General features: G+C 49.8%; 6 protein-coding genes and 1 pseudogene across 6 annotated transcripts; 5 read left to right on the forward strand and 2 right to left on the reverse strand.

The window, feature by feature from the left end:
• Nucleotides 1-2,196: 2,196 nt before the first annotated feature.
• VAX2 (ventral anterior homeobox 2) lies at nucleotides 2,197-27,599 on the forward strand. Its single transcript, XM_008147488.3, is given in 4 exon segments — nucleotides 2,197-2,428; nucleotides 19,065-19,252; nucleotides 26,934-27,152; nucleotides 27,155-27,599. Coding segments are annotated over 4 exon segments (873 nt in total). The 3' UTR covers nucleotides 27,389-27,599.
• A 2,463-nt stretch (nucleotides 27,600-30,062) lies between these two features.
• ATP6V1B1 (ATPase H+ transporting V1 subunit B1) lies at nucleotides 30,063-50,352 on the forward strand. Its single transcript, XM_008147486.3, has 14 exons — nucleotides 30,063-30,180; nucleotides 34,627-34,682; nucleotides 42,669-42,767; nucleotides 42,970-43,063; nucleotides 43,663-43,740; nucleotides 44,606-44,745; nucleotides 45,708-45,809; nucleotides 46,386-46,483; nucleotides 47,723-47,846; nucleotides 48,014-48,164; nucleotides 48,406-48,488; nucleotides 49,311-49,415; nucleotides 49,646-49,775; nucleotides 49,947-50,352. The coding sequence occupies exons 1-14, from the start codon at nucleotides 30,063-30,065 to the stop codon at nucleotides 50,108-50,110; spliced, it is 1,542 nt and encodes a 513-aa protein (XP_008145708.2). The 3' UTR covers nucleotides 50,111-50,352.
• A 3,127-nt stretch (nucleotides 50,353-53,479) lies between these two features.
• Nucleotides 53,480-60,743, forward strand: ANKRD53 (ankyrin repeat domain 53). Its single transcript, XM_008147571.3, has 6 exons — nucleotides 53,480-53,937; nucleotides 54,247-54,367; nucleotides 54,674-54,873; nucleotides 56,075-56,239; nucleotides 56,682-56,802; nucleotides 60,009-60,743. The coding sequence occupies exons 1-6, from the start codon at nucleotides 53,480-53,482 to the stop codon at nucleotides 60,699-60,701; spliced, it is 1,758 nt and encodes a 585-aa protein (XP_008145793.2). The 3' UTR covers nucleotides 60,702-60,743.
• Nucleotides 60,744-61,316: 573 nt separating this feature from the next.
• TEX261 (testis expressed 261) lies at nucleotides 61,317-69,402 on the reverse strand. The gene is made up of 6 exons (XM_008147484.3): nucleotides 69,217-69,402; nucleotides 68,208-68,287; nucleotides 66,915-67,068; nucleotides 65,045-65,112; nucleotides 64,231-64,333; nucleotides 61,317-64,063 (listed from the first exon to the last, which is right to left on the reverse strand). The coding sequence occupies exons 1-6, from the start codon at nucleotides 69,284-69,286 to the stop codon at nucleotides 63,948-63,950; spliced, it is 591 nt and encodes a 196-aa protein (XP_008145706.1). The 5' UTR covers nucleotides 69,287-69,402; the 3' UTR covers nucleotides 61,317-63,947.
• Nucleotides 69,403-85,103: 15,701 nt separating this feature from the next.
• On the forward strand, nucleotides 85,104-93,749 carry NAGK (N-acetylglucosamine kinase). The gene is made up of 10 exons (XM_008147483.3): nucleotides 85,104-85,163; nucleotides 86,917-87,001; nucleotides 87,130-87,228; nucleotides 88,003-88,144; nucleotides 88,806-88,916; nucleotides 89,574-89,686; nucleotides 91,119-91,206; nucleotides 92,150-92,247; nucleotides 92,725-92,803; nucleotides 93,429-93,749. Exons 1-10 carry the CDS (start codon nucleotides 85,135-85,137, stop codon nucleotides 93,617-93,619), a joined length of 1,035 nt encoding a protein of 344 aa, XP_008145705.1. The 5' UTR covers nucleotides 85,104-85,134; the 3' UTR covers nucleotides 93,620-93,749.
• An 8,724-nt stretch (nucleotides 93,750-102,473) lies between these two features.
• On the reverse strand, nucleotides 102,474-125,023 carry PAIP2B (poly(A) binding protein interacting protein 2B). Its single transcript, XM_008147482.3, has 5 exons — nucleotides 124,844-125,023; nucleotides 124,112-124,196; nucleotides 106,470-106,618; nucleotides 104,292-104,468; nucleotides 102,474-102,606 (listed from the first exon to the last, which is right to left on the reverse strand). Exons 3-5 carry the CDS (start codon nucleotides 106,605-106,607, stop codon nucleotides 102,550-102,552), a joined length of 372 nt encoding a protein of 123 aa, XP_008145704.2. The 5' UTR covers nucleotides 106,608-106,618; nucleotides 124,112-124,196; nucleotides 124,844-125,023; the 3' UTR covers nucleotides 102,474-102,549.
• LOC114233710 (60S ribosomal protein L35a-like) lies at nucleotides 106,776-107,427 on the forward strand (annotated as a pseudogene).
• Nucleotides 125,024-140,873: the final 15,850 nt, after the last annotated feature.

Here is a 140,873-nt window from a genome sequence, read left to right on the forward strand (position 1 = left end):
CAGAAACCTGGGCAACAGAAACCTTGCTTGTGGCAAGAGGAACAGGCTTGGGAGCTGCGAAGGTTCAAGTGTCTGCTTTCTGCTTAGAATTTTTTAGAAATTTTTCTATTCTAGACAATGTTTGGATAATAAAAATAAACTTGAAAGAGCCAGAGAAGAGAATGACTGAAGTGCAAGTGAAGATGACAGGCTAGATCAGGTGCCCAGCGTCCTACTGGGCCAGAGGGAGGGGGCACTGGCTCAGGTGAGAGTCACTGAGGAATTTAGTTGCTCCTTAAGGGGCCAGGCTCCATGGGACCCTGTGCACGGCTCATCCTCCCCAGGAGGGATTAAGAGCCCTCCTATATCTGTGAACCTGTTTTCTCCCAGGCCCTTCAGTGCCTCCTCCCCACCCCACCACACCACACTATGCCCCGAACCCTGGGCAAAATACTGCAGCTCCCCTCCCACTCCCAAATTACCTTGTAGGCAAGTTTCCTTCCTTCCTTCCTTCCTTCCTTCCTTCCTTCCTTCCTTCCTTCCTTCCTTCCTTCCTTCCTTCCGCCTGTCTTCCTTCCTTTCTGTTAGTACAGAGCAGCTGGCCTCCTCCCCTGCCCCCTGACTGTCCCCTATCCCAGTGTCCCAAACCCCTCACTGAGGCACAGCTACTCAGTTAAATAATTGGTGCTCTCCCTCAGGCTGGAGACATTTGAGATTGGACACATACACTCAGCGGTTCACACGCACCCTGGGCAAACACTAAGGCACTAACTCTCGCACACTCGTATACCTGCTCACGGGCTCATCAGAGTCCTAGAAGCTGCACCAGCAGCACACGCAGCCCTGCCACCGCCATGTACACCCACACATCCACCGTCCCTGCCCCACTGTCCATCAGACTCTCCGGAAGCATCCTCGCTCACCCTAGCACCAGGGCCAAAAAAGGGAAGCCAAGTCTGCTGTTCCAGCGCTTTAGGGGGGAAAGTCGTAGATCCTCCTGCGTGCACACATCTTTGCTGGTCTCTCTCCATCTTTCTCCTAAGCCCCTTCGGAGTCAAAGGAAGGGAAATCCGACCTGGCCTCTCTTGGCTCTGGCCAAGAAGCTAAACTCGGGGAGCACGGGCTCCTCAGAAAGTGCTGGGGACCTGGAGGCCTCAGACGGCCAGCAATGCCCAGGGACACCCACTGCTCAGCTCCAGGCCTGGCCTCCAGCCGCGCGCACCTGGGCCCTGGCCTCTCCCCAGCCCAGCACAGACCAGACCAGACCTGGGACGGAGGACTGGGGTCGAGGAGGGAGTGTCAACGAATGGGGGCGTGACACGAGGAATACCCACTTTCTATCCCTCTCTGAGGGTACGGTCCCCGGTGAGAACGCCTCAGAGCCTCAGGAGAACTGGGCGTTTACTGCCCAGCGGCCGTGGCCTCATTCAACCCCCTCGGCTCGGCTCTTGGACCCGGTTTTGCGTCTGCACGTTCGTTCCCTTTCCCCTGGCGAGTGTGGATCGTGCCGTCGGTCCCCTGGCCTCGCACTCTCCGGCTCCTTCACTACCTTCCCGGCCTTCTCTCCCAGGAGCGCCGGGAGGGCCCTTCCCTCTGAGTTCAAGCGTGTAGCTGGAGGTTTGAATCTGGGGGCAGGGATGCAGCGAGAACCCTCAGCCTGAGCCCCCCCCCCCCCTTCACCCCCCACCCCTAGCCCGCCAAGCGCCCGATCCAGCCAACCTCCAATTTTCCGCCAAGTCTCCTCGGAGTCGCCTTCCCGGAGCATTTTGGTTATTGATCCGCCTGAAAAGCCGGACCTCTGAGGCTGTGCCTCCCTGGGGAGGAGGGGAGTGAGAAGGGACGTGGGCTGGCGGTTGGGGGAGGGAGTTGATGAACTCCAGAAGATGCAGGCCTTCCCTCAGTACCCTGGGGCCGCCCCAGCCTCCCTCCGCGGCAGGGAGTGGGACTAGACCGGGGTGGAGGAGTGGGGGCCCCCCGCGCCCGGGTCCCCCCGCGCCCGGGTCCCCCCGCCCGCGCGCGCTGCTCCTTTGCGCGCCCCGGGAGCCAGGGACCCGCGCCCCGGGCCCAATCAGCTGAAAGGGGGCGGGGAAGCAGGCGGGGCGGGGCCAGGGGAGGAGTCGGAGTCGGGGCGGGGCCCGCGAGGGGCCGGGAGCCCGGGCAGGGCCGGCCCAGCTCGGCTAAGCGGTGGCGGAGGCGGCGGCGGCGGCGGCGGCCGGCATGGGCGATGGGGGCACGGAGCGCGACCGCGGCCCCGCACGCCGGGAGTCACGCGGCGAGCGCAGCGCGGACCGCGGCAGAGCAGAGGCCCGGAGCGCTGCTGCCGGCGGCCGCAGCCCAGAGGACACTGCCAGGACCTCCAGCCCCGCGGGTTCCAGGGAGAGCGGCGCCGACAGCGACGGGCAGCCCGGGGTCGGGGAGACAGACCACTGCCGCCGCATCCTGGTGCGAGGTAAGGGGGCAGCTCGCGGCCCCGGGCCACGGGACCCCACCCTACCTCGCCTGGGGTCTCCGATCTTCCCGCCGGCCCCACCTCCCAATCCATACACTCAGTCAGTCAGTCAGTCAGTCAGTCAATATTATTCCGAGTGTCTGTGGTGCGCTGGACATGGACAGGGGTGCAGGGGACAAAGCGGCGCGCGGGGTGAAAGAGAGGGAGGTGGGAGCTGGGACTCCACCCTGCACTCCTCGCGGCAGGTGCGGAGAACGGCGTCCCGGCTCAGCGGGGTCAGGACTGGGGGGGATCAGAGCCCAGAACCGCGGGGCGGGGACAGGCCCGGGCTCTGCTCGGCGGCAGGGGAGCTGCCCGGCCTACCGCCCAGCCCTGTTTCCCATTCCCAGCGACGCAGACCGCTCTGCTCGCTCCCAGGAGCGGCACAAGGACTTGGGGAATGACTCTCGCAGCGCTTGCCCGCCTGTGCTCCGTTCTCTTGGTCCCCACTTCCTTAGGGCGCCTGGGCCCAGCCGCTGTCGGCGAGGCCTTCTTTCTCCCTCGCCCTTCTCCCTCCTCTCTTCTTTCCGGGGCCATTTCTCCCCGCTGAGCTCGCCTTCTCAGCACTCTTCCTGCAAGCGCCCCTGGACTGCACCCGGGTACCCAGCTCTCCCTAGCCTTCTCCCTAGCCTTCTGACCCTCCAAGCCCGCCTCAAGCGAAACTCTAGGCCCAGCTTCCGCCCGACCCGGGCCTGGCCCAGAGAGAGGAGAGGAGAAAGCGAATTCCGGCGTCTTGCTCTTAGCCCGGTTCTAGGCCTCCATCAGAGCCTGAGGTCTGTTTTCCCCAGCATCTCCGAACCCCCGGGACCGAAACCCAGAGCCCAGAAGAGGCCATTTGTGGGTAACGGTTCCCCTGGCTTCCTTCTCCAACTCCATGGCCTAGCGTCCCTCTGCTGCCTTTGTCCAGCCCCTTCTTTCCTACGCACACCATCCCGCCTGGGGAAGGAGAACTAGCCTGACTCTAGCTAGAGGTTGCTCCAGGGTCAGGATCCTGAGTTTTGTCTGATCCGAACTGTGCTATCCACACACTGACTGGGACACCTTGGCCTAGTCGACCTCCCCCCCCTCCCCGACACACACACACACACACACACACACACACACACACACACACAGCTGCTGGGTTCAGGTGGCTCTGGGAATGGGGGACAGGGCTAGAGTAGAGTATGGAGACAGCCCAGTGTGAAGGGGCCCTGGTCTTGGGAAATACCTTTCTTGGGGCAGGCTTGAGTTACAGGATAGGGCCTGGGTGTAGTCCCCATCCAGCAGGGATTCCAACAGGTGTCTGGACCTATTGGACACCTGGGATTAAATTAGATGGATGCCATTCCATAGACTGGGGGGTGTCCTGGGTGCAAGGCGTTAGAGTTCCAGCTTGGAGTTCCATTAAACAAATCTACAGGATTTACAGAATTGGGGAAATCAGTGTGCTAAACCCACACTCTCATACTAAGGCCCTCAAGTGCCTGTGACACTCACCACCTCACACCCCGTCTATGGGTGGGCATTTCCTCTGCCTGGACAATTGTGAGTTCTTTGGGGTGCAAGACACCCAAGCCAGGAATAATCCACATCCAGGCAGAGATGAACTTGTGTGCATTGGCAGGAGGTGTACTTTTATAAATGCATATATGCACACACAGCGATGCCATTACATTTGTACAATAGAATGGAAATATACCATTGAATGTATATTTATTTACACACCTAAAAGAAATAAAAGGTACACAGGGCCCTCATAAATCCCTCTGTCCTTTCCCGTTTAGTAACAAGGAGGTTATTATAGGCCTGAGATACTCGGTAGGTCATTTACCACTAATCCCTCCTAGCCAGGGTCACCTGCGTCACTCCAGGCCCTCCTGGAGCCCAGAGCAGAGGCTGTGACAAATAAAAGGCTCAGCATTAGTGCAGGGAAGTCAGCAGTGTCTTAGCCCCAAGATGAATGTCCCTCCATATGCTCTAAGCAGAGGGTACATTTTGCCCTTGACCTCTGAGGACACATCCTAAGTATCTTTGGAGGAAACCAAAAAGAAGGTAGAATGGAGGCATTTGCCATCATAGCCTTCAGGATGCTGGTGGGCTGCAGATTCTGGGAAAGAGCCCATTCTCTCTTGGCTTCCCCTTCTTTCTCCCTCTTCTCCACTCTGCACTTGCTCCCCTGAGGGTCCCCATCCCAAGGTAGCAAATCTTTTGGGGCAGTCCCATGACACAGGGGAGTAGGAGGGGTGTTGGAATTAAGAGAAGTTGGTTTGCAATACTAGCCTTACAGCCTTTTGAACTTGAACCAGTTTCTTTGCCCCTTCATACCTCAGTTTCCTCATCTGTACAAAGTAACCTTTCACTCTTACCTGGAAGGGCTGTGCTAAGGGTCAGAGTGATGCCCATAAAACTGCAAGCACGCAGAAGAATCTGCAGAAATGTTCTATTGAACGGAAAATGGGAAGATGACCCACAAACCGCTTCTGGTAATGGGTTTCCTTCCCTAGAGGCTTCCCCCAGCGCACCCTCTGTTGGGGGCAGCGTCTCCTTTGTGCCCAGGCCAAACGGTGTTTGGAGGTGAGCAGCCAAGGGGTCAAGAACTGGCTGATGTAAAGAGGATCCGGGACTCCTTGCAGACCACACTTGCAGCCCCCACCCCAACCCCTCCAGGGACCCTCGATCAGCCAATCACTCAAGCTTCTGGCTGCCTCAGGGGAAAGCGGGTCAGGGAACAGGGACAGGGACCTTCCTGCTTCCCCGCCTCAAAATGGAGGCCGCTTTGTGCCTCGCAAGGGACAGACAAGGCTGCTGGGATAACAGGCGTGTGCACACCCACTGCGGACACAGCTAGGCTTCCCCAGGGACCTTACAGCCCCCCACACCTCTGCGTGAACGGCCCCCCCTCTGGTGAGGGGTAGGGATGGGGATCCTTTTGTTTCATATTTGCTAAGGGCGTGTCAACCCGGGGCTGGAGACAGCGAGAAGGAACAAGGAACGGGCCGCCTCCTGGGCCGCCTCCTGCCGTGGCCTTAACCGCCAAGGGCAGCCGCGGTGCAAAGGCCTTTTCGGTGGACCCGGGATCCCCGCAGTCACAAGAAGTGGGGCAAACTCTCACCCAAAGCTCCCTGCAACCTCACAATCTAGGCTCGCACCAGACGCGCCCACGTGATTCCCAGATCAATCCCCGTCTGGATAGAGCCTGGAATGGCCGTGTGCCAGCGTCACCGAAACAATGCCTGGTGTCCGTCCCTACTCACCCGAAGCGACCCCTTCAGTCTCAAAAACCATTCCTGCCAGCGGCACCCGCCCCCCCAGCTCTGTGCTGCCACCTTGGCCCCATGGGGTAGGACTCAGAGGCTGCCCTAAGAGACCTGAGGGGCTCCCCGCCTGGCTCAGCACCCCGACTGGGAGGAGGAGGACAGGAAAACTGCTGGACCCCTCGACTGAGTGAGTGTCTGCCAGCCACCCCGCCCCCAACACCGCCACCCACTAGCCCAACTGCCCTCACTGGGGAGCCAGGTGGATCGCTCAGCTCTGTGGCTGGGGACCGGGGAGGCGCCGGGAGGCCAGGGCCACTGGCTGCGCCTGGGCAGTTCCCGCTGTGGATGTGAATGTGGGGGAAGGGGGCATTGAATTTAACGGGGCCGGCCCCACTGAGATTCCGGGGACAGTGCTGGATCCGAGCTCCAGAAGCACGCACACCGGAACATTGACAGACAGCAGAAAGGCGAGCCCGGCAGGACCATGGATGCCACAGACACCGCCGAAGACGCCTGGCAAGGAAGACGCCTGTGACCTGCGGGAACAGACTCCCTCCACCGCAGCCAAGTCTGTACTAAGCTTGCCCAGCGTCCCCTTGCTTTGTGCTTGGACTCACAACAGCCACTGCACCTAGGGGGCTCACCCCGACTCTCCAAACAAGCACTCGCCCAGGGTGGAAGCAGCCCCAACAAGGGCACACCCGGCGGGCGTTTTGACGACGGGAGGCAGGCGCCGTGTTATGAGTTGCCAGTGGAGGAGCTTCAGTCCTAGGCGGACGGACGGCAGGACCACAGCCTGGAGGTCTGAATTTGTTTATAGAGGAGATAAGCCAGGGCCCGCGCCCCAGGCAGCGGCTGAAATGTTTAAATGGTTCATGCAGGGCCTACACTTTGGGTTTTTACCTTTATTTTTAGTTTTGGGGTTTTGAGAGTTAGGTTTCTTTTTTATTTTCCTGGGATTGCTTTGTTTTGTTTGTTACGTTTGTCCTTTTGCTTTGTTTGCTTTTGGCAGAGGGCTCACATTCTCCTGGAGGGACTATGCCAGGCTCTATCGTTTGGGTCTTTATTTTCCCCCTTTATATACATGCTGTTGTAACCCCTCCCCTCCCAACACACACACACACACACACACACACACATACACACACACACACACATACACACACACACACGCATAAGCAGACCAGCAACCAAATGTATTGTCTGATGTGGTGTGTCTGTGTAGATAGAATGTTTTCATTATCAAACATTGATAATGTTGGGCATTGGGCTGCTTCTTGTGTTCTCATGCTAGTTCCGCAGCCCTGGGTGTTTAGGAGGCCGTAGACCCACTACCGCCTCTCTCTCTCTCTCTCTCTCTCTCTCTCTCTCTCTCTCTCTCACACACACACACACACACACACACACACACACACAGGATTGGAGCTTACCGGTGACCTGGCTGGCTGGAAGCCTGAGTCTTTCCACAGCTGAGACAGTGAGCACTTGGGACTGGAGGGGACCACAGGCGACCTGTGTCCCTGGGCCTCAGCTGACAAACAAATGTGAGTGTTCACCCTCTGCTCATCACCTGTAGGGAGAGAAGGCGTCTAAGGGACTTAGTGGCTCTGTGTCTTTTCTTCAATTACCCTTTACTGGAGCCTGGGGCCTTAGTAGCCCTGAGCTCCCCACTCTGTTTGCCAAATTTCCTTGACTTGTATTTTCAGTGGGTGGGGGCATAGGAAGGGTATGAATTTTGCCTTCAATGTCCTGTTTGCCTAATATAAAGTGAAGATTGGCTTGGGGAAGCCTGTAGGGCATGGCAGTGTGTCCGGGAGTTCCTACCGCAGTTTGAGAAGCTCAGAGAGGACACTGAGGCTGAGTGATCCCGCCCAGGAATCCCGGGGTCCCAGGGTGGTCTCTGCGCTTGGTTGCCTTCCCCTGCATTTAAGAAAGAGGTTGGGCCAAAACCGGTTTGGCTCCGTGGATAGAGTGACGGCCTGGCCTGCGGACTGAAAGGTCCCAGGTTCGATTCCGGTCAAGGGCATGTACCTTGGTACCAGTAGCGGGTGTGCAGGAGGCAGTTGATCGATGTTTCTCTCTCGATGTTTCTAACCCTCTATCCCTCTCCCTTCCTCACTGTGAAAAATCAATAAAATATTTTTTTTAAAAAAGAGGTTGGAAGGTCTCAAGTCGGGGAACCAGGGTACCCTTGGACACTGCTAAAAGACGTGGCAGTGTCAGGACCCATCTGGTCTACTAAGCCCAGGGGTGGTGGGACCCAGAACAGCCAGGGCTAAAAGCAAGGAAGGGAGGGTGAGGGTCAGGTGGGACCCTCCAATCACCTCTCCAACGTTCTCCCCTTTGCTTGCTAGCTTGCTCTTTGATTCATCCCACAAACATTAGCCAGTACATACTCTGTGCCGGACCAACCTGGCGTGGCTTACCAGTCCAGAGACTGATTTTCAAGCAGGGACGTGTGGAGTCCCCACGCAGTCGCTCAGATGTGTGCCTAGCACACAGTAGGCGCTCAGTAAATATTTGTCGAATGAATGAAAGGAGACATTGCCAGCAGCATCTGGTATTTCACTAAATAGAAGGCCGTAGCGCCCTCCCCCGGAGGAACATCTGTTCTAAGATGACCTCCTTATTTTTCGACATCAAAATGTCGTTCCTAGCCCTAACCGGTTTGGCTCAATGGATAGAGCGTCGGCCAGCAGACTGAAAGGTCCCAGGTTCGATTCTGGTCAAGGGCATGTACCTTGGTTGGGGGCACATCCCCAGTGGGAGGTGTGCAGGAGGCAGCTGATCGATGTTTCTCTCTCATCGATGTTTCTAGCTCTCTATCCTCCCTTCCTCTCTGTAAAAAAAATAAATAAAATATATTTTTAAAATGTCTTCCCTAATATGAAATGATGATGATGCCAGAACACAGAATAATTGTTAAACTATAAAGGTGATAACGCCATATTTTTGGAATTTCCTGCAATCCTCCATTTTGGGAACAACCGAAAATAAAACGTGAAAAGCCTCAAATGTGGTTCTTTTACTGGTACCAGGGCCGGAGAGGCCGGAGAGGCCCGCGGGGCTGGAGTCGAAGGTCGGGGAAGCGCAGGTCCCGGGGAGGGCAGCGCTGTCGGTAGCGGTAGCCAGCCTCCCGCTCTCTGCGGCTGCTCCGTGTGCGGTTCCCCCGCACAGCCAGCCAGGGCAGTGAGAGAAGTAACCAGGTAAACCTGCGGGAACCTCCCCACCCAATTCACACGAATCCTCGGCGGGAACTTGAAACTACCGGGTACATGAAAGCCAGGGTGTGTTCTGAATTTCACTACTGCCGCTGCCCACTGCGTCCTCCGTGAGCTTGGGGAGTCAGGGCGGCGCGGAGGGAGGACGCCCGGAGGACCAGGCGCGGCAGGGCCACACTCACAGGTGGAGAGAGGGCTTAAAAGGCGGGAAAAGGCTCCTTAGAGAGACCCCACCGTCCAGTTTCAGGTGTGTTCCCATTTTCATATACAAACATTAGCAAAGGTGGAATCATTTTACACAATGTTTCCGCAGTTTACCTTTTTAAAGAATTTAATCCGCAGGGGTTATCTTTTCAGGCTCAACCCTTTCCCACGCTTCCTTTGGTTGGGGAAAGCGAAATTCTCCTTACCTCTGATGGATGGCTGTCCGGCTGTTTTCCCCAACTGTGAATATTTTGCCCACTTCTTTGACTATTGCCAAGGAGTAGTTTCTAGCAGTGGAATTGCTGCTTGAAATTTTTTTTTTGAAATAAAAAGCGTGTTTCCTTTCATTTTAAAATAGTAATCCTGTGATCAAAAAATTGTTGGTTTAAGCACACAGTGAAAAACCTCCTTCCCAGCCCCATCCTCATCAGGTTCTCACCAGGCTGAAATGTGGTCTCCCCGCCCCCCTTTTTATTCTAATATGTCCTTTCAAATAATTGTGATGAATATGCACATCACTGCTATAGTCTTTTTCCTTGCTTTTATTTTTTACTCATATGGTAACATCTCTATATTTTTCTGCACCTGACTATTTTCACTTACCGGTATATCTTGGGATGTAAATAATTTATTACTCTTTTCTTTTTACATATGCATAGTATTCCACTTACATAGATTGGATGGACCATAATGTATGTTATAGAACCCATACCATATTGGTAGACGTGTATCTTTTTTCTTATCTGTTGCTATTATATACACTGCTGCAATAAATAAATTTCTTCCTTGGTCATTTCTACCTGTATAGGTATATCTGTCAGAGAAGTTCTGTTGGAAGATAATGCCAAATTTCCCTCTACAGATGGTACCCCCCACAAATAGTGCTTGTATCTCCAAATCTGACCACCACAGTTTACCCTTTATATCTTGATAGCTATTGTCAAATTGTTCTTCAAGAAAAAAATGCTTAGCAATTTATAACCCCACCTTTGCCCTCTCCCCACATTGGATATATATATATATATAAATATATATATATAACCTTTATCAATCTTATAGGTAATAAGTAGTACCTTGCTGGCATTTTAATTTTTATTTATTTGATTATTAATTGTTTCTTTATTTTCTTTTCATGTTTATTGACCAGTTGTATTTCTTCTGCCGTTATCTATTAATTCATTTCCTTTGACCACTTTTAATTTTCAAATATCCCTGTCTTTATTGATTTGCAGAAACTCTGAATTGTGGATAGTAGCTCACTGCTTTCAATATGTGTTTCAATTTTTTTGAGTTTATAATCTGTCTTTTAATTTTGTATCTGATGTCTTTTGTTTCCTGAAGTTTAAAGTAACTTTCTAATTACAAAACCAATCCATGCTGCTTTGCTCTATCATGTGAAAGTTGAAAGTTCTTTATTATCCCCATATAATACATTCCACTTCCAAAATGTAACCTCCCATTTTTCCCTAGTAACTGGAAAAAAAAATATGAAAGTTATGTTACAAAAGTGGGGATTTTTTTTTGCAAACTGTTTTTTTTTATTTAATAAACATTTGTGAAGATCTTTCCATATAGAATTGTCTCATTTTCTAACATACCTAGACAGTATTTTATTATGCAGATATAATTTATTTAAGCAGTCCCCTATTGATGGGTATTTAGGTTGGTCCTACTCTTTCACTATTCCAAACAATGCTTCAGTGAACATCGTATCCCTATTTGAACAGACGGTTGTTAAAAGTCTCATTTATGAAACAATCTGAAAAATGTGAAAATATGTGGGACATTTTCTATTAAGGAATTGTTAATTTTTGGGTTGTGGTAATAGTATTGTGTTTTTTTTTTTATTTTTAAAGGAACCTTATTTTTAAGAGATACATACAGAAATTATCTAGATGACATGGTATGATGTCTGGAATTTGCTTAAAATTATGGGCTATAAAAGAAATAGGATTATTTCTGAGTTTATAGTTGTTGAAGTCAGAGGATATGTATATCAGGGCTCATTATACTGTTCTCTCTAATTTTGTATATGTTTAAACTTTCTCATAATAAAATGTTTTCAATAAATATAATTTCAAATATATCTGGTATGAGTATAATTACAGGATAAATTCCTAGAAGTGAAAATTTGAAATCCAAGTATAGATGCTTAAAAATGTGATAGATATTTCCAAATGCCAAAAATGTGCTAATTTATACTCCCAGCAATTGTGTATAAATGAGCCATTTCTCCACATCCTCCCATCCCAGGATATACTCAGTTTTTTAGAGTAAAATCTTTTCAAGTGAAAAAAATCTTATTTTTATTAGCATGAAGTTAAATTAGTAATTTAAATTAGGTTAAGTAATTTTAATATACTTACTTTTCATTTTTATTTCCTATTCTGTGAATTTTTAAATTCATGAACTTAGCCATTTCTGTATTGGTTTGCTCATTGTTTTCTTATAGTTGTAATCTTTGCTATGAATTTTTTATCTTTTTTAAAACTTTGCCATGAATTCTTTTCTGAATTAAAATTTAAACTGTAATCACATCTAGTGGTCATTTCTTTTTGGGCTTCTACATTTTAACTCTCAGTTAGAAAGGTTTTCTCCAACCAAAGATAAACATATTAGATATTATGTATATATATCTTAGAATTTTTGTTTAAATTTTTTTTGTTAGTCTTTGCAACAAACCAAATAATAAAGAAGTACACAAAGTAAGAAGGAATAAATCTTACCCCTCTGACTAGTTTCCACTCTCCAGAACAAATGGAAGAGAGAGGTGTTTGTCCTGCCAGACTTAACCCTGTGTAGGTAAAAGCATGCTTGCATGTGCACGCGCGCACACACACACATACACACACGCAAACACACAGACACAATTATTAGTTTTACTTTTTGTTCTTTGTAAAAATTGGTTTATACATACTTCCTGTTTCTATGTAGCTGGGTCAACATACGGAGAGGTTAATGTCTTGCTAATATTTCTTATTAATGTCTACATAATAGCAAAGGCATGATTATACTGTGATTTCATCCACATGTTTCTACTGATAAACATCTAGCTTTTTCCTTTTCTCTCTCTCTCTCTCTCTCTCTCTTACAAACTATGCTACAAACAGTGGATCTATCTTTATCTAAGTATACTAATATTTCCCTGGGGGTAAAAACCTCTATAAAATTTCTAGGAAAAGGAATGTATGCATTTTTCAATTGAGTTAGGCATTGTGAAATTGCCCTCCAAAAAACCCCTCATATTGTGTTAAGTTGTATTCTTAATAACAGAGCTTGAAAGAAACTATATTTTCCCTCACCTTTGCCAGCACCATTTTCTCAGCCTGATATGGCATCTGAGAAAAAAAAAAATTGTATCTCATTGCTGTTTTAGCTTTCATTTTCTCCAGTTCCTTCTGAGCTTGAGTATGTTTTATATGTATTAGCTGCTTGCATTTCTCTTCTCTAAATAACCCACCATATAATTTGCTCAGTTTCTCACTGGGCTGTTTGGCTTTACTCGCTTGTCTGTAGAGACTGTGTGTATGTTAGAAATTAAGACTCTGTTATGCATGCATTATTAATATTTTATCCCAAGCTATCATTTGTTTTTTCACTGCCTCTCACCCTGCAGAAGCTTTTATTTCTAGCCACTCAAAACTGTCACTGGCTTTCCTTTTGAAACATTATTTTAAGGTGTTTTTCAATCTTTAGAGCTTTATATTTTCCATTTAAATGTTTAAGCCATCTTGTGTTTATTTTTGTATGTAGTGTGAGACCATTACTTTATTCCAGGTAATGAGCTAATTGTCCAAAAGCCACATCTTTAGTAGTTCTGTCTTTCCTCCAACTAATTTGAAATTGCATCTTTATAACAAACCTAATCCTCATTTATGCATTGATTTGGTTCATAACTCTTGTGCCAGCATCATACCATTTTAGTAGCTCTAGACTTGTTATCTATTTTGCTTTGTGACAAGCAAGTATTTTCTCCTCGTTCTTTAACACTTTTTCTTAACTATTCTTTCATTTCCAAATTTTCCAGTAAACTTGAGAATGAGTTTTTCATAAGGAATTTTTATAGTAATTACATTATATTTGCATATTAAATTTGGAAGGACCTTATCACGCTTTAAAAATCAGCACATTAACAGATTGTCATGCAAAGGACCTTTGTGGGTGCTAGGGGATGAAGTCAGGTAGGGCTTTGAGGTGATCGCTTAGGAGAGTTCTAGAAGTGGGTATTATTTGGTCCTGGAGGTCAGGAGCATTAGCTAACTATTATCAGGCAGGGGTCATCACCTCTCCCAGGGCAAAAGCTCCTTAGACATAATCGTCCTCCCTGGTACCCTAGGGCTCAACCCTCTTTAAGGAGCTGAAGGGCAGCAGAACTCAGGATTCATTCCATTTAGACTTGTGCATTTCACCCTAGCAAGCACCTCCCTGCAAAGAGGCCCTGGAATTAAAGCTTTTCCTACTTTCTGGTGCTTCCCTCAAACTACCCGGAGAAGGAATGATTCTGGGAAGGAGGCTGTGTCACTGAGGATGGGCGAGATTTTGCTGCAGAGACAACCCAAAGTCTCAGCAGTTTAACAAAATACAATTGTATTTCTCTCTCCTAAGATAAGGCCATCACAAGTGAACAAGGGCTCATCTTGGTGCCCAGAAACCCAGGCTGATGGAGCTCCAAGGACCATCACAGTAAGGGGAGGGGGTGTGGCAGGTTATCAACCAGCTTTTAAAGTGCTCACCTAAAGTGTCCGCGTCCTTTTCTCCTGGCTAAAACAAGTCATATGGTCATATGTAATTATGAAAATTAGTGCAGCCCTACCATGTGCCAGGAAGGAGTTGCAAACACTGGTGAGCAGCATTCATGATTTACCCACTAACTTGACTGTAATGAGTGGCTTTCTCTGACCATCCTAGCTAAAATAGCAAACACACACACACACGCATACACACGCATATGCACATGTATATGCACAAACATACATATACACTATGGTTATTGAGTTTTGGTTATTTGGAGATGGTCAGTAATATCACTTTATCTTGTTTTATTGTCTTCCCAGCATTTATCATTACCTTACATATTAGTTTTAAAAATTTATTATCTGTCTTTCTCCCCAGTACAAGGCCTATGGGAACATGGACCTTGTATATTTTGCTCATTTCTATATACCCAGACCCTATAATAGTATTTGACATATAGTAGGTGCTTATGAAATATATGTTGAATGGTTGAATATATATAGTTGTAAATAAATAGTATAGTACTACAAGTATTCAATCATTTTCTTTCACTTCATGTCAGTTAATATAGACATTGCCTTATTCTTTTTAATTGCATGGTATTTTATATTATGAATTACCATAATTTGTTTAGTCATTTGCCTTTTGGGGAAGATTGAGGATGCTTTCAAATGTTTAATATTTTGAACAATGCTGCAGCAGACATCTTTATATATCCCTTGGAGCACATGAATCTATGATTTTCTGAATAAAATAAAAGTGTTGGGGCAAAAGTTATGTGCATCTTTAATCTGGACGAATGCAACCTTAAAAGGTTGTGACAGTTTATGGTGCTACCCACAGTGAACGGGAGTGTGGACTTTCCTACGGTGCATCACTGCTTTGTTGATCACCTTTCAATGCCTTTCCCATCTTATGGGAGACAATTCCCAGAGTTGCTTGAATTTGGATTATCCCGATTTCGGTGGAGCTGTGCTTATCTTTCCATGTTTATTGGCCATTTGGTGTCATTTCCTGTGAATAGCCCAGATAAATTATTTGAGCATTTTGTCTACTACACTTTTTCTCTTTTCAAAAATAATTTATCTTAATTGCATTTTATACATTCTGGATATTATTTCTTTGCTTTTTAAAAAGTATTTTCTTCAATTCTGTGTGGGGTGATTTTTTTGTTTTTGATTTTGGTATTTTACCTTGGTTCTGGCACTTTTGTTATACAAAAGTTTTTAGCTTTAATATAGTCAAATGCATCCTTTGTTTTTCCTGTTCAGCTCCAGTTTTGTATTTTGCTTAGAAAGCTCTTTGCAAGCTTAGAGTTATAAAAATACTTTCCTATATATATTTTTAGTGCCTTTATCATTTCATAGGCTATGCTTTGTTAATTCATTTGAAACAATGTTATTTATGATGAGACAAGAATATAATAATACTTTATTTTATTCCAAACAGATAATTTATAGACATCAATCTACTTAACTCCACTTATTGACTCGATCAAACTTTCCCCAAATTCTCTCATTATATATGCATGGGTCTAATTGTGTACTCTTGATTCCATTGTTTTCCAATTTTCAGTCATTCGAATGCTATCTTCATCATTTCTGTTATATTCATGTTCCATCTATTTACTTAATATTGTAGCATAATACATTTTAAAATTAATACTTACTTTAGTTTCATGCTAAGCACATAAAATCATAGGTTTAACTTTCTCTAGCAAACATTAAATAAGTGCTTAATTATTGACATGACAAATGTTTATTTACATGCCACTTTAAATCATCTTACAAACCACGGGTGCAGAGGTACTTTGGGGAAACACTACTGCGTTCTTTCCTTTAACAGATTTGTCCATTTCAGTGACAGAACATCATTCTAGCTCCATGGTATGTTTTATTGCTGTTATTGTTAATGTCTTATTTTGAAATAACTTCAGACTCTCAAGGTAGTAAAAATAGTACCGATAACTGTTGTGTATCCATCGCCTAGTTTTTCCTAATGATGACGTCTTATGTATCTGTAATACATTATCAAACTCAGGAAATTGACATGGCACAATATGATTGACTAGACTACTGACCTTTCTCAGAGTTTACCCATTTTTGCCTGCACATATATTTTGTCTTTATGTATAGTCAAATGACATCTTATCACATTTATAGATTCATGTAACTACCACCACAATCAAGATACAGAACCATTAGTCAGCATCAAGGAGCTTCCTCACAGACCCCTTCATAGTCACACTCCCCCTCACCTAACCCCCTGGCAACCATGGATCTGTGCTCTACTCTATAACTTAGTCATTTTAATAATGTTATAGAAATGGAATCACATAGTACAGAATCTTGGGAACTGACTTGTGGTTGTGTGTTTTTTTCCTCGCTTAGCATAATGACCTAGAGATTTGTCCAAATTGTCATGTCTATCAAAAGTCATTCCTTTCACTTGCTGACTAGTGTCCCATGGTGTAGCTATACCACAGTTTGTTTGACCACTCACCTACTAAGGGACATCTGTTTTTTTTTCCATTTGGGGACTATTACAGCTAAAACTGCACATTCATGATCAGTTTTTTTAATCCTCACCTGAGGATATATTTTTTTATTGATGAGAGAGAAAGAAAGAAACATTGATATGAGAAACATTGATCAGTTGCCTCCCGTATGCCCCCTGACTGGGAATCGAACCTGCAACCTTTCGGTGTGCCTGAGGATGCTCCATCTAACTGAGCCACCCAGCCAGGGCATCATGTACAGGTTCTGATGTGAACCTAAGCATTTGTTTCTCCTGGATAAATGCTCAGGGGTGTGACCACTGGGATCTATGGTAAGTATATGTTTAACTATTTAAGAAACTGCCACATTGGTTTCCAGAGTGGCTGAACCATTCACGTTCCCCCCAGCAATGCCTGAGGGGTCAGGTTTCTCTGTCTCCTCACCAGCATTTGGCATTCTCCGTGCTTTTTCTGTTACCTTTTTTAATATATGTTCCTGTGGTTTTGATCCTTCTTTCCCTAATGGCTATTAATGTTGGGCATCTTTTCATGTACTTATTTGTATAGCCTGTTTTGATACCCGCCAGGCAAGTCTGAGGTTGCCTTTCTTATGTGGTTCCTGCCTCCCCTGACCCTGGGAGGGAGCGCTGACCTTGGCTGCTCCCTGAGGTGGGAACGCTCCTCTTAGCTCTTCCACAGGCTGAAGGGGGTGGTGGCGATGGTGGGCGACTTGACTTCAGTGGTTAGCAGCACAGGCTCAGAGCTTCGGGTAAGCTCTGGGGGGCTTCCTGGGGAGAGGGTGTGAAGCTCCCAGTACCACACCCCAAGACACTTTCAATAAAGACCGATGCCTTGGAGATGGAGTCACTTAGGCGTTGTGAGGAAGTTCTCAGACTGGCTCCCAACTGGAAATAGTGGGACCTGGTCACAGCAGGGTCACAGATATAACCTCACCTTTTTGGGATGTAGAAAGAATTGGAGGGGAAGCTTGAATTGTCCCAAAAGGCCTGTGGTTCCCACCAGTATTCCAAGAGTAGGACTCACATCCGTCATGCTCTGCAGTCTGGTGGCTCAGAAGGAGCCCCCTGCCAGTCACACATCCCACATACAAGTCCTTTCCTATGTCTTCCAGGGCAATCATGATCTCATCCAGAAGGTTCCATTTTTACCCGTGACCACAGTCCTCTTCATTATGACCTATGGATTGAATCATTAAGGCTTACTAAAAGAGGCTATTAATAAAGTAAAATAAGGGTGTTTCTAGAACTTACTGAACAATGTCAGCGTGACCTTGGGTCAGTTACTTAAAATTTGTTTATTTGCCCATCTGTAAAGTGGGGATAATACTAGTTCCAACTTCATTGAGATATTGGAAGGGATAAAGTGCTTAAAACAGTGCCTGGCTCAGAGCAAGCATCGTGTCAGCTGTTATTATGACCAAAACATAAGCAGGGACGCCACACCCCTACAGAGGGCTGGTGCTCCTGCAACTGTCCAGGGTGTCTTGACCCCGGCTAGGGCTGCCTGTGCTTGATCAGGCTGCCTGGATGGTAAGTTTTCCCATTGACATTAACCTTCCTAGGAAATGGTAAGTTTCTATTAGCTTAGCTTTATTGTTATCAACATACAATAAAGCTAAGCTAATAGGGAGTGGTTTGGTAAATCCTACAGAATACAATGCTGCATATTCCACACTCTAATGTTTAACATAAAACTTTCTAATAACTAGATTTCAAGCCATCCATGTGTATGGTTCAAACATGGATCATCTTTGTCCCTTTAGTTAAACATGATGTATATATTCATAACACACACACACACACACCCAAAAAAATTTGACTTTTGTGGAAGACATTATTGCTACTACTGAGCTCTTTAAGGGGGACCATCTGGTGAGTGTGGCTGCAGTGTTGTCAGCCTCTCCTAAGTAGGCTCCAGAATATTGGAGACCCCGCACATGGAGGGCCCGGGAGGGTGGCCCTGCTATTCAGAACTAGGTACATGGGGAGTGGCAGCAGCCCCTGTCTGCAAGGCACCACAGCTTGATGTAGAGGCAGGGGTCCTTGGCCTCCTCCTGGGGACCCCAGCTCCCCAGGCTGTCCTCTGCGTCACAGCAGCTGCCCCTGCATGGACCCCAGGAGCGTCTGTGCAGAGAGTGCTCACCCACGTGCACACACACAGGGCTCAGGACCTGGCCCTGGACACCCGCTCCAGCAGCCTTTCCTGATTGATCAGACCCAATGCTGACCCATCTTCTCCTCTGCACTTGAAAACTTGCTATCTCTTTCCATTTGTTCCTCACTCTGCTGAGGGAACAGAATCCTGCCTGAGTCCGAGTGAGTCCTTTCTGTCCACGCTATGAAAGTAGACCTGATTGCCAGTTTGATTCCCGGTCAGGGCACATGCCCAGCTTGTGGGCTTATTCTCCAGTGGGGGGCATGCAGGAGGCAGTTGGTCAATGTTTCTCTCTCATCGATGTTTCTCTCTCTCTCTCCCTTCTTCTCTCTCTAAAATAAATGAAAACATTAGATACAATATACTGCCTTGGGTGACTAAGGAAGCTGGGTCCAGAGAGGGTAAGCCCCTGTCAGAGGTCACGCAGTCAGGCCCAGCCCCAGGAGTTTCCCTGTAATTAAGATGCTTGTTGGTGGCCTGACTCCTTAACTAGGGAACTAACTTGCCTCCTTGCACCGCTCCTGCAGATGCCAAAGGGACCATCCGGGAAATCGTCCTGCCCAAGGGCCTGGACCTGGACCGGCCCAAGCGGACCCGCACATCCTTCACGGCTGAGCAGCTGTACCGCCTGGAGATGGAGTTCCAGCGCTGCCAGTACGTGGTGGGCCGTGAGCGCACTGAGCTGGCCTGCCAGCTGAACCTCTCAGAGACCCAGGTAAGAGGGTATCCGGGCCACTGCACCCCTGCCCTGGCAGCCTGGGAACTCCTCCAGTGTGAGAACCAGCTTTGGAGGAGTTCAGACATGCATTAAAGTTACAGGTAAATCAGAGAAAATTATTCCAGTGCTGACAAGAGAGAATTGGTATATGCCAGTGGGCACCTTCAGGATGCATCTGGCAATTTGGATGAAATGGGGAGAAACCTGGGGGGGGGGGGGCACTCTTAGTGCAGGAGTGGCTTAGGGGGGATGTTGGCAAGTGAGAGAAGCTTGTAGAAAGGGATGGTGAGGGGTTGGGTTTGGGGAGAGAGAAGATTTTGCACAATTGGGACCTCAGTTCCCCATTCTGGGCCTTTTCCTACCCTCTGTCACCTTCCCTTGATCCCAGTGTGGCTCAGATTCTTGTGTTAGAGAGAAGGGGTCTGAATACCCGCCTCACCCAAGAATGGCATTTTAACAATAGTGAGCTCAATCCAAAGGAAAGGCTTTTGTAAACTGAGTCCCTATCCTGTGAGGATGGAGGCATTTCAAGCTGGCGATAGAGCCATGTCATGACAGCAACAACAATAATAATCATACTTACTTAGTACTTACTTGTGTCAAGGCACTGTTCTAAGTGCTTTGGATATGGGTCTTTGGTTGATAGTGGTGAGGTAGGGTTGTGTTTTTTTTTGTTTATTTGTTTGTTTTTTTCAGCCAAGAAAGTAAGGGTCTGTTAAGGAGAGGGAGCCATGCCCAAAGTCACAGGTAGCTTGTGTTCCAAGGCCTGGCTCTCTGATGGCTTCCAGGGGGTGGGAATTATAGAAGTCATGGTGACAACAGAGTTAGGGTGGTGGTCTCCACTGATAGCTGGTGCTAGGTAGGGGTAATTGATCATTGTGTCTGGTCCTGATGGCAGCCTTGGAGTTGTTCCGTCCAATTTCACAAGGATTTGTTATGTGGATCGTTCCACTTTCCTGTGTCCAGAGCTAAAGCACAACTGAGGCCAAGATCGTTTGTTTAGTTTGATTGAAAACTCTGTCTCAGGAGTCAATAGACCCAGGACCTTGTTCCTGGATGCTGATCAGACCTCACTGTCCTGAGGGCTTAATGATTAAGCAAGGGAGAGGGAGGAGGGGGAGTCAGGGCGCCTAAGTGAGGCCAGTTTGAGGCAAAGGAAAAATATCAAAATAAAAGGCCAAATTAAAGAAAATAAGGTTTCCGTGTGGTTACAGTTCTGGATATGTTAGTTCATGAATCCCTTCCACAAACCTTTGATGTAGCTACCAGTATTATCCCTTTTTATTTTTTTAAAATATATTTTTTATTGATTTCAGAAAGGAATGGAGAGGGAGAAAGAGAAACATCAATGATGAGAGAGAATCATTGATTGGCTGCCTCCTGCACACCTCCCACTGGGGATGGAGCCCACACCAGCCAGGCAGTATTATCCCGTTTTACAGATAAGGAAAGATTATACCCGGAGTCATACAACCAGTAAGTTCCAGAGCTGGGGTTGGGAGAAGCTGCCTGGTGTCTTTATGCTGCCTGTAAACGGGGCCATCAACCTGGAGCGTGTCAGAGAGGGACTCGGAGATCCTCTGTTTAGCTACAGCTCTAGTAGTTAAATCTCATACACGAGGGAGATCAGTCAACAGATGTATTGCAAACAAGGCCAAAGCAGGATTTATAGAGAGAAGAGAGGAAGGAGAGGAGTAGGAAGCCGGTGGGCTGGAGGGGTGCGCTTGCTGGGGAAGGCTTCGGGAGGGTGGGTGAGGCCGCTCCCTGTGCGGCTGGCTGCTGTCCTGCCCCGGGGCACCCCAGGTGCTGCGGTTAGGTCTGGATTGCACCACCTCCCTCACACGAATTCCTCTAGCTCCTCCAGTCACGCTAACAGAATGCTGTCCAGTCCCCCCTCATATGGGACAGTAAGATGTTCCTGGACTGCCCTGTCCTCCTGGGGTAAACCCCGAGCGGGGCAGAGAGAGAGATGAGGAAAAGGCAGGGAGGATGGGGCCTGCTGGGCCACCTGGACCGGTTTTCCTTCAGAGGCCTCTGTAGAGTCTCCAACAACCCAGCAGATGGCCCACAGTGCTTCCAGCTGGGCCCTCCCTCTAGCTGGGCCCTCCCTCTAGCTGGGCCCTCCCTCTAACTGGAACTAGAAAGCCAGGCTGTGATCACAGAGGGAGCTTCAGTGAGTGGGCCCAGCCAATGTTCCTGGGGGACTTCGGGGGACACCCTTAAACCTTGACGTCTAGGCACAGAGTCACCCCCAATACCTGCCCCTCCTCTTTGTCCTAACTATCCTCTGCTTCACCTAATTTTGCCCCCAAACTCTCCCCTGAAACTTTGCTCTCCAAAGGCATCTCAGATGTCCAGGGCAGTAGCTCCTCTCAGCCCTCATCCTTCCCCTGCCCTGCCCCCATACACACTGCATTTCCTGCCTTTGAAGGTCAAAGCCATCACTAAGGCATCTTCACTTTCTCCCAAGAGACCTTTCCCACATGGCTTGACCTCTAAAGTGTGTGTGTGTGTGTGTGTCTGTGGTATTTGTGTGTGTGTGTGTGTGTGTGTGTGTGTGGTACGTGTGTGTGTGTGTGTGTGTCTGTGGTATTTGTGTGTGTGTGTGTGTGTGTGTGTGTGTGGTATTTGTGTGTGTGTGTGTTGTGTGTGTGTGTGTGTGCGGTCTGGTGAGCACCAACCATATGCATTTCCCAAGGAAAAGAATGTGCCAATGGGGATACCAAGGCACAGAGAGGTTAGGTAACTTGTCCATGTCATCCCACTAATTAAGGGAAGAACCAGAATTGAATCCAGGCTGCCTGACCTCAGGGTCTTCTTCACCATATCATTCGCTGCGCTACCAAAATACCATGTCATTGCCGCCCTGTCCATCTCTCCCACTGCTGGTGTCTGAGACCCAAGTGGGTAAAGATAGAGTTTTATTAATTCTGGTCTTCCAGGCATATATGAGATGCTTGCTGTTTATGTGTTAAATGAATGAATGACCAGAGTACCAGGGTCAGAGCAGGAAACAAGAAAAGAAGATGATACTATGGAGGAAAGGGAGGCGAGAGGCTGGCTCCAGGATTCCCCTCACTCGGCTGTCCCGGGGGACTCTTTCAGGACCAGGGACCGGGTACCAGGCTGACACACTGCCAAGTCCCAATACTGACATGATCACCACCCAGCTTGGATAAGAGTGGCCCTGGCCCTCCAGCAATTGTCCTCAGCCCTGTGCCCATCGCCTCTGCCCCAGATGGCTTCTCCAGAACAGCAGAATAGGTGGTATCTTCCTGGTCCAGGTTACAAAAACCAGGGCCACTCAGATGCACCATTCATCTCAGATGAAGTATGTGCCCACAGTCACAGGAAGAGTCTCTTAAATATTAATGTCACGTCCCACATGCCCTGGACCCAGGCGTCCCACACAACGAGTCTTGGAATTTAACACGGACCATGCATGAGCCTGAAGAAGGTGATGGATGACCTTCCGGAAAATGCGTCCCCAGTCCTGGCAGCCAAGTGGAAACCGCACCCCTCCCCTGAAGTGCAGCCATGGGTCACAGCGGAGTCCCCCACGGGGTCAGGGGTGAAGCTACCAAGCATTCCCTGAGCTGCAGATGAGCCAGGAGAGGGAGGAAGCCAGGTGGCGGCCCCAGGGAGACCACAGCAGGCACGGGAGACAAGGGGAGGGCAACGCCCCAGGAAGTGCATTGCGCTTCAGAAGGGGGCCTGGGCCCCTGGGAGAGTGCAGCTGGACTGAGCCTTAAAGAACTAGTAACTTAGGATTTAATCCTGGGAAGAGGGTGACCCCTCAGGTGAAATTGGAGGCTTCCTGGAGGAGGAGGGGCTAGTTCAGAGGCCCTGAGCCTGTCCCTCGCTCAGTTTGTCCCTTGTTCCCTGAGCCTCATAAATCCATCCCTCAGGGACCGTGGATTGATGGTGGGAAGTACACAGGCAGGTCTTCTCACTCCCACCTTCGCAGCTCCAGCACCCACCTCCACTGTCTGCAGCGTTAGAATCGCCCCACGGAGCTTAAATAATAAATGCCACTGCCCCAGCTGGTTTGGTTCAGTGGATAGAGCGTCAGCTGGGGCACTAAAGGATCTCGGGTTTGATTCCAGTCAAGGCCACGAAGTCAGTTGCAGGCTTCATCCCCGGCCTGGGTCCAGTGTGTGTGGGAGGCAACCAATCGGTGCGTCTCTCTCAAATCGATGTTTCTCTCCCTCTCTCTCTAAAAATCAGTGGGACATGATCTCACTCATTTATGGATAATAAAGAACATTATAAACTTGAACAAAAAGATAGATACAGAGGCAGTAAAGCATCAGTCTGTCAAATTACAGCAGGAAGGTTAGGGAGAGTTGGGGAAGATAAGAGATCAATCAAAGGACTTGTATGCATGCATATAAACATAACCAATGGACGCAAAACTCTGGGGGGTGAGGGCATGTATGGGAGTGGGGTGGGGGGGCAATGGTAAGATATGTACACATATAATACCTTAATAAAAAAAATTGGGAAAAAAATATAAATAAATAATGTAAAAAAATAAAAATAAAAATCAGTGGGAAATAATAATGAGGCAAAGCCCTCTGCTTGGAGTTCCTTATTTGATCCCTGCAACAGCCCAGGTGTTTTTGTCCGCATTTTAAAGATGAGAAACCGAGGCTCCCGGTTCTTGGCGTGGTGCCTGGCCTGAGTCCTAAGAGAGTAGGTACTAGCCAGACGGAGAAGCTAGGATGGGGGAGGGGCGGGAGTATGCTCCCAGGTGGGACTGCTTCATGGAACAACTGAATTTGGGAATGACAAAGGTAAAAGGGTTTTCTTCTTTCCACCCACTTCCTTCGCCAGCCTTGGTCATATCTCCCTTGGCCTTTCCTTACTGATATCTTCCTTCAGATGTCACCTCTTCAGAGAAGCTGTATTTGCCAATCCATTAATAAAAATCATCTCCCACCCCAGCCAGTTTGGCTCAGTGGACAGAGTATTGGCCTGTGGACTAAAGGGTCCTGGGTTCGATTCCGGTCAAGGGCACACACCTCGGTTGCAGGCTGGATCCCCAGCTCTGGTCAGGGCAGAGGCAACCAATCAATGTCTCTCTTTCTCTCTCACATTGATCTTTCTCTCTCTGTCTCTCCTATTCCCTTCCACTCTCTCTAAAAATCAGTGGGAAAATATCCTCAGGTGAAAGTTAACAAAACAAACAAAAAATGTCACCTCCCCTGTCTCTTCCCCCCTTATCCTGCCACCTTTCTCCAAAGTAGTGCCCCCCAAAGTGTGGTCCGGGGGCTGCTGCCGGCCTTGCACTGTCGTCTGTCCAGAAATGGAGAGAATTTGGACATTATATAGCAACTTTTCTAGTAATTCACTGTAAATGTATTTTACAAAAGAATTGGTCCAAGACAAATTAGAAAATTTAAAGAGTAATTCTTCACTCCCAGGAATTTGAGAGATGCTGCTCAAAGCACTATTGCCACCTGAAAGTCATGTTTTCATTTGTTTTTTTAGCTTCTGTCTCCCCTCTACACCGCCCAGTCCACACAGCAGGATTCGCTCTGCTTTGTTCACTGCCAATTCCCTAGCCTGGCACATAGAAGGCACTCAGTACTTGTCGGTTGAATGAATGTGTGACTGAATGAATAAAGCAAGGAGTCCCAAGTAGATCCTGTAACTCTCTGGTCACTTTTGGTTATCGAAACTCAATCCAATCCACTTGGTATCATGTTGAGAAGCCCAGCCTTTATAGGTTATAAGGTCAGAGGGGGCTGTGATGGGTTCAGACAGGAGATGGTCAGGTGGGGTTAGAGAGCTCACTTCAGAGGCCGTGTCAGAGCCCACACCAGGGAGGTGGGACCATCCGTAGACTGAGCAACTAGCCCCTGCCCTAGCCCCACACCTTAGAGGGCCCACTTTGGCTCTCCTCTGGCCATGCCCCTCCCTGGGGTGAGGATTCTGCAAGGCCAAGGGGTCCTGCCCACCACCAGGAGTCTGTGCCCACCTTCTAGACCACACCTCAGGTGTCCAAGATTCCAGAATTCCCTGCCAACCCCAGGGAATTCTGGCACCTGGCACCTGCCTGGGCCTCTGCCACATCAGTCTTCCCCAGGGCAGACCACACGGCCATTCTTCAGAAGCCTCGGCCCATGAAGTGGCCAATGGGAGCTGTTTGCAGAATGAGAACAGGCTGGGGGGCCCACACACGTGCAGGTCAGAGCCAGGGCAGGCCATGAGCCAGGGCCTTCCAGTTTCTTGCTCCCAGACCTGCAAATGCTGAGGCTTGGATGTGAGGCAAGAGATCCTTAAACAGCGGTTCTCCTACCTTGGGATCACCAGGTGTCAGGGTCCCAGCCACCCCCATTCAGGTGGATTGGTCTGAGGTTAGGAGTGCGTTAGGCTCCCCAGCTAGCTCTCATGGGTGGCCAGAGCTGAGAGGCACTGCTGGAGAGATGCTGCCACAGTCCAGGCGAGAGGGGCAAGGAGAGAGGGGAGGGCCTGCGCTGGGGAAGCTGGGGAGAGGTCCCTGTGTGGGGGAGTGGATCTGAGCTGGGTCTGTACATGTGCATTTTATTTTTATTTTTTAAAGATTTTTATTGCCTAGTTGGTGTAGCTCAGTGGTAGAGCATAGACCTAAGAACCAGGAGGTCACAGTTCTATTCACGGTCAGGACCTGGGTTGCAGGCTCAATCCCCAGTGGGAGGCATGCAGGAGGCAGCCAACCAATGATTTTCTCACATCATTGATGTTTCTTCCTCTTCCTTCCTCTCTGAAATCAATAATATATATATATATATATATATATATATATATATATGTATATATATATATTTTATTGATTATTTACAGAGAGGAAGGGAGAGGGATAGAGAGTTAGAAACATCGATGAGAGAGAAACATCGATCAGCTGCCTCCTGCACACTCCCCACTGGGGATGTGCCCGCAACCAAGGTACATGCCCTTGACCGGAATCGAACCTGGGACTCTTGAGTCTGCAGGCCGACGCTCTATTCACTGAGTCAAACCGGTTAGGGCTAAAAATATATTTTTTTAAAGATTTTTTAAAATTGATTTTTACAGAGAGGAAAGGAGAGGGAGAGAGAGAGAGAAACATCAATGTGAGAGTGAAAAACCGATCGGCTGCCTCCTGCACACTCCCTCTACCGGGGATGGAGCCTGCAACCTGGGCATATGCCCTGACTGGGAATCGAACCGGCAACCCTTCAGGTGCACAGGACGACACCCAACTAACTGAGCCACACCAGCCAGGGCTGTACGGGTGGAGTGTAACAGCAGTTGGATAATGGCCTGGATCTCGAGTTGGGAATTACTAGCACATCAATGGGTGAAACCATGACCTTGGCTAAGAGTGGAAGATATGTTGAACCAAGAAGGGAACTTCATTTGTGCCTCCAAACTCCACCCTCCATCTGCCAATCCATTCCTCCATCCTAGGCCACAGTCGGCTTAGCAGTGAAGGGGGGGCCGATGATTTCCGGGGGGCCAGGGGCCCTTATCAGTTCACCCAGAGCAGGCTGGTTGGGGGAAGACCTTAACGACACTCTGAATGCTCTTCTTTCCCCTCTCACTCCACCCCTGCTCCCCCATTCCCATACCTCTGCACCCCTCTCCTTTTCTCCCACCTGCCCCCCCTTTGCCTGGCCTGTCCCCTCTCCCTTCCTGGCACTGGTCCCCCAAGGTGAAGGTCTGGTTCCAGAACCGCCGCACCAAACAGAAGAAAGACCAGAGCAGAGACCTGGAGCAGCGGGCGTCCTCCTCGGCGGCGTCCGAAGCCTTCGCCACGTCCAACATCCTGCGGCTGCTGGAGCAGGGCCGGCTGCTGTCGGCGCCCAGGGCCCCCAGCCTCCTGGCGCTGACGCCCGGCCTGCTGGGCCTGCCTGCCGGCCACAGGGGGGCCCCGCCTTGGGCGGCCCCAGGAACTGCTCCCCGCGCCTCACCCCGCTGGGCTCGGCCTCCGGGTCCCCGCCGCTGCGGCCCCTCCCGCCGGCGCTCTGCTTCTCCACCGCCCCGCTCCTGGACCTGCCCGCCGGCTGCGACCGGGGCTCCTCGGCCTTCGAGCCCTACAGCCCGCCCTGCAGCCGGCGGGAACGGAGAGGCGGCAGCCCCCGGGGCGCCAAGAAAGCTAGCGCTTAAGCCCCCACCCCCTGAGACACTCTGTCCCCAGCACTGCACCACCCGGCCTCCCAGGCCCCGCGCGGGTGGGCAGCCGCACGTCCTGCCCCCTCCCTCCCTCCCTCCCCCGCCAGAGACTCTGGACCGGGACCAGACGGCCGTGGCCACGCAGCTTGTGTGTGTGAGTGCGGTGTGCGTGTGTGCTCTCACGGAAATAAAAGGAAAACAATGACGAAGGGAAACAGTCCCCACAGCACCTGCCCCGCGACCCCCTCCATCCCTCTCTTGGCTAAGGTGGAGGAGGGGGGTCTCTCACGGGAGGGGCAGAAACTGGGGCCATGTTCACGGTTATGGGGGATCCTGCTACCTGGCTCCCACTCCCCGGGAGGGCACTCCCAGGCCCGTGGCAGCAGCATCCACGCTTTTCCCCGGTTAGGCATTGCCCTTTGCAAACTCCTCTTTCAAACATAAAAATACCTGAGGGAGGAGGTGCTAACTCCTTTAAAAGGGTGGATCCAGAGAGCCTGAGAGAGGGTAAACCCAGGTGAGACCCCCCACCTGCTTTGGGAGGCCCACCCATCACAGACACAGCAATCTGAGTATTTTTAAGAAACTTTCATTTAACTTTTTATTTTGTAATAATTGCAGATGTAGAGGAAGTTGCAAAGATAGTCCAGAAAACTCCTTGTACCCTTCACTCAGTTCCTCCCAATGGTCGCATCTTCCTTCCGTAACTATGGTAACCACCAAACCAGAAAATGGACGTTGGTACCATGCGCGCACCGTTCCACGTGATTTCACCCCTCGTGTAAGATTCATGGGCCACCACTGAAATCAGCAATAGGAACTGTCTGTCACCACCAAGAGCGCCCCCTGCTAGCCCTTCCTGGTCACCCCCATCCCTGCCCCAGCCCCCAAGAGAGGTATTGGAAAGAATGGGGATTGGTGAGAGAGGGATCCTAAAATGGGTCCTTAGGCCAGGGGGATGCGGGGTAAGACGGTGACTCTTCAGGGAGAAACAGTCTGCCCCAGTCTGCTCTGGAAAACACGTACCCGTATTTGGTTTCAAATTGGCTACCCTGAGTCACCCAGAATGGGGTGCTGGGAGGGGAATCCTGAGTCTGGAATGAGACATATGGGTGGCTGGGGAGGAGCTGGGGTTGGGCAAGTCCAGCCACCACCCAGTGTCCACCCCGCCTTGCCCAGCAGACCTGTGCTGCACTGCGCTGGCCCCGGGGGAAGCACCGTTCGTTCAGCCACCCCGCCCGGAAGACGCTCCTCCATTTGTCCTTGCTGCCCTGGGCCAAACATGCCAGGAGAGGCCGGCCGCACGGGACGCCGCCGAAGTGGAACATCGGAAATGAGACAGGTTCTGTGACCAGGTGGAGAGAGGCCTGTTTTGGTTCTCAGGGAGCTGTCAATAGTATGAGACAGAAAGGCATAAGGAACCCAAGTCTGATGGAGGGGAGACAGGCTCAACTCTGGGGCTCACCGACCAGGGACAGCAGCCAAAGAGAACTCTCCAAAGGGGTGTGGGGGCTACAAACATAATAGGTTTCCTCCCACCTTTTGAGTTCTTCTAGCTGGGCTAGTAACCACATGGCCAGAGATTAACAGGAGAAAACGGGATTGTAATACGTGCACACCTAGCATTCATAAAAGCATGACTCTTCCAAAGACAGCAAGGCAAAACTGGATATATGTGTTATTTTGGGCAAAGGAGAAAAGGGGGCAGTGGGGTATTAGATTTTAAAAGCAAAAATGGGTGATTCGCAGGTAATTGGGGAAGAGCGGAACCCCTGGAGGTAGATTTGGGCTCGGCAACCCAGAAACCAACGGGCCTGGTGAGGGGGTGGGTGGCCTCATCAACAGGCGCCTGCGGGGGCCTAACTAAGTAATGCTCAGGTGGTCGTGCTAAGGGTCCCTTCCTGAAGCCGGTTTTCTGTCTGATCTCTTAGGCAGGAACGGGGAGCGGGTCAAAGGTTCTTTCTGAGTCTTTTGTTTCTTAATAACCAGTTTAAAATCAATCCCCCAAATCCCAAAAGGCAGCTTTGGGGGTGGCAGAACTTTGGTCCCCTTCAAGGGCACGACACAGGCAAGAGACCAGATGTGTGGTGACTCTGTTGTGCTGGAGGATCCAGGGGAGGCTTCCTGTAGGAGGTGGCACTGAAGCTGATCCAAGAATGATCCTCCCTAGGTGTTCAAAAAGAGATGATAATGGGGTTGTGCAGGGGAAGAAGTACCCCGTATGGTCAGGGAAAGGGGTGTAGGGTGACGGCAGGTTGCTGGTGGGGACGTTGAAGCGAAGATTGGAGGGGGGAGACCAGGAAGAGATATGGTGAGGGGTGTGGGGCTGTAAGAGCACCTGAAGTTCCAGGCCGGGGGGAGGAAATGAGTTCACACTGGCTGCAGGTTGGGGTGGAGGAACCGCAAGCGGTGAGAGAAGCCAGCCAGACCCGGGTGCCCCCCTCCCCCATCCTCCTGCTTCAGGTGGCCTAGGGCGCCTCTCAGACCTGGAATTGCTCCAGGAAACCAAGTTTCCCTGTTTACAGTTGACTAGGGGGAGGAGGGGAGGAGAGAGGGGAGGGGTAGCCACGGGGGCAGGCTGGTCGGCTCTCTCCGGCTCCGGCTGGGTCTGGAGTGCTGGACCTGCGTCAGCAGGCTCGGACACTCTGCTCCAGCTCCACACCTCGCCATGGCCATGGAGGTAGACAGTAGGCCTGGGGGGCTCCCCAGCAGTGGTTGCGACCTGGGCGCAGCTCGCCAGCACGTGCAGGCGGTCACCCGAAACTACATTACTCACCCCCGTGTCAGTGAGTATGACCCCCCCCTGTGGGTGAGCGTGGGGTGGGCTGTTGGTCCTCAGACGCTGCTGCTTTTTAGCCTCAGGGAAAGAGGGGGACCAGAGGGGGGGTGACCTAGGGGGCTCTCAGTCCAGTGGGGTGATCCCATAAGCTGCCTGCACAGGAGCCACCTCGGCAGGTGGAGAGATGGGGGTCGGAGCCCAGGTTACTCCAGAGGAGAGGGCAGGGGGTAGGTGCAGGAAGCTCCCTGTCATCACTCTGGACCTGCATGGAGACCCCAAGTCCAGGGAGAGCACCCAACTGCCTCTGAGAGTGTGTGTGTGTGTGAACGTGTGTGTTTGGGGTATGCATCAAGGCCCAGCATGAGGAAACGTGTCGTCGAGTGTTCATTGGGGGGATGTGTAGCAATGCAGAGCTGGTGTGCATCCTCTGGATGGGACCTACATGACACTGCGTGTGTCACATCAATGGGTGCGTGCCGTGTGTGCGTTCTGGGGTGGATGTCTGTGTGTGTAACCAGGGAAGGCACGTGCCTGCGTGTTCCCATCTTCACTCCTGTGAGGATATGTGTGAATGTGTGTGACAGCTTGAGTGTGTGTGTGATCAGAGTGAAGAAATGTGGGTATCTATGTCATTTTGGACAAAGTGGGAAAGGGAGACACTGTGTGTGCAACTTGTACACTCAGGGTGAGGGTGTGTACGTGCGGGTGTATATGCTCAAGCGTGCATGCTCACGGGGAGGACACGGGGAGGTGTGCTCAGGTGCTGTCCATGTCTGTGTGTGTGCAGCGGGGGAGGGGGAGCGCCTGGCATCCAGGTGTACAGGTGTGAGTGCCAGAGGGCATCTTTGCAGGCTGCAGAGGGCCTGCCCTGCAGTGGCTTGAGGGCCTGCCCTGCAGAGGTGGCCCAAGTTCAGGTGTCTGGGACAGAGAACCCGGTGAGGCCCTGAGGACCAAAGGGAGCCCTTTGCCCCCGCCATCTCTCCTAGTCCAAGGTCACTCTCCCTGCCCAGCTTAGTCTAGAATTCTCAGCAGCCCAGCCCACTGGAGGAAACCGGCCTGGCCAGCACCAGCTGAGCAGAGCCAGAGGCTGCTAGGAGGGTGTGTTTGGGGTGAAGCTGGTCTAGCACAGCCACCCCTCCCTCCTCTCCAGTTACACATCTGATGGGGGGGGGGGGGGAGTGGCCTGAGAGGCGGCTGAGAGCCCAGTCTGCGTTTGGGAGCGGAGCCCCAAGGCCCCGGGAGGAGTCCAGGGGGGGAGGCACCTCCTTCGGCCCCAGCAGGCCCTGAGGGTGGAGTAAATCCCGCTGAGGAGCATCTGAGAGGAGCGGTGTGAGGTTGATCCAGATGCCCTGCCAGCTCTGCCCTGTGTGGGTGCAGGGAGGATGGAGGCCCAGATCCTCCCCAAGGCAGAGGGGTCCTCAAGGCCCAGAAATACGCAGTGACTGGGCCCCATTTGGGTCCAGAGCCCAGGCCCGGAGACCCGAGAGGAGTCCGCTGACCCTCGTCCAGTCCCTTCTCCCGTCATCCCTCCTCCCTGTGGGAACGGGAGAGCTGCCGGGATCCCCGGGGCCTGAGTGGGCTGTGGGTTCTGGAGTCTGGACCGACATGCTTTGCTTTCCTTCTCCCTGGAATGTACCCTCCCAGGAACCTTGCAGGCTGCGCCCCCGCCCCCGCCCCCACCCCCGGTCAGATCCCTCCCAGCCGGTTCCTTGTTTATAGCCAACAAGCCCTGGGTCAAGTCTGACCCAGGTTGGAATCCAGGGGTGGCAGCAACGTCCCCCCCCCCGCCCCCCGAGCCCCAGGTTTGCAAGTGTGTTGCTCTGTGTGGACCCCACTCGGACAAGTGTGTTCACACACAGCAGCTGACCCAGAGGCCAGGGTCAGCGCAGGGGGAGCCCCTTCAGGCTCCGCAGCTGGGTCAGAGATGTCACTGCAATGACAAAGGCCACCCCCAGGGTCCTCACAGGGCACATCCTGGGGCCAGCCCCAGCCCCGCCTTGCCAGCCCCCACCCCCAGGGCAGGCAGGGTTCCCCCTGTGCCCAGCACCTGCAGCTTTCACCAATTCCCTCCTTTCCTCCTCAGGGCCTGAGGGGTTTCTCCCTGGGGGGAGGGGCATGAATAGGCACAAAACCCAGAGCTGCTGCCCTCCTAAGCTGGGCCGGACTCCTCCTCCGAGTCTGGCCTTCTCCCGGGGCCTATAAGCACTTCCAGGAGAACTTTGTGTAGAGACAGAAGGAGCACAGGAGGAGGGCAGCTGGCTCCCAGGCCCAGGGCTCACGGGCCCAATGGGTGGGGTGAATCCAGGAGGCTTCCTGGAGGAGGAGGTGGCCTGAGGCACTTCAGTGGCTGGGGAGGGAATGAGCCAGAAAGAAGCGGGGAGGTGGAGTTGGGGTGAGGAGTGAACCCCAGCAATGTCCACTCCAGGGAAGAAGGGGCCCCTTTGCCACCCCCAGAGCGAGAGTTGTTCCCCAGGGGAGGAGGCAGCATGGAGCTTTATCTGGTGGTGTGGGGCACAAGTTGCTAGGCTGGTAGGGTGAGGGGTGGGGGCACAGCATGAGCAGAAGTGATGATGGCCAGGCTGGTGGCCTGGCTGGAGGGGTGGAACCAGGTCAGATTGCCCAGGGGCTTGAGTGCCACACCCCCTGGCTGCCTCAGTTTCCTCAACTGAAAGGCCAGAGAGGTTAAACTGAGAGTTCCACCCGGCAGGGTCTTGGGCTGATTCTAAGAGCCCTCCCCTTCTAGCCCCTGCCCCCCTTCCCTAATCCCTCCAGCAGGATCAGGGAGGAGGTGAGGGACCTGCTGCCCCGGGCTTGCCCCCACCAAGCCCCCACCCTGGCCTCACGCCTGGGCGCCCTCCCCAGCCCGCTCCCAGGACTCTGCAGGTGTGTGGCTGGGCCGCCCTAATTAGTGGGCTGCCAGAGCCCCCTGCTGAGTCTTTGACAGGGAAGGCGGTGGGGAGACAGGGTCAGGGGGGCCCTCCACCAGCCCGCAGCCCAAAGTGCAACCCAGAGTGTCAGCTAGGACAATGGAGAGGGGGTGGGCCAGCAGCTGGAGGAGAGGCCACAAAGTCTCAGGGAGGCCCATGGAGGAAGTGCCCCTCCCGCTCCTCTGGCTCAGCACCCTGCCCCAGTACCCCCCCTGCTCCAGGCCCAAGCCCAAGAGGGACTTACCTGTGGCGCCCACCTCCTGTTCTTAAGTTTCCTAGTTGTCTAAACCCAGGACAGCCTCGCAGTTATCTGGGCCAAAACACCATCGCCCGGTGGGTTTTCCTAACACGAGTCTCAGTGAAAGTGACTCATATCCAACAAAAGTAAGGAGTCTGACCACCAGGGGGCGTGAGCGGGGGGGGCCCTTTGGTTTCCTCGGTGTGGGGTGGCTTGGTGCCTAAGGCAATGTGTCTGAGAAGAAGGGTCGCAGCCCCTCCTCTGCCACCTGTGAGCTGTGTGACAGGGGCCCCGTGTTCCTCGTCTGCTAAAAGGATGTGTGGACCACGCGCCCCTGGGCTGTCCCTCCAGCCTGTGAGTGACCCAGCGACCTCACAGACCCTGCCCATCCTGCCTGCCAACTTCCTGCATCCCAGTTGTCTCGTTGGGGCTTTATAAAAGACCCCAGCGAAGGCCTCCGGTACCCGAGGGGTATGGGCGAGGGAGGGCCCCAGGGCCCCTCAGCCAGCCCCTCGAGGAGCCAAAGTAGGCTTCCTGCCTGCCTGGCATGGCTGCTTCTCCTGGGGCCCCAACAGCAGCCAGGAAGTGTTTCTGATGTGTAACCCAATCGCTCCCTGCAAGCGCAGCTCATTTCCCCCTCTGTGGGTCTCTGCGGCCACTGCTGGGCTGCTTCCTCCTTCCTGGTCGCTTTCTCTCCTCCCCCACGGGCCCCTGGTGACCTGGGGAGTCCCGGAGCCGCCCTGGCAGGGCCTCCTGGCAGAGCAGGGGTGCTGGCTGGTTTTTCTCCCTGGTGCCTGCACCCCCTCCACACACAGTGTCCAAGCAGCGTGGGGTGACAGAGAGAAGCGTGGTCCCGGTGAGGGCAGGGGAGGGCCATCGGCCACGGCTGGGGGCCGGGAGCTTTGGGAAAACACTGGGGATCAGAGAGGAGGGAGTGGGTGAGGAGGGGCTGAGGCCGGAGGGGAAGCAGCCTCAGGGAGGAGAAAGGCCTCTGTGTGGCTGGGGAGGGGAGGACTCCGAGGGGCCTCTGCCCTGGCCCCGGCCCTCCCCCAGCCTCCTGCAGGTGTCCGAGGCGGCGGAGCCCTGCAGGCAGGGGCATGACCCTTACAGCAATGGTGGCTGGCTCTGTCACAGCTAATGACCCTGATGGCCCAGGCCAGGGAGGGGAGGGGCTGGTGCTTAGAGGGAGGGAAGGGAAGGCCAAAGATGCCCGCGCGTGCGTGTGTGTGTGTGTGTGTGTGTGTGTGTGTGTGTCTGGATGTGACACCCTCCCCCACTCCTCCCCCAGCCTACAGGACCGTGTGCAGCGTCAATGGGCCCCTGGTCGTGCTGGACCAGGTCAAGGTAAGACTTCCGCCTCTTCCCAGGCACCAAGGCCAAACCCCAGGAGTCCCTGACCCCTGGGCAGGATTTGCAGAATTTCTTCTACATTGCCCTGCCCCTAGGTGCCCCCTGTCACTCACGCCCACATCTTCCTCCCCAGCTCTCGCCCAGCCACCCGAAGTTTCCCCTTCCTGCCCTTCCAGTGGGGGTCCCACTCTAGGCTTTGGGGGACCTGCTTCTATCACCAATGAGCTGGGGAATCCAGACTATTGCGCCTCTTTCTTCATCGTTAGAATGGCCGCATGTAACCTCCTCAGCTTTGTGTACTGCCTCATTGTCAGTATCCCACCCATTGGGGCATTTGGTCACCACCCGGCAACATGTTACCTCCCTGTCCACTTCTCCCCTCTGTGCCCTCCTATCGGGCATGGGTGGTGTTTTATCCATCCTGAGCTCCCAGAGCCCCTCACTGCACTTCTGTGGAACACCCAGCCCATTGTAGGAACTCAGTGTGTTCAAGGGAAGGATGAATAAGTGAATGAGATGAAGGAATAAGTAAGTATTAGCATGACTAAATATGGACCTGTCAAAACCTGGGCCAGCCCTAGCTGGTTTAACTCAGTGGATAGAGCGTTGGCCTGCAGACGGAAGGGTCCCAGGTTCGATTCCAGTCAAGGGTACATGCCCAGGTTGTGGGCTTGATCCCCAGTAGGGGTTGTACAGGAAGCAGCCGATCAATGATTCTCTCTCATCACTGATGTTTCTATCTCTCTCTCCGTCTCTGAAATCAATAAAAATATTCCCCCCAAAAAAACCCTTAAAAAACCTGAGCCAACTATAGTAAAGAAATCAGACCCACTCACTTCTGGAAAACAGATTCCACATTCAGTGGACATTCCTGTTTGACCCACTAATGTTGGGGACGCCCTGGGAGGCAGTGTGGTGGAGCCGTTATGTGTGTGGCACTGGGGCCAGACAGTCTGACTCAGGCTTTTTGACTTTTAATCCCAGCTCCATCCCACCCTTCTGCTAGCCACCTGTCAATTCTAGATCAGTGACGTCAGCACCAACTGGAAACTTGTTAGAAATACAGAAAATTGGGCCCCACTCCCAACTGACAGAACTAGGATTGCAGGTCCCAGTTTCGTCATCTCTCAAGTGACCGTAGTGCTGCCGAGAGGATCCATCCGGTAAATGTATAACTATTGTTCTCCTTGAGAACAGCCAGCAATAGCTCTGGCTGGAAGGCAGATGCGCTCATAAGCCTGACTCAGCATTGGTGCCATCTCCTGCCCCCGCCCACCTCCGCCACACTCCCTACTCTACCTGTCCGTCTGTAGGACCCGCTGCCATATGAAGAGTCAGTACCTAGGCAGACACCCATTTTCTCAACTGTGAAATGGGCCGGACTAGGAAACTGGAATTAGCTCCCCAGACCTACGGTTCTATGATGATCGCATCCGTCTGGAACTCTTAAAGAACAGGATAACGGAGTGACGGACCCTGGGCTTGCGAGGGGAAGGAGAGGAATCGGTAGTTTTCGTTTTATGAGTTCAGAAGGCACCTTTAAGCACCCCTCGTCACTGTCTCACACACACCCCGTTCCCTGTTCTGGAGTTGCTTGGGCAAAATGCCACAATTCCTCCTCTACAGCGCCACCTCCCGGCCGCATCGAATCACACAGGCAATTAACTTCCTGCTTCCATCCTCAGGTAGAAAAATATGGGGGGAAGAATTTTGTGTAGATCAGAGGTTCTACGCCCAGGGAACAAGGGCCTTGAACTTGCATGCAAACGTTTGAAGGTATGTATTCATGTCCCTGTGCATTTTCTGGGTAGTTCCCACAGTTTCATCTGATTTTCCCAGGTGCAAGCTCCTGCCAGTCTTCCTATGAACTCCCTGACCCTCCGAGTGTGTACAGCAGCTGCCCCGTGCTTGAGAGAGGGCTGGTTGAGAACCCAGTTGACTCCCCAGCAGAGGAGATGGGTTGTCCTGTACTGTCCCCACTCCCTGCAATGCTCTTGGTAACGACAGTGAGAGTCGAGGGAATCAGGCTTGCTCAGTAGGTGGCTGGGAAACGCGCTCCTCCCGTTGAAAGCTCATTGTCGCTCCATGGAAATCTGCTCCGAACTCAGTGGCTGTGCCCACCACTCCCTACAAATGGATACCCACATCCACACAGGAACACCCAGAGCCTGGCCTTCTCCTCCTGAAGGATCCCAGGCTGCACGTCCCATGCCTGGGTGTGATGGTTCTGACAGTTCTTCCTACTGTGTCACTGTGCTATTTAAAGTTCCTTTTCTCCGATTTCATGTTTCAGGGACGCACACTGGGCCTCTCCGTCTTCACTCTCCTTTCCTCCCACCCTCGCTCGCCCACATAAACCCACATTAAAAGGATGCCTTTTTATCACCCTGCTGCCTGGTTTCTATGGGGCCCGTTGTCTGATTTCCTTCGGGCCCACTCTGGCCTCTGCTCCGTCCAGCAGTTTTCCTCCGGAGGTCAGCGGTCCACCATCAGCTCCGCGAAGAGGCCGGTGGCGGGTTCAGATAGCAGCAGAGGGAATAGAGCCGGGACTCATTTCTCTCGCGGCCCAGGCCACACAGCCCTTGCTCTCGGGCTCCCTCTTGTGGCGGAGAAGCCAAAGACGGCTGGGAGTTAGCCGCCCCGCGGACCCCTGAGCATTCATTCCTCTTGGGCCTAGCCCCCTCCCCCAAAACCCCCACTCCAAAGGGTCTCAGGGGTGGTTTTGAGGAGAATCTGGTCGCCTTCCAGGCATCTTCTTCACAGGTCGAGGAGGGACCCAAGCCAGAGCTTCCCTCGGTGACTGTCAGTGCTGCCTACCCTCCTGCCTCAGGTTCAACCCCAGCAGGGGTGCCCGGGGGAGTGGGGACCCCTCGCTGGTCACACCCGGTTGGCAAATTGAGCCATCCGCCCCGCCTCCCTGGCCATTAAGGTCACTAATTTGTGAAGAGCAGGGGATACGATGATAGTAATGATGGTGAATAACCATTTGAACATGTTCCAAATGTTTATTACATTTTAATTTTTTAAAAATGCTCCTTGGATCTAGTGAAACAAAGAAAAGACACACGAACTTTAACTATCTTCCCCTAACCTATTGAAATAACCCATGTAAACATCCTGCTATATATTGGCAAATATAGGCATGTCAGAGGTTTACATTGGTGTCAGTCTCTTAAAACATCAAATAGATGCACATTTTACTCATTCTTTTTTCTAGCAGCATAGCAGGGGATAGTATGGATGTCCTGTGATTTACTCATAGACAGTGTGTTTCTGGGTTTTGCTGTTCCAAATAGTACAACAATATATATCCTCTTTATACTGAGGTATTTATGGCTGCTATAGGATAGATGCCCTGAAATGAATTGCTGGCTCAAAGTGTATATTTATTTTTAAATAGACATTGACAGTTTGGGGTTTATCCCAGCAAGATTCAGGTAACTCACATTCCTACCAACCCTATAAGAGAGGACTCACTTCTCAACACCCTTGCCCACCCTGATTATGTTCTCTGCTTTCATTTTGTCTGTCACATAGATGAAAATGAGTCCTGGCTTGCTTTTCTGCGCCTTTTTCCCTGAGGACGAGGGGGAATGAGCATCTTTTTATCTGTTTAGATTTCACTCTGTGAGCTGTAGGGCTGGAGTCGAGGGAGCGCTTTGTTTATTGTTCACATCTGTGTATGGTATCTTTACCAAATGGAAAGGAAAAATGTTTATATCATCCAACATTTCCAGTTTTTCATTGATGGCTTCTGGATGTCTTGTCTTAAAGCCATCTCTCTCATCCTGCTTTTAACTGGGTTATTCAGAAAGAAGGAGAAGAAGGAAAGCTGTTCTAGGACTTTTGTTTGTTTGTTTGTCTTAGCTTTATATATATAATTTTTACATGCCTGGAATGTATTTGTGTTTCTAATGTGGGCGTTTTCTCAGTAGGTACCTGTTATGTTAGCACCATTTGTTCAATAAATTATTTCCCCCCTGTGAACTAACATGCCATACTTAGTCCCTAAAACCTGGCTTCTGTCTCCAGATTCTTTAGTTTGTCCCACTTACCCATTTGTCTGCTCACACCAACACGCACCGCTAAGGCAATCTACCCCTGATCTTTCCTATAACTGTTTCTGGATATTCTCAGACATTTTTATTTGAATATTAAGGTCATTTTAAATTCCAGGAGAAACAAGAATCTTTTGGGAATGCATTTAATTTATATACTTCTTGAAAGGATTTATATTTTTATGATGGTAAGTCATTCTGACTTGAAAAACAGTGTTGTTCACCATTTATTCAGGGCTTGTTTTATGTCCTATAAAATTTTATTATTTTTCTCATATCTTTCTTGTTAAATTTATTTCCAACGTTTTATGAGTTTTGGCCCTATTGTGAATGGAATGCTTTTTTTCATTTCCTCTTCTGCTTGTTGCTAGAAAAGGAAGAAAAAGCATTTAATTTTTATATGTTTATTTTGTATTCAGCCAAATTCTCTTATTAATCCGGGGGTTTGTCGTTTTGTTTTTGTTTTGACTAGAGCCTCTTGGGTTCTTCTAGCTCTATAATATCACGTGCACGTAAAGGAAATTATGTCTCTTGCTATTGGTCATTATGTCATTATGTTTGTTTAGTCTCCTATAATCTGGAACATTTCCAGAGAGACTTTGACATTTTTGAAGAATAGAGTCTCCTCCTCTGACCACTTAAAAAAATAAAAAAGAACATTATTTATGGTTTTGGCATACTTTTTTCTTTTTCTTTTTGTTTGGTTTGGTTTGGTTGTTTGGAGGTTTTTTTCCCCCCCAAAAAAACACAAAATTAAGTAACAACAGTGATACAGGCGGCTCTGTGTTACTGATTTTACTGGAAATGAAAATGTTTAGCATTTCACCGTTTACCAGGATGTTGATGTTGGTTTTGGTAAATAGTCTAGTGTTCAAAGAGTTGCCTTCCGCTCCTGTTTTACATAAAATCGTATTAGAAACAGCTGCCGAACTTTGTCAAACACCTTTTAAGTTTCTATTTACCTAAGCCTATGGAGTTTTTCTTCTCACTTACATTAACAAACTCCCTATTATTATTATTATTATGCTGTCAATTGTTGGCAAATTCCCTAATGTTGATTGACCTAGGTTTGCATTCTTGGAATAAACCCTACTTGTAATTTATTTAATACGCTGATTGATTTACTGAGTACCAATTTATCATTTCTGCATCTTGGTCTACAGTGTTTGGAGGGCTATGCTTTTTATTGGTTTAGGATTTGGGGATTTTCATTTTGCCGTTTTGTTTCCTTCTAATCTTCATTTTCTGTTCATCTTATTACTTTGTCTAGTTCCTCCAGTGCACACTGAACAGAATGATGACAGCAGGTGTTGTCTTGCTCCTAATTTTAAAAGGGATGTTTATACGTTATACCATTGAGGATAATATTTTCAGATTGGGGGATACTTTTGGGGGTTAAGGAATTTCCCTTTTATTCTCTGTTTTCATAGAGTAGTTTTGTTCTTACATTTTTAAAAATTACCTTTATTGGGGCAGCATTGGTTAACACATTATATAAATGTCAGGTGTACAATTCTGTGATGCATCATTAGTATGTTGCATTGTGTGTTCACCACCCAAAGTCTAGTTTCCTTTCATCACCTTATATCTGACCTCCCGATCCCTGTTCTTGTCTTTCGTTTTTAATCATGGATAGTTTTGAGGGTTTTTAACTTTTTAAAAAAATGTTTCAGATGACCATAAGTTTTTAAAACCTTTTTATCCACTAATAAAGAAATTGCATGAATAGACTTTCTAAAATTAGACTAGTTTTGAATTCCTAGAATAATCCCAACTTGGTTTTTATTATTTTTACTTGTTTGTGTTTGTTTTCATATTTGCTTTAAAAGATTTTTTATGATTTTGTTTAATTATAACTTGTGTATATATAGATATATAGACATATAGATATGTAATATATACATTGCTGAACTTGGTTTGCTAAAGTTTTGTTTAGGATTTTGGTCTCTATGTTTATGAGTAAGATTGCCTATAATTTTTCCACAATTCTTATTTCAGCAACAAGGTTATGCTTGCCTCAAAAAATGAATTAAAGATCATATCTTTCTTCCAGTCTTTTGAAAAGCTTGAATGAGTTTCAAACTATTTGTTCCTTAGTTGTTAGAACTCTCTGGTAAAAGGACCTTGGACGGTGTCTCCTTCGTGGAAAAATTTTAAACTATTTAATATCCTAATGGTTATAGGAATATTCTGACTTTTCATTTTGTTTTTAATTGGTTTTGATTTGAGTTGAATTTTGCTAAGACTTTAATAATTTCATCTAAGTTCTGAAATATATTGCATAAAGTTGTTCATAATTCCTTTTATTACCTTTTCAGTATTATTAGTATAGCTTCTTTTGACTTTTTTGTTCCAACAATTATTTATTCATGCCTGCTTTTTTTTTTTAAATCAGTGTTGCCAGAGATCTATTTCATTAGGCTTTCAAAGAACCTATTGGCTTTGTTGATCTTCTCTATTATATGTTTTTCTCTGTTAATGATTTCTGCCCTTTTATTATTTATTCTACATTCTTGGAGTTTTAATGCTGTTCTTTTTAGTTTCCTCAACCTTTTATCTTTTTTGATATAAGCATAAATCTTTACATGCATCACATATATGTTGATATGTAGGTTTTCATTATTATTTAGTACTAAATGTTTTCTAATTCTTCTATATTTAGAATGCCTTTAAATACATTCGTCTATATTTAGAATGCCTTTAAATTCCCCCAAAGTATGAATTGTGCCTGTCTTGTTACTGATTTCTGTCTTCCTCTGATTATGATCAGAAAACATGGCGCAGCTTGATGTGTTCTATCGGTCATGACACGAAGTGATGCCTTTTTAGTCTCTTCTATTTCACCTGTCATTTGTTTTCTTTCCTCTCATGTCCAAGGAGTATTTAGAAAAGTACTTTGATTTTCCAGAATATTAGAAACTTTGTAGGGAGGGGAGTTGTCTTTTTACCATTTATTTTTATTGGCTTAAGATTATAACTTACTCCCTGAAGCCAGTTGAGGGAGCCTAGACAATGCTATGCATTCTCTCCAGCATTTCCCTTGGAAAGAAAGTGTAGGTATGGGACTTAGCTCTCTGGGTGCTGATGGGAGCTGAGGACCAGTGTCAGTGTGGAGGGGCCCAGCCCAGCTTCCCTGACCCGGCTCGTAGCTTCCTCTAGACATGGGTAAGATGGGGAACCTGGCTCCTGGAGTGTGCACAGTGTGTTCTGTTAGTCTCCAGCGGCAACTGGACCATCCCACAGACCTAAACAGCCATCATAGCTACTGAATTGTATTGAGCTGTTATGAGGTGCTATTATGATAACATAATAGCTTTACATATGTTATCTCTTCCCACCCCCCATAGCAGCCCTGTGAAGTAGCTATTATTTTTTTAAAAAAATATGTTTTATTGCTTTTTTACAGAGAGGAAGGGATAGGGATAGAGAATTAGAAACATCGATGAGAGAGAAACATCGATCAGCTGCCTCCAGCACACTCCCCACTGGGGATGTGCCTGCAACCAAGGTACATGCCCTTGACCGGAATCGAACCCGGGACCCCCCAGTCCGCAGGCCGACGCTCTATCCACTGAGACAAACAGGTTTTGGCTGAAGTAGCTATTATTATTATTATCCCCGTTTTAAAGATGAGAAAACTAAGGCTCAGAGAGATTCTATAACTTCCCAAGGCGGCACAGCTTCTAAGCATCAGAGCTTCAATTCGAACTCTAGTCTTCCAACTCTAAAGTTGGTGCTTCTACCCATTCAGGTATACTGCCTGCGGAAAAGAATTCAAACTTGCCCTCAAGTTTGTTTCCCACAGTGTCTGAGCACAAGAGGGGGGACAGAAGCTTGGGACTTGACCAAGGAGGGCTGGGAGGGGACAGGAGCTTCACCTCTGGTCTTAGCGTTGTTCTGGGCTGCTCTGCCTTCCTGCCAGTTCGCCCAGTATGCTGAGATCGTCAACTTCACCCTCCCAGATGGGACTCAGAGGAGTGGGCAAGTGCTTGAGGTGTCTGGGAGCAAGGCAATTGTTCAGGTAAGTGGTGTCAATGAGATGCTGGCTGGTTGAATAAATGAATACACCCACAAAGTTCCCACATTATCTGCCAAGCTCCAACGGCAGGAAATGTCCCATTTTCCTGAGAGTGCCTTGCTCAGCGCTGGGCATAAATGGGAGAATGGGGGCCCCTTCTCTCGTGCAAGCCCCTTATTAGAGTTGCTAACCTCCTGTCCCATAGGTATTTGAAGGGACCTCTGGCATTGATGCTCAGAAGACCACCTGCGAATTCACAGGGGACATCCTCCGGTCTCCGGTGTCAGAGGACATGCTGGGTGAGGGGTGGGGGTGGGGGTGGGACAAGGGTGGGTATGCTTGTCTGTCCTGCCATCCAACGTCTCCACCAAGCATTTAGCACGCTGCATTGTCACTGCCTGTGTACATGTCTGCCTCACCTGTGAACTCTGTGAGGTCAGGGGTCACATCTTCTTCTCTCTTTGACTCTCGCCCCAGGTCAGGGCCTGACTACAGCAGGTGTTCCGTGAATGAGGAAGGCAGCCTCAGTAAACTAGAGGCACAGCAGGCAGCCATCTATATGGGGTCAGCCTGACATGGACTGCACATCCCCTAATTTTCTCCCAAGATCTGCTCTACCTGGCCCTCCCCTCTTCCCAGCCCCCCAAATCACCCCATGAGAGTGGTTGTTCTGGGCCAAGGCCTTGCCTATGAAGGTTTCCAGGAAAGAAAGGAAGGCTCTCAAGGAGACAGTCACTGTAGCCAGCTCTCTGGGGGTCACCGAGGGTTGAGGGGGAAAGAGACAGAGCATTTGGCATGTGGGGGGCAGGTGGGCGCTGGTGGTGGTGTGGGAGGTGGGCAGCAGGGAGGGACCCAGGGCTGGCCCTGCGCGTTCTCCAATGCCCCTGCCCACCCCCAGGTCGGGTTTTCAATGGCTCTGGCAAACCCATTGACAAGGGGCCCATGGTCATGGCCGAGGACTTCCTCGATATCAATGGTGAGTGACCGGGGAGCCCACTGGCTCTTGGGATCCAGCCCTCAACCACCTTCCCCACGCCCAGCCATCACCTCTGCCAGCTTGTCCTCGGACGTTCCGCACCGAACACAGGCCAGGGCTCACCTCCAGGGCCGATCAGACTCATGGCCAATGGCGTGTGACAGGAGAGCGGCAAAGGCCCTCTGAACCCCCAGGGCCCCTCACCCTGAAGTACTGCCATCAGCACTCCATATGAGTGCGCAGGATGCCATCATCGTTGGGCAGGGCTCCACAGGTGCCCCAAGACCACCACGCCCCTGCCTTCCGGTTCCCTGGCCCCGCCCAGGAGAGCTGGCTGGGTGGCTTGCACAGGCAGTCTCTGGCAAACCCATTGGCTGTCTTGAGTCCTCCGACCCCAACACATCTGTTTACTGAGGGTGTGATGGAGGACCTCTTGGCTGGCTCAAGGTCACACAGCGAGTCAGAGGCAGAGCACAGAACACATATCCCCTCAAACAGGAGGCCTCTGAGCCCACCCCCAGGTCGTCCTAACCCTGCACAGCCCTGTCAGTCTGGAGGAGGCCCCGGCTCTGACCATGGGGCCCTCGGCCTGAGCTCCCGCCCCCTTGTGGCTTCCAGTGTCCCAGGGCGGCACTGTCCAGGGGGGCACTGGACATGGGGCTACTTAACAAACTCCCTCAATAAAAAGAAACCAAAACCACATTTCACGGGCTCAGTAGCTCCCCTCGGAGGTGGTGCCGTGGAGCCCATTTCCATCACGGCAGAGAATGCTGTCCACAGTGCTGCTCTGGAGGTGGAGGAGGGTTGGGGAGCGCAAGGGGGGACTTGAACCCTTGAGCACAGGTCCCTGGTTGCCGTCTCCCAGGCCAGCCCATCAACCCCTACGACCGCATCTACCCGGAGGAGATGATCCAGACGGGCATCTCGCCCATCGACGTCATGAACAGCATTGCCCGGGGCCAGAAGATCCCCATCTTCTCAGCAGCCGGGCTCCCCCACAATGAGGTAAGGCCCGGGTAGCCCCCAGGCACCACCAAGGACATGGGACAGGGCAGAGGCGGGCGATCACAGGTGAGCGGGAGGGCCTCTGCTGCGTAGGCAGGGTCCGCTGCGCGGGGCTCCTCGGCATCCAGACTGGCACGGTCCTCTGGCAACCCAGGTCTGCAGGGTGCACAGGACTCCTCGTCGTCCCCAGGCAGGTCTTCACACCTCTGCCCAAGCGAGTGGGGCGCTCACTGGCTCACGAGAGAGCCCATGGGTAGCCCCGTGGCGACAGCTCTGCTCAGCTGTCAGCTCTACCCACTGGGCCTTGTCACGGGCTTTACTCCGTGCACCGAGTGAACCCCTCTCATGCCAGCCCCACGGCCACCCGACCCCCCCTGGGCAGGTCCCTGCCCGCCTCTGCCACCAAGAGTGGCAGCGGGGGTGACAGGGTGCCCGATGCTCCTCCCCTGCCCCCGCCCCCCCCCCCCCCCGACACTCCCGGCTGTGCCCCAGCTCACCCTCGAACTGTCTGAGTGGCCAGAGGGCATAGCACCCCTGTCCTCCACCTCACACACACGTCTGGTCTGTGTGGCTGCCAACTCCTCACCCCGCCGTCCGTCCAGGGCAAGTCTGGGCCCAGATAAAGCCCAGCAGGCTGGTGGGCGGGGTGGTGGGGGGGTGGTGGGGGAGGCGCAGGGGTTCTGAAGGCCAAGCTGCCCCACACCCAGGCTGAGGCCCTTGCTCTCTGGCACCGTGGTTCCGCCTGCTCCTCTTGACAGGCACCCTCAGCCGGTTAGTAGCCGCAGACCAGGGCAGTGTCTCCCGTGGGAGGAGCTGGGGTAGCCCTTTCATCTCTGTGGGTCCCTCCCACTGAAGTCCTGGCAGGGGACAGACTGGGGACTGCCCCGTCCACCCTCCCCAATGGCTCTCTGAGCGGAGGGCTCTGACGTCCTTCCTCCTAACCCTCCATCCCCTCCCCCCAGATCGCTGCCCAGATCTGCCGCCAGGCCGGGCTAGTGAAGAAATCCAAGGCCGTGATGGATTACCACGACGACAACTTTGCCATCGTCTTTGCAGCCATGGGGGTAAGAGGGCTGGCAGGTGGCAAGTTCTGGAAGCTGTGGGTGGGCAGCCTTGTCTCCCTGGGCCCCTGGCATGGCCTGATCTGCCGAGGGAGGCACACTCCTTCTCCGAGAGAAGCTGTCAGCGTCTGGGCCTGTAGGTGGAAGAGGCAAGAGCATGACAAGGGGTGCGGTGGGCTCAGTGACAAGGGCCATGTGTCCCTCAGGGCACCCCAAAGGCCATGGCAGCTATAAGGTGAGTCCACAAGGGAATTTGGGGAGACAAGACAGCTTGGGGGGGGGGGGGCAGATACAAAGGCCCGGGTGTGGGGGGTGGGCAGGAAGTTAATGGGAAGCAGCTGGCCCAGAAGGCGGGATGGCACTGAGCAGAGCTCACCCTGGAGAAGCCTGACACTCTGGGGTCTGATGAGACCCTACCCAGGACTGGGCAGCGAACCAGCTCTGCCCTCTCCACCCCAGGGTCACTCCTGTGACGGTTAGACAGTCTGTCCACAGGCTTTACTGAGAAGAGGTAGGAGGGGCCTGGCCCCGCCCTCCGGCCACAGGGCCCGCCCCCAGCCTTCCCTGCTGTGTGTCCAGGTGAACATGGAGACGGCCAGGTTCTTCAAGTCCGACTTTGAGCAGAATGGGAGCATGGGGAACGTCTGCCTCTTCCTGAACTTGGCCAACGACCCCACGTGAGTCCTCTCCTGGTGCCGACTGCCCTGAGGCAGCGGGCCTTGACCCCTTCCAGGACCCAGAGTCCAGGGACTCAGGGGTTTCCCAGAGCTACAGCCAGGGGCCAGGGCTGGGAGAACAAGCCCTTGTTGTGCAGCGGGGAAACCTGAGGCTGGTAAGGGGTAGGAATCGCTCAGGAAGAGACAGAGGGAGCTGGACCACCACCCTGCCTGCCTCCTGCAGTCCCTCTGCTCCCCCCACAGCCTGCGATCAACCACGGTCCCGAGTCAGGGCTCCTCATCCTTCCAAAAAGTCACCACTAACGAGATGTTTCCCTAAACCAGTGGTCAGCAAACTGCGGCTCTCGAGCCACATGCGGCTCTTTGGCCCCTTGAGTGTTTAGCAAAGGCCAGCTTAGGAGTGCCCTAATTAAGTTAATAACTCCCTATGTACCTACCTATATAGTTTAAGTTTAAAAAATGTGGCTCTCGAAAGAAATTTCAATCATTGTACTGTTGATATTTGGCTCTGTTGACTAATGAGTTTGCCAACTGACCACTGCCCTAAACCATTTGTTTCAAAAAAATACTGCTATTTTAAACTTTAGAAAATGTGCGTTTAAAGTGGGGGTCAAGTGGATGGAAAAAAAAAAATTCTAATGAACTGTCCTGGGTATTGAGAGTTCTCCCAAAACCACGGGACAGACTTCTGGAGGCCGGGATGACATCACCAAAGGAGGGACCCACAGCCACCAGCCCGCCCCCTACCCCCACCCCACCCCAGGACTCAGGAATGCTGAGCGGAAAGGGGTGGCCAGGGCCCAGCAGTCACACTAAGTGCTCGGAACCGTGGGGGACAGTGAGGAAAGGACAGCAGTGACAGGGCTCCAGCTGACCCCAGGGCGGATGCCCCAGGGCAAGAGGCCTCCCTCTGATGTGCCAGAGCCTCTCACCTTCAGGCCACAGAAACGGGGCGCTGTCATCCTCCTCAGATACTCCTAGGCCTGCCCGCCCCACTCTCACCCAACTCCCTGCCTGCCCCAGCCTCTGTTTCTTTCCCCCCTTGGACCACGGGCCGAGAGTGGGGGACCTGGTAGAGTGCCCACTCCCGGGAGCCACAGCCCTGACCTGGGGGCTGCGAGAGGGGCTGGTCGTGTCCACGCCTCTGCTGCTCTGCACAGTCCCAGCTCCCCAGTCCCTTCCCACTCGGTCCTGGGGCTGCACAGAGCACAGGCACTCTAACCCTGACCGCGTCTCCAGCATCGAGAGGATCATCACCCCTCGCCTGGCACTGACCGCTGCGGAATTCCTCGCCTACCAGTGTGAGAAGCACGTGCTGGTCATACTCACTGACATGAGCTCCTACGCCGAGGCCTTGCGGGAGGTGAGGTGGCTGGTGAAGGGCGTCAGGTCCATCCCAGCCCCTGCACCCCGGAGCTCACCCACCCAGGCCGGGCCCCGTCCATTTCCCATAGTCACCGAGCCTCCGTTCACCATTCCTTGTCTCAGCCTCTCACCCCCTTCTTACCCCAATGCCCATGGATGGTGCAGGTCTCAGCTGCCAGAGAGGAGGTGCCGGGGCGCCGAGGCTTCCCCGGATACATGTACACAGACCTGGCCACCATCTATGAGCGGGCCGGCCGTGTGTCCGGCCGGGGCGGATCCATCACTCAGATCCCCATCCTCACCATGCCCAATGACGGTGAGCCTCCTCACTGCCCACTGCTCTCCGCAGGCCCCTGCCCTCTCTCCCCACCCCCACTTAAAGAGCCGGAGCTTCCTTGCCCAGATGTGCAGGAGTTCTGTTCCTCCATAGGGTAGATACTGTCCTCTGCTTGCCCCCATCTACTCCTTCACTCCCACGATGGGAAAGGACCCAGATGGCCCTGAGTGGGTGGAGACCTGGTCCCCATCTACACTGAGGCCGGTGAATTTCCTCGTAGATATCACCCACCCGATCCCAGACCTGACCGGCTTCATCACAGAGGGGCAGATCTATGTGGACAGACAGCTTCATAACAGACAGGTACTGTCCCGTCCCCACCACCTTCTGCTCTCTCCACCCCCTCCTGTGCCTCAGGTCTCCGTGAATTAGGAGTAGCCAGGCAAGGCTAACCCCACACAGGAGGTGACCCCCAGGAAGCCTGTGGTTCAGGCACAGAGCGCAGGTCTGGGTAGAATCCAGACGACCTGGCTCTAGGAACCTGAGAAATCATTCCACCTCGCTGATCCTAGTTTCCTCTCCTCTAACATGGGAATAACAATACTTATCACACAGTTGCACTTTGGAAGATAAAATAGGTTGGCAAACAGAAAGCACGTAGCAGATAGTAGATACTAAAGAAACACCATCTCTCTTCCCTTTTCCGAACAGAAAACAATGGGTAGCTGGCATGAGTAGGTGGTAAATAATGTGCCAATGAGTTAGAACAGTGGTCGGCAAACTCATTAGTCAACAGACGAGCCGCATGTGGCTCGCGAGCCGCAGTTTGCCGGCCACTGGGTTAGACCACGTGTTCAAGGCAACCCCCATGACTTTTTCCTCTTTGCTGGGCAGGTTCTTTCTGTGTAGCTACTAACTTAGGCTTCAACCTGGTTTCATCCAACCATCAACCTTTTTGAAATAGTGAGGCTTCATTCACTGCTCTCATGTCATCTCCCCCTGGACGTGCAGACACCCACACACCCACCCCTGGGGTTTGTGAGAGATGAAGGAGGGCGGTGTGACCCACTTCTCTTCAGCATGAAGGGGGACCCCTGACCACCAGGGGGTGGGTGGGGGGATAGCAGGGTGGGAAGGAGGGGAAAGTCTGGACCTTGCCTTGGGCCACGCCTCCTGCTCCCCCAGATCTACCCCCCCATCAACGTGCTCCCTTCCCTGTCGCGACTGATGAAGTCCGCCATCGGCGAGGGCATGACAAGAAAGGACCATGGCGATGTCTCTAATCAGCTGGTAGGGAGGAGCGGGCCCAGGGGCTCCAGGAGGTGGAGGTTGGGGGAAGAGGGGGGACTGGCTTCAGATGCTGAAGGTCTGAGACCTATCTAGACCACAAGCTTTTCTCCTGGCAAAATCCCTCCCCGAAAGTGGCTCCCTAGCCCAGCCCTATCGGAGGCCCCAGGGCTTAGGTGAGGAGCCTGCGGTGCCCGCCTACCCACGCTGCCCCCCCCCCCCCCCCGCCCCAGTACGCCTGCTACGCCATCGGGAAGGACGTGCAGGCCATGAAGGCAGTGGTGGGGGAAGAGGCGCTCACTTCGGAGGACCTGCTCTACCTGGAATTCCTGCAGAAGTTCGAAAAGAATTTCATCAACCAGGGTGAGGCGCTTGGGGCGTTCAGGCAGTAACCCCCTTACCCCGAGACACACACACACACACACACATACACACACACACACACACACACACACATACACACATACACACACACACACACACACACACACACACACACACACACACACACTGACACTCGTGCTCGGTCCCTAGGCCCCTATGAGAACCGCTCGGTGTTCGAGTCGCTGGACCTGGGCTGGAAGCTGTTGCGCATCTTCCCCAAGGAGATGCTGAAGCGCATTCCGCAGAGCGTGATCGACGAGTTCTACTCCCGCGAGGGGGCGCCGCAGGACACCACGTCCGACACCGCCTTCTAGCCCCGCCCTCAGCACCATCCTGGGACCCCTGCCCTCCGCGTCTCATCCAAGCACCCCTCCTCTCGCTCCCCCCGCCCCCCAATCCTCCAGGTTCCATACACCTGAGCCAACCGCGCCACCCTCAGCCCCCGCCGGCTACGCTCCATCCCTCTCCCTGGCCTCCTAGCGCTGGGAAAGAACAGATGGTCAAGCCCGTATTCTACGTCTTGTTCTGATAAGAGCATTTGTATTTGCATTTTAAAAGCTCCTAAGTGAAAAGTAATTGAGATGAAGAGTTTATCTCATGTGAAAACAAGATTGGCAAAGCGTTGACAATGGTTCAAGCTGCAGGTGATGGGTACAGGAGGTTTGTTAAACTATTCTCTCCACTTTAAAAACAAACCAGAAACCCTAGCCACAATTAGTGTCTTTTACAGCCGACAACAGAATTTCTCTTTGGGAGATATTTATCTTTGTAAGAAATATCTTGATACATTTCTTGGGTGGGGGATGGGCTCCAGGCCACAAAAGATTTGTCTGATCCTAATCAGCTCTGTCTGAGAGATGCTAGGGAAGAGTTCGGTGACAGGAAGGGAGGGGGAGTTGCTGGAGAGAGAGCCTGAGTGACATGGGGAGGGGGGTGAAAGGCTGAGGAGAAGCCCCCAATTAGAAATGGGTGAAGAGCCCTAACCGGTTTGGCTCAGTGGATAGAGCGTCGGCCTGCGGACTGAAGGGTCCCAGGTTTGATTCTGGTCAAGGGCATGTACCTTGGTTGCAGGCACATCCCAGTGGGGAGTGTGCAGGAGGCAGCTGATCGATGTTTCTCTCTCATTGATGTTTCTAACTCTCTATCCCTCCCCCTTCCTCTCTGTAAAAAAAAAAAAAATCAATAAAATATATTTTAAAAAATGGGTGAAGCTCATCCAGAATACTGGATGTTGCTTTGAAAGCTGCCTGCCCTTCTATGACACCATCCCTCCTGTCTCCTCTGCCCCATCTACAATGTAGCCATGAACACTTCCTAAGAGGCAAGGAGGATTGGAGGAATGGAACCTCAGAAAAAGGGCTGAGTTCCATTTCTGGGTCGTTGTGTTGTGGAACCAGCCAGAATTTTTGGATCAAGAACTGACATCAAAGGAGACCCTGGGAATAAAAGTCCCATTCCCATGACAACTCACAGCCATTTAGGGAAAGCTTTTGGGTATCCACATAGGGTTGTTTTCATTTAATAACAGTTTTATTGAGATTGAATTTACATACTCTACAACAGGGGTCCTCAAACTTTTTAAACAGAGGGCCAGTTCACTGTCCCTCAGACCGATGGAGGGCCGGACTATAGTTTAAAAAAAAACTATCAACAAATTCCTATGCACACTGCACATATCTTATTTTGAAGTAAAAAACAAACAAACAAAAAAAAAAAAACAGCAAAAACACCCACATGTGGCCCACGGGCCGTAGTTTGAGGACGCCTGCTCTACAATTTACCAATTTGTAACTGTACAATTCAACAACTTCTAATATATTCACAGAGTTGTGCAACCATCCCCACAATCAATTTTAGAACATTTTCATTGCTTCAAAAAGAAACGCTGTACTGCTAACCAACCCCTCAAATCCCTGTTCTGCCCCTTCCCAAGCCCTAGGCTTTGCCTATTCTGAACATTTCATATAAATGGGATCATACAGCCGGGCCAGTGTTGCTCAGTGGTTGAGTGTCGACCTATGATCCAGAAGGTCACGGTAAGATTTCTAGTCAGGGCACATGCCCAGGTTGTGGGCTTGATCCCCAGTGTGGGGCATGCAGGAGGCAGCAGATCAATGATTCTCTCTCATCACTGATATTTCTCTCTCTCCTCTCTTCCTCTCTGAAATCAATACAAATATATTTAAATGGGATCACACAATATGTGGTCTTTTGTGACTGGCTTCTTTCACTTAGCATAATATTTTCAAGGTTCATCCATGTTGTTGCATGTATCATTACTTCATTTCTTTTTATTGCCAAATAATATTCCACAGCATGGATAGACCGCCTTTTGTTTATCCATATATCAGTTTATGGACATGTGATTGTTTCCACTTTTGGCTTATAATAAATAATGCTGCTATGAACACTCATGGACAAGTCTTTGTGTGGACATATGTCTTCATTTCTCTTGATGCCCCACTTGGAGGCATCAAGGAAGAGTGAAATGACTGGGTGTCAGATGGTGACTCTATGTGTAATGTTTTGAGGGACTGCCAGATTGCAAATGCACTTCCGGAGTAGCTATCCCATTCTACATTCCCACCAGTAGTGTACAAGGGTTCCAATTTTTCCACACCCTGCACAACACTTACCTGTGCTTTGCATTATAGCCATCCTGGTGGGTGTGACATAGCTCACTGTGATTTTTATTTTTATTTCCCTTATGATCATTGTCGAGCTTCTTTTCATGTGCTTATTGGCCACTTATATATCTTCTTTAGAGAAATGTCTATTCAGGTCCTTTTCCCATTTTTAATAGAGAAGGGGTGAGAATATAGATTGTTCAGTAACAACACTGATTCAAGCAACACTGATCGACTACTGTATATTGTAAAAAGTTAAAAGGCAAACTGAGGAAAATACTAACCACAAAAATATATAAAGGGTTACTATGTTCATAAGTTTTATAAGTCAATAAGAGATACATTAAGTCCCTCGAAGAAATAAAAGAGGTGCATTAAGTCCCAGAAGAGAAAAACACTGATAATCAATTGTTTAACCCTTGCTGGCAAAGAGTCAAATCAGAACACTGTTGCCACTAACAAATTAGTGAACATTTATTTAAAATCGTGATATCCAGTGCTGGTTGGAATAGTTCCTTTTAATAGCAAATTCCTCCGCCAGCCTCCTCTCATTGTTTGCATCCCTTCCCTCCTTGTGAATTGGGTTCCGTTATCCCCTTTTGCTGATGCAGAAACTGAGATACAGAAGTCACGTAACTTGCCCCGAGTAACCTGTCACACCGCTGATGTGTAAAGCCCTGCTGGAGGGCAGTTTGGAAACATGTCAACAGCTAATAAAATGTCCATTCCCTGTCACCCAGTAATTCGACTTCCAGGAATCCATGCGAAGGAAACAGCCAGAGAGGAGCCATTTTGCTCCCCGCAGCGCGTGTGAAAGGACAGCGCATCCGTTCTGAGGCTGGGCCAGGGTTACGTCACAATGCGCGTTTGTTAAGGGGGACGTCGGTCGAAGTTCGCTCATCGTATAACCCTGAGTGATGCCACGTGTCGTAATAGACCGCGATTTCTGTGAGCGGTGGGATTGTGGGTTTGCTCTCTTCATTGTCTTCTTCTGTTTGGTTTTTGTTTTTGTTTGACAACCCGCACTCATTAATGTCACAATCAGAGACAAAGGCGATGGCCTTTCGGTCTGCGGCGGGCGCGTTTGACGCCGAGTTTCCAGGACGAGGGAGCGCGGGCGGCGGGGGCGTCAGGTTCGGCAGAGGCCAGGGCCCTCGCCGCCGCCCCGGCTCGGCCCCGCCCCCGCCCCGCCCGCAGCACGAGTTCGCGGCTCCGCTGGCCCGCAGGACCCTGGACACGCTGCGGTGCTACTCCGTGGGCGGGGGCTGGGAGAGGAGGAGCGCGCAGCCCCCGCCCACAACACGCGCCTCCGTCAAGTCGGTGGAGACAACGCGCGCCTCCGTCAAGTCGGTGGAGACAACACGCGCCTCCGTCAAGTCGGTGGAGACAGCGCGCGCCTCCGTCAAGTCGGTGGGGACAGCACGCGCCTCCGTCAAGTCGGTGGAGACAGCGCGCGCCTCCGTCAAGTCGGTGGAGAGAGTCTCCAGGAGTAGCTCTACGTTCAAAAAGCCCAGGTGAGCAGGGGAATAGGTGGCCTGGCTGCAGCGTGGGAACCCGCCCGGCGCCTCCCGGGAGGGGCAGGGCCTGGAGCGGAGCGGACGGGTGGGGGCTGCTGAGAGGCCCGGAAAGCTGGGCTGGGGCCCGGGCCGGCTTCTCGAGGGGCGGGGGAGGTTCCGGAGAGCTGTAGCTTCCTCCTCGCTCGGCCGGCCAGCCAGCCCGGGCCCAGCCTCCGTGAACGCCTCGTGCGCTAGCGATGGCCTGATTGGGACCTGCGCTGCTCCCCATCACTCCCTCCTTCCTCCCCACCCCCGCGCTGACTCTAGCCTGGTCAGGGAGCGAGCGGACGGCAGCTATTGCGAGTGGTTCGCAGCCGCCTTGGGCAACCTGGAATGGTTGCGGTTCTGTCTGAATCCGGACCTTAAGGGAATCCTCACCGATAACAAGGTAAGGCTTTGGTGTGCAGGAGCAAGGATCCTCCCCTCCCACCCGGAGCTCCTCACGGAGTGCTCACCTGGCAGAGAGCACCCAGAGGTGTCCTTTTCTGGGTAGGTCGTCCTGCTTCACCTCCCCACTGGTGAGAGGGCCATTTGGGGGCATCAAGGAAGAGGGAGCACATACTAGTGTGGGAAAGGGGTGTGGGTGACTCCTGGGGGGAAGGGGAAACCCACGGAACTGACACCTAGGTTCGGTTTTGGCCCCTGGGGCCCCCCTCCTGCTCAGCCCCCTCCTGCCCTCCTCTGGCCGCCACAGGGTTTCACTGCCATCCACTTTGCAGCCCAAAAAGGCAAGCTAGAATGCCTGCAGGTCTTGGTAGAGGAGTACCAGTTTCCCGTGGACCTGCCCACCAAAAATGGCCAGACTCCACTACACCTCGTCATCCACAAGGAAAACAGGAACGTGGTCCTCCCGTGCATTCGCTATCTGCTTCAGCACGGGGCAGCCCTCAACACGTGAGTCCAGCCCGCGTCCGCGTGGAGGCTGGGCAGGTCCATGCGGGACAGGCGGAGGGGCTGTGGAGGGACAAGAACGGGGTCCCACATAAAGCCCACAGGGCGTACCAGTTAAGAAGTTGGGCTCTGGGAGAGGTCAGACCTAGTTCACGTCCCAGCTTTGCCATCTGCTAGCAAACATCGAGATCCCAAGCACATCACTCCACCCTAAACCTCACTGCTCTTCAGTACATTGGGACCACGTGGGGAGCTTCAAACAGCCCATTGCCTGTGCGCCCGGCTCCAAGTTGTAACAAGTAGTTTGGGGCGTGGCCCGGGCTTTGGAAGCTTTAAAAGCTCCACGTGTGTTTACGGCAAAGTCTGGGAGCTATTTACCGCCTCGGTGTCTTCAGCTAACATCTGGGAGGATGCCAGTGCCTGTCACTCTTGTGATTCTTGAGAAAATGCATGGGAAGTGCACGGGTGGCCGACAGGAGACTGCGTTCATTCACACGGCACGGACTACGTGCTAAGTACCATGCCAGAGGTGAGGGATACAGCAGGGAGCGCACAGAAATGTTCCCTGCCCTCATGAAGCTGACAGCCTCCGAGGGCAGGAGCAGACAGTAAATGAGCACAATACTGAGTGAAGAAAATGACCGAGTATGAAGAGAACAAACAGGGGCGTGGGGTGGGAAGTGAAAGGGGCAGGGAGAGGCTCTTTGGAAGGGACAGTCACCTCTAAGGTGGTGACATTTAAAGTCCCACCTGAAGATGGTGAGCCATCCACGCAAAGAGCCAGAGGAAAGTGTCCCAGGCAGAGTGAACATCATGTGCAAAGGCCACGTGTTAGGAAAGAGTGGGGCAAGGTCAGAGGATGAGGTGGAGGATGAGGCAGGGCCCAGGGCGCACAGGCTTGTGGGCCACGGCCGGGCATGGGGAAGAGGCAGGAGGGCTGGTTGATTTCCGAGGATGAGGTTAGGGGGTCTCTGAGGTCCAGCAGACCCAGCTCTCCTTCCAGCAGTTCTGCACTGTCCACACCCCCATAACTGAACTTAGTCCAAATCCCCCTCCTACAGCTGAGGACAGAGAAGGGACATGCCAGGGTCACCCAATGGGCTGGTGGCAGAGCAGGCCTGGAAGCCGGTTTGCCCGCCAACCTGACGGATAGATGCCCTTGGTCCTTCCTCACTGCCCTCTTCCCCTTGGCGGGCCTCCACAGTCAGACACGCAATGGCTCCACACCGCTGCACCTGGCAGCCCGGGAGGGCCTGCTGAGCTGTGTGAAGGTCCTGGTGAAGAATGGCGCCAATGTCCACGCCCGAGACGCCATAGGCTGCAAGCCCATCGACTATTGCAAAATATGGAACCACCGCGTCTGTGCTCGGTGAGTGTGAGAACCACCTCCAGCCTGCCACCCCTTCCCTCTCCCAGCCCTGGCCCTGGGGCCCTCACCCACAGCAGAGCCTTTAGGAGGGGGGTCTGGGAAGCCAGTGGCGGGGGAGGGGGGAGGGGCAGTTAAGTCTTGGGAGTTGACCCCTTCCAAGGATATTATTCCCAGGGGCTTTCACAGGCCTCACCCCTTTGGTTTGGCACTGCCTTCCTGCCCCTGGCTCCTCATCAGGAGGGTAGTGATCAGTCCCTCAGACACTTGCCTCTCACCTCACAGGAAGTAGTTAGCCAGAGGGGCCTTGGACAGTGGGGGTGCATCATGTTGCTCATCTCATCTCTGGCAGCCCCTCCCATGCCCACCCTGGCCCTCAGCAGCAGCCAGTCTTCCAGGTTGAAGCCCAGTCACTGAGGATGACACACCCTCACCTTGGCACCAGGTTCTTGAAGGATGCCATGTGGAAACGGGACAAGAAGGACTTTGCCTGTGAGATGGGGAAGCTGAAGAGGCTCAAAGGCCAGCTGGCCCTCATGGAGCAGGACTACCAGACTGAGTATCAAGTAAGGGGCAGGGCTGCCGAGGCACCGGGCATCAGCTGCTACCTAGGCATGTGAGCAGAGGCATGAACCGCATGTGCAGTTAGTGACGAGAAGCAGTCCCATCCAGATAGCCTCCTTCTCCCCGTCCTCTGACTTAAATTCTACCCTGAGAAGCCACTTCTTTAGGTCAAAAGTCTTGTCTTTTGTTAGAAAGCTAAAGCAGCTTAAATTAGCAAGTATTTATGAAGCCCCCTCCCCCTGGTGCAGTGCCCCCTTCTGGTGAGGAGGAGAATCTCTAATGAGAACCAGGTCCTTGCCTTATTGGGAAGTACACTGGTTAAAAAGACCCATCTTGCCCTGACCGGTTCCTCAGTGGTCAGAGCATTGGCCTGCAGACCGAAGGGTCTCGGTTCGCTTCCTGGTCAAGGGCATGTACCTCGGTTGCAGCTTCCCCCGACCCAGTAGGGGCCCATGTGGGAGGCAATCAATAGATGTCTCTCTCTCACATTGATGGGGTGTTTTTTTTTTTCTCTCTCTCCCCCTCCTCCCTCCCTTCTACTCTCTCTAAAAATCAATGGAAAAAATATCCTGGGGTGAAGATTAAAAAACAACAACCTTCCACCATACTTTCTGCTGGGCACCTGTTAGACCCTGAGGCTCCAAAGACCAATGAGAGGTGGTACTCTCACTCAAGGAGCTAGAGTTTAGTAGAGGAGGTGGGCTATATTCCCACAGAGGAGAAGGGGGCTCAGGGGGTGCCAGAAGGATAGTACTTAAGAGGAGTCTTTAATGATGGGTAGCAGTTGGCCATATGAAGAAGTAGGGAAGGGCTGACCAGGCTGAAGGAACAGACAGCCCTGTGTTGGAAGGGGGCGGAGGGGGGCGCACAGAGGCACATAGAAGTGTGTATGCCAAGAAGTACAAATTCAGTACAGTCAGGGGTTCTGATGTGACAAGCTAGAGATTTGGCAGGGGCCCAGGTCAATGACAGAACCTTGGCTGGGAAAGAAGAGAGTCACTAAGGGATTTTAAGCAGGTATCCTACCTAATAATAGAGTAATATGCAAATTGACCATACCTTCGCTACACCCACAAGCCATGCCCACCAACCACGCCCACCAGGAAACCATTGCAGGGACGTTGGGGTGTGGCAGAGCCCAAGGCCGGGAAAGCCTTGGGCACCAGCGGGGAGCCTGCACGGATCGCAGGCAACGACCTGGGGGCCGGCTCCTATGATCCCTAGCAGGGAGGCTGGGGTGCGGCTGAGCCCAAGGCCGGGAAAACCTGGGGTGGAGGCTTTCCCGGCCTTGGGCACCAGCGGGGAGCCTGCATGGATCGCAGGCAACCACAGGGGGTCGGCTCCTATGATCCGTAGCAGGGAGGCTGGGGTGCAGCAGAGCCAAGGCCGCCGCCCGGGGCTAAGCCCCGACCCTGAAAGAAGGCAGAAGGCGGTGGCCACAGCCAAGGCCTGGGTCCCGGGTGCCAGCAGAAAACTGGTGCAGGCAGCCAGGTGAATGAAGGTCTACTGCACGAATCTTCGTGCAAATGGGCTGCTAGTCCTATATAATAAAAGAGCAATATGCAAATTGACCATCACTCCAACGCACAAGATGGTTGCCCCCATGTGGACACAAGATGGCCACCACAAGTTGGCCAGCAGGGAGGGCAGTTGGGAGGGACCAGGCCTGCAAGCGAGGGCAGTTGTGGGCGATCAGGCCTGCAAGGGAGGGCAGTTGGGGGCAATCAAGCCTGCAGGGGAGGGCAGTTGGGGGGGATTAGGCCGACAGAGGAGGGAAGTTGGGGGCGACCAGGCCTGCAGAGAAGAGCAGTTGGGGGGACCAGGCCTGCAGGGGAGGGCAGTTAGGGGTGACCAGGCCTGCAGGGGAGGGCAGTTAGGGGCAAACAGGCTGGCAGGGGAGTGGTTAGGCGGTGATCAGGCTGGCAGGCAGAAGCGGTTAGGGGCAATCAGGAAAGCAGGCAGGCGAGCAGTTGGGAGCCAGCATCCCTGTGAGAGGGCCTAAACGGGCAGTCGGACATCCCTCGAGGGGTCCCAGATTAGAGAGGGTACAGGCTGCACTGAGGGACACCCCCCGCCCCCGCGTGCATGAATTTCGTGCACCAGGCCTCTAGTAATTACATAGGATGCAAGAGCCAGAAAACCCAGAAAGATGCTGGGAATCCTAAGTGGATTCAGAAGTGGGGAGGACCTGGGAGCTGGCAAATCTAGGGCTCCAGCTCTGTTCCGGCCGCACTTCTCTCATTTTCTCAGCCCTACCTCCTCTCAGTCCTCACAGTCACCTGTGTCCAGAATAGGCAAAGCCCATCTGTTCCTGTGGCTCTAAACTTTCCCATAAGGCCCTTGTAGATCTCCCCTCATCTCTTATTGGCCTCAGTTGGATCATATGTCCTCTCCCGTTCCAATCCCTCAAGCTAAAGGAAAGCCATGTGCTGACTGACCTAGGTCTGGGGCAAGGCTGATGGAATTATGAGAGGCTTAGCCTAATCAGAACCTACCTCCGGAGCTGGGTCAATCTCCAAACCACCTGATAGCTTAGCAACAGCCTGGGAAGTGAGCCGTGAGACAGTGGGTAGGGAGGGGACAGTTCTGTGATGAGCTGAAGGTTCAACTGTAGTGGAAGCACGAACAGACAGCTAGACCAAGTGATTCCCACCCAGCCTGGAGAGCCAGCTAACTGTGTCCCCCTACATGACTGCTCAAGGCCAACTAACTCCTTCCAAGAAGCCTGCCCAGATTAGCGCCACCCAGCTCCAGGCCTTCCCAACCATTCTGCTTTCTCCATCCAGGGTCAAGGATGCAGCTTGCACTTCTCATAGGCCTTTCTCTCCCATCAAACCAGAGACTCTTAGGGTAGGATGTGTCTTCACTACTAATATGGGATCCTCCCTCGAGATGCAGGGTTTTCTGTAGGGCAGAGACGGCATCTTCCCCTTCCAGCTGAAGACCTCACCGAGGGTGGAGGCTGGGTCTCCGTCAGGTTGGAGCCCCTCAGCTCAGGGGCTCCCTTGGGGCAATAGTTGTCTCCCCATCAGAACAAGGGCTCCCATTAGGCAGGGGATTCTCCCATCAGACTCGGGGCTCCCTAGGGTAGGACGTTGTCTGACCAGTCACACCCGAGGTTTCCAAGGGCTATCGCCACAGGCTCTCCTTCCACCGAAGCACAGAGGGAGCAGCCCTCCTCCACTGTCTCATGCCTCTGACATTGCAGAAAGAACTACAAGTTCTGAGACAAGCTGATTTCAAGAAGTGGCTCCATCGCAAGCTACTGCCTCGAGGCCAATCTCTGACCCCCAGCACTGAGCAAGAGCCCCAAGCCCCTCCCTGGGCCATCCCCGTCTCCAAGATCCCCAAGCTGCCCAAGAGCTTCCACCCCTCCCCAGAGGAGCACCTGCAACAGATACCACAGCCCCACCTGCAGCCCCCGCTGACAGCCACACCCCTCTACAGGCAGCCCACAGTGAGGCAGCCCAAGCCGTGGAATATCAGCAACAACCCCGCCAGATCCCCCACCGCCCAGATCGGCTCCCCACCGGGCATCCGTCTGGGTGTGCATCCAGACCCCAGCCTGGAGCACGACTTCCGCCGGTTCCTCAAGATCAGGTCTGATGGGCAAGGTGGTGCGCAGCTGCGCACGGTGGCTGGCAACCAGGTGGCCCCTGTGCCTCGGCTGCCCTTGGAGGTGATAGTCCGTGAGCTGTACCCTCAGGTGCGGCCGTGCAGGATGAAGGTGCCCCAGGGCTTCCACTCGGTCAGCATAAGGGACGTGGACCGGAAGCGGTACTTGGGTGACAACACCTTCTGGACTGACACTCTGGCCATGAACTTGCGTGAAACATTTGATGAAACCTTCCTGGCAGCAGTGCAAGCCCATCAAGGGCTCCCCGTTCTGCCCTGCCCCTAACCACCCCCCACCCCCCATAAACTTATTTTGGTAGCCTCTCGAGCTGAGGCAGCCTAGTGAAGGCTGAGGTGTGGTCATTTATGCTGCGGACAGGGAACAAGGGAAAGAGTGGCCACAGGCTTCCCACTCCCAAGATGAAGGATCAGAGCCCCTGCCCCCCAACAAAAGCCCAGATCCTTGGAGACCCACCCAAGAGATTCAATAGGGCAGCAGCCCAAAGCTCAGAGTGGGGGTCCGTCTGTACCCTAAGCTCTGGCATTGTGAAAGTAACCTTTTGGTGTCCCCTCTGCACCTCCCTCCCTCCAAACAGCCCACCAGGGACAGGCAGAGGAACCCCTGGGAAATCTGCCTCCTGTTCAGACCAAGTCCTCCTACTACACACTCCAGGCCTCATGCTTCACCTCCAGAGCCAGAATGGGGTGGAAGACGGCTAACGTGTCACCTGCCGTGGCTTCCCTGCCACGGTGGCTTCCGCAGGGCAGGGAGGCACAGGGGCACGTGTGGGGGAGGAAGGAAGGACCATGGCTTTAGTTTGAGATCATAAACACACTTGTCCTTCCTCCAGGAAGCTCGCCTGCATCCCTGCTACCCGCTGTACACATCACTACAAATCACTCATTAAACAAACATTTATTGAGTGCTTTCTATGTGCCAGGCACCAAGCGAGGCGTTGTTGATACAAAAACTGAAGGACAGTCCCTGCCCTCAAGGAGCTTACAGTCTAGTAAGGAGACAGACCAGCACACAGGCAAGTAAGCCCACAGTGATGTGTGTGGTGTGCTGGCGTGGGCAGGGGGAGGGGACTTTAAAAGCTCCTTGGACGAAGTAAAATCTTAAAGTTGAGAACTAACGAAGATGCCCTGGTGAATAGAAGGGGAATCAAAGTGGCATCTCTGGGTACAGGAGGCCAGGACCCAGAGAGCAAGATGGCAAGTGATGAGGCCAGAGAGGCGAGCAGGAAGAGGGATACCAAGTGTTTCACAGCCATGCTAAGGGTCTGGATTTTGTCCTGAAGGCAGAGGGGAGCCATGGGAGGTTGCAGGCCAGGAAGTGACTTGATCAACTATGCATTTTAGAAAGACAACTCTAGCTGTGGGACAGAGAAGCAGGAGGCGGCTGTCACAATAACCCAGGTGAAAGTTGATGACAGTGGGAGTGGCTCTACTCTAACCAAGAGACGTTAAGGAGGCAAACTTGACAGTTTTTAGAGATTGGATGTGGGGGGCAAAAGGAGAAAGCAGGGATAAAAAGCGGTTTCTGTTTTGGCTCCTGAGTGATCTTGGGGCCACAGCAGGTACCCAAAAGAGGCAGGTGCGCAGAGGACAGCAGGCGCCACCTGGGCTGTGAAGGAGCTTGTGCACCCAAAGGCAGCAGAACCGGTTCAGAAGCCCAGGAGGGGTGTTGGGGCTGGAAGTCAACTCTCACTTCCTTGGCAAAGAGTCAAAGCCATGAGCATGGGCGGGCTCCTCCTGGGAGCCCAGGACAGGACCCTGAGAAACCCCACTGCATGGGCGAGTGGAGAAGCCTGCATAGGACACCGGAAGAAGCCACAGAGGTAGGAGGAGAAACGGCCATAGAAGTGCGATTCAAGGAGCTGGGGTGGTCAGCCCTGTCGGGTGCTGCAGAGACCCAGTAAGGGGTGAGAAGGGCTCACTGGATTTGCACAGAAAGACCACTGGCAACCCTGCGAGCGCACTGACGGTGGAGCGAATGGAGGAGGTGGAGCCACGTCCTCAGGGTGAGGAACAAAGAGGACAGTGAGGGAGAGAGCAGGGCCAGCTGTGGCCCAGCAGTGAGGATGGTGTTGGCCCCGTGTCTACCTTGGCCCGCGCTAGTCTGCATAGGATGAAGGGGCCTGGCAATCTAATTCCCATTGAGAGAAGACCCAGATGTGCTTGCTGCTCCTTCCAGGGAAAGGGGGAGGCTGGTATTAAGAGAACAGGAAATGCTCGAGCCAAGGAAGTGAAGGGCTACAGTGGGACTTGAGGCAGGATGTGGAGGAAAGATGTGCAGCACAGGGACTTAAAGATACTACACGTGTGCAGCCCGTCGCTGCACCTGCTACCCTCGCTGTGAGGTATAAGACATGGCCAGTAACGGCTCTCATGGGGACTTCGTTCCGGTATGTACTGCTGAGTATCTGCAAGGCACTGTAGTTGGAGTGCAAGGTTAACAAATGCTGGTCTGTGCCTGGGACCTCGCCTGCCTTCTTAGAAGCCTGAGGTCAGCTCCTCAGGAGCCGAGCACACAGGAAAGAGGGCCAGGCTCTCAGTGACACACGGCTTCCTCCACTAGGCCTATTTCTTTAAAAACAGGCTGTAGCCCAGACTGCTGGCGGTCGAGTTTTGTTTCTCCTTGAGCCTGACATAGAATTCTGCCAGAAACCACTCCTTTTCTCCAGGGGAAGACTTATAAATAGGGCATTGTAGATGTTGCTCTGAAAATCTAACCCAGTCCCAAAATGCTCTCTCTCTCTGCCCCCCGCGTGACAGTCATGGAGCCTTGGGGAAAGAAGAGATAGAAGACGGGGTGGGTGGGGGTGGGGGGGCATAAGAAAGGCTGCCTCCACCTGCCACTCCCCACCCCCTAACCAGGCTCAGCTCTTCATTCTGCCCCCTTCCCACTAAGGGACGTAAGAACAGTCCCTTCAGAAAGGCAAGGCCCGATCCCAGAACAGGAACCCCTGCAGCAGAAAAGCCCATCCAGGCCAGGGCAGAAGGTCAGCAGGAAGAAAGGAAGATGAACTTTCAGGGGATTAAGGCAACAGTGCCACCTAGAATCTTTATTCAAACAGGAATCAGACTTGGACAGAAATCACAGTTGAACAGCAAAAACTATTTCCTGGGAATTGCCAAGCCATGGCCCTGCCCCATGGCCATCCGCCCAAAGACCCTATCACTGTCTGCTCTCCAGCTTCAAGGCCCCTGCCCTGCCCACCTCGACTGAGCCAGAACCTCCTGACCCAGCATGGAAGGGGTGGGGCGGGCCACAGGAGCTCAGCTTCTACACAGCCAGGTGGACCACGGCCTCCGGCCACGCAGGCTCCGCCACCCTCCCTGGTGCCTCTGAGGTCACGGCCTCTAGCAGCATCAGATCTGAGCCCAGCTGAGCATCCTGAGGAAGGTGGGGAGGGAGGCTCCAGGGAGACTTGCAGGAAGTCAGGCCAGGGCTGGGGGAAGGAACCTTCTAGGCTCACAGAGAGCCCGACTCTCCTGATCTCGCCCCAACATCCCCTCCCCTGGGGCGTCAGTACATCTTCTGACGACTGGGTAGAATGGCCTCTTTGATGAAGGAGAAGACAACCAGGATCCCTAAGCGTTTGCCCCGCTTGCCTTTGGTGAAGTAATTGGAGACCACGTCATCTGTGGAGACACAGGCAGGGAGATGAGTGTGTGTGTGTCTGAAAGTGAGCACCGCCCTACCCACCTGAAACCCGAGTGTCTCGGTCACCGGGCGGGGCTCCGGCTCCCCCAGCCGACTCAGGCCTTGCGGGCGTCCTCCCACCGAGACCCGCACCCAGCCCTCTCACCTCCGGGCTGCACGGTGGAGGGCAGGACGTTCTCCCCGGCCGACAGTGACACGAAGAACGCAAACGGGATTATCCACAGACAGAACGTGAAGTAGGCCAGGACCTAGCAACGAGAGACACTGAGAAGAGGGCTCCCCGGAGGTGCCAAGGGTGGGCTGGGCATGGCCACGCTGTATCTGGGAGAGGTGGTCAGGACTGCACAGAAGCCCCCTCACCTGGTCTCTGAAGGGGGCCAGGGCCTGGGAAGCAGAGACAGGACATCCTCGCACATGGAGATAGGACAGTGGGGAAAGGTGCAGGCTGAGGAGGACTCGTGTAGCCACAATCCCCAATTATTGGTCGCCAGGACAGGAATTCTGACCCACTTCTCTGACCCACACTCCCCAAAGAAGCGATCTTGTTCTTCCCCAGGGGTCCAGACTGCAGTGGCAGGGCGTGGAAATCCTGAGAGGAGAAGGCTTTGGCAGGGCTCTGGGGGGAACCAGGGTTTGGGGCTGCAGCCCAGCCAACCCTGTGAAATCTGCATCACACAAGGCCACTCCACCCACCCTTCCTGACCTCCGGGTGTTAGGCGGGGAGCCTGGGAGACCCAAAGGACTCACTAGGGGAGAGCGGTGTCTCCCCATCTCAGCCGAAGGGATCCCTGCTCCTCTTCCACACTGCTTTCTAAAATCATCTATACTAAGTTTTAAACAATGTGTTATCCCTCAATGGGCTCAGTTTCAAATCACAGCTAGGTTCACAAAGCAAATCATGCAAGTCCCCTTTATCCTTCTGTCCCTGTTAGTAGTTTGATGTACTAAACGCTTCTTACCTCCGAGAAAGGATAATATTCCTCCGCAAAAAACTGAAATGCTAGGTAATGATTCACCACCACTAGTCCTGTTGAGGGAATGGAGAGTCAGTTAGTCTGGGGGGAATAACATAAAAGCCGACATTTAACTTTCAAAAGGCTCCAGGGAGTTGGGAGCCCTGAGTTTCAGTCCTAACTTTACACCCGACTCAAAGACTCAGTTTTCCGTTTGTTAAAATGGGCGAGTTAGCCCCCACCCGCCCACTGCAGAGGGCATTTATGAGTAAAATTAGAAGGCAGGGAAAGCCCTGGGTATGTTATAAAAAAGAGACTTCAGTGCCACATCCTCCAAAGCACCATGACCATTAAGCTGGTTTTCAGTGAGTCCTAAAGGGCTCTCCTGTGGGCAGTGGGTGGAGGAAGTCATGGGTGTGAGGTCACATACTCCCATGAGATCCACTCTAAACTCGGCAGCAGGGAGAAGGACGCCTCAAATGAAGAGCACTCCTCAAGAATAAAAGGGCACAGTTTGCTAGACACTTTGGGGGTGCAGTCTGAGGGTTCCTCAAAATTCTGGGGGAGAGGGTCTTTCCTTAACCTGCCCCAAGGTAAGGCCCACTGGTCTAAACTCATATGTTCTGGACCCCACACACCTCCTTAGTGTGCAGCCGAATTTATGGGGGGGAGGGGGGGGAGAGAGAGCAGATCCTGGGGACAGGCTGCTCAAGACAGGCGCCCCGGCCTGATCCCAGCCTGGTCAAGGGCAGGCACCAGAACAAAGCATCCCCATGAGCACCCATCATATACACCTCTCAGCCAACTCTTGTCTCCTCCCTTGCCTCTCCCTTCCAAGGCAGAGACCGCGGCGTGACCCTGCCTAAGCACTCGAGCACTAGGAGATGCTGGAAGGCAGGATGGTGCCTTGTGCCCACAAAATCTTTCAGAAAAACTAAGGCACCTGAAGGGCAGCCTGCTGCTAGGGGCAGGAGTGGGGGGACTGGGGTGGAGGACCTTCTTCCCTAAAGACGCAAAAGGGCCTGGTCTCCAGGGAAGGGCTCCCCAACCAAACCCTGGTGAACAAGTCCTTTGGCAAAATCATACCAAGGCACGCAGAGAAGAGACCAGGTCTAGCTTTCACACTGTGCCCTCCTGTGGACAATATTATCCTCAGGTTCTCCCACAGAAACAGAAAACTAGTTCTATAAAACCCCCAATTCCATCTGATGTCCTGACCGAAGGCTAGGATGACCCGTAATGATTACTGGGAGAAAAGGCAATGCTGGTAACCGAAAACTTTCCAGAGCTTTTCTGTGAATACCTACAAATACCTCTAAGTATCTGCTTGTGCCAACTGAGTCTCCTACACGTCAGCCTTGAACAAATGGAGAGGCTGAGGCCCAGAGAGGGGAATTGACTCTCTAGGGTCATAGAGTGGGGGCAAGGCAAAGGCAGGAAGGCCAGGGTCCTCCCAACACATGCGTCAACCCCAAGGCAGCTGTGGGCAGGGGGCCCCCAGCCCCATGAAATGACAATCCTAAATGCTGGGCCGGAGGACTGGATGGGGAGCTGCCCGCCTGCCAGAGAAGGGCTTAGAACTCTCCCTGAACAAGTAGTTTCTTAGGGGCTCTAAGTACTCAGCAAGCCCACCTTTTCTCTCTTCCCAAACCTTCTTCATACTTACCTCCCTGAGAAAGCCCTCCCTGAGTAAACCCCCCCCCCCCCCGCCACTCCCACCAAATTCTAGTCACTTGAGTCAGGTGGGCTCTCGGCTTCTCACATGTGTGGAGGACCGGGGCGCTTTGCCTCTTTCTCTAGAACCCCTTCAGTGCCATGAGCTGGGCTGGGCACATCCAACTACCTCAGTTGCCTCCTCAACTCTGCCCCCTCTCACCGCACGACAGGATGAAGTTAGGCGAGGTCAGCATGATGAAGGGGAAGGTCTGGAGGAGGCCAAAGTAGACGAGGTTGGTGAAGAGGCCCACGCCAATCATGCAGGTGGGGAAGCGCTCAAAAACGTAGAGGCCAATCAGCACAGCTGTGGAGAACTGAAACAACCAGAGGCACACAGTGCAGGGAGCCTCTTCCAGGCAGTCTTCCTGGACTCATCAGCCCCCAGCCCACTTGGGGCAACACTAGGTTCATGCTTCAATCTCACCTCATTTCAGTCACAGGTCTATCTCCCCACCTAGCCTCTCGGGTGGCATCTTTAAAAGGTAGCATCTTTCAATGCCATTCTCAAAATGTTTGACGGCAACCCACAGTTAGAAAACATTTGTACTGACCCAAAACACACACACACACATACATATGATCCAAGTTCAAATTTCAATTCTAGTCTTTTCTAGTCCACCTTTTATGCTAATCATGACCAAATGAACTGGTAACACAACCCAATAATGAATCATACCTGCAGTGTGAAAACGCTGTTCTGAAGGACTTAGCTGTCAGTGCTTAACAAAGGACAGTTGGCTAAATGAAAGTCACATTCCTGTACCAACACCCATGAGCGGGACCTCTGAACCCAGAGCTGAGAGCCACCACTTGTCTCCACCTCTAACTCCCCACCTCAGGCCAAGCCCAGAGTGGAAGTGGCTGCTGACACCTGGTGACCTGAGAGGCACTGGGCTCCCGTCCACACATGCTCCCACCCCCGTCCCCACATTTCCTGCAGTCGGCAGGATTCTATCCACCAGCAGTCACTCCTGTGGCTTTGACCTGGGGAGGGCAGGGCCTGGGCCAGGGAAGGTATCTCCCTCTTAGGACTACTCCCTTGATCCAGCGAGAAAGAGGGCAATGAGCAAGTACTCAAAACTGTCCTTAAGGTTCCTCTCAGTTCTAAATGCTGTGAGCAGAGCGAGGGGCTAGGGGACAGTGGAAGACAGCCAAGCAAAGGCAAAGCCACGGTCCTGTCAACAGAGAATGAGCACTCAGCTGTCACCTTAAGGGACAGAGAATGGGGTCTGCAGTGAAGCAACGCAACTTGGCAAAGACCTGGGCCCAGGAGAGCAGACCCCGAGACCCCGAGAACAAGGAACAGGGCAAGGTACAGGGGCGGCACCCTCAGGAAACAGCTGGGATCAAGGACTCATCATCCATGCCACACTTTCCCCGCTTCTTCTTTTTGAGGCAGGGCAATAGGTGAGGGTGAAGCTATTGGGTGAGCCTGGGGGAAGAGGCCACTTACCCAGATCATGTATTTTATGATCCTGCTGGTGGCCACTGTGTACTCTTCTATCAGTTCCGCCAGGTAATAGAGTCCGGCCGCTGGGGAGGTGGGGGGGGGGGCGGGGGGGGACAGGAAGAGGAGCAAGCAGAGAGAACATTAGCCAGGGTCACTCCCTCCATCACCGCATCCCTTTCTCTGCAGCTGGGTCCCCATTACCCCGCATGGACTCCAGAAGTCAAGGGACAAACCAAACAGCCCATGTGTTGCCCTCCAAAGTCTGAAGGAGTACAACTTCATTAGGGCAACTAAGGAGAGATTTCACAAAAGTGGAAACCCGTATCAGATGCCTCAGCACTCTGCTAACCTCTGACCCCATAAAGAGGAATTTCATTCACTCAGTAAACATCTGTCCGGCACTTAATATGGGCCAGGTGCTGGGCTGAGTGCTGCGAAGGCAGTCAAGACAAAGTCCCTTTCTGACCCAGCTAGGGGTGGGGGTGGGGGTGGGGGGAAGGGGGAGGAGGGGAATCCGAGGATTCCAGTGTGACAAGTGCTATTTTAGGGAAAGTGGGGCCATCAAATCCCACGGTGGGCTTCCCGGAGGAGGTGAGATCTCTGCTGAGATCCACAGTGGGAACTAGCCAGAAGGGGGAAGCGTGTCAAAGTTAGAGTAAGAAGTTCGAAGGCCCGAGCCTGCAGGCGAAAGGGCGGCGGCAGTCGGGGGAAAGTTCGGCGCGGGCGGGCCGGGAGGGTGGGCGCGGCAGCGGTAGGCGGTGCGCCCGCGGGGCCCTGGAGAGCCACCCCCGGCGCTGCGGGGCGGCTGTGACACCTGGAAGGACCTGCGGTCAGGCTGGCTGCTGGGGTCAGCAGGAGGGGCAAGGCCAGGCGGGGCAGGAGGAGGGATGCGAGGGCCGGGAGCACCAGGCAGGGGTCTCCGGGTGCTCCGGCGCCCCAGCGGTGCGACCCCCGCGAGCACCGATGCCGGGGTGGGAGGGAGCCCGCGCGGGCTGGGGTCGCGCACTCTCACCGACGGCCAGCGTGATGAAGGACACCTGGATGAAGAGCGACAGCCAGCTCAGCACGTACATGAACCACATGGCGCCCCCGCCCCGCCCGGCCCCCGACCGCCGGGAGGGGCCTGCGCGCTCGGGCTTGGACTACAGGGAGCCGCCGCCACCGCTACCGCGTCCCCGCCCCGCGGACGGCAGGACTGCCGTGCGCCGCCGCCGAGAGGAGCCGGGCCCGAGCGCCGCCCTGGCCGGGTCTGGAGTAGCGCCGCCCGCCGGGGCGGAGGGCCAACTGCAGCTGCCCCGGGCGGTGCGCGCGGGCGGATCGCCAGGCTCCCGGGGCTGCGCCGAGGTCGGTGATGCAACCCCGGGCGGGCGGGACGGTCCAGAGCGGCGGAGATGCGGCGCCGGTGTACGGGCTCGAAAGGCCACTTTAGGCCCCTCCCTGTGCACTCCCGCGCCAGCCTGGAGAGGGGTGCAGGGCAGGGGAGGGCCCCCTGACCTCACCTCTCCCCGCACCCGCCACCCCAGCAACACCTGTCCAGAAGCCTCCAGGCAGGTTTTCTACAGGCTTTCTCTTGCCCCGCAGGTTAACGGGGACAGAACTGTTGAGTGCCTAACTTTTTCCAGGCACTGTGCTAGGCGAGGCGCTGTTCTTTTTTGTTTGTTTGTTTTTTATGTTGTTTTTATTTTATTTTTTTGAGGCGCCATGGTCTTTATGGATATTGATTCGATGATGTAGATCATTTCGTGGATGGGGTAGCTGGGGCCAAGGAAGGTTTACCTTGGCTCAGGTTATACATCTGGAAAGCCGTACAGGCAGGAGTTGGGGCGCCTTTGATCAGTCATCCTCAAGCCTAATTCTCCCTCTGGCTGAGTTCCTTTGGGGTACAGTCTGCACCTCTGTATCGCCTACTACTCGCCCAGTGCAGACCACCCAAGGCGCCTACTAAGCTCTGAATGCATTTACTGCACCTCTGCGAGTTACTGAAGCGGCCCACGGAGCCCGGCAGCCTTGGTCAAGAAGTCCCCCATCTAGTGGCCGAGACAGGCATGCAAAAATAGGGTACATATATGGTATGCTTCTCCTCTCAGAATAATATTTTTAATGCATAAAAATAAATACATAATCTTAAAAAAAATTAAACATAGAATTACAGCAACTCCCCTCCTAGGTATACCAACAAGTATTGAAAGCAGGGCCTCAACGAGATATTTGTACACCAATGTTCATAACAGCGTTATTCACAGTAGTCAAACGGTGGAAACAACGCAAATGTCCAACAGATGAATGGATAAGCAAAATGTGGTGAGTAAATACTATGAAATATTATTCAGCCTTAAAAAAACCCTGCGATTCTGACACCTGATACAACATGGATGAACCTTGAAGACATTATGCTAAGCGAAATAAGCCAGACACAAGAGGACAGATATTGTATGATTCCACTCATTTGAGGTATCTAGAGTGATCAAATTCACAGATACAGAAAGTAAAATGGTGGTTGGGGCAGGGGAGAGGGCTATGAGGAGTTAGTGTTTAATGGGAAGATGGAAAGTTCTGGAGACGGATGGTGCTACAACAGTGTGAATGTATTTAATGCCACCAAACTGTACACTTAAAATGTTAAAATGGTAAATTTCATTTATCGTTTACCATGATAAAAAATACATAAGATAAACCCTGGCTGGGTGGCTCAGTTGGTTAGAGCTGTGGTCGACAAACTGCGGCTCGCGAGCCACATGCGGCTCTTTGGCCCCTTGAGTGTGGCTCTTACACAAAATACCACGGCCTGAGTGAGTCTATTTTGAAGAAGTGGCATTAGAAGAAGTTTAAGTTTAAAAAATTTGGCTCTCAAAAGAAATTTCAATTGTTGTACTATTGAGATTTGGCTCTGTTGACTAATGAGTTTGCCGACCACTGCTCTAATGAGTTTGCCAACCAGAGCATCATCCTGATGCACCAGGGTTGTAGGTTCGATCCCCGGTCGGGGCACATGCAAGGATCAACCAAATGAGTGCATAGATAGGTGGAACAACGGGTTGATATTTCTCACTCCCTTTTTTCTCTCTCTAAAATAAATAAAAAAATTAAAACACATAAGAAACAACAAAAGTTAAACTGAAATATAGATACCTAAGTATTTTTTAGAAAACTAAATGTGTGATGTAATAATATATGCTTTATGAATGCATAATATAAACCAGATCTCATGAAAAATCTACCTGTGACATAATAAGAAATATATATATTTAGTCTCTGCCCCCTAGTTCCTGACACAGAACTCCTAAAACGCTTGTCATTTCCTCAGCGGTGGAGGTGTTAGCAGTGTCTCATGCAGCACTCCTAAAACCCTTGGGATTTCCTGGGTGATAGGAGCATCTTTTATTCTAACGAAGGGACTATTAGTGGGCTCCTGGATAGCTTCAGGATGGGATCTGGTCTCGGGAAAGACCAAGCCATGACTGGAAGCTTGGAACTTTCAACTCCAACCCCCACCCTCCAGGGAGGGACAAGGGGCTGGAGATTGAGTTAATAATCAATCATGCCTACGTGATGTAGCTTCCATATAAACCCCTAATGAGCCACGTGGTTTCCTCGGATCTCTTAAAGCCACCTGCCTTTGCTGTCTGGGTAATTCTGCCTCCAAGTCATCACGTGCCATTTGACCAGCGGGCTGGGTCCTGCTTTATCTCCCTACAGACTGTTTGGTTCCTGGCTCTCCCTCTTCTCCCTCTACCTTTATACTTATAAGAGCTAATGAGCATGCCTCAGTGTTCTGTCTTTGGCCACCTCCCGTCACCTTTGGTCCCCTCCAGCATCTTCACTAACTCACCTTCTCACACTCTCACAGACTTACACCTTCATTGCGCCCCAGGCCAGGGACAGACAGTGACTTGGTTCTGTGGTCCCAGTGGCCTTTGTGGCTGGGGCCAGTGCATCCCCAGGGGCTGGGAAGGTCAGAGACGTGGGGATGAAAAGGTTGGAGAGGCCCTAACCGGTTTGGCTCAGTGGATAAAGCATCGGCCTGTAGGCTCAAGGGTCCCAGGTTCAATTGTGGTCAAGGGCACATCCCCAGTAGGGGGTGTGCAGGAGGCAGCTGATTGATGTTTCTCTCTCATCGATGTTTCTAACTCTCTCTTCCTCTCTGTAAAAAATCAATAAAATATATATATATATTTTTTTTAAAAGGCTGGAGGGTGCGTGTGTGGACAGCTGACATTCTCTGGGCCTGGCTGTGTTGGCTGCTGCCCTCTAGTGGTGGTCAGACGAACTGGAAGGACCGAAGCCTGGGCCCGTTCAAAACCTACAGGAATTTTGAGACAACTGCCAGTCTTGGAGTAAGGGCCCTCCAGGGCCAGGAGGGCAAGCCCCACGAGCGCACAAACACACATGATACACAGTTGGAGCCAGGATCCACATCAGCATCTGGGCCTCTGCTGCCCCTGCCTGGCCTGGCTACAGACAACGGTTGTTGTGTGAGACATCATGAAGGCAGAGACAGGCCTGGAGACCCAGGTTCCTCTTCTCTCCTTACCCTCTCCGTCCCTGTGTAGCTCCTTCCCTGCCAGCTCCCCGAGCCCCAAAAGAAGCACAGGGTAGGGGTAGGAAGATTTAAGCACATGTTACCTCCCACTCCACTCCACCCTTAACACACACAGTGTCCCCTCTCTAAGGAGCCTAAAGAGGCATTTTTCCTGTGACAGTCCATGTAGTCAGCAGGTTATTTCATATCTTACCTCTCGGCTCTCGGCTCTGCAGCAAATTCGCACAGCCAAATTCTAGCAAGAGACATAACCACAAACAATGAAAACAATGGCCACTGCTGTGTCCATATCATCTATTTGTCCCTGCAATTTAGGCCTCCCGACCCTGTTTCTCTGCTATGCCTCTGCTCCCCACCCAAGCAGCTGCCCTCCCCCACCCCTGTCACATGCCTGGGGCCCCAACTCAGGTGGCTGAGTTAAAGAGCTTTCTAGTGACAAGTCCTCAAAGGGCTCTCTTAATTGCCTCAGCATTGTCTCCAGCTAAGCTGCTAGGCCTGAGAGGACTGTGAAGGGGGCAGGGGTGAGCAGAGGGTGTGAGGCTGGGGGATGGCAGCAAAGAATGAGGCGGGGAAGAGAAGCAGTCCGGGACTTTGCACACATCACATAAAACCCTTGCAGAACTCTCTCTCTCTCTCTCTCTCTCTCTCTCTCTCTCCTCTCTCCCTCTCCCCCACGTCCTCTCCTGTAGCCATTCCTCATATGGAACTCTGTCACATCCCATTGCCTGCCTCCTTCACGTTTGCAAACTTCGGGGCAGCATATCCATCACTCCTCCCTGAGCTCCAGTAAAGGGGGATGAGCACATGGAGGCTGAGGGGCTGCCAGAATCTCCTCCTTTCCCTTCCTAGCTACTTTGTCTGGAGCAGCACTGGGCCCTACTTTGCAAACAAAACAACTCTCTGTCACCGGCCTCAGTCCGGTCATTGGAGGGGTGGGTGGTGGCAGTAAGAGGAGTAAGTATGATGCGTATCAAATGCAAACAAACCACGTTAGCACTGTGCCCCGCTGGGACCCCTCGTGCCTTGGCATTCTCGCTCTCTGTCTGCACAGAGGCAGAGTTGGCCAGTTCCTTCTCTTTCTGTGGCGTTCTTGCCTCAGAGTCAGACTCCGCAGCCTCACTGATGGCACCCTGCCCCACCTTTTCACCGGACAAACTCCTACTCATTCTTCAAGACCCAGCTCAAATGTTATCAGAGAAGGCCATGGGAGTCTGCTCATTTCCGTGTCACCAGTGCCCGGCACAGGGCCTGGCACACAGGAACCATCCGTCTACAGGGGTGACCTCCGCAGCTATACTTCTGCTGGATCACCCCTTGAAGGGGTCGATCCTTGACCCCAATTGGTCAAACAGATTCTCTTTCCTAGAACTGGAAGCAGAGCCAGAGAGAGAGCTGGATAAGCTTGTATGCAGTATGTGGTACTTAGCCATTAAGATGTCAACCTGACGCCCTCGCGAGTGTTGCTCAGTGGTTAGAGCATCAGCCTGCGAACTGAAGGGTCTCAGGTTCAATTTCTAGCCAAGGGCATGTACCTGGATTGGGGGTTCACTCCCTGGCCCAGGTCGGGGTGCATGCAGGAGGCAACCAATTGATGTGTGTCTCTCACATCAATGTTTCTCTCTCCCCCACCCTCCCTTCCACTCTCTCAATGGAAAAAATATCCTGGGGTGAGGATTAACAACAACAAAAAAGCATGAGCCCAATATGTGGATGACAGCGGAGGCCAGGGGCTGAGGTGTGAATAGGGTACAGTCAGTGGGGTGTGGCCTAGGCCTTGCGGATCCCAGTTCAGGACCTTCCTATCCCAGCTTCCTCCCCACCAAGCGCCCTCGAGTTTCTGTGTCCTCACTGCCCCAGGGAAGGAGGTTCTAGGGCTCAACTGATGCTGACCTGAAGGTTGAGCCCCACCTGTCCCACTGCCGGCAGCACTGACTCCCTCCTCGTTGTCCAACCCTGACATGCGTGGTTCTGGGTCTTGGCTGTGCTATGTTAAGGGTCAGACTAATGGGCCAGACGCTCTGGGTTGGCACCCAGGCAGCAGCAGTTTTCAAGTGCCTTGTTTGCACAGGGCAGCCCCCTATTTGCTCAGGGTTTGCACAGGGCAGCCCCCTATTTGCTCGGGGTTTGCACAGGGCAGCCCCCTATTTGCTCACGGTTAGCACAGGACAGCCCCCTATTTGCACAGGGTTTGCACAGGGCAGCCCCCTATTTGTACAGGGTTTGCACAGGACAGCCCCCTATTTGCTCGGGGTTTGCACAGGGCAGCCCCCTATTTGCTCAGGGTTTGCACAGGGCAGCCCCCTATTTGCTCGGGGTTTGCACAGGGCAGCCCCCTATTTGCTCGGGGTTTGCACAGGGCAGCCCCCTATTTGCTCGGGGTTTGCACAGGGCAGCCCCCTATTTGCTCGGGGTTTGCACAGGGCAGCCCCCTATTTGCTCGGGGTTTGCACAGGGCAGCCCCCTATTTGCACAGGGCAGCCCCCTATTTGCTCAGGGTTTGCCCAGGGCAGCCCTCTATTTGCACAGGGTTTGCACAGGACAGCCCTCTATTTGCACAGGGTTTGCACAGGACAGCCCTCTATTTGCACAGGGCAGCCCCCTATTTGCACAGGGTTTGCAGAGGGGAGCAGAGGAGAGCCACTGCCCTGCGAGAAAGAGGAGCACACGAGAGCATGGAGCCACTGGAGTCTGAGTCCCCACACCCACTTCTCCCGGGAGGCAGGGCTGCAGAGAGGTTGGCAGTAGCGTGGTCAGCCTGCCCAGCCTGCCCTTCCTTCTCCCCTCCCTTCCAGCCCCTATCCAGCCCCGGGCAACTCCCTGCAGCTTTCCTGGCTCTACCCGCAGGTGAGACACTGAGGCATGGCTCTGGAACCCTAGGAACCCTCTCATCCTGGCCCCCTGATCTGCACAGACCCTCCTCCCTGAACCTTTACTTCACACACAGAGCTCCCCTGCCCCTTCTCTCTGCCGAGCCAGTTCCTGTGAAGGACCCACTTAGCATCCCTCCTCCCGGAAGCTGCCCGAGTGCTCCAGCCCATGCCAGCCCCTGTCTTCCCTGGTTTCCTGTTTGCTCCCAGAGTCCACAGTCCTCATTGTACGCATTTACTGCCCCCTCGTGACTCTGGGCTTCTTAGTGAGCTCTCCAGGATTAACACCTTACCTCCCAGCCAGTCTGTGAGGCCCATGTGTGCCCACCCCCGGGCTGGCCAAACCCCTGGGCGAGGCGTGTGGGGGTGCTCAGAAGCTGGTGCACTGGGTGCTGCTCCCAGGCCCTCCCTGTCACCCCCCCCCCCACTGCTGGGTTTCAGAGAGGGGCCCATCCTCAGGAGGGTCCTGAGAGAGCGAGGCTCAGTGGGAGCAGGTGCCCTCTCTCACACAAAGATGCAGCTGTGGCCGCTGGGATGGGTAAGTTGGGGAAGGAAACTAGATTATTTCTTCATTTCCTCCCAAAGCTGATATCTCTGAGCCCAACACACCAGGTGAGCTGCCTTCCCCAGTCACAGTGCCTGTCCCAGCCAACCTGCGTGCGTCCCCTCACCGCCACCTTTCATGCCCCTTCGGGATGGGCAGCGGCAGTGACGAGGGTCTGAAACCACAGCCAGAGGTCAGTGAGAGGCCAGAGGCAGCATGTGCTGGTTACGGGGCCAGTCTGGCCAGCTGCACACAGTGGGGGTGAGCGTGGGGGTGGATAGCCACAGGGAAGACAAGGCTAAGTGCAAACCTCTGCCGACCAACAGCAGCAGAATCACATCTTCTGAGAGCAGCTCCGGCTCCTCGCCAGTTCCATCGGCAGCCGTGATGAGAGTGGAACAGGCAGCTGCTCCCCCGAGAGCCTCCGGGTCAGGCTGGGGAACGGGGTGTCACAGACCTCAGAGGCTGACAGGTGACCAGCCTCAGGCTACCTCACCCACTCACACCGAGAGAGGCACGTAGTACAGTCCCCACACAGCCCGCCTGTGCGGGGCTACAGGGAGGCCCACGGGCAGACACAGGCACAGAGACACATGGGACTCACTCACAGACACGTAAACGATCGGGAAGCTGCCAGACTGACCGAGACACCAAATACACTCGTGCACAAGCAGACCCACAGACGCAGGTTCCCAGGGAGGCCCACAGACACAGGCGTCACCCATGACGTCATCCGGAGACACCCAAATCAATCTTCCCCAGTTGAAGGACATCTTTGGGTGGTTGGGCATGGCGACATCATTTTTTTCACTCATCTGTGTCCCTTCCCTTTTTTTTTTTTGGTTAATCCTCACTTGAAGATATTTTCCCATTGATTTTTAGGGAGAGTGGAAGAGAGAGGGAAAGACAGAGAGAAACATCCATGTGAGAGAAACACATCGATTGGTTGCCTCCTGCATGAGCCCTGACCAGAGCCCAGGCTGGGGAAGAGCCTGCAACCAAGGTACGTGCCCTTGACTAGAATCGAACCCAGGACCCTTTGGTCCACAGGCTGACACTCTACCCACTGAGCCAAACCGGCTAGGGTTCCCTTTCCTTTTATCCGCCCAGTTTCTCCTGGAGGCCTCCTGAGGTCGCCTGCTCAACTTCTCCTAAGCCTATGAGGCTCTGTCCCCGCCGTGTGGTTGGGGAAATGGAAGGCAAAGTCTGAAGCCAGCTTTCAGCACTTTCGCTGGGGGCTGCAACCTGCCCCTTCGATGGAGAGGAGGTGGGCAGGGCAGTGAGGGCAGTCAAGGTCTCCAGCTGTCCCCAGGCCCTGCCCTGCTTGCTGCGCTATGCCAGGCCTCCCAAAAGAAAGCCCAGAGGGAGCCTAGTCCCAGGTCTCCCGTGACCCCTCTAGCCTCTCAGCGGTCCCATCACACCATCTGCCAGCAGGGCGCACACGTCAGGGCAGCCACAGGCAGCCTTGCCCCTGGCCGCTATGGCGCAGCAGCAAGGTCACTCTCGGGCGCCAGTTTTATGGTCAGGCCTGGCCGCCAGAGCTCTGTCCTCTCTCCCAGTGGCCTCTCCTGTTGCTGGCTGCTAGGTGGACACAGTTGGATCAGCAGAGCTCAGGGTGCCCTCCCGGGGGAGGTCCCAGGCCCTGCACTCGCAGGGGAGGCCTCTGTGTGCTGGACTGTGGGATTGGGTTTGGGGAGGGGTCAGAACTGCCCCTCGGGGCTGAACTGGGCATGTAGGTTCTTGCTGAGGGCTGTCCTGCTGTCTGGTCCATCAGATGTCACTGCAGCGGTGGCATCTCCCTGTCCTCCTACCCACACCACATGCACCAGCAGCACAGAGGGATTCCAGCTCCTCTCACTCTGCCCACTCCTCGCCCTCAGTCTACAACCCTCTTCCTCCGGTTTTCAACAGGCTGTGTGCCCATTGTTTAGGTCAAAGTCACCTCCTCAGAGGGGCCCGCCCTGATCATATTCTAAAATAGAAGCCCTGACTGGTTTGGCTCAGTGGGTAGAGCGTCCGCCTGCGGACTCAAGGGTCCCAGGTTTGATTCCAGTCAAGGGCATGTACCTTGGTTGCGGGCATATCCCCAGTGGGGGGTGTGCAGGAGGCAGCTGATGGATGTTTCTAATTCTCTATCCCTCTCCCTTCCTCTCTGTAAAAAATCAATAACATATATTTTTTAAAAAATAAAATAAAATAGCAACCCCACCCCATGTCCTGTTTTATCTTTCCTTATAGCACTTTCCGCTATGGGCCAATACAATAGATTTGTTTCTTCTCTGTCTCTCCCACTAGAATATAAGCCCCATGAGGACAGGGATGTTGGCCTGTTTGGTCCCAGAATCCCTAGCACACACGAAGTAGATGCAAAGTATGCACAAAACATGCTAAATGAACATGAACAGGCATGCACATGTCTATGGCACGTGAGCCCTAAATGATGAACGTGTGCATGAACACATGTACCACACACACACACACACACACACACACACACAGGCACACAGCTTGCAGGCAGAGGAGTGCATGCTCACGTGGCTCACTGGGCCCGGCTCCCCAGAGCCCAGGGGGGAGCATTATCACCCATGTTCCCCCACCCAGGCAGCCTCCAGCTGGACTCCACTCAGCCCTCCTGGTGCTAAATTGTCCTGACACGCCGGTTGCACGTGGGGCTTCCTGTGGAAGCTGCAGCGAGCCCACCACCATTGTGGCGGCTGCTAATTGGCTCTGTGTTGGGCCTTGGGTCACCGCTCGGTCAGCCATGGCTGATACCTTCTTCCCATTTGTCTCAGGAAAGGCGCTGCTGTCCCCTCTGCTTAGGCCTCAGCTGGCCACTGAACCGCACATGCCTGGCCACGTGGGACTGACCCTGCCAGCGAGCCCCTCTGATGGTGGTCCCCACCCCACTCCCTCTCTGAAAGAGCAGAGATAGCTCAGCAAACAGGACTGGCCTTGGGGTGGGCCTTTGCCCACGAGGTGTGGGGTGATACAAGGGTATGAAGAAGGCCGCTAGCCCAATATCTACCTACGCATAACCTGCTACAGTGCCTGAGGCCACCGTGAGAAGGACAACCTCTAGGTCAACCCTTGCTGTCCCTCTTAAAGTGCACATCTCCTAGTTTGGGGGGTCTCGGAGCGGGGAAGAGAAATACCACGGACTGGAATATGACAATGGATCCTTGCTTATACTATCTGCCAGGGTTTTAAGCTTGATGTTGTTATGCCCATTTCCAGGCATTTTCAGTGGATTGCTTTCAGAATAGAGGCAGCTGCCCCGGCTTACTGCCATCACACACCCATATCTGAGATATTAGGGTTCTGGGGAAGGATAAGTGGCTGTCCCCAGCCAAGTGGGATCCTCAGTGGGTGCTGGTTTACCTGACTTCCTTTCCAGTGGGGCTGGAGGATGGAGAGTGGGGCAGTGCCTGAGCCACAAGAAAGCTCAAGACCTGGCTTCCTACAGGGGGGTAGCTTACCTTGTTCTCACTTTTCATGCCTCCAGCGCCTAACTTGTGCCCCTGCAGTGTTACCAGGGCTCAAGCTTCTTCCCAGTTTGGTACTAGAGTATTGCTCGCTCTCCAAGCCAACCTCAAAGCCTGCCTCCTCCAGGAAGGCTCCCCCGCTGCTGTTGCTCTGGCCTGGTCTTGCAACCTGTGGCCACATTCTTGTCTCAGCTGCCCCGTGCAGGGGACAGAGGTCAGGGCAGATTTGGGCATGATTTAGGCATGCCTCTCCTGCCTTTCCTCCCGCAGTGGCCCAGTTATGGGGGTGGTTCATGCCTGCAAAACATCCATCTGCTCAACAACACCGGTGGCCTCAGAGAGAGGCAGGATGCTGGGGAAGGCCCCGAGAGGCTCTGGCCAACACCCCCTGGTGGGTCTGCACCTGCTCTGGGTGTGGAGAACTGAAAACCACCTGCCCTTCCTCCTTAGAGCCGGGAAAGGCTGGGCAGGCCAAGAGCTTAATGACCCAGAATCTGGGGGAGGACTCTGGCTGCTACAGGAAAGGAGGTAAGAGGGAGGTGGAGTGGAAGATGCCAGCCCCCCCACTCCCCCCATGAGGTCACTGCTCTGTCAATCTTCCCCAGGCTTGGGCCTCCAGCCAACATGGTCTGGGTCCGTCCACAGCATGATCCGAGGCTGCTGGTGGTTCCATCCCCGAGGGAAACAGAACCCAGGCCTTCGGCCTTCGGATGAGGTATCTTGGAAAGTTGGAGAGCTCAGCATTTAAAAGCCAGTGGATCCCTGGCTGATTTGGCTCAGTGGATAGAACCTCAATCCCTGGCCCCTGTCGGGGCACATGAGGGAGGCAACTAATTGATGTGTCTCTTTCACATTGATGTTTCTCTCTCTCCGTTTCTCCCCTTCCCTTTCACTTTCTCTTTAAAAAAAAAAAAATCTAAGGAAAATATCCTCAGATGAAGGTTAACAACACCAACAATAAAAAAAAAAAACCACACAAACAAACAAACAAACAAAAAAGCCAGTGGACTGTTTAAAGAGAGAGAGAGAGAGAGAGAGAGAGAGAGAGAGAGAGAGAGAGAGAGAAATTGAACAAGAATAGAAATTACACTTCCAACTGGTTATCCTTAAAGTCTGCCTGTGGGGTTATTGAGTTGGTATAGGGCAGTGGTCCGCAAACTCACTAGTCAACAGAGCCAAATATCAACAGTACAACGATTGACATTTCTTTTGAGAGCCTAATTTTTTAAACTTAAACTTCTTCTAATGCCACTTCTTCAAAACAGACTCGCCCAGGCCGTGGTATTTTGTGTAAGAGCCACACTCAAGGGGCCAAAGAGCCGCATGTGGCTCGCGAGCCGCAGTTTGCCGACCATGGGTATAGGGCTTCTAGGACAAAAAAGTGGGTGTCCTGTAGATCTATATTCTCTTCCAGAGTCATCCAAACTGGAATTAAGAGAAAATTTGGGGTATGTGTGTTGGGGAGAAGGGGGTGCGGAGAGTGGGGGAGCATGTTGGTGGGGAGATCTATTGGGAACTTACTTAATACCTCTTGAGAAAGAGACTCCCTCTGTGCAAATAAGCGTGTTTATTGTGCCTGTCAGCAGGGTGAAACAGGTTTCTCTCCTTTGGAGCAGCAGGACTTTCCAGATTAGGGCAGGCCCAGGTGAGGTGGACTGGAGAGGATGCAGTGTTCCCAAGGATTCCAGGAACCCTCTGTTCTGGAAGTGCGATTAACATCTCCTGTGGGGAACAGGGTGGGAAACACGGCTGGTTGGCCTGTGGAGTGATGCTCTGTTCTGTCGTCCGCCGTCACATGTCAATCCTGCTCTCCTGAATTCCTGGAAGACCATCCCATAGCACTGAAAACAGAACACTTCTCCTAAAAACACACATCCTGTGAGCCATCGTGGATCATTTGGGTGACTCCCTCGGACGTGCTCCAGGATCCTTGTTCAGAAGTGAGTTTTTCATAGGGTGACACTTCCTCCCATTTTCACAGCTGGAAGTCCTACATCCCAGGAACGTCCTCAGTGCTAAGTGAACCAAACCACTGGTCTTGCTATTTCCTAGCAGGGACGGAAACAGCAGGGATGGGCTCCAAGGAGCCTAGGAGCCCTGAGACCCACGGGGCACCCTTCAGGACCGCTGTAACTCCTGAAGCTCCTGGCCAGCCCTTCCTCCCCATTCCGCCTCATCTCCTGCTCTTCAGGCCACACTGGCCAGGTCTCCTGAGCAGGTGAGAAGGGAAGGGAAGCTGCCTGGCCCTACCCTAACCCCGACGCAAGACACTCTGAGTCATGGCTCTGGAACCCTAAAGAGCCCCTCTCCGCCTGGCCCTCTTCCCGACACCGAGCCTCCTCCCCAGCCCTTGCTTCACTCACAGAGCTCTCCCTGCCCCTTCTCTCTGCCGATCCAGTCCCTGCCAGTCTTTCAGGACCCACTTTACATCCCTCCTCCCGGAAGCTGCCCGAGTGCTCCAGCCCATGCCAGCCCCTGTCTTCCCTGGTTTCCTGTTTGCTCCCAGAGTCCACAGTCCTCATTGTACGCATTTACTGCCTCCTTGTGACCTCTGGGCTTCTTACTGAACTCTCCAGGATTAACACCTTACCTCCCAGCCAGTCTGTGAGACCCATGTGTGCCCACCCCCAGGCTGGCCAAACCCCGGGCGAGGCGCGTGGGGATGCTCAGAAGCTGGTTCACTGGGTGCTGCTCCCAGGCCCTCCCTGTCACCCCCCCACTGCTGGGTTTCAGAGAGGGGCCCATCCTCAGGAGGGTCCTGAGAGAGTGAGGCTCAGTGGGAGCAGGTGCCCTCTCTCACACAAAGATGCAGCTGTGGCCGCTGGGATGGGTAAGCTGGGGATGGGGCTACAAACCCTGAGGATTCTGGGAGGAGGGAGAGCAGGAGGTACGGGAGTCTTTTTGGATACGTGGTAGCGCGTGGCAGAGCCAGTCAGGACAGCTGCCTGCCCTGGAGTAAGTTCCTAGCCTCTGCTTTCCTTACTCCCCTCCCGTCCCCAGGCTCCAGGGACTGTCCCTTCTCTCAGCATGGCCTCCCCCAGAGGCCCTGACCTGGTCCAAGGCTTGGCTGCTTACCATATGCCTAAAGGCAGACTCTTAGTGCTTGCTAAGGGGGCCCTAGGCAGGCTCAGCTCCGGGGGGCAAAGCCCCAGAGGTGTCTGTCCTGAATACCCCCTCCTTCAGGGAGCCCTCCTGGCTAAGGCCTCTCTGATTCTGGAACTGCCCTTGCACTGGTCCCTTCCTTGGGTAGTGGCTTTGCCGGAACAGGTGGGGACTTGCTCTGAGAGGGGTCCCTGCCCATCCCCTACTGGCAGCCATCTGCTTGGGTGTCTCCCCACCAGAGGTCTGAGCATAAAGGGAGGCCACACACCTTTCAGAACCACTTCAGCTCAAGGCAGAGGAGGCTTGAAGGGCACACTGTTTTATAGTCAGTGATCTGCACCTGCTTGTAGACTCTGGGGCCCCCGTGCAACCCCTGCCCTTTCTGGGATACTCCAGGCAGTCCTGCAGGTGTGGGAGAGCCCTTCCCTTGCCTTACAGTTAGCAGCCCCAGAATCCCACTCCACCTCAGTGAGGCAGCCCCTCACTCCTCTCTCTGTCACCGTGCGAAAGCCAACTCCAGCCCGTCCCTGCTCTGACCCCAGATCAGCAGAGGGAGCGGTCAACATGATGCCACTTGGCTCCATCCCCGTGACTTCTGCTCTTCCCTGTCCCTTATCACTTCCTTGTTTATTTCTTGCCTGGACCATTGCCCCAGCCTTCCAATGTCCTCCTGTGCCAGGTTCTTCCCTCCCTTTCATCTTGCTGTAACAAGCCTGCCTGGTAAATATCCTAAAGCCCAGCAGTAAGGCCATTCAGACACTGGCAGCTTCCCCATGCGGGACAGATTAGGGCTGGGTCCCTTTGAGGTCCCCTAACTTCTTGTTCAACTCCTGCTTGCCCAGTTTAATTTTCACTCCCATTTTCTTCAAAAGTCCAACGTCGGCAACTCGTCTCTGCCATAGAATTTGCTAGCTCTCCTCTTTGTTCACAGCGGGGCATTTACCACTCTTACGGCTGTGGTACAGCGCTTTATAGTTTGCAAACACTCGCAAAACTACTTGTGGATCTCCTATCCTGCGCTAGAAATACAGTGCTGAGTAAAAAGTGCTTTCATGAACCGAGTCAGCATAACCCATTGAAGTCCTCTGCCCCCAAATCATGAGTGGATTTGGAAGGGAAGTTTTTCCCCAGTCTCTCCTACCTGCTCCCCTACCCCCATGGACATATGGCCTCCCTGGAGGCAGGGGGGCATGCCAGATTCTTAGGGGACTTCCAGATGCTTAGAGGACTTTACTAACCTCGTGAGCATCACAGGAGCAGCTGCTGGGGTGTCACAAGCCCACTGCAGAGAGGGCATTACACGCTTACAAAACTATCTGGAGGCTGACACTTGTCTGCATTGCAACATCTTTATTTCCTTCCCATTACAGTAACTACCATACCCATAATAAGCAACAACTATTATTTGTGTGAGCCTCGGCTAGTTACTTTGATTTTTGAGCCTTAGTTTCCCCACTTGTAATATGTGGTTAGAAATCTTTCTCACTGTGTTGTTAGGAGGGGGTCAAATGAGTGCCTGTTTATGAACTAAATAATGGCATAGGACAGATTTAAAGAAGAAATGGCATTGAATAAAAGATTAATAATAACGGATGTCATGTGGCTATGTATGGGAGTCCTTCAGGGGGAGAGGATTACCCCAAGTCCAGATGTATATCCAGGCATTGATGCGTGATTGGAAAACTCAAAGAAGTTTAAGTTCCCAGGGTAGTTAGAATTAAGAGTGAACTCTTTTCTCAACCTTCATAATGTTAATAATTGGAGCAGCTTGGTTAAAATGTGTCTATTTAATATATTCCCTATCTTCACTCTTTTCCTCACATCCCCCTCCCCCGCCCCCACCTTCCAAGAACCAAACTGAATGGGCAGTAAAAGCTAAACGCCCCTTCTCTGGGCCAAGGCCAAGGCCAAGGCCAAGGCCAAGGCCAGTCTCCAGGCGTCCCTCCTTCCCCAGCCGCTTCTGGATGCTCCAGTTGATGCATATTCACACACAAGCAGCAACACAGCAGGGCGACAGTCTACGTGGCTCCCGGGCAGTGCGCACGCGCGAGGCGGGGCCGCCAGCACCTTCCGGGGCCTGAGGGGCGGGCAGCACGATGACGCGTCCGGCGGGTCCGCCCGGGACACCCCTCTCTGGCTCCTCCGCTGGGGAGCCGGTGCCCATCTCCGGAAGCAGGGGCCCGGCGTTGGGGCGGGGCCTGCGGGGCCCGGAGCCGCAGAGGAGCGCCCTCGTCCACCCCGGGAGTCCCGCCGGGGCAGGGCCGTCCTGCGCGCTGGTGTCACCCGGGCCGCGCGGGCGTTCACGTGACGCGGGGCGGTGCCGAGTGGGCGTGCGGGCGGGCGGGCGGGCGGGAGGGTAGCAGACGGCGCGATCTGCGGCGGCGGTAACCTCAGCATGGCCGCGCTCTACGGGGGTGTAGAGGGGTGAGTGCGGCCGGGTGGAGGGAGCCCGGGAGGGGCGTCCTGAGAGCGGCTTGGACCGGCCCCTGCCCAAGGGCGGGGCGGAAGAAAGGCCGTGGACCGGCTGGTGGCCTCCCGCCCCCGAGACCGGCCACTTTGGGCTTTTGGGCTGCGGGGCCTTGTACGCGCGGGTGCGTGTCTTGCAGGGGCTCTGCTTGTGCCACGGCCACACCCGGGGGGGGGTCCTCCTTTGTGTTTCACGGCGGGACCACGCCCCTTTCTCCCAAGAACGACCCACTCATCTGTTCCCTGCTGCAGATGCCCCCTTTCCCGATTCCCGACCCCATGGAGAGTTTTGCAGAACAGGTGTCAGGTGTGAAGTTGCTGGCCTGGGGGATGGGGAGGGAGAGTGTGGTGGAAACCGGGACAGAGATCTTTGCCAGAGGGTGTATCTGGGAGCTGGGGCCGCCGGAACCAGAGTGTTAGCCCGGCCTGATCCCTGAAACTCCTTCTTCCTTGTCAGCACTCCAGGCTCCTGACCCTGGAAAGAGCCCTATTTTTCTTGCATTTTTCCTGCTCAGAAGATTGTCTCCTGGACTTTTTGTAATAGCTCTTCTCCTCGGTATTAATATAGGCAAGACTTTTACCCAATATAGGCTTCAGTTACCACTGGTGTATAAAGTGAGAAGAGAGGTGAAGGAGATGATCGCCAAGTCTCCTGCCAGTGACAACATTCTCTGAATCTGGGTGCATCAAATCAGAGCATAGTAGAGATGGCTGTTGTCTCAGTTTTGAGTCTGAATTGGATTACTTACATGGCAGCCCACATCTCTGCTGACTCATGGACCCCAACATGTTTTTTTCACATGCATTGTTAAAGTTGATCTTCCCCATCCTGTAACTATTGCCCTTTTGTAAAACAAACAACAACAAAATAACCCCCAAAAAACTAAGTACAAGAGTTTGGATTCATCCCTGTTATATGTATAAGATATGACCCTTCCCCCGCCCTCCCCAGTTTGTCAGGAGATCCTCTCCCGTTTTGAATCTCATGCATTAACTTCCCCTTGAAACGTCTTGTCATTTTTTCAGTTTGGTCAGAGGGTCTTCAGTGTCCTCTTCTGATAGTCTCAGAAGTACTGGTCGGTATAGAAACATACAGCACACCACCCCAGACCTCCCTCCAAACTCCCATTTCCCCCAGGAGTAAGCATTTGGCCGTTTAGTTGCTTACGTGGGTATAAACTCCCTGCCACGGGTCAGTGTTTCTCACCAGGGTGTCTTAAAGGCCTTGGCAGCTGGGGCTGGATCTTGAAAGGCAGCCTTTAGCTTTTGTGAGAAGCAGAGAGATAATGCCATTCCCTTTAGCGAGTGCTGCCTGTGCTAGGGATGAGGATAAATGATCTGGAACTTGTAGTCTAGTGAGAGGCAGACAGAAGAACACGGAATACACTCAATACAGAGGAATCCTTAAAAGTTATGGGGGCACTGACCTGGCTTAGCTAATGGAGCTATGTGAGTGGCCCGCACACCAGAGGTTTCAAGGACTAGCTGATGTATAAGTAGGGCCTTGCAGGAGGAGTAGGATATCCCCAAGGGAAGCTGAGCAGGACTCCCTTACAGTCCAGGAGCACAAACAGCCACCAAACCACAGAGGTGGGCGTGGGGATGGTGACTGGGTTTACGGAAGCCGTCTCTATCACACGGGCTCTGTGACAGGGACTGCACAAGCTTACCTGTACCTTCAGGTTTTTCTGAGAAGACTTGTGTCCTGTAGGGGAGGAACACGGTCCAAGGTCCTTTTACTCTCGGAGGATGGGCAGATCCTGGCAGAAGCGGATGGACTCAGCACAAACCACTGGGTAAAGGCCACACTGAGGGGCTTGGCTGTGGTTTTTTTCTCTGTAATTCCTGGTCAGGTGTAGCAGCCTGTAGGGGCAGCACAGGTGTGCAGGCCTTTGTAACCCCTCCTTCCCTTGACTGGGGCTAGCTGATCGGGACAGACAAGTGTGTGGAGAGGATCAACGAGATGGTGAGCAGGGCCAAGCGGAAAGCAGGAGTGGATCCTCTGGTGCCTCTACGAAGCTTGGTGAGTCTGGGGTAGAGCCTGGGAGATACAGTAAGTCACCGCAACCCTGGGAAAGTGGGTTCGAACTTGATGAGTCTGATGACCTGGACTACAGAGGTCAAGACCTTGGAGGCCTATTCTCTGGTCTAGTACCTCGCATGCTCTCATCTATTCTTGTGGCTTCAGTTGTCATCTACAAGCCATAACAATTGGAAGAGCACCGGGCTCCGGAGAGCCACTGCGACCTTGGTTTGTCACTCAACATCTCTGTGACCCTCATTTTCCTCATCTGGAAAGTGCAGATAACAGTAGCTGCCTCAGAGTTGCTGGGAAAGGAAAATGACATGACACACTCTGAAGTGGTTAGCGGAGACCCTGGCCCATAAGCACTCACTTAGTGAGCTCTTCTTCCCAGCTCAGGCCTCTCTCCCAAGTTGCTGTAGCCCTGGCTTCTCCCTGGACATGTCCTCAGTGAGATGTTCTGCAGGCACAGCCAAACCCCATGTGTTCCCGACCAAGCTTGTCTCTCCTAAACTTGCTCCTCTGCCTACTTTTTCTGTTAAGGGCACTGCTGTCATCCTAAGCTCCAAACTTGGCATCGTTGAATCCCCTCTCTGTCCATTCCCAGTCCAGATTCTTCCTACAGCCACAACCTTCCAAGGGGTTAGCATGTGGGGTGGAAGGAAGACTGGGGCTGGATAAGCAGGGCCCAGGGGCAGGTAGCAGGAGGGGTGGGGGTTGAGAAAAGAGCTGGGTCTACACCTTGCTCACTTGCTCACCTCCCCCGTGGCCTAGGGCCTATCCCTGAGCGGTGGGGAGCAGGAAGACGCGGTGAGGATCCTGACGGAGGAGCTGAGGGACCGATTTCCCTACCTGAGCGAAAGCTACGTAATCACCACTGATGCCGCTGGCTCCATCGCCACAGCTACGCCAGATGGTGAGGAGGTGGAGGGAGGGGTGAGGTTGAGAACTGTTTTTCTTGGGAAATCTTCTTAGATGTAGCTGAGAGAATTTGTCTTGCAAATATCTGGAAGGCAACCTCCATCATATCCCACCCCCCTTTAATTAGCTTAAGTCCCTGCCAGTGCAAAGATTGGACAGGAGGGAGGGCAAGAGGGTAACTTGATGAGAAGCAAGACATAAGACTCCATCCCAAAGGAAGCAGGTCCTGAGGCTGGCTGAGGCAAAAAAAAAAAAAAGAAGAGGAGCTCTGATAGGAGTGTAAAAAGCATTGGTTCCACAAGATTGGCATATTGATAAGGTGGTTTAGGCTATTGAGTATTACTGTGAATAGGATCTAGCACCATCCCTGGCATATAGTAGGTACTCAGTAAAGCAGGTCGTCACTTGAAGGCTGGCTGGGCAAGGGGACACAGACTCATATTCTCTCTGTCCCCAGAGAAGGGCTGTATGCGATTGGAGTTTCTCCGAGAGCCGGTCCCCTCACCTTCAGCAGGAAACTAGCTCAGTTTTCTCTGCAAGGCTGGGTGGCGATCCCTGGCCCCGGGGCTGGCTTTTGTCCTTTATTCAGTTGGAAGCTGTGTGCTCGCTGTGTGCAGTGCGTCGGCCACACTGAGCCCACTGTGCCCTTTCCCCAGGTGGGATCGTGCTCATCTCTGGGACAGGCTCCAACTGCAGGCTCATCAACCCGGATGGCTCTGAGAGTGGCTGCGGCGGCTGGGGCCACATGATGGGGGACGAGGGCTCAGGTGAGCTCACACACACTGGGCCTGGCTCAGGGTCCTGGGCCCTTCCCTTCCTGCAGCTCTCCAGTCTTCTCTCTGGCTCTCAACCTGCTGACCCCTTGGGGCTTTCTGGGGACAGCTCCTGAATCAGATGGTCCTGAGTATAAAACAGTGACAGAGCATAGAGATGCACATGCTGGACAAGTGGCTGCCTTGCTCTTCAGCAGTGATTTGCACCCAGGATTCAGGTTCATGCCTCAGCATAATAGCTGTTGACTACGTGTGTTGGCTTTGGAGCCCTGGGGAGGAATTGACACTATGAAGGTTAAGGCCATAGAGGCCAGCAGATGCTCTACTAGTCTGCTAATGGGAAAGGGGTTATAGATGCTTCTCCCGCTATCACATCTTTATAGGCAGCAGGTGTACGTTTTCATAGGGGCCCTTGGGGTCCAGTTTCTAGCAGCTGGTGTGACACAGCGTCACCTGTTCTGTCTTCCCCTTCCAGCTTTCCCTTATGTGATCTGTCAGTTACAGTTTAATTAGAGGCCCCTTGTCTGGGAATCGGGGCACCTAACTTGCTATCGTATACATGCTGACTGCTAACCCTGTGTAGGTCTGAGGTTCCTTCCCTGTGAGCTAGGGGAGATTGCCCCATCTTCTAGCCCTCTCTGCTCTCCACAGCCTACTGGATCGCACACCAAGCAGTGAAAATAGTGTTCGACTCCATCGACAACCTAGAGGCAGCTCCTCATGACATTGGCTACGTCAAACAGGCCATGTTCAACTATTTCCAGGTACTCCCCCTGCCCCGGTAAACATGCTTACCTGGGTAGGGCAGTGGGCGACTGAGCAGGAGTGATGCAAGAGAGGGACTGGGTGAGCAAAAGGGAAGTCGGGTGAGTCGTGGGTCAGAGCTAGAGGATAGAGAAGTCATAGTTGAGGACAGGATTTGGATCGATATGGCGGTACATTCCAGGAGGGTGTCAGACATGAGGGAGGAGTAGGTTAGGGATAGGCGGTTAGCCACACTGCATTCTTGGGCAGCTAGACCCTGCTGGGAGGTGAAGGCAGATGACATTCTAAGCTGGAATGAGAAGTGCAGAGTGAGATCAGAAAACAGTGCCCACAGACAGAGACGGGGTAAAGTCTGAACAGAGATGTGAGACTGGGCTGTTTCGGCCCGTGTGGGTCAGGGAGGAGAGGCGTTAGGAGGTGGACTGGGAGAGTTCTTAGGGAGGTGTGGCCTCCTCCCCAGGCTATCAGGGATTGCTTTTCCTTCTTGTCTCAGCTGTGCTTATTTGTAGTGGGTTTGGAAACAGCTGAATTTATCTGAGCCAGAGGTAAAAGGTGGCAAGAGGAGAAGGAAGAGAATGTTGAGGTAATAGACATCTCTCTGAGTGAGGGCCACTTAGGTGAGCTGGGGATGGGGTCAGGGAAAGAAATTAGAAATATAGGAGGTAGGACCTGTGTTTTCAAGGCTCATAGGTTGATGATTATAGAGAAACTGGCCTAGGCCAAGCTGAGGAATAGCAACTGCTATAGGAAGTGGAGGCAAGGTATGCTGACTCAGCAATTGATTCTAAATCCCAGTGATTTAGAATCAATTGCTGAATCATTTTCATAAGGTCATTATAAAGAGTAAATAAGTAGTCTTTATAACATGAGTAATACATTGCTGTAGGAGCCCAAATTTTAGCCCCTCTTCTTCCATCTTAGTGATGTATCTGGGGAATCACCGGTTCCTCAGGACCTGCAGAGGTGTTACTGGTGTGTTAAGTTTGTCGGGATAGAAGAAGGACCTTCTGTGGCCAAATAAACTTGGGGAAAACAAATAGATTTCTTGGTTCAGGACTTCTCAGAGCCTTTAACTTGCTAGTGTGCACTGTGAATCTCTAAGGGAGAGTTACAGTGTGCAGTAGTCTTTAGATTCCTTTGATCAAATGAATCTGTTCACGAGCACCTCAGGGAACTACAGAACACACTTTGGTGAGCAGAGATCTGTGCTCTGTCCAAACTAATCTGTAAGGAGCAATGGAGCGTGTGTTGGGAGAACAAAGAACTTTTCTTAAGTGAGAAATCTCAAATCCTTGCATTCTCTAGAGCTTAAAAGGACAAACGTTCCAGTTTTTCCAACAGTAGAGACGTGAGGCAGGTCAACTTGGATGGGCAGACTGAGAATTTCCTTTGCTTCTGATGACTATCTTGTACCTTTTCTCTGCCTCTCAGGTGCCAGATCGGCTAGGAATCCTCGTACACCTGTATAGGGACTTTGATAAATCCAGGTTTGCTGGGTTTTGCCAGAAAATTGCAGAAGGTACTGGTGGTGGGACAGGGTTTTATCTGGCTTGGTTCCCCCATAAGACTTCCCAGGTGGGAAGGGGGCTGTAGTGGAGTAAGGTTCAGATGGGGACTGGAAGCCAGTTTGATCTCCCTTGGACCAAGTGACCTCAGTTCTCTGCCACCATGGGCGTTGGGGTGAGGCAGAAGGACACACAGTTGTACTGACAGTTGTTTTATACAACCTGTTTCTCTGGACAGCTATTATGGCTTGTGCAGGCTGTATGTCCGTTTCTGAGAAATTTATGAAGCAGTTGTCCTTTGAGCAAATCTATAACTTTTTTTTTTTTTTAAACCAATGATACCCGAAGAACTAGAGGACCCTGGAGCGGTTAGGCATGTTTGGTTGGGTGTCAGGAGTAGCTGAGCCATAGGGCTTACTTGTCTGCACGTTACTCTTTCTCCACTGTACGGTCCACAATTCCTTCACTTGGATTCCTGCAGCCTCAGGGCATTGGTGGATCCTGCTGGCCTGAGGCCCCTTCAGAGCAGAGCTGGGAAGGGAATGACCAATAGCAGACAGTTGGAGGAGGATGGGGGGATCTGATAGGAGCACCAACCAGCTACTCAAGTAGAGTCCTGGGTCCCAGAGCTGAGACCTTCTGGGACAGACTCAATAACTCTGCATAAGCGGAGTGTGAGCCGGGTGCCAGTGTGCTTCTCTAGTGGGGGGCATCCCTTCTCAAGTGCCTAGAACGAGCCACCTCCATCCAGGACACCCCTCCTGGGGAGAAGCGCCTGGTAGGGGTGGGGGAAGTAAGGGTGGAGTGGCAGCTTTGGAGGCTTACTTGCCTGCATGCCCTGAGGTGGGCATCATTCCTGACTGAGACCTAGCTCTTGCTGCCCTGCACCAGAGATCGAGACTGAGCACTGGCGGCTCCCTGGGTACTCACTGCGCCCCCCCTCCTGCCCTCCCCCAGGTGCTCAGCAGGGAGACCCCCTCTCCCGGTACATCTTCAGGAAGGCAGGGGAGATGCTGGGCAGGCACGTGGTGGCAGTGCTGCCTGAGATTGACCCGGTGAGTTGAGGTGGGAGCTGCTGGGCCAGGTGTGGCCCTTTCCCACAAGGGGTGAGCCAGTCCCATCAAACTCTGTAAATTGGATATGATTTTAAATGAAAACTTGGGCTTGAGAACAATTTTGTAGAATGTCTATAACACAAAAAAGTCCTTTGGTCTGTGGCTGGTCCGGAATCTTCCTTTATATGCAATGCATTGGTTCAGGGCGGTAATGTGCTCCCCACTTTCAGTCATGTTTCTGCCCATTTCCCTCTCTCCTTGCTCCTTCCTCTATCGCTGCTCAGTGCTTTTTCCGTTCCCCTCTCTCCCTTGCCTTTGTGCATCTCCCTATTTTCCTTCCTCCCCCCGACCCCTTGAGCTCACCTCTGGTTCTTGACTAGTGGCGTGTAAGTGGGATAGGGAGCCCTCGTTTTAAGATTGTCCCCTTCAGCATCGGAGACTTGGTCACCCCACTGTCCACTTCTGCACTCTGGCCAGGTCTTGTTCAAAGGGGAGATTGGCCTCCCCATCCTGTGTGTGGGCTCTGTGTGGAAGAGCTGGGAGCTGCTGAAGGAAGGTGAGTGTGCGTGTGAGAGCGGGGGGGGGGGGGGGGTGGGGCGGGGGGGGGGAGTAGGAGGGCGAGGGGTGGCTCAGGAAAGCTCTCTGCTCCAGGGAGGACTTGGGACCTGCGGCCACTGAGGCCTCAGCTCCAGGCCCTCAGCCTTCAGTCTGCCAGGGAGCCCTCTTACAGGTCCCATCCAGCTTCTGTGAATTCTTAAAAAGATGTTCTTTTCCAAAGGATTTATTCAATAACTCCATTTTTTAAAAATTAAAGACAAATCTAACTTAAAATCAGAGCTTCAGACCAGCATGTGGTGAGGTCCCTAGTCTCAACAGTGCCCTTGCTGCCTTGCCTTGGGCAGCTCTGGTTCCAATAGGCGTCCTGAAGGAGCTGAAGGACCCTTGCTACCTTGGAGTTCCGGCATCAGGCCCTGGGGACAGCTGGCTCCAGCACCCCCCAGTCCTCACTGGGCTCACACACTGGTGTACCACCTGTTGGGGATTTGGCTTGAGGGTCCCCTAAGACCTGTACAGGAATACCTCAGGGCGTGGGCCTCTTTCCTCGCTCTTCGTCCCCACCCTGGTCTCCATCACAGGCTGTTGGCCTCCTTTCACCTGTCCTCTGCACTCTTTTCCTCCAGGTTTCCTTTTGGCGCTGACCCAGGGCAGAGAGACCCAGGCTCAGAACTCCTTCTCCAGCTTCACCCTGATGAAGCTCAATCACTCCTCTGCCCTGGGCGGGGCCAGCCTCGGGGCCAGGCACGTGGGGCACCTCCTCCCCATGGACTACAGCGTCAATGCGGCTGCCTTCTACTCTTACACCTTCTCCTAGAGGGCTGGCCCTGGCTGCACCCACTCCGTGGCCAGTGGACAATGGGTGCTGGGAGGGAAGGGGCTATTTTTCCCTTTTCCTTTTTCTTTTTTAAAGGAAAAACATAGAAAATAAATGCACTTTACCCACGCCCCAGTTGGATTGTGTTGTGAAGCACACTTGCTATGTACATTCAGTGCACCTGCCTGCAGGTGGCCCAGAGGGCTCGGGAATGGGTTTAGCCCCATCCCCAGGGGCTTGGCCTGTGGATTACAGTGCTTGCCCTGCGGTTGGCCTTATAATTTATCTGTGTGCCACCCCTCCCCCCGTGTTAGCATACGCCTGCTGCTGCTGCCAGTTAACCTGTGTCCTCAATTTTCTGTCAAAGTGGGTAATGATCTCTGCCAGAGCATTTCAGTGGAACTAAATGTTCTCCATGCAAAACATTACCGGGAATAACCTTAGACATACCACACCCTCTCCTGAGAGTACCACATAGAATTTAGGGGACAGGGTGCAAATCTCCTCTGGGAGAATTGGTACTTAGGGGTGAGCAGCGCATTTTGCAGTTTTCTGTGTAAATGGAGTCCTTTGAGAGGTTATGAGGATGGCTGAGATCCAAGGCCAACTAGATACAATTTAACTAGGTGCCTACCTATTCTGGGACTAGCCTGGCTCTGGTTACAGCACGACACTTTGCATCTGTTGTGTAGCACCGGAAAGGTGAACATCAGTGAAGAGCAGACAGGATTCCTGTCCTTGGGATGGACAATGTAGTTTGACAAGGCCAAAGTGTCCTGTTCTGCCGACTATACTGCTTAGTGAAGGCTGAAGTCCTTAATAGTGGCTACCTCTCTAGGCGTTTAGAGTGTAAGCTGTTAGAAGGCATGGATTACGTCCTGGACATCATTTCTCAAACTTAATGTATCAGTTATTCTAAAACTTGTTTTAAACCCAGATTTCTGTTTTCTTCCCCCTCTATAAGGTTCAATAGGTCAAAGATGAGATAGGGAATTTTCTGTTTTTAAAACATTTTTTGTTAATCCTCATCCAAGGTATTTTTCCATTGATTTTTATTTAGGAAGAGTAGAAGAGAGAGGGAAAGACAGAAACATCGATGTGAAAGAAACACATCAGTTGGTTGCCTCCTGCACGCCCCCCGACCAGGGCCTGGGCCAGGGAGGAGCCTGCAACCAAGGTACGTGCCCTTGACCAGAATTAAACCCGGGACCCTTTAGTCTGCAGGCCGACGCTCAAACCAGCCAGGGTGAGATAGGGAATTTTCATTTACTCTAAACACCTTTTGTCATTTCTGCTGCAGGATCTGCATTTGAGTGAGCTCTGCCCTACAGCTTTTGAATTCTGATTAGGTCCTTGAAGGGGACTTGATATTTGTTTCCCAAGCCGGATGGCACTTATTTCGTAGTGTATAAGAGAATGGCAGCAGCTCTCGCCCAACATAATAAGGTGGAGCTTTGAGCAATGAGAACTCAAGCCAAGTCCTGAAGAAGGGACAGCCAGACATCTTTGCATCTAGCTGTGGTTCAACCCAGCTCTCAGCAAGTCTAATACATCATCTGGTAAAGAGCTGGCAAAGAGAATAGGGACACACTGGAGATGCCTTTGCTATATTTCTTTGTCCTAATAACACTGTTAATGAGCACTGAGCATTGGAGAAGGTTTTTACATGTTAAGATCAAGCAGTATTTTGGATTTAGAATCTAAAACTTTATTGGTGAAGAGTTTAAAATAGAAGCCTCGTCTTTCTTACCACTGTCTAGGCTCTGCCATGCCAACCGGACAGTGGAGGATTCAGAGCAGAGCGAGGAGCACATCATGGCTGATTTTTTTTTTTTTTGATTTTTTTTTTTAGTGCCAGCACATAGGTTGTTACCACAGTAGCACCGGTACCTCGGACAGTGCTTGGGACCTAGCAGGCTCTCAAACTTGTTCAATAACTGAAAGGCAGATACAGAATCCTTATTTTCTAGATAAGAGTCAGTTTTGCCCAGAAACAGGAACAATAACAGCTATCCAGTTTCCCTTCAAGGCCGAGGTTTTCCTGTTACCATTTTTGTTCAAAGCGGTACATATTACCACTATTGCTACCATATATTAAGGATTTTGAAATTTAGTCTAATTGTCACATCGGCCCTAGGAAGGAGGTGTGTCAGCTTTATTAATAAACAATGTCAGACCAAAAGCACAAAGAAAGTGGAGAAGGTGGAATTTACACAGGGCAATGCTTAACATTATCTTGTAACACTATTTGGAATGGAAACTTACACAACTAAAACTATGATCAATCATGAGACAAAAAATATCTCTTGCAAACACACACACATGTATACCACCAACCTGTATAGTGCGATATATATAATGACCCAACTTTAGGAAAAAGAGTTCCATTGCCAGCAAATGCATTTTATTCTCATTTTATTAATATTTTCAACAGCTGCCATTTGGTTTGTATAGCAAAACTTTTAAAGTAACTTTTTTTCTATTTTTTTGTATTTTTATGAAAATTATTTTAATTTTAAAGCCCTACTCCTCCCCCAAAGAAGTATTAATAACTACCATGTAATGTTTATTGGGGGTGGGGTGGGGGGACAAAAACAGCTTAGCTTTTAAACACTGTGAAACAGGGATAAAGGTCCACAGTCAAGACCCGGGCCGGCTGGGGGTGCTAAGCTGCCTGTGGACACCATCAGCGCTTCACCACCCACACCGGAGGCGGGCGTGCACCCATCTCTGGGCTTCTTGTTCCACAAGCTGCACTTCCTTTCTCCTCTGCACGTGGTCCTCCTCTCCCCAAAATCTGTCCAACAAAGGCAGCATGATCTTTAATAAAGGTTCCACCTTGTCAGGGAGATGATACCACTGTATTTAGAAATTTCAGAGACTCCCCCATCCAGTTGGGGAGGGAAAAAATCTCCAACACAGTTATTATTGCTGGTTCACTTTCTTGTCCACTCCAACACATACTCATACTTTAGAATAAATTAATTACCAGATGCTTCAAAAGTACTGACATGTAGATAGCAAAAGAGTTCCTTATAAAAAAGTTGCAAAACTATAAAAATTGCTGCAGCAGTTCAGGCTCCCGATGTCTCGGAGCTTCTGATAACAAAGCTGGTTCTGATAAGCAGTTCCTTTGACATGAAGAGCACCTTCCCCTGGAGTCCTATGTGCTAAGGGCTCCTTTAGACCACGGGAGGTTGAAATCCAAGTTTCAAGGACTCCTTGCTGACAAAATGCGGGATAGCTATCAATGGAAGGCTATAGCAATAAAAAGGGACAAACTATCAACACAAGTTAAACATCGTGGACAAACCACAAAATATGCTAAGTGAAAAAAGCCAGAGGCAAGAGGACAGATTTTGTATGATTCCACTGATACGATGTCCAGAAAAGGCAAGTTTATAGAGATGGAGAGCTGGGAACAGGGATTGCTGCGCGATAAATAAAGGATCTTATTGGGGTGGATGAAAATGTTCTCAAACAGTTACGGTTATGACTGTGCCACTCAGGAAAGTTACTAAAATCACTGAATTTAACACTTGAAATGGGTGAATTTATTATATGTAAAATATGCCTTAATAATTTTTTTTTTTTTTAACTACCCTGCCTCCCGAACCACCCATCAAGCACTAAACATTCCTGAGGTTCACAATCAACAGGGCAGGATTATCACTTAGTGTTGAGTTCAGAGTGAAAACACTGTCCATTTTATGGTAAATTGCCTAGGATGTTTCTTCATTATTATAAAATAAAAGGTCACCTATAAGAAGTAGTCCCAAAAATGAGCCTCCTAGTAATAACAAAATCTAAAGGGGCTTTTTCTTTTAGAATAAAGATGGTGCCCTGTCCCTTTGCAGATTTCTTTTTTATCCCCTGGGGTGGGGTGGTGACTCTTGGCTGACATCTTGTGGAATTCAGTGTACTTGGCTGTCCTAGTCCTAGGACTCCCATAAAACCAGACTGACTGGGGACAGCAGTAGCGGGGGTAGGCAGAAGGTCAAGTAGCAAGTAAAAAACCTGAGTGTTGCTTTCAGTCAGCCTCCTACTGCCCTGTTCCTTGTCACCAATTAGAGCTGCAAGATGGGAGAAATAAAGACAGAAGATTAAAAGCAAAGGAGGATTAAGATTAAGCAAAGGACTTTCAAATTGTGACTAACCAAGTCTGAATGAAATTCACACGACAGCAGAGCAGTGGCTGAAGAAAGTGCTCTGTGAACTACAGAGGCAGAGGGACCAGAAGAACGAAGGATCCCCATGGGCAATAAGGGGGCAATGATTCACTTGGGAACCGCAAGCAGAGGTAGGAGGAAATGAAGGTTCCAAATGTACACCAGACCTGGGTCAACGCTCCTGTTCTTCCCACCCACCTCCTAAACCAGTGATGGGCAACCTTTTGAGCTTGGTGTGTCAAACTTCGCCAAGAAACTGAGCATAACTCGGGTAGTGTGTCACTTTGAGGAAAAAAAACATTATTTCGCAAATGTTTCATCCTCGGCATGCGGCCGCGTGTCATCAGAAATGGCTACGCGTGTCAGTGCTGACATGCGTGTCATAGGTTCGCCATCACTGCCCTAAACAAATGAGGTTTGCATTATCCCTAAGGAGAGCGCTGGGGGATATACAGCCTTTCCCAACAGGTGGATATCTCCAATCTTAGTTAAATGGTCTCTGCTGCCTGTTCCCGTATCTCAGCATGACCTAAACCAAGAAACATTAATTTGCTGGCACCCTTATCGAAGACCACTTGCCCTTTCCAATCATAGCAGGTAGATTCCTGGGCTCCTAATAAATCTCCTAATAAGAAGATTCAGTCAAGCTATTTCCTTTGGCTACTTCAAATGACTTTCCTCTCTGACATATCATTGCCAGAGTATCCAACTGACCTCCTTACTTCCAAGCATCTCCAAAATCAATACAATTCTTTGACATTGTAACAATACACAATTTGAAAAATGCTTAATATTTCACTAGAAACACTTTTAAGCCATAGAGTTAGCATTAGAACCTGAATTTAAAAGATCCCAGCTGTTTTAACTTTGGAAACCAAAGTGCTACAAAAGTTCAGCCTTTTATGATCTTTTTTTATTTGACCTAATATAACCCCAAAAATCATCTGCTGCAATCAGAAACTGGCCCAAAGACCCAAAGTTGCAGGTGCTTAGGCCTAGGCTGTGCCCATCAAGTTTTCTGCTGTAGATCTATGGCCGGAGAAACTGAAAAGGCATTTCCTTTATTTTCATGTTTTTCTCCTTGAAGAGCAAGAAATAAAATAATTTTCATTTTGGAGTTTTAGAGTTCAATAACCACAAAAATCAGAAAGTAATCACTAATAAACTAACACTGAGACCAACCAGAATTGGCAACTATTAAAAATGTATGTTCTGTTTCTATAAAAATTCTCAAACTTCCAGTTGCCAATAAAAAGTTTTAACAGAATAATGACTGAAATTCAGCATCAAAGTGATCACTTATAAATAACAGCCTCACCATTAAAGGATAACGGATCCAGCCTGACTGGCACCCAGACCCTCTCCTATGAGATAAACAGAGGCTCCCAGCCTTTCCTAGTCAAGGTCCAATGAGACCCAAATGCCTTTTCTGCTAAGAAATTGGCAAACACTAACTACACTGAGTGGCCAGATTATGATGATCTCTGAACACGTAATAATCTGGCCACTCACTCGTGTGTGTGTGTGTGTGTGTGTGTATACACACACACACACACACACACTAGAGACCCAGTGCACGAATTTGTGCACTAATGGGGTCCCTTGGCCTGGCCTGCAGGATCGGGCCGAAACCAGCTCTCTGACATCCCCCGAGGGGTCAGTCCCGAATTGTGCGAGAGGGCGTAGGCCAGGCTGAGGGACCCCACCAGTGCACGATCGGGGCTGAGGAGGGATTTGGGAGGTTAGCCAGCCGGAGAGGGATTGTGGGAGGGCTCCAGGGCATGTCCGGCCCATCTCGCTCAGTCCTGATCAGCCAGACACCAGCAGCAAGCTAACCTACCAGTCAGAGCGTCTGCCCCCTGGTGGTCAGTGCACATTATAGTGAGTGGTTGAGCGGTCTTAGCATATCATTAGCATATTATGCTTTGATTGGTTGAATAGTCAACCTGACACTTAGCATATTTGGCTTTTATTATATAGGATTAGAGGCCCGGTGCATGAATTCGTGCATGGGTGGGGTCTGTCCAGCCTGTCCAGGGGGAGGTGACATGGGCGGTTGGCCAGCCTGCCTGTTGGTCGAACTCCTGGTCAGGGGACAATTTGCATATTAGCCTTTTATTATATAGGATATACACTGAGTGGCCAGATTATTATGCGTTCAGAGATCATAATAATCTGGCCACTCAGTGTATAGCTGAGCCTGTGATCTGGGTAACAGATGTGCTCCCACCTCACAACAAAACAGATGAAGAGTTGAGCTATAAGAGGAGCCGTTGGAAGCATCAGCCTAAACATTTGAAAAGGGGTCATACTGCGAGCTGCTTTCTGATCCTGGAGTCAGCACGCTCTGGAAAAATCCAGCCCTCAGGTTCACTGCTCACTTGGCAGGAACATCTCGTAGTCCTGTCTAAATATGCCTGGTGACACTACACTGAAGACTGACATCCAAAGTGGAGCCCCAGACGGAAAGACAAGCCCTTTGGACTGCACCTAGCATTATAGCCTGTCCTGGTGTCAGAAGACCAAGCCTTCAGGATGAGGAAATGGCTAGATCGGGATCCCAGGAGCACTTTCCAGACTGGAGCACACAAGAATCCATTGTACTCTTTGTGACAGCAATACCCAGATCTAGAAAATGTCTCTTTCTGCAATCATAACCTTTCCTACCAACCTCTCTCCCACATCCACTTAATTTGCACAGACTTTATTTCAAGTTACAAGATCGTTTCCTGACATGTCTATCACACAACATTTCCAACAGCCTTTATAATTCTGAGCTTGGACAAGCTACTGGAGACGAAAGAAAAGTGGCCCCAGAAAAAGAGAGAGACTTCTAATTCTGCACTGCCACGGCCCTCTCCTTATTATAGGCAATAACCCCAGTTGGAAGCTGAAGCTGGAATAAAGAAATTTCTTTGTCCACACACCTGTCTGAAAACAAGTGAGAGTTCCATTCTTTTGAGGTAAAGGCTTTGGGAATGAATGTGCATGTCTGGCAATACAAGCTCCCTATGACATGTGAACTAACAAGGAAGGCCAGTTCAAATAATGCCGTCCAATAGACTCATACAAGAAAAAGCTGTGGGTTTGCTTTTTAAATCTGACCTTAGACTGTGGCTGTTCATAACATCAACAAGGAAGTCATAAGAAAAAGGAGAAATTCTTAAGCTTTCCAAGTCCTAGTCCTTTCCTTCCAACCTCTCTCCCACATCCACATACTGATTTTGCACAGACTTTATTTCAAGTTACAGGATCTTTTCCTGATATGTCTATCACACAACACAGGAGCAGTCACACAGAAGCCACTGTCCTCCAGGCCCTGGAAGTCCTCATCCCGGGAGAATGGCCAGGAATTGACGCACTCGCTTTCAGAACTGACTGCCACCTACATCTCTGACACACGAAGGCAGCGCCTGGTACCCAGTTTAGTTCCTTATGAGTATCAGCAAAAAAAACCCCTGACTTACAGGCAGGAACGACAAAAGGAATGTACCCAGAGGCCCAACTACAAAACTCACAAAGCTGGGCATGTAGGAACAGCAAAATTTTATAACTGCTGAAACTATCCCAGTGGGTCACACAGTCACCTGGGTCAAGTAGGACTCACTCTACTAGGCTTTCTTTTTTTTTTTTAGTTCTTTTGCATAATTCTGTAAAGTGGGAGAAGCATCAAAATTGTGAACTGAGCTCCTTCCTAGTGTCCTAAAAAATACATTTACTTATAAAAGTGCATAAACCTTTCCAAGGAAAGTAATATACCAAAAGGACCCAGTCTTCATGGGCTGGGAAAACAACTGTCAAAATAAACGTAAGACACACTAACAGGATTCGAGGATGGCTTCTCCAGGCTGAAGCTGATGGCCAGCATAGCATGCCTTTCACACACCTTTGGTAACAATATCTTTTCTTAAAATCAGAATAGGGTGGGGGTGGAAAGGAATATGGGACTAGATACCATGAAAGACAAAGAGGCAAATCTACCCAAGTGCTCCTGTACCTTGTAAATGATGAGTTTGATGGTAGCTGTAAACAAAGGCTTAAGAGTAGGCCAACCATAACTGTATGACTCAAGTGGCAATAAACATCACAGTTTTCCCCTTGAATTTACAACTTTCATCAACCATCAAAAGAGTTACTGTAAACCAATACTTCAAGTCCGTGTTTTCTTGAATGGAGGTTCAAAGCAGGAAGACATGGGCTCAGCAGACAATTGGTAATCCCAGTTCATTGCAGAAAGCCCTCATGGGTCGCATAGTTGCATGGTCTGGTTTAAAACACCTGCTTCTTCCACTCATCCCTCTTCCCATCCAGCTTAACAGACTCAGTAGTTTTCTAGGTGCTCACTGCCCTTGCAAGCATACAGCAGGGTGAGAGGGCATTCGTAAACACCCAGATTTTCTTGGTCAGCTTATTCTGTTTAAACACACATAGCAGTACATTCCTGATGAAGGGGGGAAAATTGCAATAATTTCCTTAAGTCAAAAAGGCAAAACCTAATAATGATAATAATAATAATAATAATAATAATAATAATAAACTGCTCAAAATGAAAGTCAGTAGAACAAAAGAGAAATACTCAGAGGCTTGTAGAGTAAGACTGAGCACGTTTAGATACTCCAGTCACAGTGTTAAGTTAAACTACTATTCCCCTCCCCCACTGTGCACCCCTAGCCCGCCCACCCCCTTCAGCTCTGCCTTTTTGTGCAGCACTGTCCCCATATGTGGGGACATACAAGTCCTCCTCAAAGTTTCTCTGTCAGCTCAGTACTTCACTCCTGGAATAAATTCCTTGGCATCCGGGTTCAGGTTACTTTTGCTCTGAAATAAGAACCAAGAGTTAATAAATCCCACAGCAAACTGTACTTTAAAACTTATTTTCTCCCTGCTTCCATTATTACCAGTACCTTCCCCTCAGCCTCAAGAGAGAAAAAAAAAACACAACAGAATTCCTGCAACTCAGCCCATTACTGCTGGGCTGGTCTCAATGGCCCCTGACATACTAAGCCCTGACTAACCTCACTGTCTCCTTCCTGCTTCAGATTTCTGCTCCCTTTATGATGCTTTCATTAGGGCAGTGATGGGCAACCTTTTGAGCTTGGTGTCAAACTTCGCCAAAAAACTGAGCATAACTCGGGTAGTGTGTCACTTTGAGGAAAAAACATTATCTCGCAAATGTTTCATCCTCAGGAGCAGCAAATGTTTCATCCTCGGCATGCGGCCGCCTCAGTGGCCGCGTGTCATCAGAAATGGCTACACGTGTCAGTGCTGACACGCGTGTCATAGGTTCACCATCACTGCATTAGGGGCTTATAAGTTTGACTCCAAAAATAATTCAATTTATTGAGCACTCTAATCTGATGAACATCAGAGAACTTCATCAAACCAGTTTGATTACCACAATCCCTATATACGTATATCATTCTTCATCTTGCTGTACTCTCTTTGGTTCTCTGCTCTCTTGTGAATATCACAACCTTAGCAAACTATGGGGCACAATCATTCAGACCATGAGTTGTGTGAGAACTAAATCATTCAGAATTCCATAGGTAAACATGGAAGGCAGGGAATTCACTTATCCAGTCTTCTCATTTTAAGTGGAAAAATGGCCTCTAATGAATACGTTCCTTCCAAAATGAACAGTTTTTATAACAGCATCATTCAAAATTACAAATGCAGATTTGATGGATAGTAAAAGGAACAGCAGCAAATGATAATTTAAAACCAAATCTTGCCCTAGCTGGTTTGGCTCAGTGGATATAGTATCGGCCTGTGGACTGAAGGGTCCCAGGTTCGATTCCAGTCAAGGGTGCATGCCTGGGTTGTGGGTTCAATCCCCAGTAGGGGATGTGCAGGAAGCAGCCGATCAATGATTCTCGCTCATCATTGATGTTTTTCTCTCTCTCTCCCTCTCCCTTCCCCTCTGAAATCAATAAAGATATATTAAAAAACAAAACAAAACACCAAACCTTTTCTATGTTCAAATTTTTATCCTTAATCCCAATTCTATTTTAAAAAGCCCATTGGGCCGAAACCGGTTTGGCTCAGTGGATAGAGCGTCGGCCTGCGGACTGAAGGGTCCCGGGTTCGATTCCGGTCAAGGGCATGTACCTTGGTTGTGGGCACATCCCCAGTAGGGGTTGTGCAAGAGGCAGCTGATCGGTGTTCCTCTATCATCGATGTTTCTAACTCTCTATCCCTCTCTCTTCCTCTCTGTAAAAAATCAATAAAATATATTTAAAAAAATAAATAAAAAAATAAAAAATAAATAAAAAGCCCATTGGGAAAAATGAAAGTTGGTGATGCTGTAACGATGTTTTCACAATGCTTTATTAGGTGAATGCATCTTCAATGTACCCGATTATTAATGCCCACGTGGTAAGTGAAGAATAGCAGCTTAGAGGGCTCCAGGGATTTGCCCAAGGTAGTAGTGCCAGAAAGTAAGACTGTGACTACAAATCCCATATTCTCACTATGTCACATGTAGAACTACTTATGGCTCTTACCAAAATATCTTCAGAATCATGACCATTGCTGACAGATAGTCCATTTAACTGTTGCTGCAACTGTCCCATGGCCTGAGGCAGGTCTCGCGATGGGATAAACCAGTCTTGGTCTTCCTCGTCCAGCATCTCCTGGAAGCACCGGTCCAAGAACTCCTGCTCCAGCAGCTCCTCCTCCACCTAACAGGCAAAGGTGCAAGCTCAGACTCACCCTCCCAGAGGCACTCGTCCCTCCCAGGTTTAATCCACCTCTTTGTGTTGAGGTTTTTACTCCAAGATTAAGAATGATCTTGCATGAGACCTGCTAAGAATTAAGATGCTTCTAATGACTGGCTGGACAGAATATACTTTTTTTCAATAGTTAAGTTCCATTAACAATAAGACTAAGGAAATAGTTATTCAAAATAGCGGAAGTTCTTCACAGATCATCTAAGACTTCTAATATGTGAAACAGATATTTTCCATTCACATGGCACTTACCAAAAATCTATTTTTTTGTAAAAATATTTTTTTATTGATTTCAGAGAGGAAGGAAGAGGGAGGGAGAGATAAAATCAAGAATAATGAGAGAGAATCATTGATCGGCTGCCTCCTTATGCCCCCTACTGGGGGTTGAGCCTGCAACCCGGGTATGTGCACTTGACCAGAATCAAACCCAGGACCCTTCAGTCCGCAGGCTGACGCTCTATCCACTGAGCAAACTAGCTAAGGCCCGAAAATCATTTTTAAAGCTTAAAATTCTTTTCTCAATCTTGTTAAGAAGCAACTTTTCCTAAATTTCCCATTTGACAACTATGAAAAAGGTATAGGAACTATGTAACTAGACCACTACCTGGACAGTGGACATTAAATCAAAACCAACTTTTAGCTTCTGGCCCACTTTTCTGGTAATGAGGCCCCTAAGCGTGAAAAATACTTTCAGAACCTTAGAAAAATATAAAGAACACTTTTTGACATACTAATAGAAAATGATTTCGTCAAGGTAGTATTCTTTCAAAACAAGAAACAATATGAGCCCTGGCTGGTGTGGCTCAATGGGTTGGAATATCATTCCATATACCAAAAGGCTGCAGGTTCGATTCCTGGTCCAAGCACATATCCAGGTTGTGGGTTTGATCCCCGGTCAGGGTACGTGCAGGAGGCAGCCGATGGATGTTTCTCTCTCTCTCTCCCTTCCTCTCTCTCTCATGTCCTCAGATGAAGATAAAAAGAAAAAAATTCTATGAATATTGAAACAAGTCCATATTTCTTAAAGATTGCCCTAAACGAAAGCAACGTGTATCTAACATATTTTATACCTGTTTACAGTCATTGACTATTAACTCTTATGAAAGAGTTCATTCTGCACACTGTGTGATTTTAACAGGCCTCCTGCCTCACATTTGGCCATCTCTTCTCCTGCAGCTGGCCTGGTGACAGATTCACAGTTCACTCATGCCACTGCCAGCGGGGAGTCAAACAAAAATAATCACCCAAACTAGCCAATATAGTTAGCACCTCATGAATTCCAAGGAAAAGTCACTGATAGCAAGACTCAAAAATAGTATTTCAACATTATAGTTAGCAACATTTAAAAACATTTCAAGTAAATTAGAAAGTTATGAAGTACTTAATAGTAACTACAAAATATTTCTAAGCCACAAGATTTAACCTAATTGCTCAAGATCTGCCCTGACTATCCCCAAAAGTGTTCCCCTTATTAAATTTATCCTTATTCACAGGCACAACCCCCAAAAATGGTTACCTGGGCACAGGGGTGTGAGTGAAGCATGGTACCTGTGCTATTCACACAAATCATGACACAGTGAGCCACTTGAGTGGAAACTGCTGACAGCACCCCCAAAGCTCGTTTTCTTCTTCCCTCAGCAACAGGCTATTCAGTTAATACCATATTTCCCATCTCCCATGCTAGATATGGTCATGTAACTATCAAGTAATGTCCCCAGAAGGGATGGGAGCACTTTGCATCACCTGGTTAAAAGGAGATCCCTTGCCTGGGCCTTTGATCGCTCTTCCTCCAAAGCACTACCTGGTCTTTTACCAGTTGAGGGTGTTTCCTGATCAGCTCAGACCAGGCTTCCACGTATTTTTAAGTTATTCTAAAGCTGAGGAACAGACTGACAATAAAGTATTATAGCTGCTGAGCCACACACATCATTGTCCCCCCTCTTCTTTCTTTACCTGTCTGTTAAAATCCTCTTCATTCTCCATCCACATGTACTCTGCAAATGGGTTTTCTTTCTCATCGTGCCCATTTAACCCCTGGTCCTCTTTGGATTTTACATTGGGGGATGTATTTGCCACACTGGATCCATTCATTATGATAGAAGCTAAACAGAAACAAAAGAAAAGGTAAAACCTATAATTTCCAGATTCTCTCAGAAGCTTCTGAAGTTCTAAGTCCAAGTTATTAACTATAGAGGAACACAACTGCTAATCTATGTCTGTTACAAAACTAAAAATATCCTATAATTATCAACTATACAGATGTACAGTTCTTTAAGAGTTAAAAGAAAAATATGCCTTCTTTCTGCCATCTTGGAGCCTGCGGAGGCTGCTGAGATCAGGACTTCTATAACAATAAATATCTCTGGAAGGCCATTTGTGCTGACTATAAGTGGGGTCTCCAGAACCAGAGGGAGCACACAGCTCTTCTTAAAACTGAAGGTGTTTAGTTCGAGCCTGCATGGCTCAATGGTTGAGTATCAATCTATGAACCAGGAGATCATAGTTTGATTCCCAGTCAGGGTACATGCCCGGGTTGCAGGCTTGGTCCTTAGTGAGGGGCATGCAGGAGGCATCATTCTCTCTCATCATTGATGTTTCTATATCCCTCTCCCTTTCCTTTTCTCTCTCTGAAACCAATAATAAAAACAATTTTTTTTTTAAAAAAATTGAAGGTGTTTATACTTGAGATGAAACTGAATTCTATCTAGGCAAGAGATGTGCTTATGTGTACAAAAGCAAGATCACCACAGTGACTCCTGGTAGCAAATGGAGTAAAACCAGAGTAATCTGGGGAAAGGTAACTCATGCTCATGGAAACAGTGGCATGGGTCATGCTAAATTTCAAAGCAACCTTCCTGCTAAGGCCACTGGACATAGAGTCTGTGTAATGCTGTATCCCTCAAGGATTTAAACTTATTGAAAAATAAATGAAATGGTTTTGTTCTCTTGTAAAAAAAATAATAATAATAAAGAAGGGGAGAGGAAACCATGTCTATGTTTAGTTAGCCTTTCTAGCGAGTGAGAGGGAGGATGAATCTTTTCAAGACAAATTCTGTAGGTTCTAGAACCTAATCACAATCACATGGCTTCCTTAAAGTTTAAATAAGTAAAGAAAATGTGTTCTTAAATGAACATGGTAAGCAACTGTATCTTATTCTGATTCTCAAGATTGGTTTTATTTAGAATATATTCAAAAAACAATACATGTTTTCTGTATTGATAAGCAAAAAAAAGAAAATTAAGGTCACCAGTTGTTCAACCAACCAGAATAAAGAATGATTAACAGTGTGGTGCATATAACCTTCCTGACTTCCCCTGAGTGTATTCAGATACACACACACACAATTATCCATCCTTATGGTAACAGCATGATGCACCATCATTTGCTTTTTCTCATTCCTATAATAACACAACCATATTGTCTTTTGGGTGTTTTAATGTTTCTGTATTATAAAAGTTCAATGAACTTCTTGTGTTCATTTAAAAAAAAATGATTTCCTTAGGATAACTCCTAGGAATAGAAGTGCTATATTAGAAATTAAGTTTTTCTTAAGGCTCTTGATTTATTGCCACCTGGTCATAAGAATTTAAATTCCCATGAGTAGTATATAAGTGCCTATACCTCTGCATTCAGGAGTATTATTTTTTTAAGCCACCACCAATCTCAATTTATTACTTACATTTACATTTCTTTTATTTTTAATGAAAGGCTGAATATTTTGAGATATACCTTCTGGCCCTTCATATTTCTTGTTTTATAATCTTTCTGCTTAAGAACTTTGCCCATTTTTCTATCAAGGTATATGTCTTTTCCTTATCTTTTGAAGAATTTTTATTATTTTTATCATAATTTTAATTTTTCATAAAATAATTTATAAATAAAAATATTTGATTTGCTTGATTTTTTGGTGGCAGTTGTGCTGGCCTTAATATTTGTCTATAGCTTGATGGAGGTTTATATGTTTTCTAACAAACCTGACTATTAAGAACTCCATAAATACCTGGTGAATCAATACTTAGGCAACTTTCCCTTTCTATTTAAATACCATCCACACCTATCCCCTTTGGGGCATATTTACGTTTTCTTTAATAAATTATTTCCTAATTCATTTCCATCTTGGCAACATTCATGAAAAAGTTCTTCTTTGCTTCTTCTGAGTACACTAAAAAATTACTGCTTACTCCCCTTTAAAATACTTGCAATTTTCTAACCTGTTATAGACATTAGGTAGAACTGTGAAGAATAAAGAATAGCCAGTAAAACAACTATTGATAGTTTAAAAAGTATTTTATTTATGCCCAGCGGCATGGCTCAGAGGTTTAGCATTGACCTATGAACCACAAGGTCACAGTTGGAGTCCTGGTCAGGGTACATGCTCGGGTTGCAGGATCGATCCCCAGTATCCCCAGTAAGAGGCGTGCAGGAGGCAACAGATCAATGATTCTCTCTCATCACTGATGTTTCTATCTTTCTCTCCCTCTCCCTTCCTCTCTGAATTCAATTAAAAAAAAATAATTTATTTTTAAAGTATTCAATTTAAGACAGACCCCATTTAATTCACTGTTGGTATAAACAGGCACCAAGTAAGAAATTATCAGTTTTACATATTTTACATAGAGACAAAAGAAAATAACAGTATGGTGCACCCTTATTTGCTTTTTCTCATTTCTATGTTAATAATGCCCTACTGTCTTTTGGAGTGTTTCCAATGTTTCTACATTACATAGGTTGCTTTTATATTCCAAATCCAGCTCCATAATAATTCCCTCCCTAAGGCTATAGAGGAGAGAAAACCAGTTCCTTATTTTTACCACTTCCACTTGCAGCATAACAATGATAGAAGCAAGTCTGCTCTGTATCAGTGGGTTATTCCTCAACACAGCGACTCTTAAAGGTCCCGATCCTTGCTGGGTAGCAGGTTGCACAGTATCATTATTCCAAAGATTCACTGGCAGTTGTTTACAGCCAGCACAATGATTTATCCTTATCAATATGGAAGTCATTCATAGAAACTCAGAGTTTCGTTTTCTAAAACATCTGCCTTTGCCCAAAAAACAAATCCTGAGTACACACAACCATAAGGAAAAAGGGAAGGCAGAGGAAGAAAGAAAGAATAACCCTTCTAATTCAAGAACAAGAAGGAATACAGAGAGCAAATTGCAGGATGCACTCGTTCATGAGAAATGGAAAGGAAAATTACCATAATCTCACATGGAGACGTTCCCCAAATTAACACACTTTAGCAAAGCTGATACTAGAAAAGTGGTTTTCTTTTCTTTTTTTTAAAAAAAAAAAATATTTTTTTTAATTGATTTTTTACAGAGAGGAAGGGAGAGGGAGAGAGAGCCAGAAACATTGATGAGAGAGAAACATCAATCAGCTGCCTCCCGCACATCTCCCACTGGGGATGTGCCCACAACCAAGGTATATGCCCTTGACTGGAATCAAACCTGGGACCCTTGAGTCGGCAGGCCGACGCTCTCTCCACTGAGCCAAACCGGTCAGGGCAAAAAGTGGTTTTCTTACAATTGGCTACACAGTCAATTTGTACTTTATACCATTCTACTTGTGTTTCCACACAATTGGAAAGTTTGGTTTCTCTTAAATATCAGCAACCCAATAATTCAATTTGTATAGTGTTTAGCAATTTATCAAGTACTTTCACATCTATCATCTGACTGCCTCAGAATCTGTCCTGCCTCACTTCATTTTTTTTAAATATATTTTTATTGATTTTAGAGAGGGAGAGAGGGAGAGAGAATCATCGATTGGCCGCCTCCTGCATGCCCCCCACTGTGGATCGAGCCCACAACCCGAGCATGTGCCCTTGACTGGAATTCAACCTGGGACTCTTCAGTGTGCAGGCCGACACTCTAACCACTGAGCAAAACTGGCTAGGACTGTCCTGCCTCACTTTAAAAACCCATCCAGACATTGCTATAGGAGGAACAAAGAAGGTACCAGATTCAGGGGTTAAGCAACCTAAATTGCTGGGTTAGTTCAAGAACACTGGATTATGGGTTTACTGGGTGACAGTGCTTAATGTGTCCCTGGACTTTAGTAGGAGGTGGGAATGGGGAGACTTTGCTTGAGACTAGAGACTCCTAGGTAAGGCATTTGAGGAATGCCTTCCAACTTGGGGAAGACACTGAGTAAGATAGGATTGCTGCCCGTATTGTCCCTGACTTTCTGGCTTCCAGAGTTTAATGTAACGTTCTCCTCTATTCCCAGCTCCTCTCCAGCTCACTATCCTTCATGCACACCCTCTAAGAGCAGTGTGTCTCTAACCATCCTACCCTGGCCTTTCACATTCACTCAATCCTCACCCATACAACGTACATCATTATGATACTACAGTGTAGCGGGGACAAAGAGAATGACTCCAATGCTCCCAAAGATGGGGGAAATGCTTGATTATACAAGGATTACAGATCAGAATGGCTCCATGTTGTCAGCTACGCTATGGAGAGGCCCATGTGGCCAGGACCTGAATCCTGTTAACATCATGTGAGTGAGTTAGAAGTTCATCTTCCCCCAGTCAAGCCTTCAGATGAGACAGCTGTCTCAGCTGACAGCCTGACTGTAACTTCATGGGAGACTCAGAGGTAGGGGCACCCAGCTAAGCTGCTCTCAGATTCCTGACCCTGTTGTTTTAACCTGCTAACCTTTGGGGTAAGTCATTACAAAGTAACAAATAAGTAATACAGGTAATCACTAAACAATGACAACTAGCTCTGCCACACAAACTACCAGTTGCCACACCTTTTCTCGTATCTACTGAGAGGGCAAATGTGCAATTTTAAGTGGGTCATTGCTCGAGAAGTTCTTTAGAATTAGACCAACAGAAGAGAAAGGAGTTTACATCTAGTCTGTCTCTATTACAGTATAAAATCTAAGAACTACTTGAAACTTATTCCCTCTCCACCTAACTTTCCCTCTTATATACACTGCAAACAGGCCGAAAATGGAACATAACATTTGTCATTTTGGCTGAAGATGGGAAAACACGTACCCTGTTCCTAATCAAAATAGAGGTTCAAAGGCCTGCCAAGCATTTGACTTAGAATTCTACTATGGTCAAGGATTCATGCCTAAAAAAGCTTGAAAAAAGGGCTTTGGTTCTCAGCCATAAGGAACTTTAGGGCTTTTAATGTATCTAGGATATTTCTAGAATACCTGTTTCATCAGTGCAACACTTTAAACACCCACAAACTTTCAGATCCAACATGTTCACAGCAAAAACTAGCTATTCTTTGAACCTAAATAAGATTTGGAACTTTCAACTGAATCACCTGGAAAAAAAAGTCTACTGAGCAATGGATATAAAAACTAGTCTCTACTATTCTGTTTCCTGCAGTTTTGTTAACTTCATTCAATCTGGTCAATACCATTTTTTAAAAGTTAAATATTGTGGATAACAGTTTTAAATTTTATTTTACTTCAAATACACTGCTACTAGATGCAGGTTTTGTCCATTCTTAGTTATATCTAGATGCACTCACTCATTAATGTCTGAGTGCCTGTGTGCCCCAGCCAACTGTGCTGTAGTGCTTTGACAGGCTGTACAGTCCTTGCCCTGGTAGTATTTACATTCTCTCAGGAGACAAGCAAATAATTAAGAATAATTATGATCCCTGTTATGAAAGAAAAAGAGGGACTATTAGAAAACTAACAACAGAGGGATCCAACTAAGCCCAGGAGTGGGGGATGGTTAGAAAGGTTTCCCAGAGTAAGCAACACATGGATACCTAAAGAACATAAATTAGCCAGAAATAGGGAGAAGAGGAAAAAGTATGTGCGAAGTCTCAGAGTCAGGAAAAAACTAAATGAGGAACTAAAAGTCGATAGGTATGCATGCAGTTGGAGCATCAAAGGAGAACCAGTGGGAGAAGGGCAAGGAAGAGTGATGAAGATGCATAGGCAGACAAGGCCAGCTCATGCAGGAAATTAGAGGCTACATGACGGAGTTTGGATTTCATCCTAAAAGCAATGAAAGCCATTAAAAAAGGTTCTGGACAGCACAGCAACAAAGATTCCATTTATATCTGGACATAATTCAGGCTGCCATATGGAAAATGGACTGGACAGAGAGTGAATAATGGGAGACCAGTAAAGCAGGTAATGTGCTAATTCAGATGAAAACAATAATAATGGCTGCTTAGACTAAGATAATGGCAGTAAGAAGAGAGGGGGAAGATTCCAAAACTATTTTTGGTTGTTTGTGGTGATGAACTGATGTGGGGAGACAGGATGAGAAAATATCACGGATAACTTTGGCATGGTAATGTCATTCACTGAGCTAAGAAACTCTGCGAGAAGGGCACACTTTCCCTGGGTGGTAACAGGAAGTGGGGGTAAGAGGGGTGATGTGTTCAATTTTGGACATGTTAAATTTTTAATGCCTCTGTCACATTCAAATGGTGATGTTAAGTAGATTGTCTACATGCGTCAAGAACTGGAGAGGTCTGGCTTAATATAAAAATTTGGAGTTGTTTATATAAATGGTAACAGAACCCATGGGACTAGAAGGTATTGCCTAGGGACAAAGGGCAAAGTGAGGTGAGAAGAGAGTCCAAGACCCAGACCTGATGTGTATACACATTTTAAAGTCAGGTGGAGGAGGAGAATAACATAGAAAAGGAGACTGAGAAGAAGTCAGAGACTTGAGAAGAAAACCAGAAGAGTGTGTCATCACAAAAATCAAGGGACGAAAGAATCCCAGTATGGTGAGTTGAATGGTAGCCTTCCCAAAAGGTTAGCCCACACCCTAATCCCTAGAACCTGTGAAGGCTACCTTATTTAGAATAGGGGTCTTTGCAGAAGTAACTAAATTAAAGATCTTGAGATAAGTAAATCATCCTGGATTATCCCAGTAGGCCCTAAGTCCAATGATAAGTGTCCTTGTAAGAGAAAAGCAGAGGGAGATTTGAGACAGAGAGAAGAGGAGGAAATGTGATCATGGAGGCAGAGACTGGAGTAAAATGACCACAAGTCAAGGAATGCCTACGGCCACAACAGTTGAAGGGGCAAAAAACAGATTTTCCTAGAGGGAGTGCAGCCTGGACACACCTTGAGTTTTGACTTCTGGCCTCCAAAACTGGCAGATAATACGTTTATGTTGTTTTAAGCCACCAGTTTGTGGTAATTTGTTATAGCAGCCACAAGAGACTAATATACCCAGTACAGGGGTGTGTTGAAGGCTGCTGAAAGGTCAAGAGGAAGGCTGAGGAATGTCCATAGAATTTAGGACCTTAGAGGTCTCTGATGAGTTTAATAGGAGCAGTTTTCTTCTGTCCCCAAAGTCCATGCTCTTAGCCACTGCCCTACTCTCTCATACTTCCCCCCACTTTAGTTCCAGAATGGTTATGCTATAAAACTCTTAAATATTGCTAATGGGCATAGAGGAACAAGGCGGAAGAAAAATGCTGCCCTGGCCAGGTGGCTCAGCTGGTTGGAGCGTCACCCCATACACCAAAAGGTTGTGGGTTCAATCCTGGGTAGAGGTGTGCATAGGAAGCACCTGCTCGGCATTTCTCTCTCACATCACTGTTTCTCTCTCCCTTCCTCTCTCTCTAAAAATCAATGAATATATCATCAGGTGAGGATTTAAAAAAAAAAGAAAAATTAGGACTACATAGTGTTCTTCATAAAGTTAAATTTATTTTGTATTGAATTAAGGCTTCCCTATGTTTTTTGGTGTTAAAATAGCTTTTTATAAAATAATATTAATTAGAATGTTTTTACAATCCTTATTTTAAAAATTGTAATCCTAGTTGTCCTCAAAATATTTTTGAAAATTTACTGGCCTGTGAAATCCTAAAGATTGAGTATCTCTGATCTAATCACTCTTAGAAATTATTTGCGATATGCAGCCAAGCTTCAGAAGCACTGGTCTAGTTTGTAGGGTCTAGTTCTACTCTTCTTTTCCTCGTTCAAAGTCTTGTCTGAGGGAAAAGGGGAACAAAACAGGAATGTTTCCAAGTAGGGAGTCTGCCCAACCCACTGTCTTCAATAGTCAGTGTGGACCAGCTGATCAACTTGAAAAGTGAGGCTGCTAGGAGAACAACAGAAATTAGGTAGCAGACAAGCGAGAAAAACTTGTTGAAGCTAATCTCCTCTATGAACAGGTGTGGCTTCCTGAGTTTGCTTTCTCTTCTACTTGAAGCTTCTACATGATGCCTAAGTTCAGCACAGGTATCTTTGTCTTTATTTAAAACAAAAAATAAAACAATTAAAAAATATATGTGTGTATGTATGTAGTTAAATATGTACATATGTGTGTATATCTATCTATTCCTTCATAACTGTCTCCTGTGTCCAGCTTTATGCCAGGTCTATGATTTTGACCTTCATTTTTCATCTGCAGAGGGGATTATAAGAATTACTAGTATTACCTCAAACAATGCAATGACAAATCATTAAAACAAAAATCCACTTCTGATGTTTTATGCAGCAGATTCTATTCTCCAACATTCCAATAAGATAATTCCATTGATTTCTTTCTTTTAAAGTTTCTCTTATTCTCTTAAGTTATTGTTTTAAAAAATCTCAAAAATACCTTTAAATGCACACAAAACTTTCAATTTAATAAATTTCAAAGTTCTTTGACATTAAAAAAATTACTGGACCCTCCTAAAGCAAGGCTAAATAGTAAGTGATGGAGTGATAAAAGGGACATATAAATAACTCCTATTTTCATGGGATTAATCACAAAATTCTATCTGACCAGTGTCCTCTGATCTCTAAGCCTTGTAAATGAAACGTTCTCTCACTTGACATTTGACTAAGACAATCATGAAAAGAGAATTGTGTTGTGTCACTGCATATTACTAATTAACTGAATGCAACACTATGCTGGGAGCAGAAAGTTGATCTTTCATGATTTGCTCCATCACCTCTGCATACTCCCACACCAAATTCAGCTTTCATCTAGAATCAGATTACAACAGTGGTTCTTAAAATACAGTCCCTGTCCCAGCAGCATCAGTATCACCTTAGATGGGAACTTGTTAGAAATGCAGATTCCCAAGCCCAAACCTATACCTGTTGAATCAGAAATTCTGCGTTTGAACCTAGAAATCTGTAATAAGCCCTCCAGGTGATTCTGAAACAAACTCAAGTTTGAGAATCACTGGTATACAGCAAGTAGAAAAATGTGTTTCCTTCTGTAAGTCCAAAGCCAGGGATATTGCATATTCTATCTTAATATGAAATGAAGACATCCAATTAAAAAACAATCTCCTCACAACTCCCACCCTCAAGCCAATGTGTTTTATTTTTATGCGTTAAATAAGAAAACAAGCTGCAATGAGAGATTTCATCTGAAATGTATACTTAGGTATCAGTTCCCATGCAGCCTGATTATATACAATACATTTTCACACTTCTAAAGTCCTAAAAAGGGATCTTTATAAAGTGAACCTCAGACACTTTAGGGATTCTGTAATTTCGAATCAACTAGGTCTTAATATATCGAACTTATTAGAGAAGTAAAGTTGAATTATTTGCTCTACCTTAGAACTACATTCGACAGGGAGCTAAAGTTTAGGATGTTGTTCACCTTTATACTTCTAAGTTAATAAAATTAAATCAAAAGATCCCATTCTTCATAAGTTTCTAGCATGGCAAAGTTTTACTGCATAACTTCTTGCGTTCGGTGAGAATAAAGCAGACCCCTGGTAGGCACATTACATATCTTCAAGACTGCAGACTGAACAGTTTTATCTGTTCAATATTAAAACAAAGGTCCTACAAACTCTCAAAGAGTGAGTCTACTGCCACAGTACTAGCCTCAGTAATAAAAAGATACCAAGAACACCACTATCAAACTAAAGTCAGCTCTCAGTGGATAATTACATTCTGTTCTGCTCCTATTTACACTAAAATCTCTATGTTAAAACTCATTATCCCTGAAATAATGGCATTTTAAATGTTAGGCAAGACCAGTCTGTAGTCCACACAACACCTACTTTCAAAAAGCAGGCTAGCCCTAACCGGTTTGGCTCAGTGGATAGAGCGTCGGCCTGCGGACTGAAAGGTCGCAGGTTCAATTCCGGTCAAGGGCATGTACCTTGGTTGTGGGCACATCCCCAGTGGGAAGTGTGCAGGAGGCAGCTGACCCATATTTCTCTCTCATCGATGTTTCTGACTCTCTATCCTTCTCCCTTCCTCTCTGTAAAAAATCAATAAAATATATATTAAAAAAAAAAAAGCAGGCTATTCCCATGCAACTGTTCAGAGCACAAAGACATGAAAAGAGTTTTCTAATGGTTAGTATACAAGTAACTCAACACATTAAAAATAACAAAAATACCACAAAAGAAAACTAGACCTACCTTTATGCTACAAACATAAGTTCAAATAAAGCATGAGCAAATAAAATCAAGCAATTTATTTAAAAATAAAACCACTTTGTTTAAATAGGCTCAGTCCAGAAATGCAAAATGGTCTAAAATTTGAGAAATATAAAGCCCAGCCGGCATGGCTCAGTGGTTGTGTGTTGACCTATGAACCAGGAGGTTGCAGTTCAATTCCGGGTCAGGGCACATGCCTGGGTTGTGGGATTGATCTCCAGTGGAGAATATGCAAGAGACAGCTGATCAATGCTTCTCTCTCATCATACATGTTTCTCTCTCTCCCTCTTTGTTCCTCTCTGAAATCAATAAAAATATCTTAAACAAACAAAAAACCCAAAAGGGAAATGGAGGCAACTGATGGTTAGGTAGATGTGCCCAAGGTCATTCAAATAGAAAGCTGGCAAAGACAAATTTCAAATCCAGATCTTCTTACTTCAAATTCAGTGAGCTATCAAAAACATGATCATTGCTTCCTTAATTTTGTTAATCCTCACCCAAGAGGATATTTTTCCATTGATTTTTAGGAAGGGTGAAGGAGAGAGGGAAAGACAGAGAGAAACATCGATTTGAGAGAAATACATTGATTGGTTGCCTCCTGCAGGAGCCCTGACCAGGGCCGGGGAGGAGCCTGAAACCAAGGTACGTGCCCTTGGCTGGAATCGAACCCAGGACCCACTGGTCAGCAAGCTGATGCTCTATCCACTGAGCCAAACTGGCTAGGGCTGCTTCCTTAATTTTAACAATTTCTCGGGAGTTAATCACAAAATTGACACGAGTTAAAGTTACATAATATAAGGACTCAGTCCCTAATGCTCATATAATCAAATTTACTGAAAGGAGAACATTGGCATACAACACCCAAAAATCCAGAGTCAGAAGAGGGTGTGGATTTTCAGTATGCTCCTAAATAAAATACCTAATTGGCAAAATGTGTGTCTAATATGATCCAATATGAATGCATAAAAAAAAAGCAGCATCCTCTCAAGTTGGAAGATTCTCCCTTTCAAGACGACCTTTGCCTTTGTCCCCAGCATTGACTTTTATTCTGGTTTTGCAACACCCCAGGGTGTCACCAGAGGAATTTCAAAATATGAATAAGCCATACATTTCAATAAGGTGTGTGTGATTATATAACTTTTTAAAAACTTGGAACTTATTGACCAAGATGATAACTTGGTTAGAATACATTCTTTCTCTCCAAATGTCTCTCCTTCTTTCCTATAAGATTATACAGATTATTTTGTAATGCACATGGAAAGCACTAATAAATCATGGTTTGGTAAAAATATATTTTAATGCACCATTCCTCAAACTATCCTATATAATAAAAGCCTAATATGCCAAGTGTCCGGTCGTCTGTTCAACCAAAGTATAATATGCTAATGATATGCTAAGGCTCCTCAACCACTCACTATGACGTGCACTGACCACCAGGGGACAGCTGACCGGTCGACCAGTCGCTATGATGTGCACTGACCACCATGGGGAAGATTTTCCGAATGGTAGGTGAGCTTGCTGCTGGGGTCCAGCCCATGGGGACTGAGCGAGATGGGCTGGACATGCCCCTCCCACATCCCTCCCTGGCCCCAATTGTGCACTGGTGGGGTCTCCCAGCCTGGCCTGTGCCCTCTCGCAATCCAGGATCTCTCAGGGAATGTCGGAGCGCCGGTTTTGGCCCGACTCCGCAGGCCAGGCCAAGGGACCCCACTGGTGCACGAATTTGTGCACCAGGCCTCTAGTGTCTCATATAATACTATTTCAAAAGATGTTTAGGTATGCTGCAGGGGTGGGGGAGGGGGAAGGGGGGAGGAGAAGCCATGGGTAAATGTAATGTACCTTTTTGCAGATCCACAATTCACAATGGACAATATAATAAAAGCTCTAGAGAAGTCCAGCATTACAGAAACCTTTGGTTAAACAAGTTTATTTTGACACAAAATTCTTCTATTATAACTATTCACATTTTGTTTAGAAAAACTATTTGAATAAGTGTAACTTAATTAAAACCCACAACAGATACCAAAATGGGTAATTCTTAAAGCTCCCCTTCCACAAAATATTAATTCTTTAAAGAATCCCTAATTTCAGTTTAGTGAACTCCTTTCTCTTCACCTACCAATGCCTAGCTCAATTATCACCTCATCTGAGGAATTTTCTCCCAGCACTTCCTATATTACTAACTATTCCTTTCTCCTTAGACAGCATTTTATTCATATACTAGAAGCCCGGTGCATGAAATTCATGCACGGGTAGGGTCCCTAGGCCTGGCCTGTGACCAGGGCCAATCAAGTTCCCTGTTCTGCACCTCCTCCTTCCCTTGCCCTGCCCACCTCCCTGCCTCCCTGCCTCCTTCTTCCCTCGCTCCCTCAGCACTCCCCCGCTGCCACTGGTGGTTTGCCACATTCCACTCCGCCCCCTGGTGGTCAGTGCACATCATAGCAAGCGATCAAACTCCCAGTCTCCTGGTTGAACTCCTGAGGGAGAGTAATATATTTTACATATTAGTCAAATATATATATATATATGTGTGTGTATATATATATATATATATATATATATATATGTGTGTGTGTGTGTGTATATATATATATATATATATATATGACCTCACTTATCCTATCTAATAATAGAGTAACATGTAAATTACCATCACTCCGCTATGCCCACGATTGGGTGGCGGGAGGCTGGGGGACGGGACTCGGGGTGGCCTATCCGGCCATTGAGAGGCACGGATCCGCTGCCACTGAGGGGGGCTACCCTGCTGTTGAGAGGCGCAGGGGGCGGGACTCCCGCCCCCTGCGCCTCTCAACGGCCAGATTCGTGGCCGCTGAGGGGGCCTGCCGCAGACACCCAGCTGAGCCTCTCAACAGCAGGGTAGCCAGGTGTCTGCGGCAGCCCCCCTCAGCGGCCGTGGACCATCAAAAGCGGGGGAGCTGGGTGCCTGTCTGCTACGGCACCAGGCCTTTCGGAAGCCTCTGCCGAGCCGGAGGCTTCTGAAAGGCCTGGTGCACCAGCGGACAGGCACCCAGCTCCACTGCGAAAAGCGAAAGCGTGTAGGGGACCCTACACGTGCATGATTCAATCATGCACTGGGCCTCTAGTCATATGATAAATCAGTTCATCCATCTTTCTTCTTGTTAGCTTGTGAGCTCTTTCAGAATAAAGTTTGATTATATTTTGAGAACCTTGTAAAGTGTGGAACACATGTAAGTTTCATGATGAAGTAAATAATTTCACTGTAGTGTAATAATTCCCAGAATTCAATACTTGTATTTCTAAACTGTTACTGATATCCTGCCAACTACTTGAGAAAGTTTCTCCCCTAAAGCTTGCATTCATAGCTGAGCAGCTGTGGTCATGGTTAACTCAGTTGTGACATGCCCTCTAGCTAAGCCCATTCATAGTTATTTCCTCAAGTGATTTCCGTTTGCTTGCTTTTTGTGTTTTGTTTTTTTTAATCAACTAGGAATGTTCAGTAACCTTCATTATCTTTTCATATCTCTGTGCCTTTGCGCCTGCTGGTCCCTGCTTAGCATGCTGTCTTAAGTTTTATTCATTTGGAAGACATTCCTACTTATCCTTTAAGAATGAGCTTAAGAAATACCTTCTCTAGGAAACCTTTATATTCCCATCCTTTCAGAAACAGAAATTCCTCAAGTCATACACTTGTGCATCTATCTATATTAATAAAAGGGTAATATGCTAATTAGACTGGGAGGCCTTCTGGACGTCCTTCTGGACAAAGCCATGGTGGCCGGGCCGAGGCAGAGGCAGTTAGGGGCGATCAGGCCAGGAGGGGGAGCAGTTGGGAGCAATCAGGCCGGCAGGGGGGGGAGCAGTTGGGGGCGAGCAGGCTGGCAGGGGGCAGGGGCAGTTGGGGGCGAGAAGGCTGGCGGGGGGGGGCAGTTGGGGGCGAGCAGGCCAGCAGGCAGAGTGGTTAGGGGTGATCAGGCAGGCAGGCAGGTGAGCGGTTAGGAGCAGGCCGGGTGCAGGCCGGGCTGAGGGACACACACCCTCCCCCCCCCCCCCGTGCACAAATTTCGTGCACCGGGCCACTAGTTACTATATAACAGGCACTGAACTAAGTGCCAAGGATAGAAGAATGAAGATGTGAATCCTTCCTCATGGAGCTCATAGTCTAGGAAGGAAGAGAGCCATATGAACAAATAACTGCACTATATTACATGCAACACTAAAAGGAAGATTTATGGAATACTGTGACATGTGTCAATTACTTTGTTAGGTGGTTTACTGAACATTATCTATGATCACGTGATAGGTATTTGAATTGCACAGACATTCAAGAAACTCTAAGGACTCCCATAGTCTTAACTGTCTTCTGAAGAAACTGTCCCCAAGGGGTTCTTTTGTATATACTATAATCTATGGGACAGATAATGCATGAAACCAATCCTACTTCTTTTTATTTTTTAAGATATATTTTTATTGATTTCAGAAAGGAAGGGAGAAGGGGAGATAGATAGAAACATCAATGATGAGAGAGAATCATCAATCAGCTGCCTCCTGCACTCCCCACCCTGAAACCTGGGCATGTGACCTAACTGGGAATTGAACTGTGACCTCCTGGTTCACAGGTTGATGCCCAATGACTGAGCCACACTGACTGGGCCAATCCTACTTCTTTGACAATAAAAGACTGGACCAAGACTCAGAGTCCTAACTAAGGACAGACTGAATTTTAAGGAAATAATCTAGGACATGGCTTGGCTCAAAAGGAAGTGTTATGCACAGAGTAGAACAGAAATGTCCTGGAAGTCAGTATTCTAAGGGATGTGAAGTGGGAGGGGGCACAATAGGTTTCACTGTGGTCAAGTTAATCTATAATTCCAACCTGGACCTCTCCCCTGAGCTCTAGACTGCTAGCTATCTGTCCCTCTTACTTAACACAGCTATAAGGGCAGGAGCTTAATCTCTAGTTTGTTCACCACAGTCTAGACCAGACCCTGACTTATAGTAAATGCTTAATAAAAAATGGTTGAATAAAAGAATAAGTGAATGAACTCTCAAGGAAGCTAAGGAATCTACAGTGGACAGGGGGGAGGGGGATCTGAGGGAGGAGGGCTAACAGGAAATAGACTCCAGGGATCATTTACAAGTACAGTTGATCCTCATTATTTGTGGATCCTGTATTTAAGAATTCACCTACTTGCTAAAATTTATTTGTAATCCTAAAATCAATACTCAATGGCACTTTCACGGTTATTTACAGACATGCACAGAATGGCAAAAATTTCCAGCTACGCAGAACAAGGCAGGGCTCTCTGCCTTCTTTCAGCTCTCATATTGAGATGACTAAAGGACCAAACGGTAGGGGGCAGTGAAGTGCAGTGCAAGGAGCTTTGCCACTGGAGCCAGTAGGAAAGGGTTTGAATCCTAACTCCGGCACCTGTTAGGGGGTGAACACTTCTGAACCTCATTTTCTCTTTTTAAAAATAAGAAAACAGACTCTACCAGGATGAACTGTATTTAGTATTTAAGATTATTTCCCCTGAGAGCAATGGTTCATTATTTGCTAATTTAGTGATCTAGGTGACTTTATAGACCATAATTACTGTGAATAATGTGAATCCACTGTCATTATTTATTTTTAAAAAATAACAGAAAGATATAAAAAACAATTATTTGGATGGAGTAGAGGTCAGTGGCAAACTTCAAGAAGATTTTAAAATAGAACCTCATCAGGCACATACACTGTGGAAAAGGCCTTTAAGAGGAGAGAACAGCACCCACAGAGAGAAGCCAAGGTGTGTGACATACACAAGTAGGTTCAGGAAAATGGCACCTCAGAAAGTCCAGGGCAGTAGATGTGGCAGGGGCCACAGTGCTTCTCCGGGTCCTGTTCACATCCTGTACTGCAGAGCTTCTCCCTTTCATTCTTAGTGTACAGGTCTTCCATTACATTGTGAACTCCTTAAAGGCAAGATCTCTATGAAGAAATCATAACTATAGTCCTTTAAACTTGCAAACAAGTAATTTATAAGTACAAATCCACAGGAAAAGAAAGTACAAAAATAACTCTGGTTTTCAACTGCAGCCTTATACTAACTAACTCACAATAGCGACCCACCCATAAATTTGTTATTTGTCCAGGACTTTTCTTTTTTGACTGCTAGTAATTCTGTGAGAAATTCTTTTTATGGTTCTAAACACCTGGGGATTTGTTGAAATAGCTTTAAGATCCTCCTCTTTTTAGTGTGATTTATTAACAGGGTTCAAACATATGGTCCATCAAACAATGATGCTTCTTCATAGTAAAGATTCCTTTTAACTCACTCTACTAGACTTACTTCTCTATATACAACATATAGTCTTACCCTAGCAATATACAAGGAAGCACACTGATATATATGTTACAAATAGAATAAGAAAAACAGTAAGAATTTTTCACAAAAACTTGCAAAATTCTGACCAAAACAGTGTGGCCATGATTAAATTCACTGCTTACAATTCACCACTGAGAACTAGGAAAAACAATTCCAGTTTATGTAAAGCCACGAAACTAAGCACTGTTAGAATCTACAAGGTTTTGTACACGTGTATTTTCTCTTTTCCACATGCACTCTCTCTCATACATGCACAGCCTAAGGAGCCATCAGACTTATCCCAATACTTCAATTTTCCCCATCCCCCCAAACAAAACCCTCATTTACAAAACCCTGCAATACCTAGGTTAGCATTTTTAAAACTCTAAAGTCTCAATCAAATCTAAGGGTGGTGAGTTACTTTTTCCCCCCATAAAAGTCTTGGCATAATTTCATTTAGGCACAACATAGCTTGTACTGTCATCTAGAACATATGGCTGCAATCAACACGACTGAAACCCAACATGATACACTGTGAAGGTGAATACAAATCCTCGGGGAAAGTGGAATAGAGAATGTTATTTTTAAACAGTTTCAATGCTATTATCATCCATAGGCTGGGTGTGATCAAATCACATTGTGCTCACGTATGTTCTATAATTTACGATCAACTTAGAGTGGTCAGGCCCTCCCACTGCAAAACTCTCTGCCACCCCCAATTAAGCTGTTGAAAATGTAATCCAAGTCTGTCTACTTAAAAAAATAAGAATACATTTTAAATTTCTCGCTGCCGGTAAATCCTTCTCACCTGCATTTTCAGAAATTGTCACCAAAACAACGGTATTGGGACGAAGATTCCAGAGGGGACGTAACGACCCAGTGCTGTTTTTTTAAGTTAAGACAAGAATGGTTTACCTTTAACAAAACCGATTAAAGCTCCCACTGTAAAGTTTCCCTGGTACAGTGTATTCTGCTTCTCTGGTGTTCACCTTCCAGCTGCCTGGAAGGGACAAGTGGAAAATGTTAGTTTCCGTGAGAGATGAGGATGAAAGGTAGGGGGTGGGAGGAGGGTTAAAGGACTCACTCGCGGAAGGGAAGGCAGAAGAGAAGGGGCCAAGGTCCCCGACGCGAATGAGGTATCCAGATCGAGGGCTGGAGTCCAAGGGGAGGTGGGAGCAGAAGAAACGCAAAACACGCACGGGGGGCGCGAATGGGGGAGGGGCCAAGTGCGCATCTCCCCCACTTCCCACCCGGGGAAGGGGGACAAGGGATGCAGCATTGCTTCATTTGCCTCGTAGTAAAGGGACTCGCAAGCCAGAGACTTCAGCCCGAGTGTTAGAAGGGGGCTGAGGGGGCTCAGGGAAGTTGGGGGTGGAAGATGAACAGCGCGCCTTTGCAGGAAAAAAAAAAAAAAAAAAAACAAAAAAAACGACTTAAGAACCCCCGCGCCCCCAAGGGGCTAAGGGGCACCGCAGTTGACGCGACGTGGGACCTGCCGGTTGACCCTCCCCAATGGAGCTCGGGCAGGCGCGCGCCGCCCCTCACAGCCCGAGGGCGGCGGAAAGGGAGGCGCAGGGCGCCCCCCAAACCTGGAGAGCGACGCTTCCCGCGGGTCCCCTCCCCAGCAGGCCGGGCGCCCGAGCCCACCTGAGCGGACCAGAAGCCCCTCCTTCAGACCCTACTCGGTCGCTCCTCCGATAGCCTCAGCCGTCGCCGCCGCAGAGATCGTCGCAGCCAGAACAGTCCCGGCCTCCCCTATCCGAGCGTGAGCCACAGCACGAAGAAGCGCCCCACCACTCGCCAGGTTGCCTCTTAAAGCGCACGGACTCCTCGCCCCGCCCCCGAACCCAAGCTATTGGTTGCTGGGCACCGCCCTATTCGTCTATTGGGCCGAAGAGGATGCCGCTCAGTCACCTAACAGGGCACGTGTGGTGCTTATTGGCTTAAGTGTGAAGTAGTTCCCGCCCACTCCCTCAGAAGTACCAGCTTCTGATTGGTACTAACATCTGTCTCTTTGCTCCCTTCGTTCTTTCCCTCCAGGTGGAGCTCCTCCCTGCGGGAGACACCGGCTCTGATTGGCTGAAAGCGCGCTATGCTAGTCCTGGATAGGCATTGGGCCAAAGCACTGGGCGTCTGGCTGGGAGGAGCTCAGGGAGCAGCACCTCTGCGTTTGTGTACCCAGGCTCCTGCTCCCGCTTTATTCCATTGGTGGATCCAGCAAGTCCTCCCACAGGTTGTGCCACTCAGTATAACAGGAGGGGCGGGCCTTAGTGGGATTTCCCCAGCTGTCAATTTCCAGGGAAGGAGCTTTCAGTAAGGTTGGATTGGAGATGGCTCTGGCGGAAAACTGGGGAGTTGGGCTGTTTGAGGGAGTGGAAGGAAGCATTTATAGAAACAAACCTAACTACTGGAGTGTTTTTAAAAACATTCAATCTTATTTCCCCCTTGGATTTAGGGTGTCCAATCTTTGCTTGCTAAGGACTTCTAATTTATTGATCAGGAAGTGGGGACTTCTTTATGGACGTCTTACTTTATACATTTTTGGTCTCTCCCCACCTCGCATGCTAACTATATACATAAGTCCAAGTAGAGGTTTGGTAAGTGATTGCACAATGAGTGGATAATTGATAAAAATGAAAACGACAGTTAATGCCAGATTAAATAACATAATAGTGCAACAAATGTTAAATATGTACTTCATATAAATAATATAAATATATGCATAATTAAATTCATTCAGTCAACAAGTACTATTGAGCATATGCTCTGATCTGTGCTCTGAGTAATTGATATGACTAAAACAATGAAGATGGTACTTATTCTCCAGTGGAGGAAACTGATGATAAACTGGTAACCAATAAGTGATAAAATGTCATCTTGTGATTAAGTATTACAAAGAAAAATAAAGCAAGGTAAAGAATGTTTGAGGAAATGGGCTATTTTGGGTAGAATGATTAGTTTAAGAGCTGTTTGAGGAAGGAGCATTGAACAGAGATGTGAATAATGTGAAGAGTGGGAAGGTGATTGATAACCAGGGCCAGGACATTGCACTAGTCACATTGCTTCATATATTTCCAACGTGTGTTATTAAGTATAGATCCTTTCAGGATTGCCTGCTCTTGTTTTAAGCTTTATCTGATTAAATAATTTAAATGGGTCCTACAAGAAACACATCTCTTATTTTTTTATATTTTTACTAGAGGCCTGGTGCACGAAATTTGTGCAGTGGGGGAGGGGTGTCTCTCAGCCCAGCCTACAACCTCTCCAATTTGGGACCCCTCGGGGGATGTCTGACTGCCTGTTTAGGCCTGATCCCTATTGGGCCTAAACCGGCAGTCAGACATCCCTCTCACAATCTGGGACCACTGGCTCCTAACCGCTCACCTGCCTGCCTGCCTTCATGATTGCCCCTAACTGCCTCCGCCTGCCAGCCTGATCGCCCCCCAACTGCCCTCCCCTGCTGGCCTGATCGCCCCCTAACTGCTTGCTCCTCTGCGCTGGCCTGATCTCACCCCTAACTGCTTGCTCCCCCATGCCGGTCTAATCTCACCCCTAACTGCTTGCTCTCCTGCCAGCCAGATCGCCACTAACCACCTCTGACTTGCCCCCCACCCCCCACCGTGGCTTTGTCCAGAAGGTCTACATGGTCTGATTAGCATATTACCCTTTTATTAGTATAGATTGATTTCAGAGAGAGGAAAGGAAAGGGAGAGAGAGGAACATCAATAATGAGAGAGAATCATTGATTGGCTGCCTCCTGCACAACCCCTACTTCACACCTTACAACCCAGGCATGTGCCCTGACCGGGAATCAAACCCTGACTTCCTGGCTCATGGGTTGATGCTCAACCACTGAGCAACACTAGCCAGGTGAAACACATCTCTTTTAGAAAAAAACAACAAACTGTCTTCAAGATAACTTCTCCATTCCCTACACTACTTTTCCTAAAGTGGCCTTTAGGTGTATGGTGCGATAGGAGTTTACATTATCTCATAGCTTTGAAAAACAGGGTCTTCAGGTCCATACGGTATCCTTTCACAACCAGAAATACTCTTCAATGATGAAGATTTATTACAGAATAGCAATGAGATGTGGTTGGTGGGCACCTGTCATTTCCCTCCCTATCACTAATACTGTCTCTTATAAATTCACTAGAAGCCCGGTACACGAAATTCGTGCATGGCTGGGGGTTGTCCCTCAGCCCAGCCTGTACCCTCTCCAATCTGGGACTCCTGGAGAGATGTTCGACTGCCCGTTTAGGCCTGATCCTGGTGGGATCGGGCCTAAACGGGCAGTCAGACATCCCTCTCACAATCCAGGACTGCTGGGTCCCAACTGCTTGCCTGCCTGCCTTCCTGATTGCCCCTAACTGCTTCTGCCTGCCAGCCTGATCACCCCCTAACCACTCTGCTGCCAGCCTGGTTGATGCTTAACTGCTCCCCTGCCAGCCTGTTTTGCCCCCAACTTCCCTCCTCTGCCAGCCTGGTCACCCCTAACTGCCCTCTCCTGCAGGGTTGATCACCTCCAACTGCCCTCCCTTGCAAGCCTGGTCCCTCTCAACTGCCCTCCCTTGCAGGCCGGGTGCCTCCCAACTGCCCTCTCCTGCTGGCCATCTTGTAGTGGCCATCTTGTGTCCACATGGGGGCAGGATCTTTGACCACATGGGGGCAGCTATATTGTGTGTTGCAGTGATGATCAATCTGTATATTACTCTTTTATTAGATAGGATAGAGGCCTGGTACAGGGGTGGGGGCCAGCTGGTTTGCCCTGAAGGGTGTCCCGGATCAGGGTGCGGATTCCTTGGGGCGTGGGGCGGCCTGAGCGAGGGGCCTGTGGTGGTTTGCAGGCCAGCCTCGCCCCCTGGCAACCCAAGTGGAGGCCCTGGTATCTGGGATTTATTTATCTTCTACAATTGAAACTTTGTAGCCTGGAGCAGAGCCAAGCCTGCTGCTCCCTCTGGGGCGGCAGCCATTTCTGTGGCAGTTAATTCACCTTCTACAATTGAAACTTTGTAGCCTTAAGCGGGTGAGCCCGGCCAGGGTGTGCGGAAAGCTTTGCTTCCCCTGTTGCTGGTGGCAACCCTGGCCTGCTCTCTCAAGCTCCATTCTGCCGCCATTTGTTTGAATTTGTTTACCTTCCATAATTGAAACTTTGTAGCTTGAGTGGAGGCTTAGGCCTGCAACGGCTATGGAAAGCTTGGCTTGCTCTGTTACCTGGGAAACCTTGCTCTCTGTGGCTGTAGCCATCTTGGATTGGGTTAATTTGCATACTCGCCCTGATTGGCTGGCGGGTGTGGCTTATGTAGCGGAGTGATAGTTAATTTGCATATTACCATTTTATTAGAGAGGATTACTGGATATCACCAATGATAAAGAGAAAATCTTAAAAACAGACAGAGAAAAAAGGTACATTACATACATGGGGAATAAAGATAGGAAACAGAGCAGACTTCTTACCAGAAACTATGGAAGCCAAAAAAGACAGGAGAGAAATAGCCAGGTGGAGATTTGGTAGTAATATTCAGAATAAATAGGAGTCCAAAGGCCCAATAATCAGATATGAAGACAATAATCAGTTATGAAGTTGTAGGGGATGGTGTCAGTTGGAGAGAGGGAGACAAGAGGAGTCTATCAACCCTTCCCCACATCCTATTGATGTTATGGTGATAAATTTCCATCCTTGAAGAGTATCTCTTTAATTTTTATTGTGGTAAAATACACATAACATGTATTTTATTATTTTTATCATTTTTTAAGTATGCAGTTCATCAGAGTTCACAAGAACATTCACATTGTTGTGCAACCATCACTACTTCCATCTCCAGAACATTTTCATCATCCCAAACTGAAATTCTGTACTCATTAAACAATAACTCGCCATGTCCCCTTTCCCCCATTATCTAGAAGTCACCATTCTACTTTCTGTCTCTATTAATTTGACTACTCATAGCAGAATTATACAATATTTGTCCATTTTGTCTGGTTTCTTTTACTAGGTCTTATGGTTCATCCATGTTGCAGCATGTATCATAATTTCATTTTCTTTTAAAACTGAATAATTTTCCATACTATTTATATATACTGAAGAGTATATGCATATGTAAATACCGCCTTTTGTTTAACCATTCATCCATTAATGGAATTTAACTATTGTGATTAATGCTGCTATGAACACTGGTGTACAAATGATCTGTTCAAATCCCTGCTTTTAATTCTTTGGGGTATATACCCAGAAGCAGAATTGCTGTATCATATGGTAATTTCATGTTTAACTTTTGGAGGATCAGCTATAGTCTTCCACAGCAGCTGCATATTTTATATTCCCACCAATAGTGTACCAGTGTTCCAATTTTACCATATCCTCACAAACACTTATTTTCTGTTTGTTTGGTTTTTTTAAACAACAGCTATTCTAATGAATGTAAAATAGTATCTCATTGTGGTTTAGGTTTGCACTGTCTTAATTATTAGTGATATTGAGCATCTTTTCATGGGCTTATTGGAAATTTGTATATCTTCTTCAGAGAAATGTCTAGCTAAAAAACAGGGATTCGCCGAAACTGGTTTGGCTCAGTGGATAGAGCATCAGTCTGTGCGGACTGAAGGGTCCCGTGTTCGATTCCGGTCAAGGGAATGTACCTTGGTTGCGGGCACATCCCAGGTAGGGGGTGTGCAGGAGGCAGCTGGTCGATGTTTCTCTCTCAGCGATTTTTCTAGCTCTCTATTCCTCTCCCTTCCTCTCTGTAAAAAATAAATAAAATAGCCGAAGCCGGTTTGGCTCAGTGGATGGAGCGTCGGTCTGCGGACTGAAGGGTCCCAGGTTCGATTCAGGTCAAGGGCATGTACGTTGGTTGCGGGCACATCCCCAGTAGGGGGTGTGCAGGAGGCAGCTGGTCGATGTTTCTCTCTCATCGATGTTTCTAGCTCTCTATCCCTCTCCCTTCCTCTCTGTAAAAAATCAATAAAATATATTTTAAAAAATAAATAATAAATAAATAAATAAATAAAATATATATTAAAAATATCTTTAAACACACACACACACACACACACACACACACAGGGATTCTACTATTAAAAAGAGAATAGATATAATAAAGGCCACAAAAGAGCTGAAAGATAAAGTTGAAGAAATGTCCCATAATGCAAAATAAAAAGGAAATTTGATGGAAAATAGGAGACAGTGTGTGAGAAATGTTCTAGAAGTAGAGAACAGAGGGAAGGATATTCATTAAATACCAAAAATATGTCTCATAAATGAATTAACCTGAGTCTAATTGGAAGAACTCAAGTGCCTAAAACTTTGAATAAAAGAAGTTTTCACCAGTAATAACACTTGTTGAATTTTTGCTATGTGTCAGGTACTGCTTTAAGCACTTAATGTGTATTAACCTATTTAATCTTTAATACACAGCATAATTGCTGTTATTATCCCCATTTTACAAACAGAAAACAAGTGGAAAAAAGATTATATAATTTACCCAAGAACATTCAGCTAGTAAGTGGTGGAGTTGTGCTGTGGTCACTCTGCAGATGAGGAATGGATTCAAATGTCAATAATGATGACACCATACACATGCCAAGAAGACATGAAGAGATTTATTGTGCACAACAGGAGGTCTTCCATACCTCTGGCTCCCAAGCAGGGCAGGAAATGTCCACCTCCAAATACCATCACACTGTGGATTAAGTTTCAACATATGAATTTTGAGAGGATACCAACATTCAGTCTATGGCACTAGAAACTATACCCAGCCATACTATCAATTAAGTGTGAGGGTAGAATAAAAACATTTTCAGACAATCAAGTTCTCAACATATGTACCTCTCAGGTACCCTTCATCAAAGCTATTGGAGGATGTGCACCACCAAAATTAGAAAGTAAATCAAGAAAGAAGAAGACACAATGATGCCTTAATAAAGCTGGAGGGGGGAAAACAAGAGAGAGGAAGACTGAATCAAGGAAAACAGATCTAACAGAAAAGAAGAATAAAGGAAATCCCCAGAATAACAAAGAACGGCCAACAGCTGTGCAGCAGGCAACCTGCTTACAGGGAGAAGAGAACATGGGACTCTAGGAGTGATGTCTCCCCCTAAAAAAATGGAATGGATATGTTACCGATACGTATGGTCATATTGACAGGCAATTTTATTAGCTGTGGATGAGTTAGCCACAAATGCATAGAAGACTAAGAGGGAATTACAAGCTCTAGGAAAAGACAAAAGAAAAGGCACAAAGCCATACTTCTCTTGGTGGTTTAGCTGCAAGCAATAATAGCAAATCTATAACAATAAAAGCATAATATACTAATTAGACTGGACGACCTTCCTGGACAAAGCCTGGGCTGCTAGGGAAACCCGGGTCCCAGGTGCCAGAGGGAAGCCAGTGGCAGCAGCCAGGGGAAGGAAGGCCTATTCTTGCATGATTTTTGTGCACCAGGCCTCTAGTATATATATATATATCGCACTTACTATATGCTAGGCACTGTTCTAAATGTTTTACATTTATTAACTCATTTAATCCTTACCACAACTCATTTTGTAGGTAAAAAATCTTTGGCAAAGAATTTAAGTACCTTCTTGAAGGTGACACAGTATATTAGTTTGCTCCTGCTTCTGTAAACAAATGACCACAAACTTAATTCCTTGAAACAACACAAATTTATTATCTTACTAGAGGCCCGTTGCATGAAATTCGTGCACGGTGGGGTCCCTAGGCCTGGCTGGCTATCAGGGCCATCAGGTGCCCCGCCTCCCTGCCTCCCCGCCTCCTCTTTCCCTCGCCACCCACATCTGCCACCACCAACCTCCAGTTCCCCATCCCAGCTGTGGCATGCCAGCCACGGGGAGGGGCCAATCGCCACTGCGGCGGGCGGGCGGCAGGCCGATCGGAGCCTGCTGGGGTTGGGGGGGTGGGGGGAGGAACCAGGGGAGGGACCCAGGAGGTTGGCCACCAGCCTGAGGAGGGAGCCGGCTCTTGGCCCCCCTGGGAAAGGTGCCATGTCCGCCACCACCCACCCCTGGTTCCCTGTCCTAGCCTGGGGGCCCAGCCCCGATTGGATGATCTGGCCTGCTGGCCAGGGGAGGGACCGAGAGATTGGCTGGCAGGCCCCATCAGTGATCAGGGCCTGTGGGCTGGGTGCAGCTCCTGTGTTGAGCATCTGCCCCCTGGTGGTCAGTGCACATCAGTGACCAGTCATTTTGTTGTAACGGTCGCTTAGGCTTTTATATATATACATACTTCTGGAGGGCAGCAGTCCAAGATAAGTTTCAATGAGCTAAAGTCAAGGTGTCTGCAGGCCTGCCTTGTAACTGGAGGCTTTGGGACAGAATCCATTTCCTTGCCTTTTCCACCTTCTAGAGGCCACCTATATTCCTTGGCTCCTGGCCACTTCCTCCATCTTCAAAGTCAGCAGCATAGCATCTTCTATCCCTCCAGCTTCTGCTTCCAACCTTACATCTTCTCTCTCTAATTCTGATTCTTCTGCCTTCCTCTTAATAGGACCCTGGTGATTACATTGGGTCCATCTGGTAATCCAGGATAATCTCTCCATCTCAAAATCCTTACCTTAATCACATCTGCAAAGTCCCTTTTTACCAAGTAACATATCCACAGGATCTGGGGATTAGGATGTGAGCATCTTTGAGGAGACATTATTTACCTTATCGCACAGAGCTGGGGGTGGAGGCAGGATTACAATCTATCTCCAGAGTTCTTAGTGATACTCATTATATTCTGTTGCTTCTATGAAAATATTTAGAGTAAAAAATCATTTTAACACTCACTATGGATTTAACAAAATTTGAGATATAACCACATTTGGAGGATAGGGAGTAAGAAAGTATGTAGTAACATAAGAAAGTTAAATCCCCATATTGCACAAAAGAAAGGTGATATACTAAACAGTCTAAAATTAAAAATAAAATTAAAATGAGTAAATATATAACCAAGCTTTCAATATATATGAATTATGTAAATAAATATATACACTGAGTGGCCAGATTATTATGATCTCTGAATGCATAATAATCAGGCCACTCTGTGTATCTTACCTTATAATAGACAAATATGCAAATTGACCGCACCTTCGCTACGCTCAAGCCACGCCCACCAACCAAGCCACGCCCATCAACCATGCCCACCAGGAAATTGTTGCAGGGAAGCTGGGGTATGGCGGAGCCCAAGGCCGGGAAAGCCGCCCGAGGCTTTCCCGGCCTTGGGTGCCAGCGGGGTGCCTGCGCCGATCGCAGGGATCGCAGGAGACCACTGGGGGTCGGCTCCTGCGATCGGGTAGCAGGGACGCTGTGTGCAGCCGAGCCCAAGGCCACCGCCCAGGGCCAAGCCCGGACCCTGAAAGAAGGCAGAAGGCGGTGGCCACAGCCAAGGCCTGGGTCCCCGGTGCCGGCAGAAAACTGGTGCAGGCAGCCAGGTGAATGAAGGTCTATTGCATGAATCTTCGTGCAAACGGGCTACTAGTATCCTATATAATAAGCCTACCTAATAATAGAGTAATATGCAAATTGACTGTACCTTTGCTATACCCACCAGCCACGCCCACCAGGAAACTGTCGCAGGAGGCTTTCCCGGCCTTGGGCACCAGCAGGGAGCCTGCACGGATTGCAGGCAACCACCGGGGGTCGGCTCCTGCGATCTGTAGCAGGGAAGCTGGGGTACAGCTGAGCCCAAGGCCGCCGCCTGGGGCCAAGCCCCGACCCTGAAAGAAGGCAGAAGGCAGTGGCACAGCCAAGGCCTGGGTCCCCGGTGCCAGCATAAAACTGGTGCAGGCAGCCAGGTGAATGAAGGTCTATTGCACGAATCTTCGTGCAAGCGGGCTGTTAGTCCTATATAATAAAAGGCTAATATGCAAATTGTCCCCTCGACCAGGAGTTTGACCAGCAGGCAGGCTGGCCAACCGCCCATGTACCCCCCCACCCCCGTCCCCCCGGCCAGGCTAGCTGGACCCCACCCATGGACGAATTCATGCACCGGGACTCTAATATGTATACAAACACACACACACACACACACACACACACACACACACACACTGAGTGGCCAGATTATTATGCGTTCAGAGATCATAATAATCTGGCCACTCAGTGTATATGAAATAGGTAAATAAATACATGTATATGAAAAATAGTAAATAAATACATGTATAGGTTTTAAAAGAAGTTGAAAAATTTTGCTTCAAAGGCAGAGCAGAGGAACAGGTGATTTTTGTTAAAAGGCTGGTTAAAAAAAAAAAAAAAGCCTGGCAAAACCAATTGATTTTGTAAAACATATGTAGCATTACTTTGATTAAGGACGTTTAATTAGAAAACCCTAAGGTGTGAATAGGGGACCATGTTTATGGCGTTTCTATTTGCAGCATCTTCCCTGCTGGTCTTTACTCTCATGTCTCCCAGCTACCTGACCTTGTCTCAGGATCTTGTTACTTGCCTCTGGCTCCTTGCATGATGACTAGATTTGGCTGAGTTCCTTAGCCTTGGCACTATTCCTTGGACACAGCTTTGGTATTTGTCCTCCAGTCGCAAGTCTGGGACTCTGGGTATCTAAACCACCCCTGCCAGAAAGGGGATAGACAAGGGCTAATCTAGTTTTAGTGGGTTCCAGGCATAGTATGTGGGCAGGGCACCTCCTTCCCATGTTAATGGGGCCTGAGGCCAGAAGGCAGAGACCAGAATCAGAGGCAAAAATAGAGATTATATGCCAGGAAGTTCATTTTAGGGGCAATGTAGAGAGCAGGAGCCAGGTTGTAAGCCAAGGTGGGACGAGTGAATATGGGTGAAGGAATGGAAGTTTCTTCCAAGAACAAGGAGTGACAGAAGGGACTGGACACTGGGGGTGGCAAGCAAATGAGCCATAACAAGTGGATCTTGTGCCTGTCATTTGAATCTGTTCATCAGTACCAAATACCCCAGTATTTTTTCTAGACTCATAGTAGATTGCACTCTATGTAATTAGCTTTGGCCAACGAAATGTGAATAGAAGCAATGTGTGTTATTTCCAGACAAGTATCTTAAGATCCAGACATTATATGCTACTTCTTCCTACCACAGTGATGACGTAGCGGGTGTTTAGATGGAACCTCCATCAGCTTAGGTTTCTTGGTAACTACAATGAGCAGAGCCCCCTACTGACTCACATTTGACATACAGAATGAGTAACAAATTTGGGGGATTGTTTGTGACCACAGCCTGACTTAACCCATCATGACTGATGTACCAGAGCAGTGAATACAAGGCACTCGATGGGTCAATCCCAGAAAACCAGGTTCATTCAGTGAATCCAAAGGGCAAGAACAAAGCCTCAAAGGATGGCAAAGTCAAGAATCAAGAGCTGAGGAGAGCTGTATTGGAGTAAGAACAGATTGGAGCCAGTGTGGCTCAGTGGTTGAGTGTTGACCTATGAATCCTGAGGTCAGGGTTTGATCCCCGGTGTGGGGCATGCAGGAGACAGCTGATCGATGATTCTCTCTCATCATTGATGTTTCTACCTCTCTCTCCATCTCCCTTCCTCTCTGAAATCAATAAAAATATATTTAAAAAAAAGACCAGATTGAAAGTAAAACTCAGAGGATGCTTGTTAATTTCTAGGGAAGACATTGAATTAAAGTGAGCAATACTTATCTTTATTATTCGGTCAGTACTGATCCACAGGCTGGTCTGGTGGGTTTGAGGACTCAAGGTCAAGTGGATATGAGAATGGTTGAAGCATCATTGCTATGAAGCTTGTGGAGCTTCAGGATGGTAGTGCAGGGAGATGTGGGGACATGGTGGGGGTGCTCTGATTAGAGAGGGATAAAACGGTTAAATGCAAACCCTGCATTGACGAGGTACTCTGCCAAGCAATGTTGATGATAGGTTCCCTTTGAGTGTTCAGATATGGTGTGCTGTTTGGTCATTACTCTCTGTTGTGTAGTGTTCAAGGATGTGCCCTTCTAAACTGGAAGGCACACTAGAGGCTAGGTCAGAAATGACATGGCTGTGGAAGAAGACAATCTCACTGATGAACAGATTGGCTATGGAGGTGCAGATAGGGCATAATAGGCAAAACGTCCAGGATAGGAGGTTGGCTCAGAAACATGCAAGGAAGCACTGAGAGTTGGAGAGGATACAGGCTTCCCAGGTATTCCTTGACTTCAGGGTGCAAGTTTCACATAGCAGTAATGTGAAGGATGTTGTGTTTGATTCTATACTTTATATAACATATTTAGGCCTTGTTAACACTAGTCAAGAAGCATATGACAGGGCATCGACCTGAGCACATGCTCCCTGAGCCTTAGAGAAAGTGTCCACTCGGCAGTTTTGGCTGTTTAGAATGTATGAGATTGAAAACTCAGAACATTAGAAAGACATAACTGCTCGATGTGAACAGAACTTCCCTGCTACATGCTGTGATGGGATGTGTACCCTAGCCACAGATGCAGAGCCCTTAGGAAACAATGACTAAAAGCTGATTTTAGGCTGGAATTCCAATTTCCTGGGATCATATTTGACCTGGGGTCATCTTTCATGAGAAATGGGCACAAGGTTTAAGATTTCTAGACTTGATGTCCCTCTGAGATACAGTTACCCCCATAACTTCATTATAAGCTAAAAGTCTAGAAGACTATAAAATGCTGGACAAGCTCAGATAAGGCCCGGGCAGAGAGGTACAACACCTGAAGCCTCCGGATTATAGAGCAACTACCAGGTTCTTCTATTATGATGCTTTCAGAGTAGAAAAGGGGTGAATGTGCATTAGTAATATCCCATGCCACCAGATATGGTGAGGCCTTGGTAGTCCTAGTAGGAGTTCTTTACAAAGGTTCCTGGGGTCATGCTGGGAACTTCAGGCTCGAAGAGGGAATGCAGCTTCATGGTAAGATGTCAGGCTGGGCACATGTTCAACAGGACACTCGTACTTGGGGTGGGGAGATAAGGGAGGAGGGTGAAAACAGGGCACTCTTAAACCACACTGTAGGTGGTATACATCTGAAATCTCTGACATTGAGGTGGCAGGGGAGCTGAGGGTCTAGGGGCCCAAACAATGCTGATGGGTGGCAGGTATGAGTCCTTCAGGAGATGTTCTGGTTATTGACCTTCAGTCTGGAGAGTCCAAGGAGCTCAGACAGTATTGGCAGCATGGGACTAATAGCAGCTGGCTTTGGACACATTGCCCCCAAGGACAGCTGGAATAAAGTGGTCTTCTGGGTCACTGGCCTCTCTTCCTGCCACTCCCTCCATTTCAACCTCAGCAATATTGCTTTCTCTCTTCTTCCCAACTATTTTTTTTAAATGAGGTCATTAGATTGGACTCTATTCCAATATGATTAGTGTATTAATTTTATTATATATATATATACCTGTATATATATAATAAAATATATGTTTTTATTATATATAACATATATATAAATCAGTTATATATATATACACATATATATGTGTATATATATATAAAAAACTGATTTCAGATAGGAAGGAAGAGAGAGAGATAGAAACGTCACTGATGAGAGAGAATCATTGATTGGCTGCCTCCTGCCTGCCTCCTACTGGGGGTTGAGCCCGCAATCCAGCATATGCCCTGACTAGGAATCAAACCATGACCCTCTGGTTCATAGGCTGATGCTCAACTACTGAGCGACACCGGCCTGGCTCCCTAACTATTTTTTAAGAAGGCTGAGTCCAGTTATCTGCAAACCTTTGCTTTCCTGATTCAAGTATTCAAGTGATATATGGCCACCTATAGTCTTTCTCCACATCTGTCCACATAGTGCATAACTCTTCCTCTAAAGAAACATTGAACAAATATTCTTTTTTTTTTTTTTTTTTTTTTTTTTTAATTTCTTTATTGATTAAGGTGTCACATATTTGTCCTCATCCCCCCATTCCCATCCCACCCCTCTCCCCACGCATGCCCCAATCCACTGTTGAACTTAACCGTTGGATAGGCTTATATGCATGCATACAGGTCCTTTGGTTAAACTCTCCCCCTCCCCCCACCCTCCCCCTACCCTCCCCTATCCTCCCTCTGAGGCCCGATAGTCCGATCGATGCCTCCTTGCTTCTGGTTCTGTTCTTGTTCCTCAGTCTATGTTGTTCATCATTTCCCCTAGATGAGCGAGATCATATGTCACTAGATATATACTAATAAGAACTAGAATGTGAGACGAGCAATAATAGTTATGCTGACAGGCAAATGAATCAATCTGTAGCGAGCTTCCCCCTGGACCAACAGTTCTTTTGAGACCCAATTTCAATGTCCAGTAGTTCCTTATGTGTACATGTCAGCACTGACCCCTCAGCTCTGGATGGTGGACAAATGGTGGTAATGGAGGTCCGACTCCCTCTGGTTTGGTCTCGGCCGAACCCAGGGGCACGGCGTCACCCAGACTAAGGGGCACGTGGCCTCACCCTTACCCAAGGGGCGCGTGGTCACACCCGGGCCTGGGACCCAGCCTCACCCAGATGGATCCAGGGGCGCACGGCCTCACCCGGACCGAGGATCTGGCTTCACCCGTACCCAGGGACGCTTGGCCTCTCCCAGACCCAGGGGCACGTGGCCTCACCCGGGCCTAGGTGCACGAGGCCTCATCCGGATCCAGGGACACATGGTCGCACCCAGACCCAGGGACGCTTGGCCTCTCCCAGACCCAGGGCCACTTGGGCTCACCCGGGCCTAGGTGTACGAGGCCTCACCCGGATCCAGGGACACATGGTCTCACCCGGACCCAGGGACGCTTGGCCTCTCCCAGACCCAGGGCCACTTGGGCTCACCCGGGCCTAGGTGCACGAGGCCTCATCCGGATCCAGGGACACATGGTCGCACCCGGACCCAGGGACGCTTGGCCTCTCCCAGACCCAGGGCCACTTGGGCTCACCCGGGCCTAGGTGCACGCGGCCTCACCCGGATCCAGGGACACATGGTCTCACCCGGACCCAGGGATGCTTGGCCTCTCCCAGACCCAGGGCCACTTGGGCTCACCCGGGCCTAGGTGCACGAGGCCTCACCCGGATCCAGGGACACATGGTCGCACCCGGACCCAGGGACGCTTGGCCTCTCCCAGACCCAGGGCCACTTGGGCTCACCCGGGCCTAGGTGCACGCGGCCTCACCCGGATCCAGGGACACATGGTCTCACCCGGACCCAGGGACGCTTGGCCTCTCCCAGACCCAGGGCCACTTGGGCTCACCCGGGCCTAGGTGCACGAGGCCTCACCCGGATCCAGGGACACATGGTCGCACCCGGACCCAGGGACGCTTGGCCTCTCCCAGACCCAGGGCCACTTGGGCTCACCCGGGCCTAGGTGCACGAGGCCTCATCCGGATCCAGGGACACATGGTCGCACCCGGACCCAGGGACGCTTGGCCTCTCCCAGACCCAGGGCCACTTGGGCTCACCCGGGCCTAGGTGCACGCAGCCTCACCCGGATCCAGGGACACATGGTCTCACCCGGACCCAGGGATGCTTGGCCTCTCCCAGACCCAGGGCCACTTGGGCTCACCCGGGCCTAGGTGCACGAGGCCTCACCCGGATCCAGGGACACATGGTCTCACCCGGACCGAGGGACGCTTGGCCTCTCCCAGACCCAGGGCCACTTGGGCTCACCCGGGCCTAGGTGCACGAGGCCTCCCCCGGATCCAGGGACACATGGTCGCACCCGGACCCAGGGACGCTTGGCCTCTCCCAGACCCAGGGCCACTTGGGCTCACCCGGGCCTAGGTGCACGAGGCCTCATCCGGATCCAGGGACACATGGTCGCACCCGGACCCAGGGACTCTTGGCCTCTCCCAGACCCAGGGCCACTTGGGCTCACCCGGGCCTAGGTGCACGCGGCCTCACCCGGATCCAGGGACACATGGTCTCACCCGGACCCAGGGACGCTTGGCCTCTCCCAGACCCAGGGCCACTTGGGCTCACCCGGGCCTAGGTGCACGAGGCCTCACCCGGATCCAGGGACACATGGTCGCACCCGGACCCAGGGACGCTTGGCCTCTCCCAGACCCAGGGCCACTTGGGCTCACCCGGGCCTAGGTGCACGCGGCCTCACCCGGATCCAGGGACACATGGTCTCACCCGGACCCAGGGACGCTTGGCCTCTCAGACCCCGGGGCACGTGACCTCACCCATGCCTAGGTGCACGAGGTCTCACCCGGCTCCAGGGACACATGGTCGCACCCGGACCCAGGGACGCTTGGCCTCTCCCAGACCCAGGGCCACTTGGGCTCACCCGGGCCTAGGTGCACGCGGCCTCACCCGGATCCAGGGACACATGGTCTCACCCGGACCCAGGGATGCTTGGCCTCTCCCAGACCCAGGGCCACTTGGGCTCACCCGGGCCTAGGTGCACGAGGCCTCACCCGGATCCAGGGACACATGGTCTCACCCGGACCGAGGGACGCTTGGCCTCTCCCAGACCCAGGGCCACTTGGGCTCACCCGGGCCTAGGTGCACGAGGCCTCACCCGGATCCTGGGACACATGGTCTCACCCGGACCCAGGGACGCTTGGCCTCTCCCAGACCCAGGGCCACTTGGGCTCACCCGGGCCTATGTGCATGCGGCCTCACCCGGATCCAGGGACACATGGTCTCACCCGGACCCAGGGACGCTTGGCCTCTCAGACCCCGGGGCACGTGACCTCACCCATGCCTAGGTGCACGAGGTCTCACCCGGATCCAGGGACACAC

The sequence above is a fragment of the Eptesicus fuscus genome, chromosome 16, assembly GCF_027574615.1.
Source record: "Eptesicus fuscus isolate TK198812 chromosome 16, DD_ASM_mEF_20220401, whole genome shotgun sequence".
NCBI classification, from domain to species: domain Eukaryota; kingdom Metazoa; phylum Chordata; class Mammalia; order Chiroptera; family Vespertilionidae; genus Eptesicus; species Eptesicus fuscus.

What these genes read in the sequence shown, in the direction of transcription:
- ATP6V1B1 (XM_008147486.3), top strand. Translation starts at nt 30,063, where the DNA reads ATGGCCATGGAGGTAGACAGTAGGCCTGGGGGGCTCCCCAGCAGTGGT. An exon ending in CCGGGCTCCCCCACAATGAG is followed by an intron (nt 44,746 to 45,707) that starts GTAAGGCCCGGG and finishes CCCTCCCCCCAG; the next exon opens with ATCGCTGCCCAGATCTGCCG. An exon ending in GACAGCTTCATAACAGACAG is followed by an intron (nt 48,489 to 49,310) that starts GTACTGTCCCGT and finishes CTGCTCCCCCAG; the next exon opens with ATCTACCCCCCCATCAACGT.
- ANKRD53 (XM_008147571.3), top strand. Translation starts at nt 53,480, where the DNA reads ATGGCCTTTCGGTCTGCGGCGGGCGCGTTTGACGCCGAGTTTCCAGGA. An exon ending in CACGGGGCAGCCCTCAACAC is followed by an intron (nt 54,874 to 56,074) that starts GTGAGTCCAGCC and finishes GGGCCTCCACAG; the next exon opens with TCAGACACGCAATGGCTCCA. An exon ending in ACTACCAGACTGAGTATCAA is followed by an intron (nt 56,803 to 60,008) that starts GTAAGGGGCAGG and finishes CTGACATTGCAG; the next exon opens with AAAGAACTACAAGTTCTGAG.
- TEX261 (XM_008147484.3), bottom strand. Translation starts at nt 69,286, where the DNA reads ATGTGGTTCATGTACGTGCTGAGCTGGCTGTCGCTCTTCATCCAGGTG. An exon ending in TCATAAAATACATGATCTGG is followed by an intron (nt 67,069 to 68,207) that starts GTAAGTGGCCTC and finishes TGGTTGTTTCAG; the next exon opens with TTCTCCACAGCTGTGCTGAT. An exon ending in AATATTATCCTTTCTCGGAG is followed by an intron (nt 64,334 to 65,044) that starts GTAAGAAGCGTT and finishes TCTCGTTGCTAG; the next exon opens with GTCCTGGCCTACTTCACGTT.
- NAGK (XM_008147483.3), top strand. Translation starts at nt 85,135, where the DNA reads ATGGCCGCGCTCTACGGGGGTGTAGAGGG. An exon ending in GACTCAGCACAAACCACTGG is followed by an intron (nt 87,002 to 87,129) that starts GTAAAGGCCACA and finishes GACTGGGGCTAG; the next exon opens with CTGATCGGGACAGACAAGTG. An exon ending in CGCCACAGCTACGCCAGATG is followed by an intron (nt 88,145 to 88,805) that starts GTGAGGAGGTGG and finishes CCCTTTCCCCAG; the next exon opens with GTGGGATCGTGCTCATCTCT.
- PAIP2B (XM_008147482.3), bottom strand. Translation starts at nt 106,607, where the DNA reads ATGAATGGATCCAGTGTGGCAAATACATCCCCCAATGTAAAATCCAAA. An exon ending in AAGAGGATTTTAACAGACAG is followed by an intron (nt 104,469 to 106,469) that starts GTAAAGAAAGAA and finishes TTTGCCTGTTAG; the next exon opens with GTGGAGGAGGAGCTGCTGGA. An exon ending in ATGATTCTGAAGATATTTTG is followed by an intron (nt 102,607 to 104,291) that starts GTAAGAGCCATA and finishes TTCTTATTTCAG; the next exon opens with AGCAAAAGTAACCTGAACCC.